At 35.1% G+C, this 125,040-nt stretch overlaps 7 protein-coding genes and 2 non-coding genes across 19 annotated transcripts; 4 read left to right on the top strand and 5 right to left on the bottom strand.

Moving 5' to 3' along the window:
- The first annotated feature begins 25,679 nt into the window (after window positions 1-25,679).
- LOC101890923 (serine-enriched protein) lies at window positions 25,680-45,035 on the top strand. Of its 5 annotated transcripts, none has more exons than XM_059124994.1 (9): window positions 25,680-25,748; window positions 26,887-26,998; window positions 34,536-34,714; window positions 34,774-34,932; window positions 35,158-35,196; window positions 43,627-43,744; window positions 43,824-44,155; window positions 44,236-44,376; window positions 44,705-45,035. In XM_059124994.1, the coding sequence occupies exons 3-9, from the start codon at window positions 34,544-34,546 to the stop codon at window positions 44,885-44,887; spliced, it is 1,143 nt and encodes a 380-aa protein (XP_058980977.1). In that variant the 5' UTR covers window positions 25,680-25,748; window positions 26,887-26,998; window positions 34,536-34,543; the 3' UTR covers window positions 44,888-45,035. The 5 variants fall into 5 exon arrangements, with proteins under 5 accessions (XP_058980977.1, XP_058980978.1, XP_058980976.1 ...); XM_059124995.1 differs by lacking the exon at window positions 25,680-25,748 and adding an exon at window positions 25,841-26,019 and having other exon boundaries at window positions 44,709-44,894; XM_059124993.1 differs by lacking the exon at window positions 25,680-25,748 and adding an exon at window positions 25,848-26,019.
- Window positions 45,036-45,061: 26 nt separating this feature from the next.
- Window positions 45,062-47,905, top strand: LOC131803633 (serine-enriched protein-like). The gene has a single exon (XM_059125061.1). The coding sequence runs from the start codon at window positions 45,062-45,064 to the stop codon at window positions 47,903-47,905; it is 2,844 nt and encodes a 947-aa protein (XP_058981044.1).
- A 10,539-nt stretch (window positions 47,906-58,444) lies between these two features.
- LOC101890748 (alpha-amylase-related protein) lies at window positions 58,445-60,546 on the bottom strand. The gene is made up of 2 exons (XM_005176929.4): window positions 59,824-60,546; window positions 58,445-59,305 (listed from the first exon to the last, which is right to left on the bottom strand). Exons 1-2 carry the CDS (start codon window positions 60,490-60,492, stop codon window positions 58,475-58,477), a joined length of 1,500 nt encoding a protein of 499 aa, XP_005176986.2. The 5' UTR covers window positions 60,493-60,546; the 3' UTR covers window positions 58,445-58,474.
- A 3,654-nt stretch (window positions 60,547-64,200) lies between these two features.
- Window positions 64,201-64,273, bottom strand: TRNAF-GAA (transfer RNA phenylalanine (anticodon GAA)). Its single transcript has one exon. It is a non-coding gene; the product is annotated as a tRNA-Phe (tRNA).
- A 193-nt stretch (window positions 64,274-64,466) lies between these two features.
- Window positions 64,467-64,539, bottom strand: TRNAF-GAA (transfer RNA phenylalanine (anticodon GAA)). Its single transcript has one exon. It is a non-coding gene; the product is annotated as a tRNA-Phe (tRNA).
- A 3,661-nt stretch (window positions 64,540-68,200) lies between these two features.
- On the top strand, window positions 68,201-75,712 carry LOC101890577 (F-box/SPRY domain-containing protein 1). Its single transcript, XM_005176928.4, has 4 exons — window positions 68,201-69,186; window positions 71,895-72,168; window positions 74,384-74,474; window positions 74,540-75,712. The coding sequence occupies exons 1-4, from the start codon at window positions 68,879-68,881 to the stop codon at window positions 74,632-74,634; spliced, it is 768 nt and encodes a 255-aa protein (XP_005176985.1). The 5' UTR covers window positions 68,201-68,878; the 3' UTR covers window positions 74,635-75,712.
- Window positions 75,692-79,509, bottom strand: LOC101890407 (COP9 signalosome complex subunit 9). The gene is made up of 2 exons (XM_005176927.4): window positions 79,279-79,509; window positions 75,692-75,897 (listed from the first exon to the last, which is right to left on the bottom strand). Exons 1-2 carry the CDS (start codon window positions 79,342-79,344, stop codon window positions 75,763-75,765), a joined length of 201 nt encoding a protein of 66 aa, XP_005176984.1. The 5' UTR covers window positions 79,345-79,509; the 3' UTR covers window positions 75,692-75,762.
- A 13,060-nt stretch (window positions 79,510-92,569) lies between these two features.
- LOC101890130 (transcription factor Dp) lies at window positions 92,570-114,944 on the top strand. Of its 6 annotated transcripts, none has more exons than XM_005176926.4 (11): window positions 92,570-92,654; window positions 93,491-93,823; window positions 104,382-104,512; window positions 108,189-108,249; window positions 108,332-108,498; window positions 108,630-108,715; window positions 108,788-109,106; window positions 109,306-109,541; window positions 109,608-109,690; window positions 109,761-109,844; window positions 112,552-114,944. In XM_005176926.4, the coding sequence occupies exons 2-11, from the start codon at window positions 93,736-93,738 to the stop codon at window positions 112,788-112,790; spliced, it is 1,494 nt and encodes a 497-aa protein (XP_005176983.2). In that variant the 5' UTR covers window positions 92,570-92,654; window positions 93,491-93,735; the 3' UTR covers window positions 112,791-114,944. The 6 variants fall into 6 exon arrangements, with proteins under 6 accessions (XP_005176983.2, XP_019895602.2, XP_011296336.2 ...); XM_020040043.2 differs by having other exon boundaries at window positions 92,613-92,779; XM_011298034.3 differs by having other exon boundaries at window positions 92,613-92,827.
- Window positions 114,945-122,089: 7,145 nt separating this feature from the next.
- Window positions 122,090-124,728, bottom strand: LOC101889964 (peroxisomal membrane protein PEX13). 2 transcript variants are annotated; one of them, XM_005176924.4, is made up of 4 exons: window positions 124,592-124,728; window positions 123,696-124,486; window positions 123,407-123,633; window positions 122,090-122,966 (listed from the first exon to the last, which is right to left on the bottom strand). In XM_005176924.4, the coding sequence occupies exons 2-4, from the start codon at window positions 124,337-124,339 to the stop codon at window positions 122,479-122,481; spliced, it is 1,359 nt and encodes a 452-aa protein (XP_005176981.2). In that variant the 5' UTR covers window positions 124,340-124,486; window positions 124,592-124,728; the 3' UTR covers window positions 122,090-122,478. The 2 variants fall into 2 exon arrangements, with proteins under 2 accessions (XP_005176981.2, XP_058980958.1); XM_059124975.1 differs by having other exon boundaries at window positions 123,696-124,505; window positions 124,592-124,693.
- Window positions 124,729-125,040: the final 312 nt, after the last annotated feature.

The following is a 125,040-nucleotide window of genomic DNA, read 5'->3' as shown; positions in this document are numbered from 1 at the left end:
CTTTATTCGGTATTTTGACGAGTTTAAGTACAATACCCACCGAAATTAGGGATTTTATTTTTTTTTATTTCCAAATTCGTTACAACTGGTGGAGGGTATTCAAAGTTCGTCCCGGCCGAACTTACTGCTTTTTTGACTTGTTTTAAATTCAAAAGGTACCAGTCGGATATACCCCCTTAGAATATGACCAATTATTTTTATAAACTCATTCTGAGGAGGTAACAGAGGTACATATTCCGTTCTCACACTGAATCAAATGTTGGTAGAGATATTGTAATGTTCGAAAATCGGGTAATCATTTCATTACGATATGGGAAGGAGTCGTTATTGGCGAATCTTAACTGGATTTAATACAAATCTTATACAAGCGTATATTCATTTTAATAGTATTCAATATTAATTTCTATACAAAAAATATGTTTAAAACATTTGATCGTTTATGAGGGAGGTTCAAGATGTAGACTGACTTATCGGATCTTCATACGAAACCAAAAGGTAATACAATTTAGTTTAGGGTGAACGGAAGAAGCTAGTAATATGAAATGTTGGTATTGGGGTCCCTGTTGGTGGGAGATTTGTGATAAAGGGGTTGTTTTGAAAATATGTACTTCAAGTGCACGAAAAGCACTATTTAGTACTATATCATGTATTATTTGGTATTATATTTGTACATTCTGAAATTTGATATTTATATTACTTATGGTATCTGTAAGATTTGGCACAGATTTGGAAATGCGTCCTATATTAGTCCGAAAAGTACTAAATGGCGTTAAATTTAGTAATGGGTGAAGGAACAGGGCTGCAATACTGAAATTTGATATTAGATCTCTGTTGGTATCTGGAATTGATATATGGAGGCGGTTTTGGAAATGTGACCTATAATTGTTCGAAAAGTACTAAATTTGGTATTGGGTGAAAATATAGAGCTGGAATCCTGAAATTTGATTTTGAGGTTACTGTTGGTATCTGTGGTTAAATATGACGGTGGTTTTGCAAATTATTCGAAAAGCACTAAATGGTACTAAATTGGATATTGAGTAAATGGATAGAGCTGGAATCCGAAATTTGGTATTGATGGCTCTATTGGTTATGGGATAGAGATATGGAGGTGGTTTTGTAAATGTATACTACAATAGTACAAAAAGTGCTAAATTTTGTATTGGGTGAAAGAATAGCGCCGGAAACTTGACAATCGATATAGATGTTGGTGTCTGTGATTGAGAGATGGAGCTGGTTTTGGAAGTTACTATAATTGTACTAAATGGTACTAAATTTGGAAGTGGCATAAACTACAGAGCTGAAATCCTGAAATTGCGTATGGATGTCACTGTTCGTCTCAGGAATGGAGATATGAAGATGGTTTTGGAAATGCGTCCCATATTTGTATGAAAAGTACTAAATGGTACTAAACCTGGTTTTGGTTGAAGGGATAGAGATATAAAATTAAAAAAATATTATTTCGAAACTGTTGGTATCTGCGTTGTTCGAAAAGTACTAAATTGAGCTAAATTTGGTATGGGGTGAAGTAATAGAGTCATTTCTAAGCCGCTCGTCCGACACATGTTAAAATTATTCCAGTGGCAGCTCATTATATTGTTAACAATCGTACAAAAGCATTTTGGTGATAATTTTTTAGAAAAAAGTTATGCGTGATGAAATTCAAGCGCGATAGTGTGATTTCTTTATATTTGGCTGGAAAGCCACAAGTGGCTATCGTTAGAGCACTCCAGCATTTAAGTGTGAATAAATCTTTTGTGTCTCGTACCATCGCTCGTTACCGTGAGTATCACTGGTAGCGTAGCCCGACGTCAAGGAAGTTGGAAGTGGACGGAAGAAAACAGCAACATCAGCAGAAATGGTTCGAAAATAAAAGAAGCGACAAATATTGAAAAATGAGCTCAGTGTAAAGCCACTGTAATTCCAAAAAGTGCAAGAACTTACACCGCAACCGAAAGAAAATAGACTCAAAAGAGCTAAAGAGTTGCTTCGCTTGTCCGAAAGTGGTGAACTGCCAAATTTGGTTTTCTCAGATGAGAAAACATTCGTTGAACAGCAGTTGGTAAACAAACAAAATGATCGTGTTTACTTGCCAAAGAGGTCAGCTGAAAATGTGCACCTTCGGTTGGCCACCAGAACTCATGAGCCGGCCATGATGATGGTGTGGGCCGCCATAACAGCCGATGATCGAGGTTGGCACTAAAAAATACCAAAGTGTCGATCACCTCAAGCAAGCCCTTCGCCGGGAATGGACCAAAATACCGCAGAGCAACATTCGGGCAGCGTGTGACGGTTTCATTGGCCGTTTGAAGGTCATAATTCATTTTAAAGGTGACCAATTCGAACACATCTACACTTATTCTAAAATTTGATGCTGTTTCCGACATTTTTTGCTTTCATCCAATAAAATTAAAAAAAATTTAAAAATTATGGCGTTTAACTTTGGTGCAATTTTTTTTTTTATCTCACCCTGCATATTGCGAAATAAATTGAAGAATATCGATTTTTAAGAGTGTGTAACTTTAGCTAAACTTATTTGAAACTAACTCTCGCCCTATCTTTTTCAAATGCTCTTTTCAGAATCGCATCAAAGATACTATGCTTGAGAGAGAGCCTAGAATTTTTTTCGGAATTTTAAGAGCACCCTAAAGGGAATTATTTTTCAGCACTTTTTTTCTTACGGAAATAAATTTGTATTTTATTTATCTTCCCCACATACAAGTCCCCTTCCTTTTCACAAAAGTAAATTTTTTCCAAAATTCTGCACTTGAAACTGTGCCAAAAACAAATATTGTAAATCTAAATTCAGTACAAAAAAAAAAACGAAAATACAAAACAAGAGCAAAATTCAAAACATATTTCTTTTTCTTCTTGAGCTATTTTTACACATTTCTTGTCGATGGACTGGATCGTATTTTTGGCTAAAAATGAACTACAAAGGAGGAGTACCAAATAGCAATTCTGAATGCAAAGCAAACCAAATGCGAAATGATGAATGGCAATTGGGGGAAGATTGCAAATCGAAAGATCCACGAACGTCCTCCTTCTCTAGGCAGGCATAAGCATACACACATATGTATGTAGGGGAAGAATGTTTTATTTTTGGTTTTATTTTTGGTTTTAAGGAAAATTGCAAAATGGATTAAATTACAAAGTGAAAAATACGTTTTTAAGGGACTTACAAAATGAAACATGGTACAATTATTTCATGGTAGCTTTATTTCAAATAAGAACATCCTGCTCAGCAATTTTCTGTAAATTGCCTTCACAAATATAGCTGCATTGACGGCATGTTCCCCTCCCTCTCTTTTGGGTATATACAATGGATTTTTGAATATGTAATTTGACAATGAAAATTACATATATGGATATGGATATAAAGTCATAGAACTTCTAGAGTTTTCCCCTATTTAAGAAAATGCGTCAAAAAATTCCATCCAATATTTGCTTGACTGTATAAACCCTCCTGTAAACAAAGTCAAACGCAATAATTTTTAATTTTATTTTGAAAAATTTTATTGAATGAAAGCAAAAAATGTCGGAAATAGCATCAACTTTTAGAATAAGTTTTTGTTCGAATTTTTCACCTTTGGTACGAACTATGGCCTTAATACGGAAAATCAAATCGTCACACGTTGCCCGAACGTTGCTCTGCTGTATTTTGGGCCATTCCCGGCGAAACGCTTGCTAGAGGTGACCAGACACAATAGTAATTTTAACAGCTGTCGGAAGAGTGACTTATAAATGACAGCAGTCTGTAGCTGGTTGCAATTTTTTATCTCACCCTGTATATAACAGATCTTCTGCGATTTTCGTTTACATTTAGAAGGTCCATTTCAAATCTCACCTAATTTAATCCAACATTTTCAATTTCCTTTCATTCAATTTATAAGAAAATGTTTGTTAAGCTCATTTGCATTTCAGCCACCAATTTACACACGCCCTGTAATTTCGTTCGATACGCTAAACGTATTTCCTGTGTGTCTTTTTCTAGATCACCAGCACGATCGTCCGTTTCAACGTTACCCTCACCATTGCAATTGCGGGGCGAAGGAATGACACAGGGGGGATAGATAATTCATTTGCGGAAGATTAATGAAATTCGAAATCCCTCGTTTTTGAAGGCTGGCTGGGGGAAGAGGGGGAAATGTTGAAAAAATTCATGCCCATCAAATGAAGGAAAAACTGAAATGTAAATAAATTTCGATGAGGATAATTTAGCAGAATAATTATACGAGTATGTGTATCGCATTGTAAGTGGATACGGCCAAGTCGTAATGAAGAACATTAAAATGGTGTTAATGTCAATAATGTGTCAGGGAAAATTACAAGAAACGAGGCTGCGAAAAGTTGCGGAATGAAAGGCTGAGTACTGGAATAGTTGAATGAATAAGTGTTATAAAGAAAGTATTCACAATGATAAATTTTGTTACATAGTGTATAGCATCGACACGTATTATTTTGAAATCGGAGAAAACGTATACATCTCAAGTAGCTACTACTTTTAGTAGTTGTTAGCAACCAATTAGAAGGAATCAGTTGATATGCCGAAAAATACAGTCCCTCGGAATATGGTTTGGCTAAATTGTTTACATTAAGATAACAAGGTCATGAAAACCACCGGGCACTAATTTTACCCCCTCTCTTCTTTAGCGAAAGTTCCTTTACTAAATTTCTGCATTTCAGGTAGGAAATTTAGTACTTTTGGAACGAATTTAAAAAATTACTGCTCTTATTCTATGTGTCCGCTGAATTACAATAGTATCATAATTAGTATATTATTGGTACATTTTGGTATCAAAATGTACAATTTTAGAAACCAAGTATCAACAAGTAAAAAAGCTGTAAGTTCCGGGCCGAACTTTTAATACCCTCCACCATTTGGTACCAATTTGGCAATTTCCAAAAAAATAATAATATTAAAATCCGTTGAAAATTATGTTAAAATCTTAAAAATACCGAATGCTTATACGACGACGTAGACCTGCATAGGCAACTTTTGTCATAAGTTATTACAATATTTAAATGCGAAACTTGAAGAAAAATCTGTTTATAATGTAGCTAAAATCATCAAAATACCGAATATAGGGGTTACTGTTATATGGGGGCTATACGAAGACGTGGACCTGCATAGACAATTATCTGGCATGGGCTGAAGTATCCATTACGAACTTAACATGCGAAATTTGAAACGATTCCGGTAAATACTGTCGCTAAAATCATCAAAATACCGAATATCGGGGGTACCGTTATATGGGGGCTATACGAAAACGTGGACCTGCAGATATAATTTTCTGTTTTAGGCTGTAGTATCTACTACAAACTTTAAGTGCCAAATTTGAAACAATTCCGTTGAATAATGTCGCTAAAATCATGAAAATACCGAATATCGGGAGGTACCGTTATATGGGGGCTATATGAAAACTTGGACCTACATGGCCCATTTACGAACTTAACCAGCTACTTGCAACAGATAGACAGACGGACAGACACACAGACAGACAGACGGACATGGCTAAATCGTCTTAGAATTTTACGCTGATCAAGAATATATATACTTTGTTGGGTCTGACATGAGTATTTCGAGGAGTTACAAACGGAATGACAAAATTAATATACCCTCCATAGTATGGTGGAGGGTATAAAAATAGTACTTATTATCTCATGACTTGCAGCGATAATAGTGTATCGTGTTCTTTTCGCAATATGGTGAGCGACTCGTGGACATTAGGGAATCATAATGTCGGTTTGTTCACGATTAGTTCTCGGACGATTGATGTTTGATTAACCGACGATTCGAAGATACTCGTGGGTGACAGTCGGATGGTGACAAGTGATGAAGATCGGGAATTTCAATGTTTGTGTTCGGGTGACGCTGCATCTACAATGGCTAGGTAACTATTCTGTGTAGCACTACGGTTTTAACTACCTCTACTCCACTACCAATGTTTGACTGTGATACGGAACAGCGAGATGAAAAGCGAATAGCAAACTGAAGCCCCTGCGGTACAACGGGCAGAAGACGGCTACGCAACTTAATGAGAGCAAGTCTTGAAGAACAGGTATTCCCAGCTAACGTTCTTAGTCGGAGGACGGCAAATGTTTCAGGAAATCATTAGCAATCCTTTAACAAGCCCCTTGCCGAAGCAAACCTATCTCGTCATAGCGCAAACCGAATACTATATGTGACCGGTCCTACCGCGTCAATGAGAATTATTTAATGGTTAAGCAACATTTCAGCTAATCAAAACTAGCAACCATTTTGCTATTTTTTATTCGCCCTAATTCACTTAGTAAAAAGAAGTGAAAGAAAACGCCATATTTGTGTGTGCCCCAATAAGTTTTATGAGATTTCGGTGTACCGTATAAAATTATAGAACTAGTACAATATAATACCATTTTTGTGGGAGGATCAAGGATCCAGATTTTTAAAAAATTTTTAATATTAGGATGGCTATAAACTTAGAAATATAAACGATTTCTATCCAAAAAGTTTATAACAGCATCCAGGAATGATCGGGCAGGTACATGAATAAATATATAAATATATATATATAGTTTATTATAAATTTCGATGATCCAAGGAAGACTATAAAAACGTTGTTGTAAATATATATAGAAATAGCAACAAATAGTATAGCATATTTTTAAGAACCTAATATAAGTTGTAAATGGTTAGCTTTTCTCTTTGATAAACAATGTTAGCTTGCAACAATAGTCAATCTACAAATTTGGCGGTGTTCATGCTACTTGCTGTTTTCCTTGCTTTGTGGTTTATTGTTGTATTCGTTTCTACTCATAGTTTAGAGTGCAGAATACATATTTATGGTAAATGAAGGTCATGCTGCATATACGCATGTATATATGTTTTGTTGAAGTTTTCGTCTTCAGAATCGATAATAATTTCTAAATTGAATTTAACTATCATTAATAAGGTGTCATCGGTTTATAAAAGTTATGTACCCTATAAAGTATTTTGAAGAGTAACAATCTTTGTCGATTAAATTCTGTCCGTGAGCCTTTTCTTTCTCTATTTTCAATTACGATAGAGCTCACCAAATGTAATATGCGTCTTTCAAACTTAGCAGATATTATTCTAAGGATTATTGATGTTACAAAAGGTATATATTTGTTATCATAGTGAGGGATAGATCTACCCTTATATAATATTATCTCCTAATATTCGTGGACTGTGAAATGTGCTCCAATGTGGCATTTTATGATTTCAGTACACTTAAGTCTAGTCCTTTAATACTGATTTTCCATATAACCTGCCGATTTTTGAGGTTATAAAACATTTGTTAAAAAAATTACGAAAAGTCTACTTTATGATTTATTTCCTATTCATTAGTACCTCTTTATATTCGTTATATATATCCGTCTGTGTATATGGCCGTTCGTTAAAATCGCAATAAAGGCGAAATATTTAGGTTAATCTTTGAACATTTATACAATATTCCTAGGAACTTAGAATTTTTACGTTTCGTTTAGGTATAATAATACCGCTAAACATTCGTCCTTTTGTATGTTTTTGTTATAATTGCTACCGAATTAACTGTATTTTGGCATTTAAAGTTTTCAGTATTGTGAAATCAATACCGGCAATAACTGTAGTATTTTTTAATCAAAATTATATGAATATATGCAAAATTTCTCGATTTTGTTTTTTTTTTTTTTTTCAATAAGAATTTTCAGTTCCAAAAGGCATTCTGAAACAATTCTATACAAAATTCTTTATCAAAATAGAAAATTCAAGTTTTTCACTTTTGCAATTTTTCTAGAGGATTTTCTCAAAATTTTCATTCATGAAAACGTTTCCACTATAATTACAAATAACCAAAAGAAAATTTGAGAATTGTATATATATACATTTAAAGAGGTATGTGTGGCCATTTCCTCTGACCCCAAGCAGATACCTAGGGTTGGAGGGAGAGTCAAAAGTACGTCATATACTAACTATAGAACAAATATCTTCATTATTTTGGCAAATATTAGGATTTTAGATAAATCGAAAAAATGGGCGCAAAATTGGGGTCACTTTTCCTTTGCATAAAAACCTAAATCGGGGTAGGACATTTAACATTTAAATAAATATCGAAATAGTTCCAGCCGGTCTCAAGTGATTCAATTACCAACGAACAACAATTGGTTTATATATAGATTAAAAAGTAGGCGTGGTCAGTTCTTCAGCCCCCAAATACATACATAGGATTGGAGGGAAAATCAAGAGTATGTCGTGTAATAATTTTCAAACCGATATCTTCATTATTTCACAAATATAAGGATTTAAAATAAATCGAAAAAATGAGCGTGAAAGTAGGCGTGGTCACTTTTTCTTGCATAAAAACCAAACTCGGGGTAGGACGAACATTTTAAAATATATTCAAAACGAACAACAATTGATTTTTATATATATATAGATATTCAAAGGCGCCTTTAAAAGTGAATTTTCTAAAGATATCTGGGATGATCAAATGCCAAACAGTAAAATGTTTTTTTATTACATTTTATAGTAGATTCCACGAAGGACCTACAAATGTGAGAAAAGAGATTTTTATACTATTTCAAAGAACATCCAAGGAAACGAATTTAAGGAAGACATTAAAAGTACATAAAGTTTTAAGGTATACTATAAATTTTTTAACTTTAAAGAAATACTCCAGGGCAACTATCTCCAAGGTGACTAATAATTGATTTTTTTATAAATTTTATAGAAGGGTCTAAAAGGGCAAAAGGTAAAAAATATTTTTTTTTAAAGATTTTTAAGTTATTTATTAGTACTTAAGAATTGATTTTTTTAAAAATTTTCTGGGAGGATATAAGGGAAATGTGTTTTTTTTTTTTTTTTTTTTTTTTTTTTTTGAAGCCAATTTTCAATCATTTAAATATATTTTGACTTCTGTTATGATTATTCAAATAGTTGACACTCTTTGAAGAAGGTTCCTAAGGAATGAGCCAATATTGACCATTTCGTATCGGACCTAAATAAATGTAATATAAATAATGCGCCGTGCCAGGTTTGGACTATATTGATTACTTCCTTCACTTCACATAAGGTATCTGATAATTGTAAGAAAATTTTAAAATGTGCTTGAGGTACCAGATATAGTCGATCGAAGTATTCCATTATATATAATCTTGTGTTAGTAAACATGAAGAAATGTGTGAAATATAAAAAGAACCTGACGCTTATTTCGGATTTTATAAACGTTTCGGTTATTCAAAAGTTTGACCCTTTGTGGGGTCATCCATCTTCACAGCGGATCTTGTGTTAGTAGGAATAATGGGATGTGTGAAATAAAGACAATAGGACTCATACATAACATTTTATAAGAGAGTTAAAATTATTCAAAATTTGAACCCTTTGTGATACTTGATGTAAATACTACTACTGATGTAAATACTAGGATTTGCAAAATTGTAGCAAAATCAGATCATCCTTTCTCTTTCTGTGCAGTAAAATATATATATATTTTTTTTTTTTTTTTTGAAATATGGCTGAGGCTATAAAAATGATTTATTTTATCTATGAATATTCAAGGTCGTGCATTTTTTGCATATATCTGGAAAGTTTCAAGGTTCACTAAAAACCCGTTTTTTATTTTAATGAAAAATTCGAAAAGGTCTACAAAAAAGGATTTTTTAGGAATTTTATTTCCACAAGCCACAAAAAAAGCTATAATCGTGAATTTCAAAATATATAGGAGGATACAGAGATAATTAAAACGTCGATACAAGGACGACTATAAACGTGGACATATAGAAGATTTATAGAGGGCCATGAACTTAGATTTTTTAAAGATTTCAAAGAGCATCCAAGACCGATCGTAATACTGTCTTGTTATAAACTGTCTTTCTATAAACGTTCAAAAAGGTATTTAAGCGCGAAGTTTTTTAAGATATTCTGGCAAGGGCACGAATAAACTATAGATCCAAAAATGCCAAAAGTGGATTTTTATGGTTTGTAGGTTTTCTACCCTAAAAAGACCCATAAACGTACATTTTGATTACAACTTCTAGGAGAATACTAGAACAAGTAAAAACGATCCAAGAAGCTGTATAAACGCGACAAAGAGGTTCATAGACATGAGTTTTTAAGGATTTCTAGGAGCATCCAAGGAGGACTATACCTAATTTTTAAAAATATTTCTAGGTGGATCCAATGATGATAGGAAACATATAGTTTCATAGTATTTCTCGGACAAGTACAAATATGAAAGAAAGACTCAAAAACAGCATTGAAGGTGGATTTATTATCAAAATTCTAGGATTCAAGGAGGATTTTGATTTTTTGAAGATATATACAAGGAGTCTATGCCGAATTGTAAAGCGGATTTTTTTAAATTTTATAGAAGAATTTAAAGATGTCTCAAAAAGCTGATTTTTAAAGCTTTTCAGAAAGATATAATGACGCTTATAACCTGGATTTTTAGATGTTTCTTGGAGCAATAAAGCTTCTAGCTAACTATAAATTAGGATTTTTTGAAAATTTCCCATAGGGTCTATAGACGTCTATTGACATGAAATATTGTAGAGCAATTCAAGGAGAATTTTTATGGAAGAAAATATGTTAACTTTATGTTTTATGGGGAAACCGCAAAAATCTTATGAAGCGATCCCGATGAGATAAAAACGAATAATCTTTAAAAAGAGATCAGTGAGGTAACAGACATACATCTGGTCCTACAAGCTCATCTGTACAAGATAGGATGTGCAGATAACAGCATATGCAGGGCATGTGGGGAAGATGACGAAACATTGGAACATTTTCTCTGCCAATGCCCAGCGTTTGCAAATATCAGATCCCAATTCTTAGGGAACGACTCCATACCAGACCTTAATCAGACCATGGTAAATGATATTAGACAGTCAAGAAATTTCATAAAGGCAACTGAATTTCAAATATAACAGATTGTAAACTGCCCACCTTCTTAAAAAAACCCTTAATCTAGAGCGCACAACAGGCCTATACTGGCTTAAGTGTATGTCCAAAAATGCATGCGGTGAATTTGCTTCGCCCCTTTTTTTAGCCTAACCTAACCTATGTTCCAGTGTGTTTTGAGAAAAGTTTCTCAAGGAGTATCTAGTAGTCTTCTTCTAGTAGTTGTTACATAAGATTCGAGCCTGTCGCCATGGAAGACTTTGTATTATCCCTCTACCTAAAAATTCCATGTAACCTACTTCTCGGTATAATCAACTTCTAGCATATATTAAACAAACCCTCTGTTATTCTCTTACATATAAAAGCACCATTGTTTTTCTTTTGTATAAAGGAAGCCTATCTGGGTGCCTTTCGCTCTGCTAAATACTTTCCCATTCAGATATTTGTTCATATAATTAATTATTTCTGCTATTTGAGTCGCATTTTCCATTTGATTCTGTCACAGTTTTAGTCAGACATCAAAATTGAACTGGCCTCGGATTACATCAACATATCTGACATTTACAAATTTCAAACACTTGAACTGGCGCCCAATTGCATCATTACGAGAAACTGATCACTGGCCACTGTTTAGACAGCAACAATGACGATTCTGACGTTCATCCATTTGTTTTGTAAACAAACACAGCGATTTTCCCACTCTTGAACATGTCCACTTGAAAGGCGATAAGATCCTATTCGAGTTACACTGCACACGGAGAAAGAGAATAAATACAAAAGATCGCTAGGGAAGAGTGGGAAAGAGAGAAAATATGTGTGAGATCTCCGTGTATGTGTGCCTGTGTGTTTTGCATAATCTTGTGCCTTAGGTCAGGGTGCCGCCAAACACCCGCAGCGTTTCACATAATTCCCATGGAAAATTGATATGTCAAGTGGTTGTCTGTCTAGCCGAATGTCGGATGTCCATCGAAATAATCTCCGCAAACGACAATCGACAAATAATTGTCGCCTTTGTTTTGGTTTGCGGAAATAGAAATCCTTGTTTTGTGGTTTCGATTTTTCTGGTTTGCCGTTTCAAGTGTGGACACACACACAACCCCTCGCCTTCGAAGTTCATGCAATTATCAATGAACTGTCTGTCAGTGTCGATTTGTGGGCAAAACACCAAAATCACTTGAAAGGCGTCAACAAGAATTTGTTCTCACCCTGGTCGGCGGTAGTCGCCGCCTGGATTTATGAAATTCATTCAAAATCATTTTTCTTGACCAACAACACTTGAAATAATTTAGAATGAAATCGTATGAAAATATTCCACCAAATATTTTGGGTGGTCTGGAATAAATAGAAATCAAAGAAAAAGCAACAATAAAAACATTATTATACTCCAACAAGTAAAAAAGTTGTAAGTTCGGCCGGGCCGAACTTTTAATACCCTCCACCAATTGGTACAAATTTGGCAATTTTCAAAAAATAAAATCCGTTAAAAATTCTGTTAATATCTTAAGAATGCCGAATGCTTATACGACGACGTGGGCCTGCATAGGCAACTTTTGTCATAAGTTATTACAATATTTAAATGCGAAACTTGAAGAAAAATCTGTTTATAATGTAGCTAAAATCATTAAAATACCGAATATGGGGGGTACCGTTATATGGGGGCTATACGAAGACGTGGACCTGCACAGACAATTTTCTGGCATGGGATGAAGTATCCATTACGAACTTCACATGCGAAATTTGAAACAATCCCGGTAAATAATATCGCTAAAATCATCAACATACCGAATATCGGGGGGTACGGTATATGGGGGCTATATGAAGACTTGGACCTATATAGCCCATTTTCTGTTTTATGCTGCAGTATCTATTACGAACTTCAAATACCAAATTTGAAACGATTCCGGTAAACAATGTCGCTAAAATCATCAAAATATCGAATATCGGGGGGTACCGTTATATGGGGGCTATACGAAGACGTGGACCTGCACTGGCATGGGATGAAGTATTCATTACGAACTTCAAATGCCAAATTTGAAACAATTCCGGCGAATAATGTCGCTAAAATCATCAAAATACTGAATATCGGGGGGTACGGTATATGGGGGCTATACGAAGATGTGGACCTACATGGCCCATTTTCTGTTTAATGCTGCAGCATCTATTACGAACTTCAAATGTCAACTTTGAAACGATTCCGGTAAATAATGTCGCTAAAACCATCAAAATACCAAATATAGGGAGGTACAGTTATATGGGGGCTATACGAAGACGTGGACCTACATGGCCCATTTTCTGTTTTATGCTGCAGTATCTATTACGAACTTCAAATACCAAATTTGGAACGATTCTGTTAAATAATGTCGCTAAAATCATCAAAACACCGAATATCGGGGGGTACCATTATATAGGGGCTATACGAAGACGTGAACCTACATAGATTATTTTCTGTCTTAGGCTCTAGTATCCCTTACGAACTTCAAATGCCAAATTTGAAACAATTCCGGTGAATGATGTCGCAAAAATCATCAAAATACCGAATATCGGGAGGTACCGTTGTATGGGGCTAGATAAAAGTTTGGACAAATATGTACAATGTTCTGCCAACGGAGCTAGAACCCATTACGAACTGCAGACAGCAATTTTAGACAAATCTGTGAAAAAAAATATGGCAAAAATCTTCAAAATACCGAATATCGAGAGGTACTGCTAAATGGGAGCTACAAAAAATTTGAACCTATACATACAATGTTTCGCCACTGGAGCTAGAACCCATTATGGGGGCTATATGAACCGTTATATGGGGGCTATATGATTTCTTGGACCTACATGGCCCATTTACGAACTTAACCTGCCTACTGGAAAAATATACATGTGTGCAAAATTTTAGCCTTCTATCTTAATTTGTTCGAAAGATAGCGTGATTACAACAGACAGACAGACAGACGGACAGACAGACAGACACACAGACAGACAGACAGACGGACATGGCTAAATCGTCTTAGAATTTTACGCTGATCAAGAATATATATACTTTGTTGGGTCTGACATGAGTATTTCGAGGAGTTACAAACGGAATGACAAAATTAATATACCCTCCATAGTATGGTGGAGGGTATAAAAAGTTTGTAATATAGCGAATTTCGGATCAATTATCCACCATGTAGTATGTTAATCCTAAATGTGTGTTCGTTCTTCTGTCGATGTATCACATTACATTCAATTATGTCCCGATGCTCATGGATATTTAGCATAGAGTTGAGATTAGTTTCTATTTCCCATATGACTTAAGTCCGATATAATAATTGGGACGTGACATGTTTGAACTCAAAATTTTTATACCCTCCACCTTGGAAAGGAGGGTATATTAACTTTGTCATTCCGTTTGTAACATCCTTAATTATTCGTCGTAGATCCCATAAAGTATATATATTCATAATCAGCATAAAATTCTAAGTCGATTTAACGATATCCCTCTGTCGTCTGTCTGTTGAAATCACGATACATCCCACATTATTTGACGTAGAGCGCCAAAATTTAGCAGAGCAATTTTTATTGTGTCTTGGATGGTTGGTATTGAAAATGAGATATATCGGCCCACGTTCTGGTATAGTCCCCATATAACGGTACCTCCCGATATTCGGTATTTTGATGATTTATGCCACATTTTTCTCACGGATTTGTCTGAAAATTGGTATTTGTAGGTCATAACGAGTCTCTGTGCGTGTGGCAAAACATTGCATATATAGGTCCACGTTTTGGTATAGCCCCCATATAAATGTAACTCCCGATATTCGGTATTTTAATGGTTTTTGCCACATTTTTTCACTGATATGTCTAAAAATTGGTATTTCTTTAAAATAGGTATTTATTATAATAGGTCCTAGTACGTGTGGCGAAACATTGTATAGGTCCACGTTTTGGTATAGTCCCTAAATAACGGTACCTCCCGATATTCGGGTTTTGTTGATTTTTGCCACATTTTTTCTCGGATTTGTCTGAAAATTGGCATTTGTAGGTCATAATGGGTTCTAGCTCCTTTGGCGAAACATTGGAGAGGTACCAGAAGGAGTGGTCCGATCTCTACCACCTTTATAACAGATCCTGTCTTGATCGAAATATATTCAGATGTGCCAAGTCAAAATGGAATCGAAAGTTAATTTCACGTTTTATTAGCTTAATGGATATTAAAAATTTCGACCTTTTGTGGGGGAGGTGCCAGAAGGAGTGGACCGATATATTTCGCCTTACTACCACATCTTGGGTTCATAAAAACAGTAATAGGATGTGTGAAGTTTGAAGACAATCGGACTCTTAAATCACATATTATAAGAGTCGTAATTATTCCAAATTTAGACCCTTTGTGGGGGAGGTACTTGATAAAGTCGACCGATATTGTTTATTTTCGCACCTGACGTAGCACTAACAAGAATATTGGGAGAATTATCGTGCGCACCAGATAAACAGACGAGCGAATATTCCTAGATCGACTTCAAATGTCCTGAAACGGATATAGTCCATATGATTTAATGTTAGAAGATTATTTCGTGCAAATTTTAACCTCGACTGTGCCCGAAACTGTCCATCCGCATGGTCCAACATTTTACCCGATATGCCACGTCAATTTACCGAACTCGTTTCTCAATCCACAGTTACGTTACGGTTCGCACCATCTTCGAAGAAGTACTGTCCAAAGCTGAGTTTTGAGAATTCATACTAAAAGGTAAGAAAAGTACTAAATATTGAATACTCTGTAATGGACAAATCGGATGAGCTTTGTCCGTTCACATACTTTCAAATGGTACCATTTGGAATGAGAGTCACTGATGGAGTGCAGGATAGATGTAGCATATGATTTTTGGAAATACGAATTTCAAGGTTACGAAAAATTCTAAAATTTTTACTAAAATTCTGAAATTTGAAATTATGTAAACGGATAGAGTTAAAAACTTGAAATTTGGTATGAAAATCAATGTTGGAAAATTAGTTTGGTATATGAATGTGTTTTTGGAAATGTGCAAAACTTTACTAAATTCAGTACAATTACGTTTTGGGCGAACGGATGAAGCTGGAATTTTGAAATTTGTGTTTGGGTCCCGTTTGGTAGTAGGTTTGTGCGAAAGAGGTTGTTCAAGATATATGTACGAAAAGTACTAAATAGTACTTTATTTGGTGCAATTTGGTATTGGAGGAACAAATAGTGCTTGCAGTTTGAAATTTTGTATTGGGGTTGCTGTTTAAGTTGCAGCCTTAACACATGGAGATGTATGTGCGTATTATAATTGTACGAAAAGCATTAAATAGTACTACATTTTCTAGTGTGTGAAGGGATAGGGCTGTAATCCTCAAATTTTATATTTAATTCTCTGTTGGTATCTTGCATTGAGATATGGAGGTGATTTTGAGACTGTGTACTATAATTGTTCGAATAGATATAGGGATAGAACAGAAATCCTGAAATTTTATATGGATGTATCTGTGATCCAAAATGAGTACTAGTTAGTACTTTTCGATCTCAACACCAGATGAATGAAAAGTACTAAATGGTAATAATTTTGGAATATTGTTTGGTGTCTAGGAGGAGAGAGGGAGGTGGGCGAAAAATATGGAGTTTTTTGAAGTTTTTTTTTTGAGTAAAATGTAAACATTTTCCTATTATTCTTTCCAAAAAAAAAGAAAAAACTTAAATAATATATAAAACTTTGGAATTCTGTAAAAGGGGCTATATATGAAGTTTTATTTAATTTTTTTTCAAACTGAACAAACAAAATAAAATTTAATCCAGGGTTAAATTATAGACCAAACCGAAGGTTTTTGACATTGAAACAAAGCACGAAATGTGCGTGAGGTGATTAAACCAGTGTTGCCAAAAATACAACAGCTATCCACCCTTTAGTGGTGTAGGGTTTCACATGGTCAGTCCTGGCCTGTACACAAAATTCAAAAATGTTTGTAAATGCACATTAATTGTCGGCCTGGAATTCTCAAGAAATCTTTACAGATTTTACAGTTAAAATTATCGTTGTAAACTCTCAGATAAAAAAAATCCCACAATTTAGTCGTCCAGGGATCCTGCAATAAATCTATAAAAATCCACATTTATAATACTTTTAGAATCCTTCCACTTATTATACCCTTCGCCTTGGGAAGGAGGGTTTATTAAATTTGTCATTCCGTTTGTAACATCTCTAAATATTCGTCGTAGACCCCATAAAGTGTATATTCATAATAAGCATACAATTCTAAGTCGATTTAACGATATCCGTCTGTCTGTCTGTCTGTCTGTCAGTTGAAATCACGATACAGCCCACATTATTTGACGTAGAGCGTCAAAATTTAGCAGAACAATTTGTATTGTATCTAGGATGGTTGGTTTTTTCACGGATTTGTCTGAAAATTGGTATTTGTAGGTCATAATGGGTCCTAGTTCAGGTGGTCCTAGTTCGTGTAGTTCGTGTAAAGGTCCACGCTTTAGTATAGCCCCCATATAACGGTACCTCCCGATATTCGGTATTTTGATGGTTTTTGTCACATTTTTTCACGGATTTGTCTAAAAGTTGGTATTTGTTGGTTGGATAATGGGTTCTAGCACCAGTGGCGAAATTTTGTATGGTACACGTTTTGGTATAACTCCCATATAACGGTACCTCCTGATATTCGGTATTTTCATGATTTTCGCCACATTTCTTCGCGGATTTGTCTTTCGAGCTCCTTTAGCGAAACATTGTATTTTGATGATTTTTGACACACTTTCCCATGAATATGTCAAAAAATTGGTATTTGTGGGTCATATTGGGTTCTAATGTTTCCTTTACCCTAAGGTGGAGGGTATTAAACTTTCGGCCCGGTTGAACTTAATGTTTTTTACTTCTTTTCTATAAAATTTTCATTAATAGTCGTCTTGGGATCCTCAACAAATATTTGAAAGCCAAGGTTTTTACTCGTCTTGGATTCGACAATATCTTTGAAAAAATCACATATAAATTTCTTTTCGAATCACCCAAGAAATCCTTTATATCCACCTCGTTTATAGTCGCCCTTGGATCCTTCTAGAAAATCTTAAAATATACCCCATAACAATCCTCCTTGGATTCTCCACGAAACCTTTAAAGAATCCACGCTTTTAGTCGACATTGTAACCTTTTAGAAATATTTAAAAATATCACGTTTAAATCTCCCAGAACTCTTTAAAAGCCAAGTATTTATTCGTCTTTGACTACTTTTAGTCTTCTTAGCAACCTTTTAGAAATCACTAAAAATCTACAACTATAGTCGTTCTAGGATCTTCCCAGAAATCTTAAAATCCACATTAATATTCATTATTTGATCGACACTTTGGTATTTTTTCTATTGCGGTGTAAGTTCTTGCACTTTGTGGAATGTTCAGCTCACGAGCCATTTTTCGGCTACTGCGACGCGGGTTTCAAGTCGCTTCTTTACTTTTCGAACCATTTATGCTGAAGTTGCTGTTTTCTTCCGTCCATTTCCCACTTCCTTGGCGTCGGACTACGCATCAGTATACGAAACACAAAATATCATTTCACATTTAAATGTTGGAGTGCTCTAACGATAGCCACTTGTGGTTTTCCCGCCAAATATAAAGAAATCACACTATCACGCTTGAATTCCATCGCGAATAACTTTTTTTCTGGAAAATTCTCACCAAAATGCTTGTACGCTTGTAAACAATATAATACTCTGTCACTGGTATAACTTTAACAGCTGTCGGAAGAGTGGCTTAGAAATGACAGCAGTCTTAAGTTGATTGCAGTTTTTCATCTCACACTGTATTTTGATTATCTTTAAGAAATATCCTTTAACAGTCATCTTTGGATCCTGCAGGTATACTTTAACCAATGCATAGCCCTCCCTCAATTCTTTAAGAAATATTCAATAAATCTATGTTTATAGTCTTTTTGAACTTTTCAGAAGATTATAAAAAATCCACAAATATCTTTATAAATTTAAAATTAATAAAAATATTAAATTCTTCGGATGCGGCAAGAAAATTTAAAAAAATTAACGTTAGTGTCGTCCTTGGATATGAGTTTGAAGTCATACTTAGAAACTCAAAAAAATCTTTAAAAAGTCCAATATTATCGTAGCGCGTTTACAGCTGGGCGACATTTAAATCCACCTAAGGGTGTATCTAAACACATAAGGTTTACCCACTAGATCTATTAAACCCAGCGAATTAATCCTCAACAGTATAAATGAGCTATTAGACCACATACTTGGTTTATTGTCTTTCTGGAAATTTGGGAAATACACAAGTCCTTTCAAAAATCTTTAAAAACGTTGCCTTTGTTGTCCTCTGTGATCCTTATTAAATCGTTAAAAATTCAAATTTTATTCCCTCTGGGAATTTTTTAAAAATAAACGCTTATAGCCGTCTTGAGCCCTCCAGAAATTGAAAATAAAAGAGAATACAAATTTTTATTCGAGTTTGGGTCCTAATAAAAAGCTTTATACAATCAATTTACATGTATACATATAAAAATGCCTGTTTAGAGACGTCTTTGAATCCTCTCATAAACCTTCACGATGTACGATTTTATTATTGACTAAATATCCCACTGTAATGGCAGAACAGCTGATTTTGTAACAACACCACAACCAACTTCGTGTTGTTTATTTTACAATGCTCAAATGTCACACAGATACCTCACACAAATCTTTCTCATCGTTTGTTTATCAATTTCTCAAACATTTCTCTGTCGTTTTCCGTCTCGCACTCTCTCAAAACACATTTGCTCTAACCTTCAACAGAGAGTAAAGACAACAACACCCAACACGTGTTTCCTGTCCAATGCGCCGAATCCCCATCGAAATGTTTACACACAAAGCGAGTAAAAATATTACAAAAAGCAAACAAGTGGTCAAAACATAACCTCAGTTAGGGTCTAGCGAAGGGATGTTGTCTGGTCCTGGGGGAGGATAAAAAGGAAGTGTACTAAGGATGTGTTCAAAACGCATGCCTCTCTTTCCACAGAAAAAACATCGAAGTCACGTAAAAACTTGTTGCCTTAATAACAAAGGAATTCAAACATTTTGTGGGGTAAAATAAAAATGTTGCGGTCGAGGGTTGGATGGTGGTTGCAAAAAAAAACTGATGGGGGAGGGGAATTTTAAAATTGATGGATTTATGTTGAGTGAAAAATAATATTCAAATTTCGAAGCAATTAAAAAAGTTTGTAAAATGGAAATGAGAGCTTTTTCGTGATTAGGGGACATACATTAATGTAATGTTGAGAACAAAGAACTTTCAAAATATAAAAGTCGCATTGTTTGGGTAAAGTGTCATTTCATCTCATGCTCTATAGAATGAGGAAATGACATGTATCTTAGAATGAAATGGAAATTTAATTATTAGGACATCGAAATCTGCATATATAAAAGAGTCGTGAAATAACTGACTGACTGACTAACCTAGAACCCATGCCGAGACGAAACGTCTGAAGTTAGAAATCTTTTAATTTTGCACAAATTTTGTGTGTAGACGTGTACTAAAATCTGCCATAAATTGAATACTTTGAATTGGACAAACGGAAGGAGCTAGAATTCTTAAAATTGGAATGAGAATCATAGATACATAGATGTACCAAAGGATTTTTGGAAATTCGAACTTTAAGGTTATGAAAAGTTTTAAAATGGTACCATTTGGCATTATGTGAACCCATAGAGCTAAAAACTTGAATTTTGGTATTAGGATCAGGGTGTAAAAGTAATTTTGAAGGTGGTTTTGGAAACGTGTACTAAGTGTGCGAACTGTACTAAATGGTACTAAATTAGGAATAGTTTGATTTAGGGTGAGCGGATAAAGTTGACAATTTGAAATTGTGTATTGGGGTCCCTGTTAGTGGTAGGTTGATAAACATGTGATTTATACCACAAGTACATTTGGGTGAAGGAATAGAGGTGGAATCCCGAAATCTGATATTGAGGTCTCTTTTGGTATCTGGGATTCAGATTTGGCGGTGGTTTGGAAAGCTTATTTTTATACGACAAGTACTAAATGACACCCAATTTGGTATAGGGTGAAGGGGAGAACTGGAATATTCAAATTTGATATTAATTTTTATGTCGGTATTACATATCGGGATTTACATATGGAGATGAAAATTGGATGTGTTGTACGTCCATTTTTTGACACATTTCACGCGTAGATACTTTTGGCAACAAAGGAATTTGCCTTCATTGATTTGACTAGACTAGAAAATGAGCGAGAAAACTTATTTGTACCATATTCAGCAGAATAGCTGAATGTTCATAGGTCTGAATTCAATGGATTGGATACAATGGATTCAAGACGAAGACGAAGAATTTCGCACCAAAAATGACAAAAATAACCAGATCGACCAGCAAAGTTTTGAGTCCCATTAATTATCTAACGTTTGATGTTAGTCTGCTGCTCCAACAGAGTCCTCAGATTAAGTTGGTGGGTGAATAAGAGCCCATTGGAATTTTTAAGGTTCGCAGTTGGAATACCTCGTCACCCCTAGAGTCCAATACATCATTACAAAAATAACAACTCAACTTCACCAACAACGACATCAGCCATTTTCAGGTCGTGTTATTTGGCATTTTGGAGACCAGAATTGCCCGCTAGATCACGCAATTTAACAACTTTCGATTTTTGTCTTGGGGGTTTATGAAATCGAAGTAAGTCGACGAAGACTCAAGCCTTAAAAGTGGAAATTGGGCGCTGCATTTATGCAAAACGGTTATAGCAAATTTTTGCGCGATATCTTGTTCCATACATAATCTTATTCTGTCAACATTACAATATAACAAAGTTTTATTTTTTTTTTTTAAATCTGTGTTTTATTTAAAACTTAAAAATTGCGTTCTAGTTGGGTCACAAGATTTAACTTTTTACAAAAAAAGGAGGCTTATTTGACATTTTATCACAGTTATGGTTTATCTGAAAGAGTTAAGTGCAATACCAACATTAAGACGATCAAAAACTTCCTTTAAATCTATATATATAAAAATCAATTGTTGTTCGTTGGTAATGGAATCAGTTGAAAACGGCTAGACCGATTTGCATAATTTTTTGTACAAACGTTCGTCATAACCCGAGTTAGGTTTTTATCCAAAGTGACCCAATATTGCGCCCATTTTTTCGATTTATCTAAAATCCTTATATTTGTCAAAATCATGAAGATATCTGTTTCACAGTTAGTATCTACGTAATCTTGACTCTCCCTCCAAACCTCAGTATCTGTTTGGGGTCAGAGGTACTGACCACACCTACTTCTTTAAATTTACATGTAAAAAAATTGAAAAAGCATAGTAACACATCAGTTGAGAACAGCTGGTCCGATTTGACTCAAATTTTCCTTTGGTTATTTGTAATTACAGTGGAAACGTTGTCATAAAAGAAAATGTTATGAAAAATCGCGAAACTGAAAAAATTGACTGTTCTACTATGACATGGAATTTTATGTAGAATTGCAAAAGTTATTGGGACTTCAATCAGTGAAATACAGAATAGTAATATACGGACTATACAAAATAGTGGAGTATTGAAAATATAGTAAGAAAAGGACTCATATACTCGGAAAATTCTTCCGAACACTTAAAAGTAACCTTAAATCATAGGTAACGTTATACGGGCATTATGCGCTATCGTCAGTAATTACACTGCGCCGTAGACAGTCTTGGGGTTAGGAAATTTTTCGGTTGGTAAATAAAAACCCCAAAAGAGGGGTTCCCGGATTTAACCTTTTTAGAGTCCATTTTATATAGCTTAACAATACTCAAAGGACCGTAAATATTTTGCCCTATACTCCGCAAAAGTTACGATAAAGTTTTAAATTTGATACAGTCCTAGGGGTTACATGAGGAATCATTTGTACAAAATATGTATCAGGTTGGTCTACATTGTGATATAGCTCCCCTCAAATGATATAGCCTCTTCCAAATTCCTCAAATGTTGGTACTTTGAGATTTTAGATAGAGGAACAAATTCTTTCAAATATTTATAAGTATAGCACCATTCTTCATTATAATTCTTATGTCAATGTTTCGGTGTAGCGCTCATATAAAAGTACCTCCTGATTTTACCTATTTCGAGGATTTTGATTATGTTTTCGAATCGATTTGACATAAAATGTGTGTTAAGGCTACTTTGGGTGTAGAGGAACATCTTACATGGGCCTATTATAAACAGTTAATGTATACTTTTAATATATATGCTATATTATTTAGGTTTTTAACTATCAAACTAAAACCTCTTACTGAAAAATATGATCAGGTTTTTTGAAAGACGTATTTATTACTATTTAATCGAGTCATCATTTATACTACAAATTGTGCCGCTTATGTGAGCCAGATTTGTGAATTATTATGAAGACTAAAGCGACGGGCCGGCAACGCGGACTGGGCCAGCTAGTAGCTTACTAAATTCGAAAAGATGAACTGTTATCGCAATTGGATAAATATTGCGATGCGTACAATTTAAATCAGAGCAATGATTAACTCGTTTTCACTCGGGAGTGAAACTTGCTCGCAAATGGGATTGCTCGGAAAGTGGAAGTTTTATACGAAATTAACTCTCTTTTTGCGCCAGAGCGCCCCCGAGACACTCTTGTGTTTGCTCTGAGAGTGAAAGAGAATGGAAAAAAAGTAAAAAAGCAGCTAAGTTCAGGCCGGGCCAAACTTTTAATACCCTCCACCATTTGGAAGGAACTTGAAAAATGTCCAAAAAAATCCGAAAACTACCGCTTAAATGAGAACCGTTATATGGGGACTATACGAAGACGTGGACCTGCTTACAAATTGTTTGTTATATGTTGTAGTACCCATTACAAACTTCAAATACCAAATACCAGTGAATAATGTCGATAAAATCAAAAAAAAAAAAAAAAAAAAAAAACTTGAACCTACATACGTTTTTTGCGAACTTTAAATACGAAATTTGTTACACTTCCGATGAATAATGTCGCAAAAATCATTAAAATACCGAGTATCGGGAGGTATCATCATATGGGCGTTCTACGAAGACTTGGACCTAAACGAAATTTGAAACGATTCCGGTGAATAATGTTGCAGAAATCATCAAAATACTGACTATCGGGCGTGATTACAACAGACAGACGGACAGACAGAAATTCAGACTTTAATGGCACGAAATGTACAAACAGACATAAAATGGCACATTACTGATTTAAACCGAGGGTCACAGAGAGAGAGAGAGAGAGAGAGACATAGTTACAACATTGTTGTTGATCGCTGGGAAAGAGTAAGAACTTTAAAATTTTGCATGAGGGTCATTATTTTTTAAAAGGGGTGCGATAAAGCTGATGCTGCACTGTTGTTAAAGGATTGATAAGAGCAAACACTGTTAAATTTTGATTGAGGTTGAGAGAAAATTGGATTTTTTATACCTTCCACAACTCTATGGGGGTATGTTAACTTTGTTTCCGCGTTTGTAACTCCTTGAAATACTGCATGTATGTTCTTGATCCGCGTTAGATTTGAAGTCGATTTGGCGATGTCCGTCTGTCTGTCTGTTGTATTCATGCTATCTTTCGAACGAACAGAGATTGTGGGCTAAATTCTCTCTTCTTATGTGTATTTTGTCAGTAAGCTGGTTAAGTTCAAAAATAATCCACGTTTTCGTATATCCCCCATGTAATAGTACCTGCTGATATTCGGAATTTGGGCGAATTTATATTTTAGCCACTTTTAACAACAAAATGGTTTCAAATTTGCAATAGATAAAACTTCTGTAATTCTGTGATATTGCCTATATTTTTCTCATTTTGGTGCAGACCACATATATTTGTTTTTTAAAATTTTCTTTATCTCATGGTGGAGGGTATTAAAAGTTCGGTCCAGTACTCAACGCTTTTTACTTGTTTAAATCCTACATTAAGAGTACTAAGATGTCCAAAATTGTTTCTGAGCGACTGAGAAAAGCTAAAACGTAAATATTTTGCATGAGGTTTACTCTTGGATGAGATAGGACGACGTTTTAGGAACTTAGTATTTTAAGGACCCGGAAAATATTCAATATAAAAAATGATGATGCATTAATTTAAAGGTCAGAGCTGAAACTTTGAAATTATTATAGTTTCACACTAGGCTCCTCCTTAATGATAAGAGGCACAATGCGTCGGGATTTTCGGAATTATACCCTTTTAGGGTACGAAATGTGCGAAATAGTACAACATTGTTGTTGATCGACTGGGCAGTCCAAACACCTTATGTATGTCGGACTTGGTTCAAAACTTAGGCCAATATTGAAAAGTTTTTATGAGAGAGAAAAGTTTATACCAACTGAGAGCCCAAAATGTTAGACAACTGGGTTTCAAAATCGTAGCTGAGACTTCCAAAATATCGAAAATTAAAGGAAAAATGTTTACCCTAAAACTAGACATAGATCAAAAAAAAAAAGTCCCTGAAATTCATAGAGAAACCACCAAGATGGTCTTCCCTTTAAACAGAGAAAATCATCGGATTTACATCCATTCTCTCATGACTATAATTTTTTGGAATTGTATTTTTCCTAAACTAATGTTTTTCCTACGTGATATTTAGAAAAATAACTTATCAAGCAACATGTTATTATTTTTTCAATAAAAATTTCTCTCGTTCTCTCAGAATTTCTCTCTCCAAACCATAATATTCCGATGCAATGGAGCAATTCCCTCTCTCACACATGCGCTCTCTCCAGGTTGAAAAACAATGTTTTGTTCAAATTAAGGACCCCCCAAAGTGAGGGGAAAGTTGGGGTATTACAAAAATCCTTAGAAACTTGTAGGTTAACTCCTTTTGGTGTAGAGACTCACAGGGCAGATATAAATTTACTCTCGTCGTGAACAGTCGAATTTCGAAGACCAGTGCTTAACAAACAACCAAAATTGTAAAAGCTTCAAAGCCAAGAAAAATACAACAAAAAATTACACATATACATATTTTGAAAAATAAAAATTCAAAAATTAGTAGTTGATTTTCTTATAATTTGCTGCTTTTTTTCTAAAAAAAACGAACCATAACTGGAAAATTTCCATTCGAATAAAACCAAAAGAAAGTCTAGTGAAAATATTCGAAAAAAAATCAAGAAACGGCTAACTTGAAAAATAATTAAACACTTGAAGAAAATCTTTAACGCGAACGTAGTGCTAAAAGAAAAAGTAAACTTTTTTTCAAAGAAACCCAATTTTCTTTCATTTTAAATACATATTTTTTCCGATTTCTACATTTTTTGCTAATAAATTTTTGAGCATTCTTTGCTGTTTAGTTTTGTGTATGTGAAAAGATTTTCTTCATATTTTTTTCTAATTTTTTTTCTGCTCTTGTCTTGCCTCACCAAACCCACTCACCACCCCCTCCTTTGTTCGATTTTGTGTTACCTTTTATTGTATTGCTGACCCTGTAAGGATATCTCCTTCCATTTCATTTTCTCTGTGTGTGTGTGTGTGTATGCATAAAAATTATTGTGTGTCTACTCCTGGACGAAAAGCGCCACAAATAAAGGTGGTGCTACATGAAATAATAGCAACAACAAAAATATTGAAAAAAAATACAAAAAAGTCTGCCCAACTTAACAAATGTCAGTGACAGAAAAAACAATGATTGTCAGCAGAACGACGACGATGATGATGATGATGACGAACGATGTGTAACCTTAACCCAAGCATCCAATAGTTTGACCCAGAAATTCCGGAACCCATTGATCACTTGTTGACGTCACGTTTCTGTTTTTTTTTTTTTGTACCATTCCAGCTCGTGTAGCTTGTTTTTGTTTTTAATTTCCTCACTCGATTTTTAAACGGATTTTGAAATCCTATTTTTTAACGGTTTTTAAATAAAAAAATATTTTATTGCTGCTCTCTACTCATTTGGCTTATTTTGTTAATTTTGAAAATAACAACTGAAATGCATGTTTTATTTTTTTTTTTTCTGTAATGAATTTACCTAACAAAAAGAATTTTTTTAAAAAAAATAAATCTCAATTTTGTAAAAAATCTAAATCTACTCCCCCACCCAAAAATCCAAAGACAATAATGAAATAATATTTGGCGCCTAAACGGATATTTCAAAAAATCCACTTTTTTGAAATCCGTTAAAACGCAAACCAAAAAACCACAAAAATTGCCAACATTTTAGCTGGTGAGTATTGAGAACGAATGAGCAAAACAAAAGAGCAACAACAACAACACATACGTATAACTCACAAATAAACAAGCTTTAGGCACAAAGATATCAGTTTAAAAAATTAAAAAAAAAAACAACTACAAAAAAGAAGAACTGATTTCATCAATCACATTCAGGTAAAAGTCAAGAATGGATAAAAAGTGAAGGCTTTGAGGAAGTAAAAATTGTCTAAAAAATGCTAAAATAAGATGTTAATACCAAATATTCGACGAAAATCAAAAATACCTTAACATCTTAAAATTGTCCAAATATCTTCATATAAAGGTCATACTAGTCCACAAATTCGGCTCAAATCTTAAAAATTGTTAATATCGATTGCAATAATCGTATAACTTCTAAAGTATGGACACGGATCCAATTTGACATTGTTTCAGGCCAATTGTTTTGAAAATGTGACTTGATCTTTCGAAAACCTTAAAATACCTAATGTCGATACACATGGAATCGATTTTCAGATATTCTGGTGCAAATGATTTATTGGCAATCGGAGATAATCAGTGTTGATATATGTGTTATAGCCTTAAAGGAGTCGCAATTGTAGTCACTGATGAAGATTAGTGTAGAAATTAAGTATGCTCAAGAATGTAAAATATTATTCTGCCCATTGAGAAAAATTCGTAGCCCATAAGCTAGCCTCCTGGAAATAGACTGAATAGCGCTCCATTTAGATCATATCATTTGACTGAAATTTTTCGCGAATTTAGTTCATAATTTACTATGTATACCCCTGTACACTCCATAAAGGAGAAGAACAATTAAATTGAAAGAAATCTAATAAGAAACAGTAAGTTCGGCCTTGAATACTCTCCACCATTAGAAGAGATTTGCAAATTTTCAAGAAAAAATCCGGTTAAAAATACTTATAAAAAAATACCGAATATAGGGTGTTTGCGTTTTATTTTGGGCCATATGAAGATGTGGAAATGCATTATAAACTTTTGTCGTAGGACACTACAATATTCAAATACGATACTTGAAACAATACCGATGAATAATGTCCAAAAACATCAAAACTCCGAATATTGGGATGTACCGTTATATGGTGGACATACGAGGACGTACAGGCAATATAATTTGCTATAGAAGTCCACGCTTTCGTATATCCCCCTACAACGGTACCTCCCTATATTCGGTATTTTTATGATTTTAGCTAGATTTTTCAACAGAATTATATCAAAAACAGTTTTTTACGTTCGTAATAGTTATAGCCTCCATGTAATTGTACAGGCACATTTATGATATTTTGGTTGGTTTAGTCAAAATTTTAGCCCGAATTTTCTGTAAATTGACAGTTTGTGTTACAGGACTTCAGATCCTTGCATATAATTACCTATATAAGTCCAAGTTTTCAAATAGTCGCCATAAAATTGTACCTCCAGATATTCGGTATTTTCTTTTCACTGATTTTTTTTTCAAAACTTCTCTGGTTGTAGAGGTCCACGTTTTTGTATAACCCCATACCAACAAAACTTGAATGGCGCAACACAAGGCTACTATATCTTTTGGTGGTACATTGCATACTAAGGGTAAACAACTAAAATTCGAAACTTAAAATAAACTGTGAATACTGAAGCTAAAATCATTAAACATAGGGAGGTATTATTACATCGGAGCTATATGAAGACCTGGACTTGCATAGACAATTTTCTGTTAAAGCCTGTAACAAATATGACATATAAACCAATTTCGGTGAGAATTGTACCTAAAATCGTCAAAATACCGAATATAGGGAGGTACTGATATATGGAGCCTGTACGAAGACCTGGACCTACTTTGTTTACAAAAATACATGGACAGACGGACGGACGGACATGCATAAATCGACTCAGAATGTGATTCTATGCAGATCATCAAAAGGAACTATGGGTCTATCTCGTTTCCTTTTGCCGGTTACAAACAAATGCACAAAGACATAATATCCTGACCACCTTGTGGTGTAGGGTATAACAAATCGGATCTCAATTTTATTGAGTTATTATTATTCCAAATTTCAACCTCTTGTGAAGGACTTATAGAAATGAGAAGAAAAATATTGTCCATTTCCAATCCTTACCAAAGCCATGTGCCAAGTTTGATCTATATATTTCTACAGCTCAATATCAGATTCGTATCTTTTTTTGTAAATATTTTAATTTATTTAATTTCCGAACTTGATATAAGTGTTGTAAACATATTGCAATATTCCATGTTTGGACCAAATCGGTCTCTCCATTCGAGAAGAAGGAAGGGCATCTATAGATCGATTCCAAATATCCTGAAACGAATGTCATCCAGAGACGTAGGGTTTAAAGCAGTTATTTCGAATCGGAACAACTCAGGATTTAGAAAATAAATGTTATGTAAGAATTCGACAATATTTGTATTACTTTGAGGCCAAACTTTTATCCATTTTTGACAAATTAATTTTTTTTACCATACTTTTTATCAATAATAAATTCTCTTTGTATTTTATTGAAGAATTTAAAAAAAATCATTTAATTAGCATGTGTATTTTAAAATAATTGTGATTGAAAGCACCTTCCCCACTCACTACACCAACAATAGATTTGTTGTAAAATTTATAAAAACAGTGTACAGATTTATTTTATTTTTTACCTTTGATGCCAATTAATACATCATAAATTATTGTAGAGAATATTCCCCATGTATTTGTTAACACTTAAATGGCAAGCAGGACAATATATCAATAAAAATCCCTTCCCTTAATTGTGTAAAAATCAAAAACCGCCCCACCAACCTCCACCTAAATTCGAATTAATGTTCATTTAACTCTGTTACAAGCTTCCTAATACTCTGTGTCTTCAAAATTTTATTGCATTCTAACCCAATCCCCCAAAAACTCATTACAAAAAAATCCATGAAAATTGTTTGACATGTAAAAGGGATGTTGCCGTCACAACAAACACCAAAGGTCATTTTGGTGAAAGGTCAAATCATCATCGCCACAAATGCTACAGCAACGGTAAACACCGAGAGAGAGGAGTAACATTTACGTCCCATGAAGTAACTCACAATCGAAGGCTGTCTGTCAGACATCATTGGTTGCAAATTAAGAGTCCTTCAAACTGACGCCATGACGCTATGACATTTGATGCTAAAAGACCTTGAATTCCCAGTCAATGTTATTAGAAGCACAGAGCAGTGCTGTGGGTGTTTAGAAATTCACTTGCAAGGACATTATGTTTACCGCATCGACTGGCCGGTCTTGTGGCCAATTTAGTTTTCATTGAAGTAAAGATTAAAAAACTCAAATTCAAGGGGCGATTAAAAATAGAAATTGCAGCAAGGTTTCGAAAGTAACTTAGAGATTTCATGCATATCCAACATGTTGGGTTGTTGATTTAACAGTAAAATACGTTGCAAATTGAAATGTAGGTAATACGGACTCCAAATTTAAAAATTCGTTCACTTTCATGGACTCTTACTTATTTTCAGGAGTGAATTGGGTATATTAGGACAATAGAAAAGATGCAATATAGTATTCGGGTCTGTATTGTATGCTCGTCTTATTATCAATTCGCGCCTTAAAACAAATTCAGACGATTGCCCATCCTGAACGTAATTTCGCCAAATCTGCCCTGGTTTTGTTTAGCCAGACAACGTTTTTCATCTGCAATGGATGGAGGACTCCGAGAACGACATTCATACTGTAATAATTAATAGCATTGATGACTGCATAGGTGGGAATACCATTTAGACCTGTCTGATATGTTTCCGTATTTAGAGGCCTTCTCCTATAACGTTGAACTTATCTCTCTAGATTGTGTAAGGCTGTCCTGACACTTCTTGGCGTGAGAGTTTTTACCACCACATGATTGTTTGGATTACTCTCACAGTAATACCCCAGCAGGTACTACAACGAATGCTTGTGGTTATACTGACGTACGGGAAGGACCTTTGCCAGCTCATGAAAATGATCCACTGATGTCATACGGAAGCAATCTGTTGCTGTCCGCATGACAGCATTTTGACAGTTATGAATGCTTTTGTATTGCCTTGTACTAGGGTCCGCATACCACACTGGGGCCGCATAGCTTCCACAGACCGACCTATCGCGTTATAAGAGATTAAGGCCTTTTCATCGGCGCCTCAAGTGCTGCCGACTACCGCCTTGAGACCTGGTTCCAACTTTCCAGATTATCGAAGATATCAAGGGCTTTTTCGCGACATAAATATGCTGTTGAATGAAAGCGGTATTCTCCGCGATATAGGTGTCTAGCATTTCAACGACAACAGAATCCGACGCCATGGTTGTGCAATCATCCGCATACGTTACTATCTCTATTCCGTCTAGAGGGCGAGGTATTTCGAAAAGAGGTTAAACAGTTTCATAGATACCAGCCCACCTTAGGGAACTTCCTGTTCCACACTATGGGGTTTCGACTTCTTGCTATGGAATTCCACGTACGACTGGCATCCACACATATAGTTGATTCGGCCGGAGGGTTGTTCTGTCGACATCCTCAAACGGTGTGACTTGGTTGACAGCAACAATCACAAAGGATATAACCACTGGTACTGCTTGATCTGATTTTTTCCTTGACTAATATTTGTGGATAGGGCGTGCAACGGAGGATAGTTTCCTCTAATAATGGAGAGGTGCAAAGCCTTAAGAGTATTCCCTAGTGACTACAAAAGCGAGCAAGAATGCCAGACTCGCCTTGGCTGGCATTCTTGCCCGGCTTCAGTTGCGGGACCCAGTAGTTGCCCTATTTTTAGGGCTTGTTCTCGAACTGCAAGTCTGTAAAAGTTTTTATTACCATAACCGATTTTCCCTTTATGATATCGAAAAAATGTACAAAAATAGTCGATTCTTGAACAGAGCATATAAAGAGTGAGTCAAAAGCCATAATTTTTAGATTTTTTTAATTTTATTGAATGAAAGCAAAAAATGTCGAAAATAGCATCAAATTTTAGAATAAGTTCTGTTTTGTTCGAATTAGTCACCTTTGGCACGAAATTTGGCCCATTCCCGGCGAAGCGCTTGCTTGAGATGATGGATACTTTGGTATTTTTTAGTCCCAACTTTGCTTTCCAAAAAACTCCAGACGCAATAGTCCAACGGATTGTTATTCGGATATTTTGGTGGCCATTGTGCGCTGGAAATGAAGCGAGGAACCTCATTTGTAACAATTCTTGGGTGGCGCGTGCTGTCCTCCAGGATATTTTCGCGATAATATTCTGCATTTATTCTAATGCCAAAAAAAAAACAGTTCTTGCACTTTTTGAAATTTCAATGGTTTTACCCCGAGCTCATTTTTTCAATATTTGCCGAATGGAATATTGCGATCTGTTCAGATCACGAGCCATTTTTCGGCCACTGCGACGCGGGTTTTGATCAAGTCACTTCTTTTCTTTTCGAACCATTTCTGCTGATGTTGCTGTTTTCTTCCGTCGGACTACGCTACCAGTATCACGGTAACGAGCGATGTTAGACACAAAATATTTGTTCACATTTAAATGCTGCAGTGCTCTAACGATAGCCAAATATAAAGAAATCACACTGTCACGTTTGAATTCCATCACGAATAACTTTTTTTCTGGAAAATTCTCACCAAAGTGCTTTTGTACTCTTGTAAACAATATAATGAGCTGTCACTGGAATAATTTTAACATCTGTCGGACGAGTGGCTTAGAAATGACAGCAGTCTGAATTTGATTGCAGTTTTTTCATCTCACCCTACATATAATCTTCACAACAGACCTTGGGTTAGGAAAAATGTTTGTATGTGTGAAATTTGAAGAGAGCTGTATGTTTATTTGGCTTTTTTGAGCGATTCGTTTTTCAAAATATGAATATGTTGGGGAGGTACCAGAAGGATTGGACCGATACATTCCATCTTCATACCAGTCCTTGGGTTAATAAAAATATTGAGATGTGTGTAATGTGAAGATAATCGGACACTTACACCATATTTTTTAAGAGTCATAATTATTCACAGTTTTGACCCTCTGTGGGTGAGTGCTGGATGGAGTAGACCGATATTGTCCACTTGACCTAGCAATTATGCAAGTACTAGGGAGGATATCGCTAGATCGACTCTAAATGTCCTAAAAAGGATTTGGTCCACAGAATCTTAGTGTGTAAAACCGTTATTTCGGTGAGTCTCTTTTTGGTCGTATCAAATGATATATACCCTACCTTAATATATGGTTGTCTGTTATTTATGCACAAAACCATTTTGAACCCGACTAACAAGTTCTAATAAATTGCTAATCTTAGATCTACTTTTCATGAAACCATGTTAGAAAGGTGAAATTATACTTTTCCTTATACCAAAAGTTCGAAGAATTTGGGAATGACGCACTTATAATTATTCTTGATTTATGCAGGTTAATAACAAAGCTCGATCGCTAGTAGCATGGAAAATATCCTTTAGATAGGGAGTAATTAAAAATTTTAGTGAGAGATACATAAATTTCACCAAAGCAAGATTTTAGAATATACGTCGAAATGCTATGCTGTGGCCTGGAGAGAATCCTGAAAAAATCTTCATACTCTGTTAGGATAATACGAGAAAAATTATAAAAAAATATATGTAATATTATAGTCATATGAACCGTTAAAAGTGTTCGGGGTGTAAGATGCTTGACAAAAGTCAGCACTTAAATCACAGAGTTATCAGAGGATTAACTACTAGCTAGATGCATATGGGAAATTTCTGTGCTTTCCTTTTGGAATTTGGAAATTTAAACCAGTAAGGAAAGGTCAAAAGTCGGGCGGGGCCGAATATATGATACCTTCCACCACCATGCGTATTTAGTAGAGCTCCCGTAACAACAAGGTTTTTATTGAGAATTTATGTGAAGCAGGTCATACCAACTATGAATAAAATAACACTGCTGTATAGTATATCGGATGAAGATGTATATAGAAGATATATGAAAATCTGAACCGATCTCGATAAAATTTTCCGGAGGTATTTTCGAACAGTATCTAAAGCCCGGTATCAAATAAGTTTAGATTCGCACTTAAAAGAAAAAATTCGATAAATAAAAGGACTAAAAAGCCTATAGATTTTTGTTAAGGCAAAAGTCTACTTCCGCTCCCGACTACATACCCCTTGTGCAACTACCTTATAGACCTCTGTTTCATACGTCACATCAAACTTTCCTAAATTATCTTCCCAGTTTACGCTGTCAAAGAAAATCAATTCAGTAATATTTATTTCAATAATTTTCAGAGAATATGTATGGTTCCTAAACTAAAACTTCGTCTTTACAATTGGAACCTTTCCTGAATATTCGAAGACTAACCCCAACCATTAACAAAATTTTTGACCCTCACTTTGTTTAAAAAAAAAACTTTAAATTGGCTCCCCATTTTTTTGTAAATATATAATTCCTAAGAATTTTTTTATTAATACTTTTTTCAATGGAATTTTACTAACCTTTTATTCACTTTTTTTAAATTACTTAACACAAAATTTAAAACTTCCTACCTACTTTTTTTTTAAATTTCTTAAATTAACCGAGTTTTTGCAATCCCCAGAAACCCCAATGCCTGAAGCATTAACATTGCCCGGTATGGCTGATCAAGAGCCAGATTTGTCAACATTTGAAAATAAAACTGGCCTGGCGGAGGATATGAAGTTCTTAGCCTCCATGCCAGAGCTGTGTGATGTGACCTTTTTGGTGGGCGATACCAGGGAGCCGGTATGCGCTGTAAAGGTGATGTAGAAACCTATTTAAAAAATGTTTTGATTCTAATTCAATTTGGTTATATCCAGGCTGTCCTGGCATCCCGTTCTCGAGTATTTGCCAAAATGCTCTACTCTGCCCCCTCGCCGCAAAGGAAACGTGAAACTTCCACCAAGGAAAACAAGTTGCGGCTGTTTTTGAAACGTTCCTCGGAGCCGTTACTTAATCTGCAAAATGCTGCCCAGCAGGTAAGAATTAAAGAAATCTTGTATTTTAATTATTTATTATAGAATTTTCTTTTTTCGTAAATGTTTTGGAGCATTTTTCCGGTGAAATGTTCATACATTTTGCAAATTTTTAAATTTTTTGAAATATTCATGTAGTTTTTTTATGAATTTTATTTCACAACATAATTCATAACTTTTTCATACAAAAAAATTTCCCATTCAAAATTTCTCTTTGCCATTTTATAGAGAAGTGGTTTCACCCAACAATTATCTCCAATACCAGAGGTAAAGTGAATTTTCAAGTTATTTTTTGTTTTTGATTGACCAACCGCATAACTTGAAAATATATTGCCTGGTTTTAGACAAAAAACAAAATGTGTTCTTTTTCCAAAATTCTTCTTTTCCACAAAACTCGTAATATAACAGCTCTGCAAAGTAATTTTGCTTGAATTGGCTTTTGAATAATGTTTTCTATATACAAAAAAAAACTATAAACAAAAAAAATATTAAAAATGTAGAAATTAAACCTCATATCTCAAAATCGGTGTCTATCATACTCCTATTGGAACTAATTTACACTATGGCACAATTTTTACGAAGGTAGAAGAATGGCAACAGCTGATTATTTTAAATACCTATCCTTCCTACTTATGTATTTATTTATTTGCGTACAGATTTATACATTTCTTTTTCTTCTTCACATTCTTGAATACATACTTACCTAATTATTTGGTTTTTGATTTATTTACTTACCAACTACCTTACATTTATACTTACTTACCCAATTACTTATTAGTTGCCTACTTAGGTATTTTATGTCCTCCACTATTCCATTTTCAACTCCTCGAAATATTTATTATAGACACCACAAAGTATATATTCTGGATCAGCGTAAAATTCTAAGGCGATCTAAGGATGTCCGTATGTCTGTCTGTCCGTCCGTCCGTCTCTCCGACTGTCTGTCTGTTGTAATCACCCTATCTTTGGAACGAATTGAGATAGAAGACTAAAATATTGTATACTTGCATATTTAACCAGTAGGAATGTTACGTTCGTAAATAGGCTATGTCGGTCTACGTTTTTGTATAGTCCCCATATAACGGTACCACCCGATATTCGGTATTTTCATGATTTTCGCGACAGTATTTACCGGAATTATTTCAAATTTGGTATTTGAAGTTCGTAATGGGTACTACAGCCTATGCCAAACATTTTTGTATGCAGGTCCACGTCTTCGTATGCCCCCATATTCGGTATTTTGATGATTTCAGCAACATTATTCACCAGAATCGTTTCAAATTTCGTGTTGAGAGATCTTAATGGTTACTACAACCTGTGGAAAAAAATTTCGTATATAGGTCTACGTCTTCGTACAGCCCCTATATAACGTTACCTCCCGATATTCGGTATTTCATTATTTTAGCGACATTATTTACCGATTTTTTTTTTTTCGAATTTCGTGTTTAAAGTTTGTAATGGGCGCTACAGCCTATGACAAAAATTTTTGTATGTAGGTCCACGTCTTCATAAAGCCCCCATATGACGGTACCTCCCGATACTCGGTATTTTTATGATTTGTGCGACATTATTCACCGGAATTGAACCAGATTTCGTATTTAAGGTTCGTAATGGGTACTTCAGCCTATAACAAGAAATTTTGTAAGCAGGTCCACGTCTTCGTATAGTCTCCATATATCAGTTTTTATTTAAGTGGTAGTTTCCGGAAGTAATTTTTCAAGTTCCTTCCAAATGGTGGAGGATATTAAAAGTTCGACCCGGCCAAACTTAGCTAATTTTTTACTTTCTCATGTACTTATTCATTTATTTTGTCTTATTCATTAACCATTTTATTTATTTAAAATATGTATTACATTTAGAAATTACTCCAAAAAAAAACACTGGTGGCTATTCTCATCGAAATTGTCTAACTTCACAAAAAGGATTGTGCCATGCCTCTTTAAATTCTCACACAATATCTGGCAGTCATAACCTCAACACCAAACTAAATATTTAAAACTGCATGTTTCTTTTTTTCGCAATTTAGCACCAAATACAAATATCTTTTAACCTTGCCTATTCAACTATCTATCGAGCACACATTTCAAATACATATATTCTCACACATAGTTTGAAAATTCACTTACACAATTTCCAAAACTATGCAATTATTTTTTGTATTCTATTGCCTAATGATACTCTATAATGAATATATACCATACAATTCTACATCATATATCTTAAAACTGCTTTACACCTACTGTTAGGGTAAATCAATTTTCCACATCGATATTTAGTATTTCTATAATATACTTTTAGGCGCTCACCACAAACAAATTATTATATTAATGGTGCATTATGTATTATAGTACATTTCTTTTAGTGTCTTATTAAAAAAAACAAGTGATATAAATATGCCTATGTGAAAAGTCACTTTACATATGACTCGAACATGGAGTCTAACCAAGCCTTTAACTTATCACTATTGACAAGTAAAATATTATCAGTCGGTTTTGTCGACAGATGTATACCCCCAGCCTTGAGTTATAGTTATTCGCTGTTAAACCTTTATGGGGCAGGTTCCGAAGCAGTTGTCCAATATTTACCAATTCGTGTCTAAACTAAGACTGATATATCTGACCTAAGACTGATATAAATATTATAAAGTGCCATATTTGGACTATATCGACCACTTCCTAATCTTTATATGAGATATATGCACATTATCGGAAAATATGCAAATATGCGTGATGTAACAGATAAAGTCGACCGAAGTATTCCATTTTCATACTTCATCTAATACAGATAAAAAAATTGGTATGTGTAAAATTTGAAGGAAATCGAACGTTTATATCCAATTTTATGTAATTTCGATAAATTACTTATTCATCTCAGGTTTCAGCTGGAGAGACATATTTAGATATAGAAAGTTGTAAAGAATCGCTGACTTGTTTCGCAAGTTATGACAAATAAAATCATTAAACATTGTGGGTGAGGTACCAAAAGAGATTCGCAGATATATAGCACCTTTAAAACAAATCTTGTGTTAGTAAAAATGTTAGTGTGTGTGTGTGAAACTTGAAAAGAGTTGGGTGCTTATTTCGCATTCTTTGAGCGTTTTGTTTTTCAATATCTTGAACCCTATGTTGGGGAGGTACCAGAAGAAATGGTCCCTTCCATATACAGATCGTGTGTTGATGGAAATATTGAGATGTACCCAGTTTGGAATGAAATAGGATGTTAATTTCCCGTTTTATGAGCTTCTTGTGGGGGAGGTAACTGAAGAAGTGGACCGATATATATATAAAAATCAATTGTTGTTCGTTGGTAACGGAATCAGTTGAGAACGGGTGCACCGATTTGAATAATTTTTTGTACAAACATTTGTCATACCCAGAGTTAGGTTTTTAAAGAAAAACATATTGACCACGCCTACTTTTACGCCCACTATTTTGATTTATCTAAAATCCTTATATTTGCCAAATTAATGAAGATATCGGTTTGAGAATTATTACACGAGATACTGTTTGCTTTTTAGGGGCTGAGGAACGCGCCTACTTTTAAATCTGTCTCTCTATATGTAAAAGAAAGTTATGTTAGTTACTACGCTTATAACATAAACCCGCCGGTCTGATTTTAACGATTCAGACAAATTCGGAATTGCCTCTTGGCAGAAAAGCATAAAATCCAAAAAAAATCGCGTAAAAATGTGAAATTTTGAACATTTTCATTTTGATTTTTAAAATGTACAATAGTAATGTTTTATTTTGCCTGATTTTTTTTCCATTTTGACTTACTATTTTTGAATGTACATTTGTAGTTTTTTTTTTTTGTTTTGGAATTCTAATATGATGTTTAGTTTTTTTGGGTAGTATAAAGCGACAACGGATAAAACTGTTATTTATAAATTTTATGTATTTATTGGGTAATACGACTAATATCATTTCAGAAGAGAATAATATATGAAAATTCTAAAATCGGAAAAAATCTAACATTTTTCAATGGAATCGAATTTCAAAATAACAGTACATTCTACAGGCAAACTTCATAAGGACCTTTAAAAATTTGCCGTAAAAAAATCAGCGAACCAGTTGAAGATTATTTGTCTTTTTTCAATACTTTCTTTTTTCTATATTGAAGTGTACATTTCTTATTGTTTTCAATTCTGAATGAATAATATTAAAAATGAAATGAGTGTGTAATACGATGTTAAATGGTGATCTTTCATGTATAAAATTGGCATCTAGCTTTCAACTCCAGGACCTTCAACTGGAAGATGCGAACACATTTATACAAACAAAAATGACCGAAAAAGCGTTATGGGGTTCACTTCAAAAAGTGGACCTGTTTCTTTCATATGACAATAATTTGTCCAATGAGAACTCAAAATGCAAAATACATTGGGACTGCAATCCGTGAAATACCGACTATAAAGGACGCAAAATAGTAGAGCGAATTCCTTCCAGAAATTTTTTCCAAACATTCAAGATACCTTTAATCGCTTTGGCAGGTCACGATAACGGAACAACCTGATTTCAGGTATATTCTACATTTTAACCATGTTTTTCGTACTAATTCTGCCTTATGTTGATAATTTAAAAAAAAACCATCCCTGCAAGAAATTATCACGTTTTAGTATCACCATCATATGATTTAAGGTATTTTCGGGGTCTTGAACACTTTTTTCATTTTTATTTGACATCTTTGTTTCTAAGGGGGAGGAAAACCTTATTTGACATCTTTGTTTCTAAGGGGGAAGAAAACCTTTTCTAATAAAATTTTTATTTTTCGGAAAAGGGCCCATCTTAGACTTGAGGCTACCTGTGGTAAAAAACCCTGGGGTAGAAAAATCATCTTACAGATAATTATCCTCATAGGAATTTATTTAAGTATAGTCCCCACATTAGTATACCCCCAAGTCCACTTTCCCAACCAATGTGTGGTCAGAAAAGAACATTTGGTATTCTATTGAATTTGTAACCCCCAAGAGAATATTGGTTGGGAACGTAGATTTGGGATGTACGTCTATATGAAATATCTGGGACTTATTCAGTCGGAAATTGTGGCATAAACATGAAAAAAAAATATGAAATTAGAAAGTAACACGAGACCGAACATTTCTTTAATCTTCATTGAATTAAACTACGATGAAAAATTTGGACTTTATTGGATCTCCATCGCACAATTTAAATGACAAAACATTTATGCCCAAAAGAGTATTTTTTTGGCTATTCTATTCTGCCTTCAAGTATGAGGTGAACAAAACTAAATACCAAGCAGTACGGGATTTTAAACGTTGGAAATACAAATTCGAAATTATAGATCATTTAAATGAAAATGTTAAGCTTTTTACAACAATAAAAATTGAGCTGAATTTTCACATTGGGCTATTTAACACAAAAATTAATTTCTATTTAGTCATGGAGCCATTACTTATAATGAAAATTGTGCCGCTTACATAAGTCAGCTCTGTGATTTATTATGCTTTAAAAAATACGCATTAAAGAATAAAAGTACCGGCCGGCAACGCGGACCGGGCCAGCTAGTAAAAATATATATATTTGACAATCAGACTCTTACATTACATTTTATAATAGTTATAATTATTTAATATGTTGACCGTTTGTGTGGGAGGTTTCAGAAGGAGTGGACCGATACATCTCATCTTCACAGCAGATCTTGTGTTAGTAGAAATAATGGGATGTGTGAAATATGAAGAGAGTCGGATGCTTATTTTGGATTTTATAATCGTTTTGGTTATTCAAAATGTTAACCCTTTGTGGGGGAGGTGCCAAAAGAAATGGTCCGATCTCTACCATCTTTATAACAGATCTTGTGTTGATGGAAATATTGAGATGTACCAAGTTTGGAATGAATTAGGATGCTAATTTCGTGTTATATGAGCTACATGGATATTCTACATGTTGACCCAAAAGGAGTGGACCGATATATTCCATCTTCACACCAGACTTTGGGTTAATAAAAATATTGTGATGAATGTAATCTGAAGACAACCATCACATCACATTTTATAAGAGTTATAATTATTCAAAATTTTGTCCCTTTGCGGGGCAGGTACTCGATGGAGTTGACCGATATTGTTCAGTTTCGCACCTGACATAGCACCGATGCAAATATTAGGACTTGCAAATGGGAGCAAAATCGGATACTCCCTTCAAGATTTATCGTACGCACCAGCCGGGAAGACGGACGGATGGACATCGCTAGATCGACTCCAAATGTCCTGAAACGAATTTGGTCCAAAGAAACCTAGGATCAGAAACCATTATTTCGATGAAGCACGTTTTGGTCGTATCAAATGATATATACCCACTTTAGCCATATGGCTGAGGGTATAAAAAGCGTTTTATGTATTCCCACCTTAATTTACACCAAATACTTTTTCATAAAATGCGTTATCTAGATAGTAAATTTCTTTTTTATTTTATTTTACATTCTTTCAATTGGCTAGGCGATTTTATGCCTTTCGACTATTTCATGAATTTTATGAAAAAATTACCTTATATTTTTCATGCAGAAGAACAGTCCGAAAAGAGTCTTAAGATTTTGAATTAATTAGCCCGCCACTGATAACTATCTTGGTATTAAACTTGCCGTGCGTTTACAAGAAGAAAAACACAGGACAATATAGTTCATATATTAATTGTCAATATACTAAAAGTTTGCCTCTGTAACGTAGGCGTCCCGACATCTGCAAAAACAATTGCAACATTTTCAATAGGAGACCCTATTTTTGTTTATTGTCCTTTCCCTTATTCGTGTCTTCTTTAATCATATTTCATTTATTGTCAAAAATAATAGTCATTCAATGTTTTCGAAGAAAAAATAGAAAAAAAAAAATCGAATCAATGTGTATGTGGTAGTCGTAGTGGAAGTAAAATATAACTCTGATTGAGAAAAAATTGGAAATTTGTCCGCCGCTATGTAGATTGAGGTGACGATACATAAACAGCTTGGCAACCTCGTAACGTGGCATATTAATGTTATATTGTAAGGGAAAACGACGGCAGGGTTCGAGTGGGGATCTGACATCCCTTAAAAATATGTCACTTAATGAGCATGACATGATAGCAATCAGATGATGTATCCTCCTCTATACTACGCTGGTAATTTACTCGAATCATTTCCTTTTTTTTCATCTTTCTCATTTATATCTTAAATAATCATAATTTTTTTATCCTGAGTGGTAAGAAAACAGAGTGTAAGGGGAGAAGAAGATTTTTTTCTGGCATAAGTCACCGGCTGGCTTTTGAGTAAAAAAACAGAGGAGCGTTGGGCCAAAATCGAACTAAGTTAACCTAAAACTCCTTTTTTCCTCTACAAAGAAGCCAGCCGATGACTTGAGCTAGTCAAAACAGCATTTTATGTATTCTCAACTTTAAGATGACCTAGTTTAAAGTATGTGCCGAAATTGAACTAAGACAGACAACACACTTTTGTTCTATAACGAAACAGCCAGCCGATGACTTAAGGTGAGAGTACATAAAAGTTTTTTTTGACTGGCTGCTTTTTATTTAAAGAACAAAGGAGTTTTAGGTTGACTTACTTCGTTTTTGATCCTACGCTCCTTTGTTCTTTAACGAAGAAGCCAGCCAAAAAAAGCGTTCTATGTATTCTCACCTTTATTTCAGAAAAAAAACCTTTCTATGTATTCTCACCTTTAAGGGCTTCCCTTCTTATCTAATTTCTATGGCGTTTTCTCTTAGTATATGTTCGCATGATCTTACCAAGGCATGGCAAGAACCAAATTTCAATGGGGAAACTGATGCTTTGTGGGCATGTTAAATGTCTCCTTTTCTATTTATCTTCAAGCTCTTCTACTATAATGTATGGCTGATCGATGCAAGTGTATCCTTACTACTATATTTTTTTCTAATAACAGTTGAGAGATCAGACGAAAACATAGTGTTGGCATATCAGTTCAAAATGAAAAGCAGCTGATTAATATTGCCTCCAACCTTCATATCGCTTACCTAGAGGCTTTCATTTCGTCGGAATTACCATATACATTTCGCAAGGGGGACACGCGTGAAGGTTGAGGACCGTATCGATAAAGAAGTGTGTAAGTTGTCGCTTTCAAAAGGCAAAACAACTGAGTTTGCACATTATTTGTTAAAAGAGAAAAGTGAATCAGTGTGACGTAAGCGTCCACACAATTGCAATAATAAAATTATGAAAGAAACATTTCAATTTTTTATTTGCCATTCAATATTTTTGGTTTCTTCTTTGAAAAATTTTATATTTTTGCTTCAAAAATTGTTTACAATTTTAAAAACTACCATTGAAAAGTGCTGGACAGTAATGAAAACAAAAGGACCCGTATGTATGTGGTAGTAAAGTACATATTTTATTCAAGAAAATTCGTCTTGAGTAAACGCCAACTCAGTAGAAATGCAACCCTGAAGCTGGCAACTCTCGCCTTTAGAGGTTTCCCACGATGAATCGATTTTGCAGCTCCTTATTTTTTGTCTGCTCTCTCCTTTCTTCCACACTTTTGATCTAACTGTTTGTTCATGGTATCCAACTGATGGGGAGCATCACTTATCTAACAGCTTCTTTGTCGCATCTTTATACGAATATATCTGCTTTCCAAATTTGCCTGCTACAAAGCTATGTGTCTATGTATAACCACAATTTACGATTTTGGGAGCAATATCCTTAGTTCTCATTTCAATTGTTTGCATTCGATTTTTCTAGCCGGCTGGTCAACAACATCAAACCCTAATTATTGAGGAATTTGAACCGGATATATTCCGCCAACTTATTGAATACATACACACTGGATGTGTTACCCTGCAACCAAGGACCTTATTAGGTAAGGTATTACTATTTCATAAATAAGGACTGCATTATTCAACTTTCCTCTCCCTATCTTTCTTTTGTACATCTTTCAGGTGTCATGAATGCCGCCGACTATTATGGCCTAGAGGAACTGCGTCGAGCCTGTGCCGGCTTTGTACAGTGCTGCATCAATGTGGACACGGTGTGTGCTCTACTCTCCTCGGCCGAGCGTTATATCCAATACAAATGCACCAAGTCATTGGTGCAAAAAGTTTTGGAATTTGTCGATGAACATGGCAACGATGTGTTGAATTTGGGTAGCTTCACCCTGCTGCCTCAGCATGTGGTGAGATTGATATTGGCCCGTGAGGAACTGAGAGCCGATGAGTTTACCAAATTCCAGGCGGCATTGATGTGGAGCAAGAAATACAATGACAATAATCCGGTAAGATGTGCAAAGAGAAATAATTGAATTCTTTTATAACTTCTCTCTCTCTCTCTCTTTTCTTTGTCTCTCTCTGACAGAATATTGACATGAAAGAGATTTTGGGCAACTTCCTGGAATACATACAATTCCACAAGATCCCAGCCAATGTGTTAATGCGCGAAATCCATCCCTTGGGTCTGGTGCCCTATTCCATCATCATGAATGCCCTGGCCTACCAGGTGAGTTCGCTTCTACTTTGGTCTCTACTTGGCATCACTAAAACAATTCTTTCATCCAAAATTAACAACAACAACAACTCATTGGCTTCCTTGATTTTTTTCTTTCCAAAATTTAATTCTGCAAACCATTTATGTTTTTTCTTTCTGCATCCATCCATCCCTCTATGAAAATGAAAAAAATGACTATGATTTTCACAAATGGCGCCCAATGGTCTGTGACCACTCTCCAAAAAAATAATAACAAAAAATAAAAACTGTCGTCATGGTCATTTTTTTGCTATTGTCGTCCCTTGTGTCCCCCCTTTATGCCTGATTCTAACACTTACAGGCAGACCCAGAAAGTATCGACCCCGGAAAATTGTCTCCCAACTCTAGTCGAGTGAGGCGCGCTCGACAAAATCAAGGCAGATCGATGTCCGTGCAGAGTTCACTTGATCCCTATGGTTCGAATACAACTTTGAGCTCCAGCGGCAGCAGCGATCCCACCAGTGGCCCACATAATACCAACTAACATAAGTTGAACGGCCCCTCCTCCTCCTCCCACCATCACTCATCCGGACGTCATAAGCACAACCAATCCTTGCCCAAAATTCGCAAAGCCAAGTCACAGAGTTTCCGTACCCGTCGCAGCCCCAGTGATCGCCGCAGTCCCATCAACAGCCAGGGTCCGTTGACGTTGAATGCCATGTTGGCGGCCAATGATAAGGGTTTGAGTCCGCATACACCCAAAAGTCCAATACTACCGCATCCTGAGTCGAAGAGTCCGGGCAGTGTTAGCCAGAAGACACCGACAACATTGTCAAGACAGGGTACCTTGAGAGCATCGCATAGACGTAAGGGCAGCATGACAGGCTCGCTGTCTTTATCGCAGGGCCGTAAGAGTCCAGTGGGTTTTAACGATCGCAGTCCCCAGGGTCGACGTAGTCCTCTTCTAATTTCCAATGATCGCCTCAAATCACCCAATGAACTACCTTTACATCCCACCTTTGGCACGGCCTCGCCCACTGTACGCTCTCCATCTGCAGAACGTAGCCGCAGTCCCACATTTAGCATCCACACCCAGGAGAGACGTTCCCCCGTTGGCAGTGCGGCTCCCACAGATTTTGGGCAATATGCCCGAAGTCGTAGTCCCACATCCACGGTCCATGTCCAGGATGGCAATCGCTCCACATTTGATTCCTCCACCGAGCAGGAAGAACCCATGCCGGCACGTACCCCCACCGGGTACAAACGGCCTTCCATCAACCTCTTCACTCCCATCTACTTTAGTGGCGATAAACGCAGCCCGATAGGACCCATACCTCCCATAACGGTATCCAATCCAGCTGAAACCTATCGCATGGCCGAGAGCAACAACATGTCAGCTGAGAGCCAGAGAGAAGCCGAACTCAAACAGCAGCGGGAGGAGAAGGAGAAAGCGGAAGCAAAGAGTGCCGGCGACAAGGAGCAACAACCGTCGGAGAAGAAAAGCGTCATGCGTGAGATCCTCGCCTTTGTGCGCAAGCCCTCCAAGCACATCTCGACGCGCACCAATCGCTTTGCTAATGCTTTTACCAGAGCCGAGTCCGGGTCATCTAGGGGACCGCTCATACGCCAAAGTACTTTTTCAGCCAGTCCGGCCGCATCGTCAACGGCTGCAAAGAGTGCTGTGCAGAAGCAAATGTCCGAAGTTGGATTCGAACCAAAGATGTCACTGAAATTCTCACACTATGCCAAAATGTCTCTGAAACTACGTCGATCTGCCCGCGACGAGGAGAAGTCCCACAAACATCAGCAGCAACAGCAGCAGAAGCGTTCTTCCAGCGATACCCAGCGAGCCAGCAATGATTCGTCCGGCACCTTCGGCAGTGGTCTTTTGAACGTTCAAGAGGGCAGTGCCTCAGGCCGGGCCACACCGTTGAGCGATATTCCCTTCGAGTTCGCCAATGTCCATTTCGAAAAGGTAGGTGAATCCTATATCAAGCATGACAAGAAACACGAAGAACAGAACAAAGGTGACGAACGCGAGGGCGAAGAAGAAGACGAAGAGAACACTGAAGATGCCGCGGATCCCTCAACCGACATTATGTTAGCCAATCTGGTGGAGGAGATCAATAATTCTCTGAAAATCTCCTCCCTGACCACCGAACAGACGGCCAGCGTTCATCACTTTCAGCGTCGTTCTGAGAGTCGTGAACCCATCGAACCGCGTATCAGTGAGGAACGGGAATCGGACTCAAATGATTTGATAATACCCGAAGATTTCCGTTCCGAACTGGTGGAGATTTTAAAGGGCTACACCGAGGAACCGATCTATGTTAATTTGATTGACCTTAAGCGGGAAACGGATGATGCCGAGGCGGCTGCCAAAAAAGCCATTGAGGCAGCTGCCTTGGGCTCGTCCACCGACAAGTCACCGCTGCAGTGTCCCACAATCGAGTTTGTACCGCCGTCAAGGCGTTCATCGTTCGATCCTCCGCGTTCACCATTCCTGGAAACTTTACGCAGTCCAGGCGGTGATACGGATGCCAGCTTGCAACGTTTAGAATCGGGTGGAGATAGTTTTGAAATGGTTGAGGGTGACCGCAAGTCCAGTAGGGCCGAGTCTAGTTTTGAGTGTCCCTATTCCTCGCGGGAAACCAGTTTTGAGATATCACGTTATCAGTCCACCAGCTATGAAGATCAAAGTTCCAGCTTTGAAATTGTCGACATTGATGAGAAGAGCAAGAAATCAAGCATCGATCTGAGGAAGTCCTCAATAGAATTGGTGGATGCCGAAACTTTCCAGAGATCAAATTCGTCACCGGGTCGGAAGTCGTCCCTGGAGACCCATTTTGATTACACCCCCTCCGAGGCCAGTGGTGGTGCCGGTGGCACCTCTGCCGGAGGCGGTGGTGGTATCTTTGGCATCACCTCCATCAGATCTCCCAACTTTCCCATGACCAAAAAGCAGAGAACCGAAACCTTCAAATCCCTACACATCTCACCCTTTAGTGCCTTTTCACGTGCACGTAGTCCCCTCTCCAATCAGACTTCCTCCAATTATAGTTCACGTGATAGTTATGATTCCAGCTCGTCGGCCGGACACCATGAGCTGCCGCAACGCAGTCCCTATGCCGATCCGACCAAAAAACATTTCCCCCTGACCATCAAACAAAAGGAAGAGGAAGTGAAGACCTTCCTGTGTACCGATCAAAGGTGTGCCTCGATTTTTGAGCCCCGCCCCAGTTCAGTTTTGACGCAGCAATTTTCGACAGGTTCCATGTCAACGCCGTCAGGTTATGCCAATGGCACACCGAGGGCTTTAAGTGCTGTGGGCAGTAGTATTGGTGGGGGATTTTCGAGTGGTAGTGAATTTGATCCGCCCTCACCACGGCGGGCTACTAGTGCCTCGCCGAAACATACATTCACGTTTCGTATAGTTCTGAAGAAGGTGGATAGCTCACCGGAGGCATTGTGTCCGGAGAGGCATAGAAGTCGTATAATTGATCGGTATCGAAGGCGTGACAGTAGACGACGCCGGTTGCAGACCACGGGAAAGAGTGTTTAAAGGGAATGGGAGGGAGGTTTGAAGTTAGGTGGATAAAAGAAGGCTGCCAGAAGGTTAAAGATCGCCTTTTGAATTTATGGGAAATATCAAATTTTTCTGCGGATAGAAAGTCTTCTGCTTGCCTTCTATAAATTTGAGGCCCTGCTTGAATATAAAACCTTCTGTAGATGGTAATTATTCTGTGTGTCCTCTATGGATAGAATATTTTCTGTAGGTGTTTTATGGAAGACCTGATATTTAAGGATATATTTACGGGGTCTTATAAACATACAAAGAACCTTTCAAATGCCACTTATAAATATAAGACCTCCAATATCCTTTAGAGTTCTTCCATACGTTGAAGACCTCTTAGAGGTTTTCTTAACATAAAGGATCTACAGACAATCTATCGACAGAAAACCCCTCACATAGAAGACGCATGGATGGATCTCCCACAAATTTCGGTAGTAAAAGACCATCTACAAAATATTCCCTATGCTCATAAGTGGATTATAATTTGAGAAAACAAAAACTGAAAAAATATCACACTTTCAAATTTTTCAGCTTTCAAATCTTCCACTCAATTTTGAAATACGTAAAGCAAAAACAAAGAGAGATAATTTAATTTCTTTTTTAAATCAAAACAACTAAAACAACCCGATTCTAAACTCAAGCTCAAGGTGTAGTTAGAAATCTTAAAGGAAAAACAAAAATATATCAAAACTTATTTAGATAACAATTTTTGACAAGTATTTTTGACCCATTAAAAGCAAGATAAAATAAATATTTTTAACAAATAATTTAATTAACAAATTTTTCTAAGAAATCTAGATGTCTGTTAAAAATAATTGAAACCCTGTTAAAACCTCGATCTAAGATAAATTCTAAAATGTCAAACAATAGAGAGAGCTTGAAGAGAAACAAGAGCTAACAAGGAGAGCAAAGAGTCCAAACAGTTACAATGCCGCTATATTTCTCTCATTTTTCCAACGAACTCAATAAAAATTACTTTGGTATCTAAAGTATTTACGTACGACGAGTGGCATATTTTACAAAAATACCAAATAAGAAGATATGTTTCATATCTTAGGAAGCCGAATTTTAATCATCTTTTCTTGGGCTTAATCATATAAAAATATTATTTTTTAACCCTTCGTCCTAAGGAAACTTCCTTGATGCTGTTAAGGTGACAATACATAAAAATCTATTTTTATTGGATTCTTCGTAAAAAACAGATGAGCGTAGAGTGAACAAGTATCAATTACCGGCTGAAATTAGATGAGGTCAGGTTTGTTCTTTTAGAGAGAATATAACTTAAGGCAGCCAAAAAATTCTTTTATATTCTCACCTTTAGTCCTGGTATAAGTCGGGCTTTAGGGATCAAAACATCAAAATAATCAGCTGAAATTAAAAATCTTTGCAATGTCTGCTATATGGAATTTGTACATGGTGGCTCAGAAAGATCGAAGTGGTGTGAATTTCTTCTAACTTTTTATTTAAGATATTTTTTTTATTTTTTGTTTTTTTTTTTACTTCCGTAAATTTATAACGAATATTTTTAGATTAGTTATTAAAAAAGATATGACTCTTACAAATGTGCTCTTTGCAACACATTTTCCAAGACCTTTCGCAAAATTTCCGGTATTATGTTGATAATTTCGTCTCGAGTATTGGTTTTTAATTTCTCAAAAGTCCTAGGCTTATCAGCATAAATTTTCCATTTAAATAACCACAAAGAAAACAGTCTGGAGCGTTTAAATCCGAGGAAGGTGGAAGCCAATTAAAATTGCTTCTATGCGGAATTATTCTTTCACCAAAGATGTCGCGTAAAAAACCCTCGCAGTTAGCGCTGTGGCTCCATTCTGTTGGAATGGTTTTCTATGGCTGGCCTTACAAAATTTTCCAACATGACCCAATATCGATCGCCAGTGATGAACATTTCAACACCTTATTAATTTTCAAAAAAATATGGCCAATGATCCCCTCTAAAACACATTGTCGTTGATGAAGTACTCTAGGGCATTTCGTAGCCCATATCCAACAGTTTTACCTGTAAACAAACACATTTACTTGGAAATTGACTTCGTCACTCACAACCAAGTTATGAATAAAATTAGGATTCTCTACGGTTTCGATTCTTAGACAAGTTGAATTTTTATATGGAAACTTTCTGGTATTTTAAATATTGTGAAACGTTTGGATAGAGGTCTTGTATGTTCTTTTTTTTTTTTTTTTTTTTTTTTTTGGTTTTAGAAAGTTGAAACTTGGCCAATTTCCAGATAACGCCACAACAAGCAATCGGGAGGGTTCCGCTAGGTCGTTAATGTTTAGAGCAGGTGTTTACAAGTTAAATTTGATCTTGTGCAAAAATTCAGCAATGGCAGGAAGATTTTTAATCCCATGTTTGTTGATGAAATCCACAGTGGATCTTGAGCTCCGCATATAGTGATTAGAATTTCTTTCCGACGAAAAGCGATGGCACTGAAATAGGATATGGTCGACATTTTCCTCAGTGCAACAAGTTTCACAGAGGGCAGAAGGAACTGCTTTCATTCTTTCCAAGGTGGCATTGCAAAAGGCGTGGTTTGTGACAACTCTGTTGAGTGTTTTTGTATCCAAAGGGGTAGATGTGGTATTGTGGAACCATGGTCGTTTGGTGACTTCAGGGAAGATTGTGAAGTAATGGGAGGAGCCGGACAATCCTCTTTCTTTATACTCATTTGCCCATTCTATCCACAGGTCGTGAGTTATATGGTTAATTGCGTCAGAGATAGTCAAGGGTGTCTCAATCTGCGAGCCAATCTCTCTCGCCATTCTTGCGGCCTTGTATGTTCTTACATTTATAACTTTGCTAACCTCTATTGTTTGACAATTTTAGTGCAAACCATTTTCCTTAATACACGACAACCCTTAACAATAACTAATCAAAACAGCTGTTTTTGAGCTAAGCATTTCAACAATGACCTAAAGCGCCATCTTATGACTATATAAAACTCCAAAAAAAAAACATTTGATAAGAATGCAAACCCAAAAACAATAATATTTCTTGGCAATATTAAATAAAAAACAAAAAAAAAACATAAATGTACAAATTCACTCAATAATAATAAAAACAGTAAATATATGTCTTAAAATAAATAGCAAACACATTTTTCATATTTGTATATACAACAAATTTGATTCAAAGGAAACCTATATTAATAAATATTGAAAGTTTTTTTTTTTTTCAATAGGACTAGGCATTTCCCCCCTCTCAAACACTTGACAATCTTTTTAGGGTTTCAAGATGACAACAACAAAAAAACACGGTGTATACTCCACTTGTGGTCCTTTAAAATCTCCAGGAACAAAGTGCACGCCATTATTTTTTTTTTATTTGATATGTTTAAAATAAACAGTTTATATATTTACTGAATTGCAACTTAAAACACAAACATATGTATACCTGATGATTGTTAATAATAAATACAGAGTTTAAATAATGAATGTTACCAAACACAAAATACACATCATTAAATAATTAATGAACTTTGAGAAGCAAGACGTTTAGAAAATTAATAATACGAATAATTTTGAAAAAAAAAAAATGTTAACATATGATTGCATGACGTAACCTTCATAATTCTACCATCATTTAAAAAAGTAATGGCCGTTTTACATCGGCATTTAAATTATATGTTGTACGACAATCTAAAAAAACGCTTTAAAACATTTTCTGTATAAATACAACTTATAGGATGTTTACAGTTTACTGGATTTAGTAAAACCAGTGAATTAAAATTATCAATTCCATTACATGTACAAATGTCAAATAAATCCTCAAAAAGAAGGCTAACCCTGCAAAAAGCTATAATGTAAACATACTATTAAATAATCACAGCATTAATCTATGGAAAATGTAAACATGGGATAATACCATGTTCTCATCATGGTAGAAGAATATAGGTAGACGCATCGACACAAGTGACGGGACAATAAACTGTCAAACCAATTTTGTAATTGAAAATTTTGAATAAAAAATTATTCAAATTTGTAAAAATTGTTGAAAAACGCATATTATAGTAACCTCCGATTGACGTCGTATAAGAAAACTCAAAAATCTACTTATATTTGAAAAAGAATTTAAATATTTTTGACATATCAATGTTCTCAAGGGTTAATGCATCTACCAGCATTCTTCCACCAGGGTTCTCATTGGAATTTAAACAATGTTCATACGCCACGATTCGTAACCCATGATATTTTCGCGCAATTCGACAGTATAATAGAAAATTCTTCATATTTGGGATCAGTTTTTTAATAAAATTACAAATTTCTGCCTGCTATGTTTCCATGGTAGAAGAATACCGGTAGATGCATCAACGCTTGGGAATGTTGATGTGTCAAAAAAAAATTAAATGTTTTTTTCAGAAAAAGTAGATTTTTGTTATGTTTTCCTATACAACACCAATCGGCGGTTGTTATGATAAGCATTTTAAATAATTTTTAAAAATTAGAATAATTTTTCATTCAAAAATTTCAATTCCAAAATTTGTTTGACAGTTCATTGTCCCAGCAGCTGTGTCGATGCGACTACAGGTATTATTCTGTCATATTGTGTGATGTACAAATAGTTTTGTTTACATAAATCAGCTGATTGATAGCAAACTAATACAGGGAGAGAAAATAAAACTATCTTAAGGTGCAAGTATATAAAAAGATTGAAGTCATGGCTAGACATATTAATATTAAATTATAATGAAAAACGACGGCAAGATTTTAGTGCGACTCTGTAATTTCTTGACTTCAAGCGTCTTATGTACTTACTCTCAGAGAAAGAAGTTGCTGGACAATTTTTTCGGGAGAATTTAATTCTTGCGCAGACAAACCTGATATACAATTAGACACTCTTAGGCAAAATGTCCTCCATCACATTTTTACATACATTTGACAGAATATTGTTAACAAATTGAAGATTCCTGCACTCAAAGGAATAAAATGCAATAGTGACTTATTTTGATGTTTAAGCCTATTTGTTATTATGTTTTACATGCTTTTATGTTTTACGGAGATTCATCACTTATTTGACGTATAACTAAAGGAATTGATAGTCTAAATAAAGCGTTTTATAAAAAAATATGAAATCTCAGTTGGTAATTTAACATATGAATGCATATATATAGATGTACATACAAACGTATGTGTATCTATGTACCATGGCAGAAGAATACAGGTAGATGCATCAACGCTTGGGAGCATTGATATGTCAAAAAAATTTAAATATTTTTTCAAATATAAGTAGATTTTTATATACTTTCTTATACTACGTCATTCGGAGGCTATTATAATTCGCGTTTTTCAACAATTTTTACAAATTTAAATAGTTTTTCATTCAACATTTTCAATTACAAAATTGGTTTGACAGTTCATTGTCCAAGCAGCTGTGTCGACGCGTCTACCTATATTCTTCTACCATGGTATGTACGAACGGCCATTGCTTTTCGTTGCTGTCGTTGCACAAACACATTAACATTATCATCATTTAAATGCAAATTAAAGCTCCAACTAAATAAATAGCTTATTTTAATGGCTTAAATGTGAGAATACATAACACGCTTTTTTAACTGGCTTAAGTCATTTGCTGGATTTGTTAAAAGAAAACAAAAGAAGATAGGGTGTGCAAGTATAGATTATGGACCGAAATAGAACTAAGTCAACCTAAAACTCCTTTGCTATTTTATAAAGAAGCCAGCCCATGGATTAAGTCAGCCAAAAAAGACGTTCATGTTCTCTCACCTTTAGGTTATTTTCTACTAGCTTAAGTCATCGGCTTTCTTCTTCATAAAAGAAAAAAAAGGAAATCTAGGTTGAATATGCTAAGGTGAGAATACATAAAACTACCTTTACCATTAAATTTCGTCCCATAATTTATACTTTTTCACCCTACATTTCTTCGTTGTTTTACAGTAAAACAGGTCTTTATGTATGTCCTAAAGGTCAGAATACATAAAACGATTTTTTGACTGGCTTAAGTGACCGGCTGATTTCTTCGGAATAGAGCAAAGCAGCGTGGGGCAAAAAAGGAACTAAGTAAATCTAAGACTCCGAAGATGACGGTCTTAAGGGTGGATTCTTCGTAGAGGAACAAAGGGGGTTTAGCTTGACATAGTTCGATTTTGGCCCTACGCTTCTTTGTTCTTTTCCGAAGAAACCAGTCGTTGACATAAACAAGACAAAAAAGAGTTTTATGTACTGCCATATTAAGGCTTTAGCTTGATTTGAAACAACTGGTACATGACTGCATTTGCGATAAAAGAATATGGAAGGAGAACAATATAGGTAGACGCATCGAGACACCTGCTGGGACAATGAACTGTCAAACCAATTTTGGAATTGAAAATGTTGAATGAAAAATTATTTAAATTTGCAAATGATGAATGATGTCGTATAGGAAAACATGTAAAAATCTACTTATATTTGAAAAGACATTTAAATTTTTTTGACATATCAATGTTCCCAGGCGTTGATGTATCTACCTGTATTCTTGTGCCATAATAAGGAGTAAGGGTGGAAACACATAAAGCGCATATTTGGCTGGCTTAAGTCATCGGCTGGCTTCTTCGTAGAGGAACAAAGGAGTTTTAGGTTGAATTAGTTCGATTTTGGCCCTATGCTCCTTTGTTCATTTCCGAAGAAGCCAGCCGATGACTTAAGCCAGCCAGATAAGCGCTTTATGTATTCCCAGCTTAAGTACGACCTAATTAAAATTCGTCTGGAGCAATTTATTATTCTTTTACCAGAAAAAAACTTTCACACGAATATAATATTGCTTTTGTTTCTCTGCTTTAAACTTTATTTATACCGAAAACATTTTAATAAAAATTGTTATTTAGATTGTCACGTTCATTGTTTAAACGTCAAAAAACGACGTTCCTCTATAAAACGCGTAATTATGGCGTCGGTGTAAATTTGCCTCTTAATACCGTAATTTGATGCAAATTTTACTCGTTTTATTAATCATTTAATCGTCTTGCTTTTTATATACTTTGTTTAAAAGTATAATAAATCCACAAAAAATAAATCACATAATTTTATTATTAAAAAAATATATGAATAATAAACTATTAAAGCTGGTCATGGGGCCGTACTTTTTAGTAAATGTATGAAAACAAAACAAATAACTATTTTATTGCCCAAAAAATATATATTTACAATAAAACAGAAAAAAACTGCATTTAAATATACAAAACCATAAATTTGAAAAAAAACAGTAGTTAATTTTTTACAAGAGCTTGTTTTGTTGTTATATTTATTGGCTTTTTGTGTTAAACAAATAACAATAATCCCCCCAAAAAATAGTTAAATATTTTATATTGTAACAAAGAATGCAAGTAGAAAAAGTTATTTTATTTTCATTTATATTATTTTTATTAAAAATAAACAATTATGCTTTATATGGCTTTTAGTTGGTAGCGATTTTAAACATAGTCGTAATTAAAGCTTTATTTAAAACAACCATATAAACAGCTTAAATACACATCACAATAATGCGTTTTGGCTTTTTGTTACAAACCTACCGCATCGTGTACGCTTCAACACAGATACAGTTTTGTAAAAAAAATCTCTTTTTATTCTCTGGAGAAAATTCAATTAATTTCTTTATGTAAAACTTTTTCTATTTGCAGTTTTATCTAAGGATTACTCTACCAATATTAAAACACAACTACAGCCAAATAAATATACTACTTTATTTATATATATTTAAATGTTTTATATAAAAAAATATATTTTAAATATTTCAACATAATTGTCAAAAACAAAAAAAAGTTTGTTAAAACAAGGTAATTGTAATTGTAAAGCTTGGATTGTTTGAGCTTAATGACATACTGATTTGTTACAAAAAAATACTGGGAGAGGAGTTAATATTTATATTATTATCATTATTACTACTATTTAAAGATAAACAGATTACAAAGTTATATATGTATATTTATTAAATATAAGAGAACCAACAAAAAAATAAAAAGAACAAATGTCTTATTAAATTTTAACATGTGTTTAACATGTGTTTTATGTTCAAAGTGTAAACCAACTTTAAGGGTAGTTCACACTGAATGGTAAGTCGGATTGTTTTATGACTGAACGGAGTTGCTAACTTATAGGCAGGAAAAGGAGTCACAACCATGGAACATTAAAAATGCAAGGTAAAGCTTCCAGCTGATTACAATTCTTTTTCTAAGTGTGCCCGACTTCTGCCAATTTTGTGTATGTATTTATTGTTTTGAAAAACAAAAACACAATATTTTTAAAATCAATGATTGGAAGACGCGTAAATTGTCATACGCTCATTAAAGCTATTCGGCAATTTTGTCATGGAATTGAAAGATAGAACTGTTTAGATTATAAAGAAGAAAATAAAGAAGGTCCGAGCATTTCATTCACTTTCCCGCTGTTAACTGATTTTAAAAATGAGGAAAAATATTGAATAAATGAAAACAACTTGTTGCAAGCAAATATGACAGGAAGCAGGCATAGCCTCAGGGCTGTATTTCTGTAGTTTTACGAAACTGTTCTACCTCCTTTTTGTACCAGGGTATTACCCATTACAAACTTCAAATACGAAATTTAATACAATTCCGCTGAATGATGTAGCTAAAATCTTCAAAAACCCAAATACCAGGAGGCATATTACAACTTGTTTTGACTATTTTACAGCTTTATTTCAAAGTTTTTTTTTATAATATCCACCATACATAGTTTGGAGGGTATATTAAGTTCGTCATTCGGTTTGTAACTCAACGAAATAATAATTTTAGACATAACTAAGTATATATTCTTGATCAGCGTAAAATTCTAAGACGAATTAGGCCTGTCCATCCGTCCTCCCGTCCGTTTGTTGTAATCACGCTAGAGTCTAAACGAATAAAGATAGGAAGCTAAAATTTTGCACAGATCAGTTTTTTGCAGGCAGATCAAGATCAAAGATGGGCTATATCGGTTCACGATATCGTATAGTCCCCATATAACGGAACCCTGGAATTTTGATGACTGTCTCTACGAAGAAGCCAGCCGATCACGTAAGCCAGACAAAGAAGCGTTTCATGTATTCTCATCTTCACTGATTTTTTACTTGTTTTTGTTTTTTAACTGGGGAAAAATATAAATAGAGTTTTAGTTTGCTCAACCAAATTGAATTGAAGACAAAGAGGTAATATTGTTGCCAAATTCCAAGATGTACTTCCCATTATAGTCGAAAACATAAATGACTTATGTCAGTCATCGGCGGGCTTCTTTGTAAAAGATCGAAGGAGCGTGGGGCCAAAATCGAACTAAGTCAACCTAAAATTCATTTGTTCCTCTACGAAGAAGTCAGCTGGTGACTTAAGCCAACCAAAAAAGCTTTTTTTTGTATTCTCACCTTACTAAAGAAGCCTTTTTTATACTTTCTCACCTTTATGTATATACACTAATCAGAGATGAAAAACTATTTTCTATATAGTTACATTTAAATGTTTTTTTTTAGGAAATGAGATTAACTACTTAATTGTACAAGTGTTACAAATAAATGTGTTAAGCTGTTATCAAACTATAAAGGTTTAATATATATGTCACGACAGGTGTATTTCCGTGTGTATGTCAAAATTACCATTTTATATGTGACTCATAGTTCTCGGTATCACACACTTGCATATGATTCTCTATTTCCTTTGGTTACATTGTGATTATATTTTATATAATTTTTTACCGCAAATTTTAATTTTATATATTTCACACAACAAACAATCGACACTTTTGATTAAATTATATTTTTCCGATGAAAATAGGAGTGAAATGTAGTCCATGTCCATGATGTGTGCAATTTCTACATATGGGAAATTTGACACTACATATGTAAAACCCTTATCGTTTGATTACATGCGATTGAGATAATTTTAAAATAATAAAGTTCACAACTATTTGAGCCAGGAAAAGTGCTGCCAGAATCAAGTTTGTATTGATTTGACTTATCGGAGAAGTGACGTAATATAAAATGCATCCCTGTGTCTGCGAGTAGGTGTTCTTAGATCGAGTTTACACAAATTTCTTTTCCGGCCAAAAATGGTGCCTTAAAGTGACCTCGGTTTCAAGTGTTAAAAAAATGCAAATAATAAAATAATTTATTTCAAATAAACGTTATATTGCGGTCTCTATTTATCCTTCGAAGTTCACTTGAAGGTCTTAAAGAAAGAGAACTTTAATAGAACTTTAATAGTTTTATATCCATAGGAGACCTCCACAAGGTCTCCTACGTCTTTGGAAAGTCATATGGTGGGGATATATTAAAGACTTTTTTGACCATAATTGAACTGAATCAACCTAAAACTTCTTTGTTTAGTTGAGAATAAATAAATCGCCTTTTTTGACTGGCTTCTTCTTCGGAAAAGAACAAAGGATCCTAGGACCAAAATCAAACTAAGTCAACCTAAAACTCCGTTTTCCCTACGAAAAAACCAACCGATGACTTGAACCCTTAAAAAGCCTTCTATGCATTTGCACCTTTATTTCGACGAAAAACCTCTGCAGAATATCTAGAAAAAAAACTTGCATTCTCCAACTTTATTTATCTCTCTTTTACAATTTCGAATTTTTATGTATGGCCAGAACACCATCATCTTCACCGGCTCCTATTTTAATTTGGGCATAACCCAACAATTCAACTTCCACCGATTTGCCCGTACAGCGACCATTAACTTTAGCACCAGAAATAACATCACAATAGGTGCCGGGCGCCAAGCAGGTCATCAAACGTTCATCCAAATCATACGAATTGCCATTGAAGGCTACAAAAGCTCTGTCGCCACGACAGAAGGCAATTTGATTATCGCCATTATCCCACCAATCATTGAGGCCTGCATCACCGGCCACATTTTTGAATTCAATCATATTGTAGATCTGGCGCCAACGATGTTCGCACACCCAACCATTGGTACAGGCACCCGTGGTGGCATCAAATACCGGCGAAATAATAACACCATCAGCTGTCTGTGGTGGTGGCTGGTCACGATCGCTGAAATCGAACGAAGACATGACACGACTAATGCCATAAGGATAGGCCAATCCAAAGGCAGTAGCCATTTTATATTGTTTCGGTTGTTTGTATGTCAGAACATGGCCGCCATCGCGCTGATTGTCATGATTGTCGACAAATACCAAAGCATGCTCACTGGGCAGGAAGCCCCATTCTGGACCCCATGTTACCAACCATTTCAGTTGATTTCCACCTCGGAAGGCACGTCCAATTTCTTCGGAAAATCTAAACTCTGTCACGGCGCCCAATTGATTGTATTCATATTTGCTGATGGTCTCATGGCCATGATCAATAACCTCCTGGTAGATGAAAGGACGGGCATTGGCAGCAAAACCATGATTGGTGTTCAAATTGCGTACACGATTGTAAATGATCTGGAAAAAGAAGGGAAAGCAAGTTTATAAGTAGGTAAAAAATTACAAAATTGAAGAAGTGCTTCCAAAAAGTGCTTGATCAGACCTACATAACACCTTATTTTAAGTATAGAAGTTCTTTAGAATATCTTCTTTTAGAGAAACATAGGTGATTTTTAAGGTGCAGATACGAAGAAGAATTATTTTACTGCCTTCAGGCTCTATCAGACGAAACGTTTTTTACATATGTAGTGTCAAATGTTTTCATACGTAGAAGTTGCACACATCGTGTGATGCATGTACTAATTTTCAGTTCTGAAATACATGAGCAAAGTACATATGTACTTTTTCGATTACAGCGAGCCCTATTTTCATCTGAAAAGTATAATTTATTGTTGTGTGCATGGTACAATAAGGAGGTAGAACACCTTCGTAAAATTACATAAATACAGCCCTGAGGCTATGCCCGCTTCAATATTTAATAAAGAACTCCTGAGGGCACTATATCTCTATGAAAACACGTTTCTTTCTCCCCTTACCTTCAAATCATCAGCCCTCATGTGCTTGGCAGCATCGACACGGAAACCAGCAACACCCAACTCCACCAAATGATCCAAAAACTCAACCAAACGGTCACGGACCCATTCTTTGCTCTGATCCAAATCCTTGAGGCCAACCAATTCACAGTTTTGCACCTGATAGCGATCATTCCAGTCCCAAATGTCACAGGTTTCATGGAAATCCATGCCTGAATAGGGTACAGCAGGATACACCTTCAAACCGGGTTCAGATAGTGAGCCAGCAGTGCCCGTAGCAGTTTGTCCTTGATCGGCAGCCATGTGATTTAGAATGACATCAACATAAATTCGAATACCAACAGCATTACAGCGACGACACATATCGGCGAATTCTTGTTCGTTACCGGAACGTGTGATCAGCTTGTAGGACAACGGTTGATAACGTTCCCACCACGGGCGATTGTGAACGATGACGTTTTCCGACACAGGAGAAACCTGGACGCCAGCAAATCCATGCGGAGCCAGGAATTCTTCACATTCTCGGGCAATATCATTCCATTTCCATTCGAAGAGATGTACAATTGTATTGCGGCCACTCCACCAGTGAGGATTATGTTGGGCATCGACATTGCCCCACGACAATGCCATGTAAAGAGCCACAAAGGCCCACACGGCTTTAAACTTGAACATGTTGTTCCAAAACGTTACTGCACAATTGTACGATTTTAAAATGATTAAACTATTCTATTTGCGATTTATGGCAATTTATAGCTTTCGATTTTGCAGATTTGAAAACATTTTTTACGTGTGTATAAATCGCTGTGGCCCATTATTATCTCTGCGTAATGTGATAAGATGAAAAGGGGATTTTCATGTCATTTTTTGTTTTTGCATTCTTTCAATGCGATTTAAGTTCAATACTGGCAGCAGGTCCCAATAGCTTATCTCTTATCGCGCTTTCTTCTGTTATAAATCTCTTCGGTGGCCAGCCTTTCATATGGAACAGCTGTTTTGTTTTACGACTCCGAATTACGTATAAATAATTAAAAACTAACACTAATTTGATTTAAATTAACACTATATATTTAAGTGATATCAAAAGTTATTGAAGCGAAGAATCTAAAGATATAACTGAATAGTGGAAAAAATATAAACAGAATGAGCAAAAGAAAAAAGTGGCGGAAAAATGGTTTGTGTCTATACCATCTAGGATAACAGCTCATGACATTTATCAAAAAAAAAGACAAATAAAAGTTCGAAAGATCCATAAATATGATTTCAAAATTCTATTCCATAGAGTTTCTCAATTAATTACATATTGCCTTAGCGGTTTAAATCGCTTAACATTGGTAACTATGTTGTTATGATATCATAACAACAGTGGTATTTTCACAGGGTTGCCATATTTTGACTCTGCCATCTTTATGCTTCTATGTCTTTGTCTGTTGTTACGATATCATAAAAACATAGTTACCAATGTTAACTGATTTAAAACGCTATGGCAATATGCAAATTTTTGGAAAGGTCTATGGAATAGAATATTGCAACCAAAATTTTGGACTTTTCAAGTTTCTATTTGTCGTTCGTTTCTATAATTGTGGTTTTTATATTAACATGTTACTGTCATGAGGTGTTACTTTATATATTGCAGACACAAACCATTTGCTCAAAATGCATTTTGTCCAGTCTTTGCCATTTTAGGTCTTTGAGTGGATATCGTTAGAGCACTCCAGCATTTAAATGTGAATAAATCTTTTGTGTCTCGTACCATCGCTCGTTACCGTGATACTGGTAGCATAGCCTGACGTCAAGGAAGTGGGAAGTGGACGGAAGAAAACAGCAACATCAGCAGAAATGGTTCGAAAAATAAAGAAGCGACTTGATCGAACCCCACGTCGCAGTGGCCGAAAAATGGCTCGTGAGCTGAATATATCGCAATATTCCATTCGGCAAATATTGAAACATGAGCTCGGGGTAAAGCCATTGAAATTCCAAAAAGTGGAAGTTCTTGTACACCGCAACAGAAAGAAAATAGACTCAAAAGAGCTAAAGAGTTGCTTCGCTTGGCCGAAAGTGGTGAACTGCCGAATTTGGTTTTTCCGATTAGAAAACATTCGTTGTCCAGCAGTTTGTAAACTAACAAAATGATCGTGTTTACTTGCCAAAGAGATCAGCTGAAGATGTGCAACTTCGGTTGACCACCAGTTGGTTGGGCCGCCATAACAGCCGATGGTCGCTCTCCGCTCGTATTAATCGACCGTGGCATCAGAATAAATGCAGAATATTATCGTGTAAATATTCTGGAGGGTGTACTAAAGCCTTGGACACGCATACATTTTGGCTGCAGACCTTGGACATTCCAACAGAACTCAGCAACATCGCAATCAGCACGCGTCACCAAGGAATGATTACAAAATGAAGTTCCTCGCTTCATTTTCAGCGCACAATGGCCACCAAAATCTCCGTATACCAATCCGGTGGACTATTGTGTCTGGAGTATTTTGGAAAGGAAGGTTGGCACTAAAAAATACCAAAGTGTCGATCACCTCAAGCAAACGCTTCCCCGGGAATGGGCCAAATTACCGCAAAGCAACATTCGGGCAGCATATGACGGTTTTATTGTCCGTTTGAAGGTCATAATTCGTGCCAAAGATGACCAACTCGAACAAATCTAAACTTATTCTAAAATTTCATGCTATTTCCGACATTTTTTGCTTTCATTCAATAAAATTTAAAAAAAAAATGTAAAAATTATGACGTTTGACTTTGTTGCAGTTTTTGAATCTCACCCTGTACAGTTGTGTATGTTATTTCAATCTCATTTCAGAATAAAGGCGTCAAAAAAGTTGCAAGAATTCAATAGAAGTGCAGTATTAGTGGAGGAGATCCAGAAGCTCATATAAGGAAAAGAAAGCGTCTAGGCATCAAAGCAACAAGAGGCAGTGACAGCTGGGATGACCATCAATAAATGAAATGTTAAAAATTATTTAAAAAAAAATGAAAAAATAGTATTAAAAATACAATTTCAATTCAATTTAATTTTTTTGAGTCTTTGTTTTTTTTTAACATGAAAATTTACAATTTTGAAGTGATGAAAAAAATGCTTAAAACTATAATGTTTTGTTTTAATGACTAAAGCGTATTTTTACAGGCATTATCATTGTTTTCTTCGGTAATGACTTGCTATAAAGAAGTTTTCTAAATGACCCCTTAATACCATATGCCTTACCTAAGTAGCCTCGCGCATTTGCATTAAATTTGAATAATTTGTTGTATCAAATACCCAAATATTTAAATCTATCTCTAAATGGTATTTCTACTCCATTCAGAGACAACTCCAAGGACTTGCTTTCTGGTACAACTGAAGCGTTCCTCAAACACATAGCCTTGCTCTTAGAAGTATTGATTTTTATACCTCAATCAGTATAGAGAGCATTAACTGTATTCAAATCGCAATAATACAATAATTTGAAGCTATTTCAAATTCGGTTGTAAAATAAATGCAAATTTTCGAAGAAATGGGTAACAAGTGGTACAATTTTGTGATTCAATCTAGTGGAATAACCCCCAAAAACCATTCTTGTTTCGCCAGTTTTCACAAATATACAAATTTTGCTTAAAAAAAAAAAAAGTAAAAAAGCAGCTAAGTTCGGCCGGGTCGTTCATACCCTCCACCAATTCGAAGGAAACTGAAAAATTTAAAAAAAAAAAACTACCACTTAAATGAAAACCATTATATAAGGTCTATACGAAGACGTGGACCTGCATACGAAATTTTTTGTCATAGGCTGTAGTACCCATTACGAACTTCAAATACGAAATAATTCCGGTAAATAATGTCGCTAAAATCATGAAAATACCCAATATCGGGAAATACCGCTATATGGGGGTCTATACGAAGATCTGAACATGCAAACAAAACTTTCGAAAGATATCGTGATTACAACAGACAGACAGACATCGCTAAATCGACTAAGAATTTTACGCTGATCAAGAATATATAAACTTGGTTGGGTCTGACATGAATATTTCGAGGAGTTACAAACGGAATGACAGAGTTAATATATCCTCCATTTTATGGTGGAAAGTATAGCAATAGCAAGGCAGATTAATTCATTTACCATAAGACGTTACAATTTTAAACGTTCAAGCAAGTCTTTGTTTATGGGACCACAACTTCAATCATCTCTGTTTGCCATTACACCCCCAAAACACGCAGGTCAATTTGTTTCCTTTTCTTAATAAAAAAATCTTAAATGCGATGCTTACAAAATCATTAAACATTATCTTTGGAAAGCATGATTTCCGAAAGGTTTAAATTACAATGCCCTAATTGTTCATAAAAATATACACAAAAAAATATTAACATTAATAAAAAATAAAATAAAAATAGTTATTTGCCGAAACCCGGGATTGAACCGGGGACCTTTAGATCTTCAGTCTAACGCTCTCCCAACTGAGCTATTTCGGCGCATGCCTTATTCCCATCGACTTACACATACAAACAAATACCAATCACAATACAATGAAAAACACAATACACCGCCTAGAACTATGCAATGAAATTTGATATTTTATACACACTATTTTGTGGATATCCATTCACAATAACCGGGGAATATTATTGGTTACAGTAAGAAAGCAGAAACAAAAATAATTGTATCTGCCGAAACCCGGGATTGAACCGGGGACCTTTAGATCTTCAGTCTAACGCTCTCCCAACTGAGCTATTTCGGCACATGGTTACCAGGTTAGGCATGAACTAAACGAAATAGCGGAAATATGACAAAATAAAAAGATCGTTCGTAGAATTAAGAAATTAAAGTCAAGCTATCATAGGAACATGTTTTCTATGCAGTGAATAGCTTTATTTTATGTCCCTTCATTGTCAAATTTATATTTTGTAGTTCTTTAAATATGAGCGTACAGCTGGTAGGAAGTTTACATTTATATTCGACCAAATATTTTTTTTATTTTCACGCTTTTTAGAGGCTGCGAAGGTCAAGGAAGAATATAATCTGAAACAGAAAACTAAAATATTAGTCTGAAAAGTCATGTAAGACCTAATTATGGCATAGTTGATTAAGACGCGCTTTGTTTGCTACAATACTCGTAAAATATTGTCAGACCTCATTTTCACTCGAATTTGTATTAAATTCATCACAAGAAATTGTCCGCGTAAGTTTTCGTTTTAGTACGGATTGCATATAGCAAATATTGTGAAAATTTTGGCATCATTTTCAGCTGGTAATTCTTGGGTTTTTTATCCTTGAAGTCGGACCTAAAGTGAAAGGTCATTCGAGGCCTACACAAGAACTAAGCCGAAAACGTATCCTTAAGTTGAAAGGATTGAAATCTCTATCTTTATATGTTTAAGTCCAAGAACACATAAATAAACTTGGTATACCTAAGATATTGAACCTATAACTATTTTTACGCACAAAGAACGCCGAACATAAAGCTGGGAATACATAAAGCGCTTATTTGGCTGGCTTAAGTCATCGGCTGGCTTCTTCGGAAATGAACAAAGGAGCCTAGGGTCAAAATCGAACTAAGTCAACCTAAAACTCCTTTGTTCCTCTACGAAGAAGCCAGCCGATGACTTAAACCAGTCAAATAAGCGCTTTATGTATTCACAGCTTAAACGATTATTTATTTTTTTTTTTTTTGTAAAATCTGCCACTCGTCTTACGAAAATATTTTAGATTTGCAAAAATTAGTTTTATTTGAAAAATGACAAGGTCGAGTTTGTCAGAAAAGGGTTGTCATATACAATTTAGAAAATGAGTTTACCTTTATTGTTTTGCCATGGTACTAGCTTTGATCAACATATGTCGTCTATATGTGTGTCCGTCTGTGGAAATCACTCAGGCTTCCAAATGAAATAAAGGAGGTTGATAAAATTTTATTCAGATGTCTGCAGTATTGAAAATGTTCTATATAGGTGCACGTTTTGGTATAGCCCCATATAACTGTACCGACAGATTTAAGGTTTTGGTATGTTATATTCACAATTTTAGCCCGAATTTGCTGTAAATAAGCAGCAAGTGCTCCCATTATGTAAGAAACGTCCTTGCATAGAACTGTCATTGTAGGTCTAAGTTTTGATATAGTTTCCATATGACTGTACCTCCAAATATTCGGCATTTTGATGATTTTTGTCAAACTTTTGACCGGAATATTTCAAATTTGGAATTAGAAGTTCCTAATAGATTCTAGATTCTATGCGGAAAATTGTTCATAGAGGTCTAAATCTGCGTATAGCCCCCGTCTTCAGTTCCTCCCTATATTCAGTATTTTGACGATCTTAGCGACACATTGTATAAAAATTCACCGGAATTGTATAAAATTTTGTATTTAAATTTCCTAATGGCTTTTACAGCCTACGACCGAAAATTGTATATGCAAGTCCAGGTCTACATATAGGCCGCATATAACGGTATTTCCCTATATTCGGTATTTTGTTGATTTTAGCTACATTATTCACCGGAATTGTATCAAAATTCGTATTTGAAGTTCGTAATGGGAACTACCATCTGGAATTGTTTCGAGGTTGTTACTTAAATATCGTTAAGTTAAATATCAAAAAAGCATTTTATGTACTCTCACCTTTATTTAAAAAAAAAATAAGCATATGATTGCATGACTTTAACTTCTTTATTCTACCATTGGAGTTATCGTTACATTGGGACCTATACGAAGACGTGGAGCTGCATATGCAAGTTTTGCCATAGGCCATTACGATATTTTCGTACCAAACTTGTAAGAATTCCAGTGAATACTGTTACCAAAATCATCAAAATACCGAATATAGGGAGGTACCGTTAAATGGGGGCTATATGAAGATTTGCGTCGTATAATAAAATATATATAGATCTATTTATATATGAAAAAACATTTTAACATTTTTGATATATGTTCCCAATGTTCCCAAGCGTTGATGCATCTACCTGTATTCTTCTACCATGCAAGAACTACAGGAACTGGGCAAGCAAATGATTTGGGTACTGTTTTGAAACAGTCAGTCAGTAAATTAAAATTTAATTACTCGATGCTGAGTACTACCATGATAAAATTAAGAAGGTAAATTCATTATTAATAAGCATATTAATCTCTGCATTTTCTATGATTTACCTTGTAAAGTTTCACTGCATAGAAAACAGGTTGCCATCTCTGATTTGTGTATGTATAACGGATTTACAAGTATAAATGTTCCATGGCACAACTAGAAAGATAGTTTAACGTCAAAATACAACTCTGTACTGAAAAGTAAATAGACTTTTAAGCTATGCAACAATTATTTTTGTTTATTTCGAAAAAAATTTCACCAAATTCGTATATTAGAACGTTGAAATTCGCATGAATAGAATGTTGAAATTGAATCCAACGTGGAAGGACAATTTCTTTTATCCGGAAATTATAATCCCAATAAGGGTGGGAATACATAAAGCGCATATTTGGCTGGCTTAAGTCATAGGCCTTAAATATGAATTTTTATTACCACTGGATCATGGTAGAATAATCCAGGTAACAGAAAGTGTTGTTGTACAGCAAAAGTGTAAACAAAACAATTAATTTTAAATAAATTAGTTTTATTTGAAAAATGTATCTTTTTTGGAATTTGCAATTTTAAATTGAAAATGCAGAGGAATATTTCTTAAAATATTAATTTTAATGCTGCCATACCATTCCCCTGAATGTATTGATGTTAGCTGTAGGTCCGAATCTCTTAATACTTGAAGCAATTGTTAGAAAATCGAGAAAAAAAAACAACATCCCTTTCAAATTGAAACCAAACTGCATATATACATTAAGTATTCAACATTTTGCAATTTCAGGAAACATGAAATATACGACTATATTACCCATGGCATAATTACTGAAGATAGATCAAAACTACCCCCTGAATACAATTTTTTTCTTTTGGTGGCCTTATTCTGTCAAAACATATGCACATTTTGCACACGTACGCAAATTGTTTTTAATAATTTTTTTTATCGTTTTGAATATAAATAAATACTAATTTTCGACGTAAATAGGTAACAAATTGTATAAATTTGTGATAAAACTGTATTTTCCTACTATTTTATTCGCGGATTTTCCCCAATATAAAGTTGATTATGAGTTAAACAGAGCGAAAATTAAATTAAATGCCTAAATTTAATTTCAAATCTTTCTTTCTTCTTCATCCAATCATTGATTTTGGGTATAGTTTGTTTTATTTATTTTACACAAAATTGACAGAAGTCGGGCACGCTTAGAAAAAAATTTGTAATCGGTTGGTAGTTATACCTTCCCTGTTTATTGTATCATACCTTCTGTCATTGTTAGAATTTTAACAACTGTGGCAACTTTGCACCCAAAGCACAGCCCGCCGCCGTCGTTTGCTTCACACATGATAAGCCGCCGACGCCTCCGAAAAAAATCGTTCCGCTTCGTTGTCTGCACACAACTCTAATAAACATTTATTTTATTTTAGAAAAATAGAAAATGCATAATCTTTTTAAAAACAATACAAATTATCAGCAACGTCACGTAATTTCTACCATTTTCTAAACGGCCGATATAAAAGTGCAAACCCAATTCGGAAGATATTGCGGAGTTTTTGTTAGTTGCAATTGTTTTACTTAGTTTCTGTTTCGTGTGGTGTGTGAGTGAAGTCTGTTGTCTTGTGTGGATAAATACTCTTGAATAGAAAAGGAGTGGGAAAGGGGTAGACGAAGCGACGTTTTAATAGACGTCGTCAGTAATAACAAGAAGAAAACAAGGAAAAACGTTGCTGCTGCTACAGTTCCAAAAGCCGTCTATTGTCATATCTTGTATCTGCTGCCGCTGTTGTTGTTGTTTTTGTTGTGTGTGAGACAACAACGGGACGACGTCAGCTCTGCTCTGCCAACAAACAAAACAAAAAGGAAATTCGTGTTCAAGTGGACTTCTTTGCATGCAAAGGAGGAGTATTTAGCCGATTGTGTGACCGGTACACATTCACATTTTTCCTTTGCGCTATATTGTTGCTTTCATTCATTCTTGTTGCTGCCGCTTCTTTGCTGCATTGTTGTCTACGGCCGACTTCATCATGGTCGACAATATATCGTCCATGATCAATCACAATGTCCTGGAGGTTATATTTTCATATTTGGATTTAGCTGATATACGGAATTGTGCCCTCGTCTGCCGCAGTTGGAAACACTTTCTGGACGATGAAAACAGCGATGTTTGGCGTTCACATTGTATTCGAAAGTTGCCCGAAGAAGCCTTGAAATCCGATCTAATGTCATCGGTGCCCACATACAAAATGAAACTGCGGGCATACTATCACGCATGGAATCCAAATGATTGTTCACGAAATGTATATATTAAACCAAATGGTTTTACGTTACACAGGTGAGTCGCATTCCGAGTGTTGTAATGAAACATATAATGCACATTTATTCAGATTTATACATTTCAGAAAAATACAACTTTTCAAAGGGTTCAAAATTCCCTACAATGACCATATGTGATAAATTATATAATCTCTCAGTTACGCCAACACAATTCAAACAAGTCACTTATTTCAGTGAAGCAAGTCGTTATCTCTCGAATACGAATATTAGTTAAGATACCGCCAATGTGTCACATCATTATAAATTTTACAAAAGAAGAAATGCTGACAGAACTATCTGTCACTACTATTAAATGGGTAATGGATACTTTCAACTAAAAAAGGTCCTTGATCAAAATAGCAACCAATTTGACATTTGGAAAAATGTATAGTTTTGCGAAAGTACGTGTTTCCACGTTTTGGTAAACGTTTTGAGTCACAATTTTCAAGAGACATCCATTGAAAAGAGCTGATAGATATTATAGTTGGGGAATTTATTTGTTTATATAGTAACCTGCACACAAAGCCTTTAGGCAGCTTAAAGTGAATACAATATGCCTTACAAAGTGAATCCAATTCAGAAATGTTCAAATAACAAATATTTTTAGAATTGTAAGCAACCGTTTCTAACATTGACTAATTATGGCTGTTTTGGCGGATATTGTTTATTTAGAAGATTTTAACCCCAAATAAGAAAATCTATTAGAATTGGTCATTTTATGGCTAAATTATTTCTGGTATTTTTAATAATTGACAATTGCAAACGTTTCTAATGAATTCTTCATTTGTTTCCTAGTGGGTGAAAAAAAACTACGTTGAATAATGTAACAAAAAGGAACCACATTTATTTTCGATTGAGTCCGTGGGTTACTCTCCATGTTAAATGTATCTACAGATTAGTACCGTCTGCTCAGCAGTCATCGAGCCGTTTCTTGGTTACACACACTTTAATTGCTTGTATGAGGAGATCAATACGCGGTCTGGAATCACAAGAAACATTTGGAGGTATAAAATTTTCTGTCGATGAATATGTCGTGGAAAATTGTAGGCCTCAGATATATTTTGAGATCATCTGAATCTTCATTGTCCCTTCAAGCTTGACGTCTCTTCAATGATGTTACGAATTCCAGGCAATTTTTTATACCCTCAGCCATAGAGGGTATATATCATTTGATAAAATGCGAAATTTACATTCGATTCCATTCAGATTTGCTACATCTCAATATTTTCATAAACACAAGATCTGTAATAAAGATGGTAGAGATCGAACCATCTCTTCTGGTACCTCACTCAAATTGTGTTTAAGACTTTTGAAAAACAAAACACTCAAAGAAAACCCAATAATTATCCAACTCTCTTCAACTTTCTGAGAACCCCTTCTGGTACCTCACCCACAAAGGGTCACAATTTCCAATACTTATATCGTCATAACTTGCGAAACAAGTCGACGATTCTTTACATCTTGCTATTTCTAAATTTTTCTCTTCACCAGAAACCTGCAATGAATATTAAATTTATGATTTCGCATAAAATTGGATATGAATGTTTCGATTTTCTTGTAATTTTGCCCATACCAATATTTTTATCTGTATTAGACGAAGTATGAAAATGGAATACATCGGTCGACTATGTCTGGTACCTTACGCACATTATAAAATTTTCTAATAATTATCACATATCTCATACAAAGTGAAGGAATGTGGTCCAAACCTGGCACGTCAACATATTTATATCTTATTTATTTAGGTCCGAGACGATATGGACAATATTGGCCTATTCCTTCGGAACCTTCTCCATAGAGGGTCAACAATTTGAATAATCGCAACAGAAGTCAACATATATTTATATAATCGTACATTGGCTGAGGGTATACATCTGTTGGCAAAACCAACTGATACTTTTAAACTTGTTAAATTAAAAGTCGTGGCTCTGGTGCTCTTTAGAATCGGTGTCAATTGCGGCTCGATGCTTTTAAAGCACTCAATTAATACCCTCGGTGATATTAATTGATAGCCGGAAGGTTTAATTTGTGCATAAAACCTGTTTTGTTAAAGGAAAGTCCGCCCTATACGGGTGGATCATATCATATACACCTCCTGCAAAAACGAAGAAAAAACGAAAGAAATCGAGTCCATGTTATTCCTATTATTGCAGCTATGCATGTGAGAAAACAATGGATTTAACTCACAAATATTTCATCTCTAACAGTCACATAGCTTCATCACTCATTTGTTTTTGGACTACTTCTCCGAGTGGAATATTAGTCGAACTTACCTTGAAGATCATCTGAGCAGTGTAATTAGTTTGAATAGGATTAATATTACGTAAAACCTTCAACCAAACAGGGAAATTTATCTCCAACCGGTTCCATTTTTTATATGTATGATGAAAAAGGTTTAACCGCAACTTGATAAAAACTATTCAAATGAGTTCCCAACTCAAATTGGGTATGCGAAGTAAAACTTGTGAAAATATTTCATAAATTCAAACAAATTTGAGCGGTGCCGGAATCTATGTTGCCCAACCTTATTGCCCTTTTTAATTATATTATTCTTAAAATTAGTTACATAACAACTTATCTGTTTTTATATTTCTGCATTAACTGAAATTCACGAATTGTTTATTATTTAAGTATAATGCCCATTACTCCAACATAATACATTTTCTCAAACATTAACTATTTCGAAATCTTATCTAATACAAAATATTTCCTTCTTTTCATTTTTAGAAATCCCGTTGCTCAAAGTACCGATGCAGCGAGGGGTAAACAAGGTTTTCGTCAAGGACGTCACACCTGGGAAGTGATATGGGAGGGACCATTGGGCACGGTAGCTGTCGTCGGTATATCAACAAAAGAAGCAGCATTACAATGCCATGGTTATGTGGCCTTATTAGGATCGGACGATCAAAGTTGGGGTTGGAATTTAGTTGAAAATCATTTGCTACATAATGGAGATGTACAAGGCAGTTATCCGCTATTAAATAATGCACCCAAATATCAGGTGAGTTAACAAAACAGGAAGAAAACATTAAAAATGGAAATGTAAATGGCTGGGGAATGTTCTCTTCATAGATCTTGTTAAATACTAACTTAGGTAACAAAAAAGGGTTAAACAAGAATACCCGGAATCAGGGAGAACAAAATATGCAACAGCTGAGGAGCAAGTTATGTGTTAAGGTGTGGGCATAGTGGCAAGGCATATTAGTGTCAAATTATAAGAGAAAACGATGGCAGGATTCGAGTATGGATCTGGCATTCCTTTATGATATGTCACAAAATATGCCAGGCGAAAACTTCATGTTACTTATATCAATCTTAACCAAAGTTAGTAAAAAACTGGTCGAAGCTAAACGATTTTAGTTCAGGTATAACCAATAAAATAAAGAAAATCGAAAGGTGTCGCACTAATATGAACTAATGAGAAATATTTATTTTCGTAACTTTACATATATATACACAAATTTCTGCTTAAAGAGCTTTACATATTCAGATCAGTGAAATTGTAAATCTATATGACACCTGTAGCTTGCATCCTTGTGATGGTTTGTGGTATAATAAAGGCACTATAATAGTGCAGCCGCAAGATTTTTTATCCCTGAATGGAAAAAAGTCGTTTAATGGGGTTGGAACTAAGTTTGTTTCTTTTTTCTGGGACGAAATCGTCATGTGGGTTCTAAACATAAACGTGGACTGATTTCATATTTCAATTGCGACAAGATTTTTTATCCTTAAATGGAAAAAGTCGTTTAATGGGGTTGAAACTAAATTTTTCTATTTTCTGGGACGAAATCGTCATGTGGATGCTAAACATAAACGTGGATTAATTTCAGCAATGCAAACATTTTATATTCTTGTCTTTATCGGTGGCGTAGTTTCTCATTCAAAAAATGACAGGTGAGCAGCTACTTCATTTTAGGTCATTGGTCTATTTACCCCATTTATCGATGGAGGTTGATTTGGATGAGCTTTGGTTCTCTAGTGGACGAATTCTTAGAAGTTGCAAATACTGATGCTGACTCTATTATCTTCGTTGCATGAAAGTATATCCTTTTCTCTGATCTTATGGGTGGGCTTTTAGAGAGATTGCTTTGGCACGAATTATGGCCTTCAAACGGCCAATGAAACCGTCACATGCTGCCTTAATGTTGCTCTGCGACATTTTGACCCATTCCCGCGAAGCGGTGATCGACACGGTATTTTTTAGTGCCAACCTTGCTTTCCAAAATACTCCAGACACAATAGTCCAACGGACTGGTATCCGGAGATTTTGGTGGCCATTGTGCGCTGTAAATGAAGCGAGGAACCTCATTTTCTATCCATTCTTGGGTGGCGCATGCTGAGTGCGAAGGTGCTGAGTCCTGTTGAAATGTCCAAGGTCTGTGGCCAAAATGTTTGCGTGCCCAAGCCTTTAATACACTGTACATCTGTTGATACTAGGAGGATGTAGATACAATTTTTTCACGAAGGTCTAAACCTTTTTCAGTTGTAATTCGAATATTTTTTGGCTTTTATGCGTAGCATTTCATTTGTAATAGGAGAATTCCATTTTTTATTCGAATTGTAATTCGAAAATTCCAATCGTAATTCGAATTATTTCAGTTGAAATTCGAGAATTCCATTTGGAATTAGAATTATTTAACTTTTAATCCGGTTATTCCAATTGTAATTCCAATTTTTTGATTTGTATTTGGAATTATTCCAATTGTAAAGCGAATTATTCCAATTCTAATTCGAATATTTCCTTATGTAATTCGAATGATTTTATTTGTATTTCGAAATATTGCGTTTGTAATTCGAATTATTCCATTTGTAGTTCAAATTGTTCCATTTGTAATTCAAATTATTCTAATTTTCTCTTCGATTTTTAAATGAAACAAATTGAATTACAATTGAAATAATTCGAATCGCCATTGGAATTCTCGAATTTCAACTAAAATAATTCGAATTGCACTTGGAATTTTCAAATTACAAAATGTTTCAAATTACATCTGAAAAAGGTGTAGTACATAAAATACACAACTTAGCAATAGACGTTTTGGAAGCCAGCCTGGTTTTAATACAAATTTAATCAGTGTAGTTTTCACTACTTTACTTCGACATATTTCCCTGCAATTAATCTTCAACCATTGAAATGATTCGATACATTATCTTACAGTTTTTCTTTTGTTTTAGCCTTTAATTAATATTTTGTTCATGTTTTGTTTTTAATCCTCTAGGTGGGTGAAAGAATACGTGTAATATTAGACTGCGATGAAAACACATTATCGTTTGAAAAAAATTATGAATTTTTAGGCGTTGCATTTAGAGGTAAGTCCACGCTGTGATCCCTGTTTTCACATTCCATTTCACTGCATTTCTTCTCTCTTCCCTAGGACTACCGGGTAAAAAACTATACCCCACGGTATCAGCGGTTTATGGCAATACGGAGGTCTCTATGGTTTACCTAGGGCCACCATTAGATGGTTAAACATTATTGATTTTTTGTTTAGTTATTAAGTTTATAAAGCAATTTTTTAAACAAAAGTAAAAAAAAACAACAAACAAACATTCTATCTGAAAGAAAAAGAAATCCAACGGCAAAATTAAATAAAAATCCGACACAAGTTCCCAAGAAAAAAAAAAAAACTATACACAATTACAATTTAGGCATGCAAAAAAGACAAATTGGACAAGATCGGTTTTTGGGACACCCAAATCGCTAATTTTTCTCCCCTCTCTCCCTCCAACACAGAGTATACAGTGAAAAGAAAAACCCCCGACAAAAAAAAACAAAATTATTTTTAAGTGTATAATGAAAGGCCTTGTACTCGTCACTGTTATTTTTTTATATCACACACAGACACACACACAGACTCACCCATTTTTATATGATGAACTTGTCGTACTGATAACTTTATAAACAAAAAATTATAAAAAGAAAACAAAAAGGAAATAAAACATAAAAAAATCGTCCTTAGAGCATTCTCAAAACAATGTAATTGCAATATGTATTTAGTATATGAATAAGTTGTTTACCCTATTTCGTTTATCCAAGTGTAGATTTAATTCGTTTTGTATTGTTCATTTGTCGTTTGTGTGGTAAGAGAGGAAAAAAACAAACAAACAAACAAAACAAAGATGCTTTACTAAGTTATGTACGTATGTTATTCCAACTCCCACCCCTTACTTTTTCTTCTCCAGCTACCACTTCCACAAATGAATAGATTATGTTATGTTTAATTTGTTTAATCGCCTTGTCTTCGTTTTCCCCGTATTTTCTTCTATTATTGTGAAGGTGCTAGTCTTGCTTAAGTTGTATTTTTATTGAAACTAGTTTTCATTTGTAACGGAAATAATAAATAATTGTATAAAAGAAAAACAACCAACATAACACACACCCACATCAAGTTAGCCTGCAATAAAATAACAACAATTAATAATAATAAAACAAACTAATGCATTCAGTGTAATATAAGCGATTAATACAGACAAAAATAAAAAAAGATGAACACCCGACAGAATCTCGAAAAAAAACAACAACAAAATAATATGAATGGAAAAATGTATGAATTGTGTTTTATTTTTTTGTTTTGTATTTAGAATAAATATTAATTGTTTATGCGTTCACATCAAGACTGAACAAGTCATCATCCTCGTCATCGAATAGGTCATCAAAATCATTATAGAAATCGGCATGAACATGTTTTTCATTGCTGGCCAAATCCATGAGTATGGCAGAAGATCCACCGGACTGAAAGAGAGACAAAAAGAAAGGAACAAGATGAGAACTTAGTTATTTTTATTTATACGTTTTTCATTCTAAGTCAAAGTCATGGTACAATGAAATAAAAGTAACCTCATTTCAAATTACCATTGTCAAATTTAAATACATAAAAACAGTTCCCATCTCTGATTTTGTGTACATACAGGGTGAGATGAAAAAAAAACAAAGAGTTTTGCATAATGCGAAGGGCTTTCTCTTGGTACAAATAACTTCGTAACATTATTGTACAACTTAGATCCATGTCAGACTAATTATTAACACCCAACAACAACTTATGGGAAATGATGATCTTCGTTTCCCGGCGCCGAGTCTTAAACTCACAACTAATTGGTTATTCTGATTATATGCTCCCAAATTTTTGCGGGCGACGTCTCCGCTTTCTGAACAGGCCAACAATACTTAACCATAATTGTTCATTTGACTTGGATCTTCCCATTATCCGTTATAGTAGAAGGAGCTAGTTCTAAATATCGAGTTCCTTTTGGCGTTAAAGTAAAATGATTTAAAAAATTATCCTCTTTCAAATTCCGTTTGACGGGTGGAATTCTCTATCTGAGAGTCTTCACAGTTGTTGGCTAGTTCATAGCAACGATGAGGTAACTCTCTGTTCGAAGAAGATATAAAATCCACTTCGTAAGTTGGCGGAAGTAAGTTGTCGAAGACACGGAGGAAACATTTTCATGGATCAGAGACATAATTTTTTTTATTCTTTCCTCATTCTTAGACTTGTCGTCCGTCAAGCCAGACGTCGATATGGTTATTTTGGTTTCATTAATATTTAGATAAAAAAAATTATTCGTGTTGGAATTCAAGCGTGATAGTGCGATTTCTTTATATTTGGCTGGAAAACCGCAATTGGCTGTCGTTAGAGCACTCCAGCATTTAAATGTGAATAAATATGTCTAGTGTCTCGTACTATCGCTCGTTACCGTGATACTGGTAGCGTAGCCCGACGTCAAGGAAATGGATGGAAGAAGCACCCTCAGCAGAAATGGTTCGAAAAGTAAAGAATCGACTTGATCGAAACCCGCGTCGCAGTGGCTGAAAAATGCCTCGTGAGCTGAACATATCGCAAAATTCCAGTTGGCAAATATTGAAAATAAGCTCGTTGTAAAGCCATTGAAATTCCAAAAAGTGAAAGAACTTACACCGCAACCAACAGAAAATAGACTCAAAAGAGCCAAAGAGTTGCTTCGCTTGGCCGAAAGGTGTGAACTGTCGATTTTGGCTTTCTCCGATGAGAAAACATTCGTTGTCCAGCAGTTTGTAAACACACAAAATGATCGTGTTTACTTGCCAAAGAGGTCAGCTGAAAATGTGCACCTTCGGTTGGCCACCAGAACTCAAGTGCCGGCCATGGTGATGGTGTGGGCCCCCGTAACAGCCGATAGTCGCTCTCCGCTCGTATTAATCGACCGTGGCATCAGAATAAATGCCGAATATTATCACGAAAATATTCTGGAATGTGTATTAAAGCCTTGGGCACGCAAATATTTTGGCCTCAGACTTTGGACATTCTAACAGGACTCAGCACAATCGCACTCAGCACGCGCCACACAAGAATGGTTACAAAATGAGGTTCCTCGCTTCATTTCCAGCGAACAATGGCCATCAACATCTTCGGATACCAATCCGTTGGACTATTGTGTCTGTAGCATTTTGGAAATACAGGTTGGCACTAAAAAATACGAAAGTGTCGATCACCTCAAGCAAGCGCTTCGCCGGGAATGGGCCAAAATACCGCAGAGCAACATTCGGGCAGCGTGTGACGGTTTCATTGGCCGTTTGAAAGTCATAATACGTGCCAAAGGTGACCAATCCGAACCAATCTAAGTTTATTCCAAAATTTGATGCTGTTTCCGAATTTTTTTGCTTTCATTCAATTCAATTAAAAACAAAAAATGTAAAAATTATGGCGTTTGCCTTTGTTGTTTTTTTATCTCAGCCTGTAGATGTTTGAATGCATTGCTGTGTGCAAATTCTTCGCCAAATCTTGGTTTTGTAGACCGATTTATTTACCGGAGTTCAATGGAAATACCGTACAGATCCCACTCAGGGAAACGACGTTTTCAGGTCAACAGGTTGACAGAGGAGTATGACTACGGTCATCTAATGTATTGTATCATAGCAACAGGGCAATTGTTAAATCGTTCTAAAAGCCTGGTATATGGTTGCAGACTGACCGCAAGAGAATTATCGGTTCATTCTACGCTCATTTTGTCAAACACCCCAAAATAATAGGTACGACGTCTTACTGCATATTTTCCCACCGAGGCGGTATCATCATAGTTTACAATGGGTAATGTTATAAATGTCATGCCGAAGTCATATAAAGCTTTAGACCAAATATAAATTAATAAAATTCAAATCAGTTGCATGTGCCTCTCGACTCATACTCTACAGTTTAGACTACCCAACATTAGAGAAAGCTACTCAGTTGCACGGGTTCCATCAAAAACTTCACAACAACATTACATGCACGTTGACCCATATTAATTGAGGACTAAACCAATATGGGAAGCGCCATAGAACAGAGTTGCAGCATGTTGCATGACCGAGACATTTGATGCAGTGAATCACCTTAAACTATTTGTAAGATGTCGAAGAAAAAACTCAAAATTTGGGCGACATTTCTTCACTTTTCTAGACAACTCTAGAAGAAAATCAAACTGAATTCCGTAACTTCCCAACGGTAGATAGATCGATATGATAATGGCAAGAATAAGGCATTGGAACCTATCGTTGACGATATATGTGTTGGGTTAAACAATTTCCATCTCAAGATCACTGTATAACAAAAAAATATGAAAATGCACGCCACTAAACCATGCCTATACTTTTTATTACATGGACTGCACCACAAGATCCTAGTGGTTCGCATATTTATATAGGTTAGTTTTTGTCCAACTATTTTCAGAATTACGTAGCCCTCAAAAATTATTGAGATTGGCAGAATAAATACGTTCCATTACTGATACCCCAAAGCCGAAGTGCCTGCTGTTGGACATTCCAAAACTTAGTAGGTGATACACCGGATTTATCTGAGTGTGGGCCGCCTCGTCTATCGTTTTGAAGATTATAGCATTTGCAGAAATTTATATTTCCTAAGATATAATCCACCAAATATTCGTGATTACTTTGCATTATTTAAATGATTCTCAGACGTCCCAAAAAATGTAAAAATGCGATGTAGCTATCTGTTGATCCTTAGACAGACTACTTGCTTATGAAACTGGAAGGCCAAAGTTGCTTTCCCCCTCCTATTTCCGTGCAATATGTGTTATTTCAAGTTTGCATCCTATTCTTCGAAGGATCTTCATAATTTCTTGAGAATCAAACATTTATTACCTCTTCCATATCCATGTACCCGCCGCCTTCGGGAAACATTTCATCGGCAGCCAATGTTGGTTTCATTTCTTCGGTATTTGAATCCGTTTTTGATCAATATAAATCTATCAAACAATTTGCACAACCTCCTTACTCTGCGTTATCACTTGCAAAATCAGCGGACGCTAAAAGATGTAACCACAGTACTCGGAACGAAGGAATGTTTGCTTCTTTAAGGCGGAATGGCATCTCTGGCACATTGGAACGAAAAATAATGCATAAGAGATAAGGGAATACATATGCAGAACCAAAACAGAAGGGCCGATAACACTCAGGGATGTAAAGATCGAAACCACCGGTTGGTATGTCAGGGGTCTAAAGGTTCGAAAAAGGGAAATAAACCATTTGGTATAACTGCAATGCAAATTCAAATGATATCTCCCTAGCTCATAATTTATACAATATTTAATGACAAACAAAACACTTTTCAAAAATTTCAGCCTGTGTAAATTCTTATTAAAAGCTTTTGAGGAGAATAATTAATTTGCTATGAAGGTATGAAAAGGTATTGTATCATAGCATATCAGCGTTCCATTAATTTTTGCGATTTTTTGCCCAAAAATTGAACTTTGTGAGAAAAGTATCAAATAAACAAAACAAATTGTTCCACCTTTTTTAGTAAGTTTCAACACTCTAGCTAGTTGAAGTTTCAACACTCTAGCTTTAGGGTTGCGTTTTTCTTCATCAAATATAATCAATCTGCCCTACCTAGTAACATGGTACAATGAATACAAGGTAGGCTAACTTTGCAAAAATTACAAGTATAGAGGTCTACCTGTTTGGCTTGTGATATCAGAATTACTATCAAAACAATAAAAAAGCAAACAACTTGTTGCATTGATTTTGAATAAATTATTTAAAACCGCGAAAACTGAATGAAAGGTCAAAATTTCTTTTCAAAATCATTTTATATATATCTCTTATGGTTTATTTCGCGACAAGACTGTAGATTTTGTCGATGCATACGTCGCAATAAGCATTTTGAAAACACCAGAACATTTTTTTATTATTAAAAAGAATACACACATAAACAAATGAAGTTGACATATTAAGCCAGAAAAATAAAAAAAATATATATATAATCATATGGTAGTTCTGCCCTACCTTGAATACATTGTACCATGCCTATTAATTATTATTGCATTGTACAAAGGATACGACTTTTAAACTAAAACGAAACACTATTCTGCATAAAATATATACTGTACAATGCTATATAGTATATAAATACTATATTTATATAACACTCATGGCGTAATCAAGAAGGTAAAGTCATCCAAATATATGTTTAAATTTTTTTTTTCAAAATTATTCTTTTGACATCTCATTGTCAAAGTATGTATTTATAAACCCATTGAAAATACACAAATCAGAGATGGAAACCTAGTTTTTATTCAGTAAAATATGGCAAGTTAAATTATTACATCTTTCCGATAGATAAAAAAGTGATGTACAAGTCTCAATTTAAATAAAAACTGTCCGATAATCAAAAGGCCAGACCATCTTCCCCTTATCTTTTAACGTAAAGTTTACTGAATTCATGTTGCCATATTTTATATGGATAATATGACAATAACAGCAAAATATATTTAAATAAAGAAGTGGATAACGCAAATCATTTATTTAATATTGAAGAACTGAATTATAAATTTATTTCACGAAATTAATTACAAATTCGTTTTGTTTATTATTTTCAGCCTAAAATGAAGATGCCATTGTGAAAAATGCTGTGACTACCAGTAACTTTTACAAAAAGCTTGCCATATCTCTGTAAGAAATGCATAAACTTTAAAGGAAAGATGTAATAATGGGAACCCGATAATGTGAACTTCATCTTTCATTTTTCCTAAAGTAAGGGATAACAAAAGTGGACTATAAAGGGAAGATATAAGAACGGGCCTATGCTTATTTGAAATGAAAGCGTTTCCTATCAGATAAAGAGTTGTGTGAAGCGCCTTAAAGTATGTTATAAAAATGCTAAAAAAAGAATATAAAAGTTTTTTCTAATCGATTTTCCCCTTCTGATATCGACAAAAAAACTAGTAGATTCTTACGGGTACTGAAACAGAGCATATGTGCATACTAGCCTTAAGTTAAAAATGTAAAGGTGCAAGTACATAAAAAGCTTGAAGTCATGGCTAGGCATATTAATGTCAAATTATAATGGAAAACGACGTCAGGATTTTAGTGCGGCTCTGTAATCTCTTTATGAAATGTCACAAAATGTGTCTAGACATGACTTCAAGCTTTTTATCTACTTGCACTTTTACATTACAACTTAAGGCCTGTTCTTATATCTTTCCTCTATAGTCCACTTTAGTTATAGGAAAAGTAAAGGCTAAAGTTCACATTATAGGGATTTCATTATTTAATCTTTCCGTTAAAAAAAAAAATTACAGAAATATGGGAAGTTTTTTGTAAAAGTAATTGGTAGTCACTGCATTTTTCACAATGGCATCTTCATTTTAGTAGTAATAGACAAAACGCATTTATAATTAATTTCGTGAGTTAAGTCTATAATTAATTTCTTCAATGTAAAATAAACGATTTGAATATCCATTTTTTATTTTAATAAAGTTTGCTGTTATTGTCATATTATCAATATAAAATATGGCAACACGAATTCAGTGTACTTTACCATGGTGGAAAAATACAAGTAGTCGCATCGACGCAGCTGCTGGGACAATGAACTGTCATTCCCATTTTGGAATTGAAAATTTTAGAAGAAAAATTATTGAAATTTTGTAAAAATTTTTGAAAAATACATATCATAACAATCTCCGATTTGTGTCGTATCAGAAAAAAACATGTAAAAATCTACTTGTTTTGACAAAACATTAAAAATAATATACATCTACCTACATGATACTTTACGTTAAAAGATAAAGGGAAGAGGGTCTGACCTTTTGCTTATCGGAAAATGAAACTTGTAATAATGAAAAACGATTTATGTGTCCGACAACATAATTTTTTTATCTATCGGAAAGATGTAATAATCGGCTTAAAACGTTCACTCTTGCTTGGTTGCTTTTATGCTATGTTCTCATTGTACTTTCAATCATGTTGTTCACTCTCAGAACTATGTACACGAATTAACCCGTTCATACGGCACGATTCGTACTTCATACTAAAATAATTCCTTTTTTTCCAAAAATTTTCTTTGTTGATTTTAATGAGAATTTCTGCGAAAATATATGAAATTCTCACTAATATGAATAGAAAAAAATTGTTGTTTTTCTCCCAAAGATTTATTATATAATTAATTTTACAATTCTCATTTATGTTTTCAACATTTTGTGTAAATGTTGACATTTTGAACATATTTTAGTATTTTTAAATTCTGCTGGACAGTCACTTGTCAAACATTTATTCTGCCGATACAAACATTTTGAAAATATTGCCTCTTTTGTTTCCCGCTTTCTGTGGATATTTCATCTCGTGGACAAAATGCGTACCTCCGATGAGAGAGTAAACCAAATTTACTTTCCTTTGAATGTACATACGCCATTCAACATTGTAGTTTTCATTCATAATTTTCAGTCTTCCCAAAAAAAATTTAAAATTTCATTAAATTTTTCTGTTTTTAATTTTTAAATGTCATCATTAATTTTTTGATAATTTGTTAGGGATGGCACACATTTCGTCTTAGTTCTGAGAGTGATTTGAATGGAACAAAGAACAAAAAACTTTGTTCGCTCAGCAAATGTTGTGTGGGGAATTTAGTAGATGTTTCATAATTAATGATCGAACAAGAAATAGAGAGCGAATCACGTGCCATGTGAACTTAGCATTATGGTACAATATGGACATGGTAGAAGAATACAGGTAGATGCATCAACGCTTGGAAATATTGTTATGTCAAAAATGTTTAAATGTATTTTTAAATATGAGTATATTTGTATATATTTTCTTATATGACGTCATTCGGAGGTTATTATAATACGCGTTTTTGAACAATTTTTACAAATTTAAATAATTTTTCATTCAACATTTTCAATTCCAAATTCGATTCATTATCCCACCAACTGTGTCGATGCGTCTACCTATATTATTCTACCATGGATATGGAGGCATGGTAAAATTAAGAAGATATAGTATATGTTTAAAATTTTTTCAAAATTCATTTTTCAATATTCATTTGACATGATCAAAATCTATATATTTATACATCCATTGTATACAAAGAAATCAGAAATCGGTACCTGTCTTTTATTCAGTGAAATTTGCAAGAGATGGATAGTCTTATTTGAATAGACTTCACCTTCGTACATGTAAGGAGGTAACACATTTTTTAAATACTATTAAAACTTAACCCATGAGCACTCTCTGTCGGAATTTTTAAAATGACATGCAACAAGTGTTTGTCTTGATTCAAATTCGAGTTTACTGATGCATTTTTCATCGTTCTCTTTTGAACTTGCCTCTTGCGTTTATACAACGCCAAACTGCCTTTTCTGTAATAATTATTGATATTTGACCGTACGAGAATTTTTTCCATTCTTTCCATTCCCCTTACCTCTCTCCCCTACAAACAGAACATAACTTTCTTAATGAAAAGTCGGACTTTCTCTTCTACAGCGTAACCTAAAATACGACGTACTCAGTCGACGTTCTTCAACACCCAATTTTAACACATTTGCTTATATGCGAGCGTAGGAAATTTCGAAATTTCGAATTGAACAATTTCTATTTATTGTGTGTGTTGAAAATAGAAACAAATAATACAATGAGAGTGTTTTATAATTGGAAAATATAACAATTGAGAGAAATATTATTAAAATTATTAATGTTAATAACGTTATCTGCTGGTATATTTAAAGATATGTACCTGGCATTTTTGGGTAATATGGACGTACAAAACATTTCACCATAGTGGGGATGTTCGATATTTGTGTATGCTACGTTGAATTTTAGGTGAAATTCTCAAAATTTATTTATTTTTTTCCTTCATTGTCAAACATGGGTGTACAACAGGCAAAATACATATTTAAACGTTTTATAAGAATCTTCTACCAGTATTCTAGCAAAACAATATGCGATACTTGCCCTAGCTGCCGCAAAATGGTGCTGTGAAAGAAATATCCACCATTCCACAACCAAGCCTTACAAAAATCTATATTCATAAATCCATTGTATACACACAAAATCAGAGATGAGAACTGTTTTTTATGCATTTAAATTTGACAAGGTAAATTACAGAAAATGCAGAGCTGGGAATTGTGTTCGCATGATTGCATGAGATTAAAAAGGATAATAAATGACATAGTTTCTTTCATTTGTTCATAGCAATGACACATTTGCGTATACGACAAAAGAAATCCACTGGGTTTGGAAGTTGATTTAAGTTGATGTATACGCTATGGAAATCCATGCATTTAGTAGATGTAAACCATGATAAAACAAGGAGGTAGAACAGCTTTGCATCGACAGAGAAATACAGCCCTGAGGTTATGGCCTCTTCCTTTCAAAATTATTAAAAATTAAATGCAACAAGTTGTTATCATTTATTTTTTTATTTTAAGGTAAAATCATTTTAAATAAGCATATCCATCTTTACTGTAACTTACCTCGTCAAATTTCAATGCATAGAAAACAGGTTCCCATCTCTGATTTGTAATGTATAATGGATTTTGACAGTGAGATGTTGCCAAATGAAACACTCTACCTTCTTCATTCTACCATGGTACGTTTCTTCCCATGGTAGAATAATACAGGTAACAGCAAGTGTTGTTGTACAACAATCGTAACAACAACCACATACAAATTTGTTTTGTACGTAATACAAGTGTCAGAGTTAGGTGTCCAGAAATGTAAACAAAATGATTAATTTTCAATAAATTTTTTTAATTTCAAAAATATACATTTTTGGAATTTGGTTTGTTAAATTGGAAATGCAGAAGAATAGTTTTTAAAATATTTAATTTTAATGCTTTCACATCATTCCCCTGAATGTATAGTTGTTAGCTGTTGGTCCTAATCTCTTAACACTTCAAGCAATCGCTGGAAAATCACGGAAAAGGCAACATCCCTTTCAAGTTTAAACCAAACAGCATACATACATAAAGAATTTTACATTTAGCAATTTTAGGAAACATGAAATATACGAATGTATTATCTAACGTGGTGTCGCTGTTCCTTAACAGCAAAAAAGTTTCCGAACCATTGCCTTTGGCGTTTTGTTAAGTACAACGGCGAGTTTTTCTATTGTTAGGCAAAAAATATGTTCACATTGCCCTGCAGTGAAATTTTATATCAAAAAAGGTTTTTCCTATTGTATATCAAGAAATGGAAATAAATCACAAAACACTAGTATTACTATAGAGTCAAATCAGCTGGGACTTGCTGTTACCTGTAATAATTATACCATGGTTTCTTCCAAATGATGTTTTTGCAAAATATTTTGTTTTTATTTTTCAAAACAAAACACATATACACATAATGGGTGGAAGAATAGAGAATGGAGAATACATAAAACGCTATTTTATCTGACTTAAGCTGGGAATACATAAAGCGCTTATTTGGCTGGCTTAAGTCATCGGCTGGCTTCTTCGGAAATGAACAAAAGAGACTAGGACCAAAATCGAACTAGGTTAACCTAAAACTCCTTTGTTCATCTACGAAGAAGCCAGCCGATGACTTAAGCCAGCCAAATATGCGCTTTATGTATTTCCAGCCTTAAGTCATCGGCTGGTTTCTTTGTAGAGGAACAAAGTAGTTATAGGTTGACTTAGTTCGATTTTGGCCTTACACTCCTTTGTTCTTTTCCGAAGAAGCCAGTCGATGACTTAAGTCAGTCAAAGCGTTTTATGTATTCTCATCTTTAGAACATGATTGGACCATAGCTCAATAAGAACCTTTTATAACTGTACCATGCATTGGACCATGGTAAATTTAATTTACCATGTCAAATTTTACTTAATTGTTTCACAAATATGTTGTCAAAAAAAAAAAAATAATAATTAAAACAAGTAAAAAAGCAGCTAAGTTCGGCCGGGCCGAACTTTTAAAACCCTCCACCATTTGGAAGAAACTTGAACAATTGCTAAAATATTCCAAAAACTAACACGTAAATGAAATCTGTTATAGGCGAAGGCGTGGGCCTGATTACAAAGTTTTTTGTCATAGGCTGTATTACCCATTAAGAACTTCAAATATGAAATTTGAAACAGTTCCAGTAAATAATATCGCTAAAATTAATAAAAGATCGATTTGTATGACTTTAGCTTGTTAATTCTTTGAAATTGTTTCTACTTTACTGTTCCCTTACTTTATTTCTTTCTATTTTAGTTTCCCTTTCTTCGACGCGGTAGAAATATATATCATACGTTCATTATCAATTACCCAGATTTTATATTGTTGCGGTGTGGTATCTTTGTTGGCAAAAATCATCACTGGATTATCACTAATATCCGACGTACGCCTTTCCAGTACCTGCAAGAATCTACTAGTTTTGAAATTTGTATACTCTCCACCACTTTATGGGGGGTATATTAGCTTTGTCATTCCGTTTGTAAGTCCTCGATATATTCATAATAGACCCCACAAAGTATATATATTCTGGATCAGCGTAAAATTCGAACACGATTTGAGACTAGAGATGTCCTTCTGTCTGTTGTAATCACCTTATCTTGAGATAGAAGGCTAACATTTTGTATACAGTACCAGTAGGCAGTAAATTCGCAAATGGGCCATGTCGGTCCACGTTTTCGTATAGCTCCCATATAATGGTACCTCCCGATATTCGGAATTTTAATGATTTTAGCGACATTATTTAACGGAATTATTTTAAATTTCATATTTAAAGTTCGCAATGGATACTACAGCCTAAGACAAAAATGTTTGTATGCAGGTCCACGTCTTCGTATAGCCCCCATATAACCGCACCTCCAGATATTCGATATGTTAATGATTTCAGCAACATAATTCACCGGAATCGTTTCAAATTTCGTATTGGAAGATCTTAATGGGTACTGCAACCTATGGCAAAAAAATTCGTATGTAGGTCAACGTTTTCGTATATCCCCCATATAACGGTACCTCCCGATATTAGATATTTTAATTATTTTAGCGACATTTTTTGCTGCAACTGTTTCAAATTTCATATTTGAAGTTCGTAATGGGCACTACAGCCTATGACAAAAAAAATCGTAAGCAGGTCTACGTCTTCATATAGTCCCCATATAACGGGTTACATTTAAGTAGTAGTTTTCGGCATTTTTAGCAATAGTTCAAGTTCCTTCCAATGGTGGGCGTATTCAAAGTTCGGCGACGTTTTTACTTTTTTTTTATTATTTTTTTGACAACATGTTATTGTTAAAATGTATATTTATTAATTTATTGTATTTACACAATTCAGAGATGGGTACATAATAGCAATTAAGTAAAATTTGAAATAGTAAATTACAGAAAATGCAGAGATGATTTTAGCAGGACCCATCTTATTTGACTCTATAGTAATACTAGTGTTAAACTCGATATGACGTTTTGTGATTTAAGCTGGGAATACATAAAGCGCTTATTTGGCTGGCTTAAGTCATCGGCTGGCTTCTTCGGAAATGAACAAAGGAGCCTAGGGCCAAAATCGAACTAGGTCAACCTAAAACTCCTTTATTCATCTACGAAGAAGCTAGCCGATGACTTAAGCCAGCCAAATATGCGCTTTAAGCTGGAAATACATAAAGCGCTTATCTGGCTGGCTTAAGTCATCGGCTGGCTTCTTCGTAAATGAACAAAGGAGTTTTAGGTTAACTTAGTTCTATTTTGGCCCTAGGCTCCTTTGTTCATTTCCGAAGAAGCCAGCCGATGACTTAAGCCAGCCAAATATGCTCTTTATGTATTTCCAGCCTTATGTATTTCCAGCCTTAATTCCATTTCTTAATATACAATAGGTATACCATTTTTAAATATAAAAATTCTCTGCAGGGCAATGTGAACAGTTTTTGGCTTATAATTTTAGAAAAAATCGCCGTTGTACTTAACAAAACGCCAACTGCGATGGTGCGAAAACGTTTTTCGCGATTAAAAAGGTCGTATTTCGCGCAACATAGTCGTATATTTCATGTTTCCTAAAATTTCAAAATGTAGAATACTTTATGTGTGTAAGCAGTTTGCTTTTAATTTGAAAGGGATGTTGCTTTATCCACGATTTTCTAGCGATTGCTAAAAGTGTTGACATATTAGGACATACAGCTACAACTGTACATTCAGGGAAATGGTATAAAAGCATTGAAGGTAAATAATAGAGGAACTATTCTTCAGCATTTTTTTAAATTTAATAATCCAAATTCCAAAAATGAATTATTTTGTTTACATTTTTGGGCACATAACTCTGACACTTGTATTACGTACAAAACAAATTTGTATGTGGTTGTCGTTACGATTGTTGTACAACAACACTTGCTGTTACCTGAATTTTTCTACCATGGGAAGAAACGTACCATGGTAGAATGAAGAAGGTAGAATCATGCAATCATATGTTCACAATTTTTTCAAAATGTTCCATTTGACAACACACTGTCAAAATGTATTCTTGTAAATCCATTGTACAATCACAAATCAAAGATGGGAACATTTTCTTTATTTGACAAGGTAAATTACAGAAAATGCGGAGATGGATATGCTTATTTAAAGTGACTTTACCTTCTTAATTATACCATAGAACGTGCAATGCGGTTTTGCCGGTTAACTGGTTTGGCAGTGGAATCGGTTTTGAATTGGTATTTCATTCATCTGACGCGCTATTTAACTCATTTTAGAAAATGAAAAAAATATCAAATAAGTGATAACAACTTGTTGTATTTAATTTTAAAAATTTTTGACAGGAAGAGGCCAAAGCATCAGGGCTTTATTTCTCTGCCCATAAGAAGCTGTTCTACCTCCTTATTTTACCTTTATCCTTATGGTACACTTACTAAACGAATGGATTTCCATAGCGTATACCCCAACTTAAATCGACTTTCAAATCCAGTGGATTTCATTTGACGTACACGCAAACGTGTCAAATGAAATCTATTGCTATGAATAAATGAATATTTCAATCATTGCCGATGACTTAAGCCATTCAATAAAGCGTTTTATATATTCTCAACTTAAGAACACTTTTCGATGCCTTTAGTCGTAACATAGTCATCAAGTCAAGTTTTAATTTAAATCGGTGTTTGAGGTCTAAACCCCAGAAAAGTTGAAATATGTATTTTGCCAGTTGTACACCCATTTTTGACAATGAAGTAAAAAATAAATAAATTTTGAGAATTTCACAGCGTTACCTAAAATTCAACGTAGCGTGCACAAGTTTCCAACTTCCCCACTACGGTAAAATGTTTTGTAGTCCGTATTACCCAAATATGTCACGTTCAAATCTTTAAATATACCAGCAGATAACGTTGTTTAATTAATAATTTTCATAGCTTTCTCATTTGTTATATTTTTCAATTACAAACATTCTCATTATTTATTTTTATTTTCAACAAAAAAAAAGAAATTGTTCAACTGTCAATATTAAAATTGTTAAACTTTGAAATTTTCTACGCCCGACGTATTTGGGTTACTTTCATATAAATACATGTATTTTACCATAGTAAAATTAAGAAGGTAAAGTCATTTCAAATAAGCATTTCCACCTTGTCAAATTTCACTGCATATAAAACAAGTTTCCATCTCTGATATATGCATGCACAATGGATTTATAAATATATTTTTTGGCAATAAAAGAATAATTTTGAAAAAATAATTGTAATTGTAATTTAATTCTACCATGTGTTTTACTTGGGTGGTAAAAAATTTTGACTGAGTACGTCTAATGTTAGGTAGAGCTGTTCAAATCAAGTTTGTAAAAGTTTTTACTACGATAACCGATTTTCCCTATATGTTATCGGAGAATATTGCAAAACTAGTGGATTCTTGCAAGATCTGGAACAGACCAATTGTTGGGTAATTGTTGTAATGCTACTCTCTAGAGGTGCAAGTACATAAAAAGCTTGAAGTCATGACTAGGCATATTTTGTGACATTTCATAAAGGGATCACAGAGCCGCACTAAAATCCTGCCATCGTTTTCCATTATAATTTGACATTAATATGCCTAGCCATGATGCCAAGCTGCTTATGTAACCTCATCGTAAGTTTTCTGTTAACTACACATGGTCTGTTGCAAGAATATATATATATTTACTACGATAACCCATTTTCCCTTTATGATATCGGAGAAATTTGAAAAACTAGTAGATTCTCACAGGTTCTGGAACAGACCAATTGTTTGATAATTGTTGTAGCGCGTTTTTCTAACTCATTTTAAAATTAAATTAGAACGCAAAATTATGAATGAAAAGCCCAAATTAATGTATGCAACACTGTTGCTACCGTTAGGACTTAACGACTACTTCATTTTGGTCGGTATCTTGATGAAAAATGTCGTTAATTACCAACATTTTAGCATTTTGATTTTTCCCATTTTTGTCGGTAACTCAATAAATGGGTTAGAGAACCGTGTTCTTATTCTATGAAAACTTGATTAAATATATATTCTTCTTTTTTATATATTTCATTCGACATTGATATACTTCAATTTTCCAGAAACTGGTTTTTTGTTTTTATTTCAATACATTCCTTGTATAAATGCAAGCAGGTAAAACAGTTTCTTAAAACAACAGAAATACATCCCTGAGGCTAGGCCCGCTTCATGAAAGACTCATTCAAAATTATATACAACAACTTGTTTTTTTCCTCAATTTTTGAATGAGTTAAATGTCGCGAAATGAAATTCAATTTAATGGCTAGGCTGGTTAACAGCTTTAATGCGCGAGCCGCAATGTACGTGTACGTTCCAATCATTGGTTTTGAAAATATTTTGTTTTCATTTTTCAAAACAACAAATACATACACAAAATTAGCAGAAGTCGGGCACACTTAGAAAAATGTTGTAATCAGCTGGTAGCTACACCTTACCTTTTTATTGTACCATGAATTCAAGAGGGAATTAAAACGGAAACGATAAAAATCGCCGCAATCGCCTAATCTTAATAGGGAGAAATTTTTATAGCACCAGTAACAAGGTCGGCCAGAAAGCTTCTATAACTACAAAGTTTGTTGTCAACTACAATGTTGTGTCAAATTGCTGACAAAAGTAGTTTTCTTATCCCAGACTACTTGACGTATTATTTGTTCCTCGCACTTATAATACCAATTTGTTGCAGCTTTGTTTCTGCCTAATAATAGTTGAAGTTATGATTCTTGACATTTTTATGAAAGAAAACGTTGCACATATACGTTCCATTAATACAACGTCTTATGCTAGAAACACAATTGGAGCGAACGACGAATTTTTTCGCGGCGTATGTTCGTCGTCAAAAATAAAACACATATGTGTATATGGAAGTGCACACAATCACGGCACCGGCGAAAATTTCGTCGGTCGCCGCGAACTCAATTAGCTTTATTTCTATTTCATACGCCGGCGACCGGCGAACAAAACAGTACAAGGTGGCCATACTTGTATGAATTTTATGTGTTTTAGTAAATAAAGTTACTTTTTACTTTAAAATTTGTTATGGTCACTCTACTATCTGTTACTCGTATAAAAAAAAAACATAATTAATTTGTTTATTTATTTGTGTACTTGCGCCTGAGTGAAGATGGATATCAGTGAATTTATAATAGAGAAGATGGACATAAGTGAAATTATAATAGAGAACGTAAAGAATTATGTGTTCTTGTATAATTCATTGTAGTCAACAAATGAGCAAAAAGTAAACAACTTCATCAGCTGTTTTATAATTTCGTCGGTATTGTGTTCCATACGACGAATTTTCGCGGCTCATTTTGTCGTCGCGTAGGGCGAAATTCGTCGTTCGCTCCAATTGTGTTCCTAGCATTATAAATAGCATACGCTATCCGTACTAAACAAGAACTTGTGGCAGCAACGCGTGCATTTAGATAACCCAGATATGTGTTTTGTTGTGGTGTGGCAGCATTGCTGGGGCAAAAATCATCACTGGATGTGTCAAATGGTGTGTAGAAGGAAAACAAAAATAACAATGTCAATTTGTAGCGATCTTTGAGGGATTTGACGAATTGTTTGCATTAACAATTACATTATTTTAATGTAATATTTAAATGGTAGTATTCAAAATAATTCATACGGGCCATTCAAAAATTTTCAATATATATTTGTTGATGGAAATCAACTAGAATAGAAGATTTTCAGTTTTGGCCGTAAATGCAAGTTGCATCTATTGCCTTTTCATAACATTGACAACACCGACGATGCCTGTTTGGCGCGCGTAAAAACAGCTGAGACATCGGGTCATTTGCTCGCTCATCTTAGTCCAACACGACGTTTGGGTAAATTCTAAGAAAATTTTGATACCCCTTTTCATGGACTCAAACCCAACCGATTTCCATGAAATTTTCACCATTGGAAAATTTCGAATTTTCTTAATTTTTTGGCGTAAAAATGATAAAAATCGGTGAATGCTAAGTGCCCCAAAAGCGTCGGGTAAAAATCGTACTTTTCGGTGTGTGTGTGGTGTGAAAAGAGAAAAAACCAACGTAAACGCTGGAATTAAATTCCTTTTCTCGCCATTTTGACTCGTGAAAAAGTGATTTTTTTCCAACATAAAAGTAATTGCTGATGTTTATGAATCCATTTCTAGAGGAGTTTATGTAAAAAAGAATGTCCCAAATTAAATATTTGGATGGGAAGGGCACGAAAAGAAGAAATCTGTAAAAGTTTAATTAAAAATACGCAAACGAGCCATAAAAAGAAGACATTTTTTCTGCTTTAGTCCATCAGTTGTCTCGGCGGCGTTCGAGAAGGCAAAAAAAAAAAAGAAGTGCATGTACAAAAGAAAAAAAAAATGATAAGAAATGGTTGCGGTTAAAATCGAAAATAGATAAAAACGCAGGCAGGCGGACGTGTAATTATAGTGTTCTTGTTTTTTGGTTGAAATTCTTGGCCGCCTTTCTTTGAGGGGCCGAGTTTCAGCCAAAGAAATCCGAAACGTCATCAACCGTTCAAAACCAACCAATTTATAAAGGTTTCTGAGCGCTTTTTTTTTCTACTTATTGTTGTTTATTATCCACCTTTGAGAAAAACGAAATGAGTGTGTGGTGTGTGTGATAAGGTGCCTCTTCATCATCATCATCATTATATTAATTTGTTGTTGTGTGTTTTGTAGCGAAACGAAAATAGAAATAACCCCAAACGAAAGAAAGAAGAACTATTGAACAACTTCAAGCAAGCAACCAGCCAGCCAGCCAACCCAGCCGCCACAGCTACAATTCAGAGTTACGAAGCTGTGTCTGTCGTACATATTTCCATAAATTGTTTAGTAATAATTGTTGTATAGCAGAAGGCCAGCAAAGAAAGTAAAAATAACAACAAAACGCAATACATTACGCGCTGGGAAAAAGCACACAAAAAATGGCGCACTCATCCACAGCAGCAGCGACTTCAGGCCCTGCTTCTACGACAGGTGAAACAATCAACTATTTCTTTACAGATGAACATGGTAAGTGCAATGTTGATAAGATAGCTAATTAATATCCTGGCTGTCTACTCCGCCCGGTGGGGAGTGGGCAGCAAGATGGTGATCTTGTCACTAAAAATGTAAGATCCATGCAATCATTCAACTGCAGTATGGTCTACATTTCTGACAGTTCACACTTTAGTTGTTTAATATTGTATTTTTCCCCACGATGCAAATGAGTAGTGAGTTTTTGATTTCACATTGCTTGTTTGTTGTTGTTTTTATTCGTTTTCTTTGCTTCATTTCCATTGTCCATCAAAACCCTAGGTAATTCGTGTGTTCTGTTTGAAGGCAAATGATGACTACGTTTTTAACCATACCATTCCATCCATACATGCTGCTGCCTTTCCTGGCATGCCTGTCTTCGCTTTAATGCACATCCCCTTTTTGTTTTTGGATGGACAAACGATTTGGATTATGTGTGTAGTGTGTGAATTTTTGGTTGACGTTTTTCTTTCTCCTTTCCTTTTTTACTTTACTTCACTTCTTGAAACAACACACATTTTTCGGTGTCACACTCAGTTGGGTCTCTCTCTCATCTCTTTTGGGTGATGTTACACTTACGAGACTCACTCTTTCTCTCCCTCTCGTGGTGAATGTTATTGTTGTTTCTGATGCATATTGTTGCCTATATATCTTTCTTTAAGCCGCCATATTTTTACACCAACAAAAATAACCCACAAAATAACTATGTTTTTATTTTTCTTTCATTGTTGGCTGTGTAAGTCGTCTTTGGTCGTCGTCGCTGTCGTCTCACTAAGTCAACCACTGACGACTAGCTAGGCTGACTGCCTGGCTGGCTTGCTGTTGTCCATATATGTGGGTAATCTTTGGGTTGTTATTTGTTCTATGCGTTTGTTTCGTTTCATTCCTGAACGTGTTTATCGTTGTTTTTGTTTTTGCTGTTGCTATTGTATTTGTGTGATATAAATACGAAATATTACTGCGTGTAGCAGAGAGGAGGACTTTGTATATATATTGTTTTGGAGGTGTATTGGTGATATTTTAGAACAGACTGCATGAACATTTACCAACGTTAAAGTAAAAGCCAATTTCATTTTTAATTTAACAAAGTATATATTCTTTTGATCAGGATAAAATGTTAAATCATGCTATCTTTAGAACAAATTGAGATAAAGTGCTAAAATTTTTCACATATGTTTACGTTGTCAGTAGGAGGGTGAAGTTTATAAATGGGTCATGTAGGCCCATATTTCTCTATAGCGTATATAATGATATAGTGGTGCCTTCCAATATTCGATATTTTAATATTTTCTGCTAAATTTTTAACAGAATTTTATTGCCTATTAATTGGTTTAGTATTTTGATGATTTTAGCCCTATTTTTCAACGGAGGTGTTTCAAATTTGATATTCACAATCAATACAAGACACTATATCAAAACATTTGCCCACAACTATGGGACATGCAAAACAAGTGTTAACGGAAGCTACGATGAGACTGTAAAACAAGCAATAAACTTCTTAAAGAAATGTCTAATCGAAGAAGCTGTGAGATGACACTTGTAAACCGGTTACAGGGTATTGAAGGCCATCTGGCCGGTAATCTCGAGGAGAAGAACAAGGTTCCTCCTATCACGTAGTAGGCATATCTAAGAACCATAGTGGGCATTGCAATATCAGATACCTGACCTCAAGTGTTCTCGGCTACTGTAGAATATGGAAATATAAAGAAGATGTAGAGACGATTAAACATCTACTATGCAACAAGATACATAGGTCATTTGGCAGTTGGGTGATAATGTTCTTCTAAGGCATAGATCCCATCATCATTTGCAAGTTTGCCAAAGGCATTCCTAGACTAGGCAGACCACCCTCCTAACTAAACTTCTCATTATAAATCGTTTCTATTCTCCGATATGAGTTGGGCAGTGGTAGAGTAAGTGCTTCACCATCTCAATTTCCTCCTCGTCCTGACAAAGCATGCAGTATTCAGTATCGTAACCTCCCCCCCCACACTTTGAATTTACGGTTCTTATTTTGCAGTGTACTGTAATAAGACCAAAGCTCCAAGTCCGACTTCATCATGGATATGAGTGTCCTTGATCTTCTTTCGGAGTTCACCGGCCAAATCTTTTGGGAGACATTACATCCCCTTCCAGTTACCCTGTTCTGCCCATCTCCCAAGATAATGCTTATGCAGTACTTGAAATACTAGGCAGACCGCCCTCCTAACTAAACTGCTCATTATAAATCGTTTCTATTCCCGACTGGAGCAGTTGCGGAATTCCTGAAGCAGCGCATTTTTTATCCAAACAAAACCAACAGAAGAATCTATACCTTAATATAATAGGTTGATGTAATAGGGATGTAAACCACGAAAGTCCTTAATGCTTTAGTGGTTATGTGTTAGACCCAAATGCGATAACTTATCAGCTGTATTGTTACCTTATGCAGATAAAGGAAAACATTTGTTATTAGTGTTATTAGTCGTCTACAATTCCGACTCTATGGCCCTATCCCCGACCACCTTACGCCCTACTTTTTTAATGATTGAATATATAAACGAATAACACTGATATTTATAATGCATACATAAGATTTAAGGTTTAATGTGCAAAAAATAATAATATAATGAACAATTTTATTTTATAATTTGTATCTCCAAAATTTCTCTTTGGACCTGTTTTCATACATGCTCGTTATGACGTATCTTCAATGATAGCTGAGATCATTACAATAATAAAATCTATAGAATGTACTACTAATAACCATTTCTGCGATGTAGTCATTCTGTGTAACAGTTGCGGTTGCCTCAGAGTGGTAATGGTCTAGAGCGTTGATTTTCTTGTTGACCAAACTTAAGATTAAGCAATGGGTGTAGAGGAAATTAAATTACATCACACATCTGGTTGTTGTTAAAACAATCACGCATCCTTTAACCTAACCTACATCTTACTTCATAAAACAGTAGATCTGGCTACGAATAGGGGACAGAGAATCAGGCACTCATGACCCATGGTCGCAGTGAACAAGATAACCAATAAACTCATTAGAATGGGAAATAAACCAGAGGTTTGAATAGCTTCTCTCGTTATTTTTTCCCTGAAGTTACTAAAATTATGGCCCCATCATCATTATTGAGGGCAATGTTAGGTTAGGTTAAAGGATGCGTGGTTGTGTAAACAACAACTCCACTCGGTGACCAAAGCTTCAAGTCCAACTTTGTCATGGATATGAGTGACTTTGATCTTCTTTCGGAGTTCACCGGTCAAATCTTTTTGGAGACATTACATCGCCTTCCAGTTAGCCAGTTCTGTTGAAATCTCCCAAGATAATGTTTATCCAGTACTTGGAAGAAATGGCATAAAGGTGGCTTCACTGAGCTCTCAATCTCGAGATCTACTGACTCAAATCTGCGTCTGCCCAATTCATCAGACGATGCACTGCCAGATTTGTTGCAGTGTCCAGGCACCCAACAGAATTTGACAAACGACTTAAACTTTTCCAGAGCATTTCAGCAAACCAGAACTGCCATAGATTTGATTGTAAAATAATTTAGAGCCTTCAGGGCCGCTTGACTATCGACATATACAGTCAGCGGTCCATCCATCTCGTTAATTCTGTTTGCCAGTAGCTCTATGGCCTTCCTGACAGCAAAGATGTCTGCCTGAAAAACGCTGCAGTCGTTGTTTAGTTTGGAGGATCTTTGGATACTTAGGCTTTCACATCTTTGACCCATCAGTATAGACAGCTATATCGTAAAAAGGTGGAGTGTTGGGGGTCCAGGCGTCTCTGTTAGGTATATAGATATCAAGTAATTCAAAGCTTTGCATATGTGATTTATAATCACTGGCTATAGGCTGATTTTCTATGTTCTCCACATACTTGAGAATGACGGAGTGTCCAATAGGATGACTCCGCCATTGTCCCAGCTCATTGAGTCGCAGGGCACACCTAGCAGCTTGCTTCTCTACAAATAGATTTAAGGGTTTTAAGTTGAGTAGTGTATCTAGTGCAGATTGGGCGCGCCTAAACGCGCCTGTAATTAGTAGCGATGCAAATCTTTCGACTTTATCAATGCTTTTGCTGAAGGTAGTTTTCCCATAGAGAGTGCCACCAAAGTAGCCCTCCATAGGTTAGGATTGGCCGGACGACTGATTTATATAAATATTTGATTATGTGAGGCTTAAGTCCCCAGCTCTTTCCTATGGTGTTTTTGCAGGAGTAAAGTGCAATTAAGCCCTTCTTCGATCGCTCCTCGATGTTCCTCTTCCAGTTTAGTCTAGGACGGTATCGAGATATTTGGCTTCCGAAGAAAGGCTTAGCATTACACCATCAAGTATTCGCAGCGAAAAGTCTGGGATTTTCGGTTTCCTTGTGAAGAGTACGAGCTAAGTTTTAGATAGGTTCACGCCAAGTCCATTGCACCGTGTCCATCTGGTAAGTTTAACTAGAGCTCCCTGCATAAGATCTGAAACAGTTTGCGGGAATTTCCCAGCAATCAGCAAGACCTCATCGTCGGCGTAAGCTACGACCTTCTATACACCTTTACACCTACACCTCTTTTATGAACCATATGACCTCCTTGAGCACTTGCATTGGAAATACAGTACTTTTGTTGACAGAAGACCACGTGATATTCTATCTCTATAAAAATAAAAAGTTGTAGAAGTTTTCCTACAGGAGTTCTAAAACCGAAGAGGGCTTTTGCTTGGGTTTTTAAATATAGAAGAGGGTATCGCAGACTACTTTTTGCAAGGCATCTATGAAGACAAATGGAGCCCTCTATTTTCCTAAGAAAAATCGAAAGAAGCAAAAATATTTTGGTGGTGTGCTTCTTCAGCAATACTCCAATTCGTTTTGTTTCTCTTCTCTCAAAGCGGAACTAAGGCGATCAGACCGTAGTGGATGGGGAAACGTATATTTCGATTCTCTTTTTCTAAAAATATTTTGACAGTTTCTTTCATGTTTTGCTTCCACTTGTGAATAGTTTGATGGCGGGGAAGAATATTGGGGTGGTAGCCGAATGTGTACGAACAGAAAAAAAAAATACTACAGCAAAATGTTTGGCCAAGGTGGAAATACAACTTTTATTTTGCTCAATGGTGGATTATATTTGTCTGTTTCGTTGCTTGTGATATGTGTAGCTGGTGTAATGTAAGAAATGAAAAAAAAAAAAATAAAATATAAAAGGCGCGCACACACATTCGGCAAAAAACGTGTACAGAGATAACTGTTTTTGAGTTTTTAGGTTTGTGTTTGACTTTGCCACCAAAATTTCTTTCTTTTTAGCCTGTCTATAACACCGCGTTGTTGATGCTGCCCATGTTCATTTTAACAAAAATAAAAAAAACCAATTCGTAAAAATCCGTTTTGTTGTTGCAAATGATTTAGTGCTGAAACAACAATGAAATTGATTTTGTTCTTGTTAATTTGCTGTTAAGAAGATTAAATTAATGAAATCGAAAGAAATGTCTTTGTAAACGAAAGACGAAAACGACGATGTCGATGACGATGACACCAGAAGCTACAGGGAAACAACAATAATGGTTGTCATTGATTCGAGTAAAACAGGTCCATTGTTAATATTACACCGCCGAATAGCTTGGGTATAACAAATGAACCATATGTTGTTGTTAAATGGCGAACTAATCAAAATTAACACTCATAGACTTCTACAGATAAGAAAATAAATAAATGCATGACGAATATTTGAAATGCAGATTACAAATTAATCCGACTATAGTAATCGAAAAGTCTTCCATAACAGGGAGGTCATTACTTCCATAAACTGAATTTTCTAACAAAAGTCCTTCTACACCCATAAACTGAAATTTTTAACAAAAGTCCTTCTACTGTTAGAAAAAGCACTTCTAGATGTATTCGTCGGATGGAAATGTACCTACAATTTTAGAAGTGCCCCTATAAGGAGAAGGAACTTCTCGAGGTAATTTAGAAATAGAAGACTTTTTTGAAGACTACAGAAACTTCTAAAGCCACTTTAACTTCATCAAGGCTCCTATAGAACGGATTATTTCATTTGGTCTTTCTATGGATATGATACATTCTCAGGTCTTTTAATGGTGACAATAGATTTTGGAGGGTCAAAGGCTTGACTTCTATAAAACAGTTATTTTTCAATTTCATTTTGATAGAAGTGCTCGAGTAGATGTATTCGTCGGATGGAAATGTACCTACAATTTTAGAAGTGCCCCTATAAGGAGAAGGAACTTCTCGAGGTAATTTAGAAATAGAAGACTTTTTTGAAGACTACAGAAACTTCTAAAGCCACTTTAACTTCATCAAGGCTCCTATAGAACGGATTATTACAAATTACAAAAAACAATTTCGAAACCATTTTAGCAAAAAATTAACTTTGCCATGTAAAATATAAAAAATATGACGGGAAGATAGCCACCCTGCGATTGTCCCTAATCTATATATCTATATATGTACATTTTCCCCGGATTCCTCGGATGGGGATTTTTAAAATTGCACCCATAAGGTGGAAGAACTTCTCCTAGTAATTTAAAAACAGAAGTCTTTTTGAACAAATTTCAATGACACAATCCCTTTTTTAGATTTTGGAGGGTCAAATGGCTTCTAAATGTTTTCATTCCCCTTGGGCCACCCTGCGATTATCCCCAATCTATGTATTTACATCTTACCTCTGCTAAGTAATCTATTTGTCCCATATAGCGTATGAGCAATATATATAATTTACAGTCGTCATGGCGTATGAGCAACGTATGTAATTAAAATGGAGGATTATCTGAGCTCTTAGTGTGTGCCCTGATAGTGATACCCTTTTATGACAGCGATAGGGGAAATTGTTGGAATAAATATATAAATTCTGACAACTTTCCCGATACATTACTACTTAATAAAATATCCAGCATGGAATATACTCTGAGATTTCTGATCCATTTTCTTTCATACACAGATTACTCCTAATACCATTAGATGAATAGATGTTTACTGTCGTAGCAATTCTAACAAATTGAATTATATTTCACATTTCTTTACACACAACTTGAGGCAGCTTTGTTATTCATAGTGGGGATTTTTAAGATCCCAACACGTTAAGTATTATATTTTTCATCCTTTCAATTTTATTTTCTTGTAAAACAACAGATTTCAATTGAAAAATCTTCTTCCAAAGCCTAATAAATTTAAGCCCTCAAAGGTTCACAACATTTTGAACATGGCTGTCCATTAACCGGGTGTGCTTGGAGCAGTAGAAATGCTTGTCGTGGCTGTTAATCTGTCTAGTTCCAACTCCTAAGTTTAACAATTCAGCAACCTTTAGAGGCTAAACTTAGTCGCCCAAAAACTACCCTAGATTGTCCAGGCTGTCGACATTCTTTAGCAGTAATGCAATAGACACGTATATTTGTCCTTCCTGACTGTGTGGGGGATCATCATATGATCACAGGTGTAATAAGTTGGCGTCCTGTTACAGTTTATTGAGCTGAACATTTCTATAATTCAGAACTAGTATTGAGTTGCATACGAATTTGTTAATCCTGATAAGATAGTAAACGACAATCCTTTACAGGGTGAAATAAAATAATGCAACAAAGTCAAACGCCATATTTTTTTTTTAAATTTTATTGACTGAAAGCAAAAAATGTCGGAAATAGCATCAAATTTTAGAATAAGTTTAGATTTGTTAGAATTGATTACCTTTGGCACGAATTGTGGCCTTCGAACGGTCAATGAAACCGTCAATGTTGCTCTGCGGTATTTTGGCCCATTTCCGGCGAAGCGCTTGCTTAAGATGATCCAAACTTTAGTATTTTTTAGTGCCAGCCTTCCGACTCCAGAGACAATAGTGCAGCGGAATGGTATCCGGAGATTTTGGGGGCCGTTGTGCGCTGGAAATAAACCGAGGAACCTTCTTATTTTGTAACCATCCTTGGATGGCGCGTGCTGAGACCTTTTGGAATGTCCAAGGTCTGCGGCCAAAATGATTGCGTGCCCAAGGCTTTAATACACCCTCCAGAATATTTTCGCTATAATATTCGGCATTTATTCTGATGCCACGGTCGATTAATACGAGCGGAGGCTGTTATGACGGGTCACACCATCACCATGGCCGGCACTGGAGTTCTGGTGGCCAACCGAAGCTGCACATTTTCAGCTGACCCCTTTGGCAAGTAAACACGATCATTTTGTTTGTTTACAAACTGCTGGGCAACGAGTGTTTTCTCATCGAAGAAAACCAAATTGGGCAGTTTACCACTTTCGGCCAAGCGAAGCAACTCTTTACTCTTTTCCGTCTATTTCCTTTCTGTTGCGGTGTAAGTTCTTGCACTTTTTGGTATTTGCCGAATGGAATAATGTGATATATTCAGCTCACGAGCCATTTTTCTTTACTTTTCGAACAATTTCTGCTGATGTTGCTGTTTTCTTCCGTCCACTTCCTTGACGTCGGGCTACGCTACCAGTATCACGGTAACGAGCGATGGTACGAGACACTAAAGATTTATTCACATTTAAATGCTGGAGAGCTCTAACGACAGCCACTTGTGGTTTTACAGTCAAATGCAAATAAATCACACTATAACGCTTGAATTCCATCATTCCATCAATTCTGGAAAATTCTCACCAAAATGCTTTTGTACGCTTGTAAACAATAGGTGTGTCTGGTTACTGGAAGTCGTATTTTAACCCGAAAATTCTGCAAACGAGAGCGGTTCAGAGAGAAATTTTGACAGTTCTTTCAGTGAGAGTTTGCAAATTCTTGCTGGACAAATTTTTTCTTGCAATCTCTTGCAACTCTTCTTCTTCTCATTCATCGGCATTCAATCAGATGTTTATTATTTTTGTTTATTTATGTTTTTGTGCTTTTAATTCGAAAATATTGTTTTGGAATTAGCAAGACTAATTGTTTTTGGAGAACAACTTTACAAAATGTGAAAAACACAAATATTAATATGCAATTAGAAAATAAAAGACTATTTTTAGACAAACGCCATTAGTAACAGGTTTTAAGGATTCCGCGGAACACATCAAATCTATCTTCCTTTTATTGCTCATATTTTTATTTTATTGACAATTTGATTTTTATTTATAAAACTTGTAGAATTGGTAGTGCTCCCTTTCTTTTAATTCTTTTAATGGGGGACAAATTGGTTTGTTTTGACAAATCAGCTGATTAGTTGCAAGCTTCTGCAGGAATGCCGTCTGTTTACACACCTAATATAATGAGCTGTCACTGGAATAATTTTAACAGCTGTCGGACGAGGGGCTTAGAAATGACAGCAGTCTGAAGTTGTTTGCAGTTTTTTCAACTCATATGTATATGGTCCTTATGATCATTGTCCTTCAAAACTTGAAAACTCCACTTTTGTTCCTGTCCTGTTCCTAATCTTCTTCTCATTCATTCTATTTTAATTTTTATTGAGGAACATTTGACATTCTGAATGATAAATGTCATTGCTAACTCGGTCTTTTCTCGCCATCAATAGATGAAAAATTCAAGACATCACAAAAAAGAAAACACCTCCCATTGCAATTGCTTGTTTCCCTGAAATTTCATTCCATAATCTCCATGTGCTCTGTAGATAGATGCCAAAGTGAGTTGGGTTAGTTAATTTCAAATGTAATTTGTTGCTTTACTGTGTACAAGAACAAAATAGGTAGGTACGAGCGACGGAAGTTCAAAAGCACAGACAAAACGAGACATATTTTTTTCAGTTCTTTTTTGGTTTTTTTATTTTTTTTCTTTTTCAAATATTTTATTTCTACATTTTCATCTACACTTCATAACTTGTTGTTGTCTTCACACATTTGTCTTGTGCATGTGGGTTTCACGTCACACGACGGTGGACGTGTGGTGGATGAAATGAATATTGTTGCTTATTTTCGTTTCAGGCTACATGCAAGTGTACTTAGAGCGGTCTTTTTTGTTATTATAATCTTTCTTAGACCAACAATTCAAAGAGAGAAACTCTTTAGTTGTCTTAAATTTTTATAACAACAACACGACGTGAACTTTCTTTGATAGCGGCAGTAGTGTGTTACAACAGTGTCTCTTGCCGTTTTTGTTTTGTTGTTGATTATTATTTAGCCGGTAGCTTGGTTGACTGTGGCTAATGTTTGCTTGTAAATTCTTTACAAAATGTCAGTTTGGTTCTCCTTCTCATTGTCGTTGAAAACATTTTGCGCTCTTTTTCTCTCTCACAATTCATTGTTGTTGATGATTGTGTGTGTGGCACGTTGTGTGTGCCAAGTCAGCTGAGAGTGAAATGTTAGAGTGGGAATTTCATTTCATTCATCCTTGCTATGATGTTTTCGCTCCACATTACTCCTGCCTTTCTCCTTCTTTCCATCCTTGTGTGAATTGTGGTTGTTGTTGTTATTGTAAACAAAACGTTCTTGGTTTGCCATTTACTCCACTAACAAGTATTACTTTATATCTCGTTGTCTTACATATAGAAATTTTGCTCCTGTAAATTGTTTGTTGTTGATTTAAGTTTCCTTTGCATTTGTGATTAATGCCATTTGTTAATATTTAATAGATTTCAATTTTTTTAATCCCGTTTACTTTATTTTTTTTTTTTTTAATTCCAGGGAAAATCCACAAAGTCGTCAAACAAGTCGAAATAAAACAAGAACCTAATGAAGCTTCATCTGCAGCAGCAGCAGCGAACACAGTATTTGCCTCCACAGTTGGCGGCAACATGGGCACATTTACACAAATGGTAAGTATCTGCGGGGAATTTAAAAATGAAAGAATGAAACGAAAATGAGCAACAAGGACAAGGCATAGCCATACATGGCTGATGAATTTCCCCTATATATTCGCTTAATTTTCGATATGTTGAACCAGTTATCGAGCAAACTGTTATTTTTTAGGGACAACTAATATTTCGGTTGAACTTTTATGGGCGGGACGTTGTGCTCAGAGGGTCAAACGTCGTATGGTGCCATTTTGGATCTTCAAATGATTTAATCTCAGATTATAATTTCATTAAGTTTCGTCGAGTGAAGAGGGTCTGACTATATAAACTACTTTAAGAGTTAATCTGTATTGTCCTTGAGGGCAAGTATTACAAGTCGGGTGAACTGTAAGCAAACTGCAAACATGAGTTGGCTTTTTATCTTCAAAGACGACACTTTTTTATTTATTTTATTATTATCTGATCAGAGCTCTTTATAGTTCGTCGTGGGACTTTACATAAGTAACTATTAATCTGTGTTGTCATTAAGGACAAGTACTACAAATCAGTTGAACTTACCTTTGGATTTGACCACAGACAGAACCCTCTCTATTAGATGTGCGGATCTATAATAATTCGTATTCTGTCCAGTTTTTCTAGCCCAATCGAAATGAAAACTAAACGAATTCAGTCGTTCGAACAGTTTCACGTTCGTCCTGATAAGCTGAAGCTCCTTATCAGTGAGCTTTGATGAATTAGTATTGGGTCCGCTGGGACTATTCAGGTCGACTACCTAGGGAGTGAACCCCTGACTGCTACCGTGGAATACATGTCCTCTTCTTCATCAGACAAACCACATGTCTACAAGGATGCTGTCCTGGCTCAGTCTTAACGGTCCATATCCGCGATAATTTGTCGGAGTGCAATATGCAGTCTGGTAATAACTTTTCTTCCATATGACAACGACGTCGTGAATGGACTGAGGTCGACCATGGCATAACCTCCATACCACGGCATGGACTCGCTAACTAAGCATGATATGCATTGAGACGTCCTGGTATCAATGAAGCTCCGTTAGAATACATTCGGTAGCCCGACTGCAAACCTGTAACACTGATGGGCACGTGGTCCCATAATACTCTAGCGTTAGGGGGTCCTCTTTATGTTGGGGTGGTCACCACAGAGGCTTGTGTATTATAGGTGCGCCGAAACATCGCCTTGTCGGTCGAAGGATCATAAGAACTCAGGTATTTAAGCCGAGACTCTCCCCCAGTCCTGTTGACTGTCGGCAACTGCTTATTAAATTCTCATTTTACTTATCGACTGGGCTCTCCACTACACGCAATTTGCGGACGCGTCCAATAGCAGTCAGCAATGCTCCCCGAAGGCCGTTAAATTTTGGTCTATAATTTAAGATTGACAGTAAAACAAAACACAAAACGCAGGAGAGCTATTTAAGCCAGTGTTTAAAAAAATATTAGCTAAAAAATAAAACTTTAAATGACAAGAACATGACAAATATTAGTTTGGAAGACTAAGTAGTATAGATCGAGGTTCCGCTCAAAAATTTTGGGTACTCTTACTTTAAACCTTTAACGCTGATGGACTCAGTATGGCAATCACTCAAGACTGACGATGTTGCAGGTGGGAGGCTCCAATATTTCACTTCATCGATCCGTAGATCACTTGTCCCTTAATGGTTCCGAGTTAACCCGGATTTCAAAGGATCTTAGTAGTAGGCGCCAATTTGTTACCTCACCTAGAGGAACTTTCCTCTTCGAAACTCATCGCAGATGCAAACATAAACGTGATTTTTTTGGACATTCTTGACCGTAATATCTAAAGATTAAGTTATGTTTTGGGCGCGTAACTATCAATTTATATAAGACGGCTACTTTGCTAGAAGTAAAACGATCCATTGTGATCGACCTTAAAATATGTACAGAACGAAGGAAAAAAAATGGGTGCGTAGTAGAAGGGCGAGTAGAGTGAAAAATTGAAGCTTTTAATAGAAGATCAATTAGATATGTTCCACACCGATCTAAGAATCTCAAGGGAGGTTGGGAGTTTATAACTCAAAATAGACTAATAATTATGCCTCTGATCTATAAGTTAAGGATATCGTAAAGAAATGTGTTCAACCATCACTTGCTATGGATCTTATACCAAAGTGGCAAAGCATCTAATTTGATTTGCCGGAAGAAAGTTGGGACCGAAAAGTTAATGTCCTTGTCGATTGTCTGTAAAACAGGTTTATATTGATTATTCACCACGTTAAAGTGAAAAAGAGGTTATACGAGGTGAGGTATGACTATGATTTTGATACACTATATCAGAATAAAACAACGATATTATTTTCCCTCCCAGATTCTTGGTTTTGTAGAATTGCTACTAAATGTGGTTTTAAGCTAGACTTTTAACATTGATTTTAATTACCCAGTCTAAGTGGAAAGGTGATTCTAATAAAAAACAAACGTAACACAAGCTTAGCCGTTTAAAACTTAAACAGCTCTAGAGATTCCTTTTCGTTAAAACATGGACCTACTAATGTGTTCTATATTCGAAGAAAATACTAAAATTTCCGATAAAACCGAAAAAGTATGTTATCTCTAACCTATCAATTATCCTCATCATTTGGGACCTACAGAGTGAGATAAAAAAAATCGGCAACAAAGTCAAATGCCATAATTTAAATTTTTTTTAATTTTATTGAATGAAAGCAAAAAATGTCGGAAATAGCATTAAATTTTAGAATAAGTTTGGATTTGTCTACCATGGCACAAATTATGGCCTTGAAACGGCCAATGAAACCGTCACACGCTGCCCGAATGTTGTTCTGCGGTATTTTGACCCATTCCCGGCGAAGCGCTTGCTTGAGTTGATCGACATTTTGGTATTTTTTAGTGCCAACCTTGTTTTCCAAAATACTCCAGACACAATAGTCCAATGGATTGGTACTCTGAGATTTTTGTGGCCATTTGGCGCTGGAGGAGGAACCTCTTTTTGTAACCATTCTTGGGTTGTGCGAGCTGAGTGCGATGGTGCTGAGTCCTGTTGGAATGTCCAAGGCCTGCGGGCAAAATGTTTGCGTGTCCAAGGCTTTAATACACATTCAGCAAAGCAACTCTTTAGCTCTTTTGAGTCTATTTTCTTTACGTTGCGGTGTAAGTTCTTGCACTTTTTGGAATTTCAATGGCTTTACCCCGAGCTCATTTTTTCAATATTTGCCGAATGGAATATTGCGATATGTTCAGCTCACAAGCCATTTTTCGGCCACTGCGACGCGGTTTTCGATCAAGTCGCTTCTTTATTTTCGAACCATTTCTGCTGGTGTTACTGTTTTCTTCCGTCCACTTCCTTGATGTCGGGCTACGCAACCAGTATAACGGTAACGAGCGATGGTATGAGACACAAAATTGCTGGAGAGACACATTTAAATGCTAGAGTGCTCTAACAATAACCACTTGTGGTTTTCAAGTCAAATATAAAGAAATCACACTATTACGCTTAAATTCCATCACGAATAATTTTTTTTTCTGGAAAATTCTCACCAATATGCTTTTGAACGCTCTACACAATGTAATGAGTTGTCGCTGCAGTTGTTTGCAGTTTTTTCATCTCAACCTGTAATGACAAATCTTCTTCTAGAAGCTCCATTGGATTTTATACAAAATGTTATTTTCAAGTATAATATATTCATATTAATTTCTCTTTCCAGAACAACAGTCAACCTCAATTTGTCAGAATACAGAGCAGTTATAACATCCAAACGGCAGAAAGTAAGTTTAGACAAGTGTTACAATTCAAAGTGGGAAACCATGTTTAATTCTTGATATAATTTTTTATACGATTCTCTTCCAGATACCACATACACAGTCATAACACCACACAGTAGTAGTGGCAGTACTCAAAACACCAGTGGAACACCAGCGAATGCCAGTAATATGCAAAGACAACAGCAACAACACAACAATACAAATATCACAACAATAAAATATGAACCTGTGGAGGAATTTACGACGCATACGGTTAGTGTTGAACAAGAAAATGGAAAATAAATTAATGCAAATTCTAATTATGAGAATTAAATTTTGAATTTTTATCTTCTCTGAAACCCACACAAACACACGCACGCGCACTCACATACACATGTAAATAGACGGTGGTTAAAGAAGAGGAGCGCTACAAATACAAACCACAAATTCTAGCCAATAATGCGAAAGCAGCGGCTAATAAATTAAAAATGTAAGTTGGGTTTTTCCCAAAAAAGGGAAGAAATAATAGTTTGTGTAATATTCAAATCATTTTATAATTCAGCAACACAACAACAACCAGCCATCAAAATGCATCTGTAGTACAAAGAAAACGTAAACCCGAAAAAGCCGGCAAGGGCTTGCGTCACTTCTCGCTGAAAGTCTGCGAGAAAGTCAAAGTGAAGGGCACCACCACCTACAATGAGGTAGCCGATGAACTGGTGGCGGAAGAAATTCAAAATAATTCCTTCGACAAGAACTGTGATCAAAAGAATATTCGACGCCGTGTCTATGATGCTTTAAACGTTTTAATGGCATTACAAATAATATCCAAAGATAAAAAGGAAATACGTTGGATTGGTTTGCCCTCCAGTGCGGTAGAGGTTAGTAGCAATGAAACTGAATGAAGAACTAGGGGTACTGATATCTAAATGCAAAGAAAAACAACATTCCAAAATATGAATATAATTTTTGGAAAAGTATTTTTCGTTCGCATTCACTGTCGTATCGTCAAACTGGAAGACTCCTTCTTAAACAATGCGAAATTTGATATCCAATTTTGTTTTTTTGTACACTTCACAGGAATGCTCACAATTGGAAAAGGAGAATGAAGAACGCCGGGAACGTATCAAACAAAAGCACCAACAGTTGAGAGAACTGCTGCTGCAACAAGTCTCGTTTAAGAGTCTCATTGAACGCAACAAAGAAGCCGAAAGACAGGGCATCATACCCACAGCAAATTCATCCATACAATTACCATTTATTATTGTAAATACGCATAAATCAACCAAAATTAATTGTAGTGTAACCAATGATAAGTAAGTTCTGATTGTGAATAACTTGATCAGTCGAGTGAGTATTGTTGTAAAAATTTCTTATTCTAGGTCGGAGTATATTTTCAAATTTGATGATAAATTTGAAATGCATGATGATGCAGAGGTCTTAAAACGTATGGGTTTACTGTTTGGTAAGTTTGTTTTTCTACAAATTTCTGTTATCCTTAAAACTAAGATGCATTTTTTCTCTTTTGGCTTAAGGTTTGGACAAGGGCCACTGTTCATATGAGGACATTGAACGAGCCAAGTCATTGGTGCCACCAAACTTCGAAAAATATATTGAAGGTAAATGTTAAATATAAGAATACCTAGTATATAGGTATTCTAGTAGTAAATGTTTCTAAGACAAAAGCAATGACATTTGGTTCACCTTGCCGACTGAATAGCGGTATTAATATACAGGTTAATGGTGTAGCGGTGGATTTTGTTGATCGCATAAATTGTTTAGGTGTTGTCCTTGATGCCAAGCTTGATTTTTCTTTGCATATTGATGCACTGTACCCAAAGTTATAAATATGCTCCGAAAATTACACTCAACTGATTTCTATTTGCCCTTATTTGTAAAGAGAAATCTTGCTCATTCTATGTTATTTTCGGTAATTTCCTACTGTATTGAAGTGATTTCTGGTACAACACATGAGTATTTAATGAAATTAGAAAAACTTTTTAACATCATTGTAAGATATGTTTATAATTTGCGTCGTTTTGACCATATTTCTGCGCATGCAGTCCTCTTTCTAGGAGTGTCATTCTCTACTTTTGTTAAACAACGCGTGGTTTCATTTCTATATAAATGTATCTGTTTAAATCTTCCCGGTTTTCAGCGAGATCGGCTAGTGTTCTCTCGGTCTACTAGGAATACGCAAATAATTTTCCCTCATTTTTCTACGTCTCTATATGAAAGATCTTTCATAGTTCGTTCCGCACGAATCTGGAATCAGCTTCCAGCTGAGCTGCGACAATTCTCGTTTTCCCGCGGTGTTTTTCGCCGCATGTTTGAAAACTTTGTAGAGGCAAATGGAGGTTAACAATTTGTTTGTTAATGATATTGACGACACTGTATCGTTTGATTCAATATTGTTTTTTTATTACCAGCAATAGACTTAAATTTATTTTCATTGGCTGTCCATATTTTACATATGATTTCTTAGGTTACTTTAAGATACACTATGTAATATTTTTAAGATGTTTTTTTTTTTTATTTTGGAGTACACATTTGTAGTTTTCTGATAGTTGTGATACTTATTGGCCTAATGGCTTTTTCATTGCAACATATAAATAAATAAATGAAATGAAATGAATACATAAAAAAGTATTCTGTTCAGATTTGAAATGGTTAGATTAGAGCGAAGAATGTGTGTGATGGCCTGGACAAGAACTTTTTATTAACATTTTCGACAGCAACTCTCCATCTCAAGTAGATCGTCTTGACAGAGTAGCATATGCTGCTATTATGTTGCTGCTTCTCAGACAGGAGAGCATTCATGCAGATATTTTTGATTCAACGGTCATTTCATCGACTTCAGTTAATAACTAACACTTTGACCAGACATCCGGCAAGCTCCCTTCTATCACTTAATAATACTAACCTAAGAATCGCGATAGGAATACTGATTGGCCACTGTAGTATCAGATCGATATCTGAACTCGAGATGGAATAACATTGTTCATGAATACTGTAGACTATGTAAAGATGAACAAGAGATAGAGACGATTGAACAAGTACTATACAAATGTTCCATGTTATCTTCTAGCGTCCTTTTCATATAGACCCCATCATTATCTACAAGTTTGTCAAAAACTTTCCCTGGCCAAGTAGACCGTCCTGCTAACTGTGCTGTTTCTATCTCTCACCTATCACCAACAACTATATTTCTGCCTAGTATGAACACAATTTACCAAAGGTCTCCGATTGAAGCAGTTGCCGACCGTTGTGCAGCTGCGCATCGTAAAAGCAAAACCTAACCAGAACAAATCGCGACATAGAACAGTGTTGGTAGTCCTTGACTTATCGCAGGCGTTTGAAACAGAAACAAAATATCCTCCAGTAAATTAAATGCCACACTCTTTACCACATTATCTGCGAAGATGAGAACACAGCTGAATGTACAGATCAATGGAGACTCGATTCCGACCACGAATTACCTCAAGATCCTAGGGGTCACGTTCAACAGCAAGTTCAAGTCTTCTTCGCAACACACATCTACTTAAAATATATTAAAAAATTAGGAACAAGGTCTTTAAGCCGACCCTACTTGCGGTGCGGATAAGGAGACTTTACTGACCTCTTATAACGCGTTAAGTCGGTAACGCAGTGGAAGCCTTGCCTTGCCACCTCACGTCAGCATTATCAGATGCTTTCATTGCAGTGCCTGCAACGTAAAAGTGAAAGTCATTCAAACAATCAAATGATAGATAAGACTCTCCCACCCAGACGTTTCAGATAGAAAAAACTATGAAATTTTTAAAATAAAGAAGTCGTACTTTGATGCTGTATAGAGCTCTTGGCAAATGACTGTCAACAAACCTTCAACGTCTGCGAACATAACAACTTTTGTTTAATTTCAAAATTTTCAATGAAAAATGTGAAGAGCTTGATTTCCGAGGGTAGGGTTCTTAATTTCCTGAACCCTGTTGTTCGATACTTTCAGTTCATTTCCATACTTTGTATAGTCTATAAGCATCTTCTACTGAATTCTACAATTTGCAAGCCATCGACCGTTTTTAGTACGAGGAATGCGGGGAATTATAGGCCCATTAAAACTTTATGCTTCATTAAATATGCTCTCAATTCCATGATGAAGCCTATAATGAAAAACATTATGATTTAATTTAAAAATCTTATAAACGCGTGAAAACTTTGCCAAAAAGGAAATTTAGGGTTTTAATTTTTCATCGGTGCCCGCCCACTTCTGTTGGTTACATTATTTATTCTTCCACATGACTGATTTATATTAGTTTAATGCAATACATTGCCCATATTTATTTTCAGCTTATGGTAATGGTAAAGCCAATGATGACATCGCCTACGATTCTGATGAAGACATGACCACCCATGACTATATCGAGTTGATGCAAGACAACTCAGAGCAGGGTTTTACAACAACGGTAACGGGTACACCGCTACATCATGCGTCGGGGTCGATAGCAGGCGGCGGCGGCGGTGGTGGTCTCAGAACATCCGATCTCGAAGATGATGAAGAATATGTTGAACACAGTGATATTGATTGAGGTGTAAATAGAGTTACGTTTCGTAACAATATTGCGCCCATGAAAATGTCTTCAAAAGAGCAACCACAACAACAGCAACAGGAAAATATACAATTAAAACAACAACAAATTAACATGGCAGCTCTAAAGAAATCAAAGTTCTCTAGATCGCTGTCAGTTAGAAATGAAACAAGAATTTTAACAACATCAAATCCTGTGACAATTTCATCAGCCTCCTCCTCATCATCAACAACATCATCAGCAGCAATTGTATGTCCATCGGCATCCTTATCTCTCATCGTTCCCACCCAAAATATCACAGCTAAAGAAATATCAATGGAAACTAAAGATTTTAATGATAACTACAAACAGCAGCCGAACGCACAGCAATTACAAAGGCCGTCGACGCCATCATCGTCTGTGAGTTATATTTCCCACCAACAACAACAACATCTGCAAACAACTGTAAACGATCATAATGGCACAATTGGCCAGGGACGTTATATTGCTGGTGGTACTGCTGCTGCTGCGTTCACACCTTTGGATAGTACCAATAATTTATCAGATGATTCATTTAGTTTATGTTTTATTTCGGCTTTATTAGGTTTGCACTGAACACAAAACAACAAAAAAGGGAGAAGGAGTTTTTTAATTACTTCATATCTTTTAATGTATCAATTTCACCATCTAAAGAATTTATATAAAAATATGTATCTGAAGATATCACGTTGACGTGTATCATAACATTGGGGTTCAGGTTCCCAAAGTAAAGACCTAAAATGGTTTGCCTAAAGCTCCCAAGTTTCTTTTCAAAAGGGATTGAGGCAATCATTGTCATTGTCAGTTTCTCATACAATATTGCCTTTGATGTCAACATCTTCTCAACAACAGCTCCGTAGCTGAAAACGTTGTGGGGTAATGGTTTGGATCTTATTTAGAAACTTTTGTAGGGAAACAGTAGGGAATCAAACAGTTGTCCTCAATCTAAAACAGTAAGGGTTTTCCATAAATTTGATCATCTTTAAAACTTCAGTAGAAAAAAAAAAAATATTGAAAGCAAATTTTCCTACTCCTCTTTCCTTTTTGTTGTTTTGTAGGGATATTTTTTTTACTTTTATTCTAACTTAAAGTCTATTTAACAACACACCAAAATCAGTTTCTTTATTTTCCATAATTATTATTATTATTCGAATATGTTAATTTTGTTGCAATGGCTTAACAAAACAGAACCTGTTTTGTTTTTAAATTATTTATCTATCAATTTTCTCAGTTCAAACAAACAAATGTTTTTACAAAGAAAACAAACCAAGACTTAAAAATAATAAGAGCAAAGAAAGAGAGATGGAAAAATAATATATTTTTCTTAAGGCAATTATTTTTTTTAATAATTTTTAGATATTGTTTTAGGTTTTATTCACTATATATATAAATACAGTTATATATAAACATATTTAATTCTTATTCAAACAAAAAACTCTTGGAACATATAAAATATGTTTGTATGCTTTTTTTGTTCTATTCAATTAACCAATATATTTTTCAAAATAATTCTGAAAAAAACCTCCAGTTATAAAGAAGAATTACAAATTGTAATTACTATTTAATTAACAATTTTTTTTGTGTTAAATAATAAAGTGTGTTTCTAACTTTCTTTTTGTTTTATAGAAAATAAAGCAAATAATGTTAATAATAATAAAATTTATTATTATTACGATAAACAAACAAACAAAGCCTACCTTTTTGAAAAACAAATACTAACAAAACTTTACAAACTCGACACATATATCCTTTCTCTTTTAAAAATAACAAATAAACTCAAAAAACAAAAAAAATCCATTCAAAAAAACATGCAACTAAATTTATACATATATTATAAAAAATGGGATAAAAACAATATTTTTTAAGTCCTTAAATGATTATCATACATGTAACTGATTGCTAATAATATTAATTCTTTTTTCTAGTTGTAAGTCTTAATAAAATCAACAACAACAAAGAAACAAATATTAAATTTAGTTTAGTAAAGAATAAAATCACACACACACACAAAAGAAAATGTAAACCCCCCAACAATTACAAAATGTAGCTGTAAACAACACAAAAGAAAATAACAAAGAATGAAGCGATAAAACTTAGATGGAAATCAAATAATAAAGAAATTAAGCATACAAGGTATCGAGAATGGTTAAAATCAATAACAAAGTAAAAAGTCGGTATATAAATACAAATAAAATGAGAAAAAAATTACAAAAAAATAATAGTTTTGCTTTTACTGGAACGGATTAAGTCAGTGTGGGAGAGGAGGGGTATTTAATTCTCTAAGGGTGTAAGTACACGAGAAGCTTGAAATATTTTGTGACATTTCACAAAGGGATTACAGAGCCGCACTAAAATCCTGCCGTCGTTTTCCATCATAATTTGACATTAATATGCCTAGCCATGACTTCAAGCTTTTTATGTACTTGCACCTTAAGAGATCTATATTTTACATTAAAGCATAATCGGTTGAACAGTTAGATATTATATCCTTCTCATCCGCTGGGGATAGATGTTGAAGCCTGGCCAGAACAGCAATCACCACTATGGGAGACCTTAGCACATATTGCACATTCAATATACATATATGAAATGAAAACGTGGACAATAATTTTACGTCACTGGAATAATTTTAACAGCTCTCGAGTGGCTTAGAAATGACAGCACTCTGAAGTTGGTTGCAGTTTTTTCATCTCACCCTGTACATATAAAGAAATGAAAACGTGGACAAGGGAAGTATAAGGATTAATTTTTATTGCAACAATTCGTTAGGAATTGAGAAGACTTTCCCAAAGTAATAAAATTAGGAAAAAGAACAGAGAATGGAAAGATCGTCTAGTCCAGGGTCTATCAAATGAGACCAGACAAATATGTATGTGTATTAGAACAAGTAAAATAGTATCCGTCGGTTTTGCCGACAGATGTATAACCCCGCCTTTACTTTTGATTATTCAAACTATTGACCTTTTATGGGAAAAGTTGCGAAGCAGTTGGCCAATACTGGAAATTGTGACCCTTTGTGGGTCAGGTACCAGAAGGGTTGGAAGATATATATCATCTTAACAACAGATCTTACGTTAGCGAAAATATTTGGATGTGTGAAATTTGAAGAGAGTTGGATGCTTTGTCGGCTTCTTTGAGCGTTTGAACCCTATGTGGGAGATGTAACAGAAAAATGGTCCAGAAGGAGTGGACCGATGTATCCCAATTTCACACCACACCTTGGGTTAATAAAAATATTGTGATGACTGTAATTTGAAGAGAACCGGATGCTTATTTCGGATATTATTGTTGTTTTGGTTATTCAAAATTTTGAAGGCACCAGAAGGAATGGATCGATCAGATCTTGTGTTGATAGAAATGTTGAGATGCGTCATGTCTGAATGGAATCTGATATTAATTTCGTGTTTTATGAGCTTCATGACTATCCAAAAATTTGACCCTTTGTATGGGAGATACCAGAAAGATGGGATCGATATATTCCATCTTCACACCAAACCATGGCTTAATAAAAATATTGTGATGTGTGTAATTTGAAGACAATAGGACACACACATCGCAGTTTATAAGAGTTATAATTATTAAACATGTTGACCCTTTGTGGTGGAGGTACTTGTTGGAGTGGACCGATATTGTCCGTTCTCGCACCTGACCTAGCACTGATGCAAATATTAGGATTCGCAAAGTTGGAGCAAAATCGGATTATAATTTCTCTTTCTATGTCGTAAAATATTTTTTGTTTTTTTTTTTTTTTTTTTCGAACGTTCCCACGCCTCACATTCCCACCCCTGCCGACCGAGGGGGCGACCTCCCTTTACGGAGGGATCGCGTACACATCATGATCCGCATCATAATGGGAATTCAGTAGGAAATTTAAAACCAGCTACAGAATTTAATTCATCAGCTAGTTTGTCAAATAATAAAACATGTATGTTAATTGTTTAAAAATAAAATTATTCTAGATTTAATAACTTCTAAACTCATACCAAAATCTACATTACAGTACACAGAATTAAAGTCAACACACATTTTACTAAGAGGTTCGCCCATTGAATAATTCGTGCGGTGAAAATCAGTATATAATAATTGGTAGTATCTACTAGATCTAAACGGAACATTAATTCTAATAGATGAAATCAGAAAATCTGATGGTATATTACCATTTAATATTTTTAGTACAAACATGGAGTTCAACATAATACGTCTGCTTTTAAGTGTAGGCAATCTAATTAATTTTAGCCTGCTAGCATAAGAAGGCAAAACAAAATCACTATTCCAATGTAAACCTCGTAAGGCAAATATCAGAAATTGTTTTTGCACGGATTCTATTTTATCTGAGTATATTGCATATTGAGGATCCCATACAACAGAACCGTATTCCAATATAGGTCTAACAAGAGACGTAAATAACTGTTTTGTTATATATGGATCAGAAAATTCTTTGGCCCACCGTTTAACAAAACCTAAAACACCATTTGCTTTATTTACCATTGTTATTACATGGCTATTAAAATTTAATTTTGTATCCATCAAGAGGCCAAGATCAACAAATGAATCTACAGTTGATAATGAATGACCGGCAATATTATATTTTAATATCAGAGAAGAAGATCTGGAGAAGCACATATGTTTACATTTGCTTAAATTTAACTCCATACAATTTAACGTGCACCATTTAAAAAGGCTATCTAAATCGTTTTGAAGTAAACTAGCTCGTTTATCACAATTATGGGAAATGAATAATTTAACATCATCTGCGTACATTAACAATTTCGAGTAATTTATGGAATTAGGTAAATCGTTGATAAATAAAAGAAAGAGGACCGGTCCAAGGTGACTTCCTTGCGGAACACCCGATGGAACGTTAATCGTTTTGGATAGATACCCTTCAAACAAAACTAGTTGTGATCTATTTTGTAAGTAAGATGATATCCATTTGACTAAGTTTGTGTTGAAACCCATATAATTTAATTTATATATTAGGAGTTCATGGTTAACCCTATCATTTTCTTTGCAAGTGTTGGCATTTTGTGGGGGACGACCAGAAGGAGTGAACCGGTATTGCCTATCTCCGAACTCGATCTAAGTTTGACAATAATATTACGATGTACCAAGTTTGGATGAAATCGGATACTCCCTTCTTTCCTCTGATGATGGGGAGGAGTAAAGCCTTAAAATTTGACAAAAGCGAAATTGGCTTATATGATGCACTTTTGCTGGCATTCTTGCCTGGCTTCAGTAGTGGGACCACCCGACCCATTTTCCATGCTTGGGGAACGATAGTGGGTGGCTAGCGACAAGTTGAGAATTTTTGTCAGGCACTTAAGTCACGACGTATTCAGTTGTTTCAACATTACCATTGAGACTCCGTCTGGGCCAAACGCTTTGGAAGGTTAGCGTTTTGGATGACATTTGCAAAATCACCCATCAAAAACTGCGGTGGTGCCTCCTCGGCGGGAAAAGATCTGATACGACGTAATACTCTTCGCTTGACAAATTGTCGATTTAACTATTCAGCGCACCTCCTCCAAACTGACTGAGGTCCGATCATCCCTTATTAAAGGTTTCGGGTCGATTCAAGCGTTACCCACAACTTTCTCTTATCGGTTCCAATGGGGTTGTTTTTAAGGCTCAAATGGATACAATGGTTCCAAAATGTCATTAATATTAACCTATGCACTTTTTCAAATACTGGTCAGAAAAAAATATTTCAAGAGCACACTTTTAGCCGAAAATGTTAGGTTAAAGGATACGTGGTTGTGCAAATATCACTCCACTCTGTGACCTATTGGCCCATTGTGTTCATCCTAATTTAGAGAAGGAGAAGAATAAATAATAAAAGGGAAGGAAACGGTTAGTAAAGAAGAAGCGTGAATTTGAAGATAGGAATAGAGAAGATAGTAGGTTTGTTTCCACGGTGTAATCAGCATGTCGTCCTTAGCCATTTGAGTCTTCCAGCTAATTGAAGAATCTGTCTCGCTCGGATAAGAGTTGGGCAGTGGTAGATTCCTCCTCGCCCTGACATAGCTTGCAGTATTCAGTATCGTAACCTCCTCCCACTTGGAAGTCATGGCTCTTATGTTGCAGTGTCCTGTAATTAAAAAAAGCTTCAATTCCGACTTTGTCATGGATATGAGTGACCTTGATCACCTCTCGGAGTTTGCCGGCCAAATTTTTTTGAAGACATTACATCCCCTTCCATTTAGCTAGTTCTGTTGAAATCTACCAAGATAATATTTATGCAGTATTTGGAAGAAGTGGCATAAAGGTGGCTTCAATGAGCTCTCAATCTCTAGATCTACTGACTCAGATCCGTGTCTGGGCAATTCATCAGTCGATTCATTGCCAGATATGTTGCAGTGTTCAGGCAGCCAACAGAATTTGACAAACGACTTAACCTTTTCCAGAGCATTCCTGCAATCCAGAACTGCCATAGATTTGATTGTACAAGCCGAAAATGATATTAGTTTATTCCATTTCAAGGGCACAGAGGTGAAAGCTCAGCATGCTGGTTAAAGCTATCTGTTCAAATCCTATGTATCTATATTTCGCTTTTACGATCTGAAATTGAACACAGATTCCAAATTCCAGATTGCACGCCATCTACATTTCAAATTGAAATACATTTTTTATTGACTTGAATAACTCTTTAATGGAACCCAACATAATTGGTAGATTAAATATTCCAATAAGAATGCTGGAATGTTAACAGTAAAAGTGTATAATGCCTACTAGACCTTAAAATTTTCATTAATATTATCTACAAAATGTATATAAGAACTCCCAAAAATTTTTAACTGCAGAATACATTAAAAAATTTTAATATATCATCCATCTGGAGAAAACTTGTAGGCCTATTTAATTTTGTCCTTATGAAATTTTGAAAAAGTAGTACCACAACAGAAACATTTTTTCATTTTGTAGTAATTATAATTATTTAAATACTAGCTGGCCCGGTCCGCGTTGCCGGCCCGTAGTTTTTGTCTATTATGCATATATTCCCAAGCATAATTATTCACAGATATGACTGATATAAGTGTTCACGTACAGGTCGATTTAGTGTTTTAAAATACCTGTACCCATTTTTAACCAGTGGGCTTCAATATTTAAACCGTGAGCTTCAACTGTGTGGATGTGCTATACAAATCTATTAAAAAGTATATATCAATCTTATCGCCATATAAGGGATCAAATTAATTTTTAATATGGTAAAAATCGTAGCAAAATCTTCCAGTCAAATGAGCAGTAATTTGGAATTTGCTGTATTTTGTATACTACATAATTGAGGGCTGAATGATTTAAGAATAGCCAAAGTTAATTACTTTTTTAAACCCATTAGCAACTTAGATTGTGCATTAGAGTCCTCATAAGTCCCCCTAACCATGTCAGTCTGTTTGTCCGCCAAAAGGTGGACTTGAGAGGGTATTATAACATGGATAAAAATTCTAAAATTTGTAGATATGTTGAAATTTTAGTGTAAGATTTTCACCCCCCTAATACGCATTATTAGCCAAATTCTTTGAAATGTGGTTAAATTAGGAGGTACCTTCTTTATATGGGCACTACTCCGAAACATCGACCTACATTGAAAACTTTCTTCTACCCCTTATAATCCAAGATGACAAATAGAGGCCAAATCAAAAATATAGCAGAACAATATAGCATGTCATAGCATTTCGCGTGATTTAAATAAGTAAAAATAGTTTTATCCACCTCATAATTGAGGGCAGAATGATAAGATGGGAATTAATTTTATTTGCCATTTAAATTGTAAGTTGGAGACCTCTTAAAGTCCATATTTTCATCATAGGATAATTCAATGATGATTAAACAAATATTCGGTCCCGTGCTACTTTCTGATATTTGTAATTTATTCATGTTTCCACAATTTATTTCATATGGATGCACATCCCAAATCTACGTTCCCAACCAATATTCTCTTGGGGGTTAAAAATTCAATAGAATACAAAATTTTTTTTTCTGACCACACATTAGATGTGAAAGTGGACTTGGGGATACTCCAATGTGGGGACTTTACTTTACAGGGTGGCATAAATACAATTTTTTAGCCAAATCAATTGATGAATGTGGTCAATACCAATATGGGCCCTACTCTGAAAATTTCAAATTTTATGCGAAGAGGTTATCTACCCCCTTAGAAACAAAAATGTCAAATAAGGGCCAAAAAATGAAAAAAGTGGCCGGCCAAGACCCCAAAAATAACTTAAATCATAGATGGTTATATAAATATGAAATCGGGTTGTTCCCTTATCCATGAGTTATGATCGATATAAAGACCTGCAAAAGTGATTTTAGGTATTTTGAATGTTTGGGAAGAATTTCTGGAAGGATATAAAACCTTTTCTTACTAAAAGTCCCATTCGCTCTACTATTTTGCACCTTTTATTTCAATATTGGTATATTACTTATTATTCTCCCAAAGAATTTTGCATTTTGAGCTCTCATTGGACGGATCATTGTCACGCTTTGAAATGAGCCCCATTAAGCTTTTTCGGTCATTTTTGTTTGTTTAAACGTGTTCGCATCTTCCAGCTAACCCACGATGTAGGCCCTGGAGTTGAAAGGTAGATGTCAGTTAACATCCTATTTCGCACTTATTCAATTTTTTTAGTGAAAAATTATTCTTTATTTTGTTCACAAAAAAAAATTGACAAAAAAAAAGAATAACAAATTGAAAAAGTCTTCAACTTTTTCGCTGATTTTTTACAGCAAATGTTTTAAGATCCTTCCTTACAAAGTTTGTCAATAGAATGTACTATTACTTTAAAATTCGATTCCATTGAAAATGTTTTTTTGGTTTTTGCAATGAGATCTCTTTTTCATGATTTTTCAGCGATTTAGAAAAAGTAATTATCTTTTAACTTTGGTGTGACCGCGTTAAATTATTTCGATATCATCTATTCCGTTTCGCCACCACATAATTCGCTACTACACTTCCATGTAACCCGCCATCAATTTCAGTTCTCAAGAAATCAAGTCAATTAAATAAATTGGTATAAATATTCGAATTCAAAAATAAAATATAAAAAAACACTACAAATGTACATTAGAAAAAAGTAAGTCAAAATGGAAAAAAAAATCATGCAAAATAAAACATTACTATTGTACATTTGAAAAGTCAAAATGAAAATGTTAATATATCACATTTTTACGCGATTTTTCTGGATATTATCCTTTTCGGAGAGTAGACAACTCCGAATTTGTGTGAATCGTTAAAATTAATCCAGCGGTTCTTAAGTTATAAGCGTAGTAACTAACACAACTTACATTTATATATATAGATTTATTAAATTTTATCGAGGTATAATTAAATCTTCCTTATATTGATTTCGCCGCCCTTAATTTCCCTTTATCTTACGCATACAATATTAAAAAATATATAAAAAAAAGCTTAAACAAAGATAATACAAACATAACTTATATCCAACTAAGGCATATTATGTGTACATTGAAGATGACATCAATCTCTTACGTTTCTCTTAAAGTCTACTTCAGTACCGACATATACATATACATAGTAAAACAATAACAAAAAATTAAGGTTTGCAAAAATAATAACGAATTCTTCTAATATTTACGCTATGATCTATATAAGGTCTGTATCGATTAGAATGTATTTGTGTATTAAAACCTTTTCGTTTTTTAATTATGTTTAAAATCCATTTTGCAAGGCTACATCAGCTGTTTGTGGAGGACCTATTGGTTGGGGAGCAATTTCAAAATCGAAATCATCAACTACGGTTGCTGCAGAATCATTGACAGGCGGCGATGGGAAGGCATTGGGTGACAGATTCATTAATTGTGGCTGCTGAGCTTCAAAATTACTATGACTTAATTGTTGAATTGGCATTTGTTGAGGTGCTTGTTGGGGTTGTATGTCTAGTGCTGGTTTTATAAGTTGTTCCTGTCTCATTTGTTGTGGGGATTTGACATAATTTATCGGTATGATGCCAGCATTTTGTCCATCTGTTGTAGCCATTGCCCAACCGGTATTAAGCAGACCCAATGTATTTTGTATTTCTTTTGGAGCAATTATGACACGTTGTCCACTTGATATACTTATTTCTGATGAATTTCTAGCTTGGAAATCGTATAGAGCTACAGATTCAATTGATTGTATCCATTTGTTGGGATTTCGAGCTGTAACGAAAAAAAAACATAAATGCATTAATATAGTTTATAAAAGATTTTAAACATAAATAAAATATTAGCACGGGATGCTTTAATTTCTTAAAAATAACTACATTCTTCCTGATAAACTCTCTCAAGTATCTCATATCATGTTTCAGCTTCATATCTTTGATGCTAATATTTATTTACTCAACATATTTTCACTTGTATTGCCCACAGTATCTACACGATTAGTTTTCATACAAAGTTCATGACTAGAATTTTTATATGAGAGCATTGTTTTGATAGAAACAAAATATTAGAATGTTTTGCATCATATTTCACACGAATACACACACCTTGCGCGAGCTACATTCATTATCTAATCTTTTAATCTCTGTTAAAACTCATATAGAGGCATCACTGATAAGTTAAAAACCAAAAGGTTACGCCGCAATGAAAGTACATACCTTCTTCCTGTGCTGTCTGAGATACGGTTCCTAGCAACTTCATGATTAAATATGGTGCGGTAAAAATGAAACTTAAGAATGCCACCACTGGCCAGGGGGATTGCCCTTTACGTGGCAATTTGGGAGCACCTTGTTGGGTTGATGTTTCATTTAATGCCTCGGCAAAGGCTTTCTTAAAGGATTCCGAGGAGGGATCAATATTAGAAATACGTAGCCAATAGAGAAGCCTATAAAGAGAGAGGAGAAATGCATTTTGAAAATATTTTACCACAGTAACAAGAATACTTACTTTCTGTACAGCCATGTTATGCCACGGAATAAGGCAAATGTATGCCAGAACTGTGAGAAAACTCCACGCAATCGACCAAAGTTGGCAGCTACACCCAGTATAGCCCGAAAACTGCTGGTCAAAGCAAAAAATGTTGAATCCAACATGGAAGCAATATTTCCAATTGCCATAACCAAAGATTCAATGCTTTGGAATGCTGGTCTTGAACTGGCCTCAGCCAGTTGTATAAAGCGGGCTTCAGGATCCATTGGATTCATGCCACCGCCGAAACGGCTAAAACCACTATAACCTCCACCAAATCCACCGTAGCCTCCATATCCGCTGCCGTAACTTCCATAACCTCCATAGCCACCCATACCTCCGAAACTACTTCCAAAGCCATAACCTCCAGCGCCATATCCACCTGTTCCATAACCACCGTAGGCCGAAGTACCATAACCACCTGCCCCGAATGCTGATGGTGCCACAGGTAGTGGAGGTGCCGCCAATGATCTTACATTGCCAGCTGGTGTCCTCAGGGTTAGATTACCACTGTTGGTCATGCTATTGCCACCAACTCCTCCCAGACCTGCGGGGGGTACTAAATTCGATTCCGATATTACGGGACTTCGAAAATTACTAGTTGTACCAGCACTTTCACTCATATCGGCAGGTCGTTGTCGTGCGTTCGTTATTTCGACTGATTTAAGTATTAATGAAATAGTATGAACTTTGTTCGGGATCGGGAGCAGTTACTAGCGGACGGGGGGTATCTATTTGTTATTCGATTGATAAAGTGTTGACAAGTTCTTCTGTTGACGAGAGAAAAAACTTTCAGTATTGAAAAACAATGAAGCAATGTGAAATGTAACGCGATAAACAAATTAGCGATATTGAAACAATAGTAAAATTATTACCAATTATAATTATTTAAATTTTTTAATTTTAATAAACTAAGTCTCTTTATTGCGTCTTCTTCTTTTCGATGGTACATTTAAATATAAAGTGAACGATTAACATGAATTGAGACTGTTAGAACTATTGTTGTCTTTTTCTAACTTACAATGAAAGTGTATAATATGCTAAATGCGAACTGTTGAAATGAAGTATATAATGCAAGACACACGTTACAACTGGTTGTACAACTGGGAGAGGTTGTATTCAAGCATGGCAGAAGAATACAGGTAGATGCATCAACGCTTGGGAGCATTGATATGTCAAAAAAATGTAAATGTTTTTTTCAAATATAAGTAGATTTTTATATATTTTCTGATACTACGTCATTCGGAAGCTACTATATTTCGCGTTTTTTCAAAAAATTTTACAAATTTAAATAATTTTTCATTTAACATTTTCAATTCCAAAA

This window comes from Musca domestica, unplaced genomic scaffold (assembly GCF_030504385.1).
Source record: "Musca domestica strain aabys unplaced genomic scaffold, Musca_domestica.polishedcontigs.V.1.1 31, whole genome shotgun sequence".
Taxonomy (NCBI): Eukaryota; Metazoa; Arthropoda; class Insecta; order Diptera; family Muscidae; genus Musca; species Musca domestica.
The sequence above is the reverse complement of the archived record's forward strand: the minus strand, read 5'-3'. Positions and strand labels throughout refer to the sequence as shown.

Coding starts and splice junctions, on each gene's coding strand:
- LOC101890923 (XM_059124994.1), top strand. CDS start 34,544: ATGCCTGAAGCATTAACATTGCCCGGTATGGCTGATCAAGAGCCAGAT. Junction 35,197..43,626: donor AATTATCTCCAATACCAGAG/GTAAAGTGAATT, acceptor CGATTTTTCTAG/CCGGCTGGTCAACAACATCA. Junction 43,745..43,823: donor GCAACCAAGGACCTTATTAG/GTAAGGTATTAC, acceptor TACATCTTTCAG/GTGTCATGAATGCCGCCGAC.
- LOC131803633 (XM_059125061.1), top strand. CDS start 45,062: ATGTTGGCGGCCAATGATAAGGGTTTGAGTCCGCATACACCCAAAAGT.
- LOC101890748 (XM_005176929.4), bottom strand. CDS start 60,492: ATGTTCAAGTTTAAAGCCGTGTGGGCCTTTGTGGCTCTTTACATGGCA. Junction 59,306..59,823: donor TGAGGGCTGATGATTTGAAG/GTAAGGGGAGAA, acceptor TTCTTTTTCCAG/ATCATTTACAATCGTGTACG.
- LOC101890577 (XM_005176928.4), top strand. CDS start 68,879: ATGGTCGACAATATATCGTCCATGATCAATCACAATGTCCTGGAGGTT. Junction 69,187..71,894: donor AATGGTTTTACGTTACACAG/GTGAGTCGCATT, acceptor TTTCATTTTTAG/AAATCCCGTTGCTCAAAGTA. Junction 72,169..74,383: donor ATAATGCACCCAAATATCAG/GTGAGTTAACAA, acceptor TTAATCCTCTAG/GTGGGTGAAAGAATACGTGT.
- LOC101890407 (XM_005176927.4), bottom strand. CDS start 79,344: ATGAAACCAACATTGGCTGCCGATGAAATGTTTCCCGAAGGCGGCGGG. Junction 75,898..79,278: donor GGTACATGGATATGGAAGAG/GTAATAAATGTT, acceptor TCTCTCTTTCAG/TCCGGTGGATCTTCTGCCAT.
- LOC101890130 (XM_005176926.4), top strand. CDS start 93,736: ATGGCGCACTCATCCACAGCAGCAGCGACTTCAGGCCCTGCTTCTACG. Junction 104,513..108,188: donor TGGGCACATTTACACAAATG/GTAAGTATCTGC, acceptor TTCTCTTTCCAG/AACAACAGTCAACCTCAATT. Junction 109,107..109,305: donor TGCCCTCCAGTGCGGTAGAG/GTTAGTAGCAAT, acceptor TACACTTCACAG/GAATGCTCACAATTGGAAAA.
- LOC101889964 (XM_005176924.4), bottom strand. CDS start 124,339: ATGAGTGAAAGTGCTGGTACAACTAGTAATTTTCGAAGTCCCGTAATA. Junction 123,634..123,695: donor ATAACATGGCTGTACAGAAA/GTAAGTATTCTT, acceptor CTCTCTTTATAG/GCTTCTCTATTGGCTACGTA. Junction 122,967..123,406: donor TCAGACAGCACAGGAAGAAG/GTATGTACTTTC, acceptor TTTTCGTTACAG/CTCGAAATCCCAACAAATGG.